The following is a 129,188-nucleotide window of genomic DNA, read 5'->3' on the forward strand; positions in this document are numbered from 1 at the left end:
CTCCAAAATAGACCATATAAATGTCACAAAACAGGCCTCAACAGACACAAAAAGATTGAAATAATCCCTTGCATCCTAACAGATCAACGCAGACTAAGGCTGTTCTATAATAATGACAAAAACAATGGAAAGCCCACATAGATGTGGAAACTGAACAATGCTCTGCACAATGATAACTTTGTCAAGGAAGAAATAAAGAAAGAAATTAAAGACTTTTTAGAATTTAATGAAAATGAGAACACATCATACCAAAACTTGTGGGACTCCATGAAAACGGTGCTAAGAAGAAAACTCATAGCTCTAAGTGCCTACAAAAAAAACTGGAGAGAACATACACTAACAACTTGACAGCACACCTGAAAGCTCTAGAACAAAAAGAAGAAAATACACTCAAGAGGAGTAGATGGCAGGAAATAATCAAACTCAGGGCTGAAATCAACCAAGTAGAAACAGAAAGAACTATACAAAATATCAACAAAACTAGGAGCTGGTTCTTTGAGAAAATCAACAAGAAGGATAAATCCTTAGCCAGACTAACCAGAGGGCACAGAGACAGTATCCAAATTACTAAAATCAGAACTGAAAGGGGAGATGTAACAACAGAAACTGAGGAAATTTTAAAAATCATCAGATCCTACTACAAAGGCCTATACTCAACAAAACTAGTAAATCTGGGTGAAATGGACAATTTTCTAGACAGATACCAGGTATCAAAGTTAAATCAGGAGGAGAGAAACCATCTAAACAGTCCCATAACCACTAAAGAAATAGCAGCAGTCATTGAAAGTCTTTCCACCAAAAAAAAAGCCCAGGACCAGATGGTTTTAGTGAAGAATTCTATCAGACCTTTAAGGAAGACCTAATACCAATTCTCTTCAAACTATTCCACAAAAGAGAAACAGAAGGAACACTACCCAATTCATTCTACGAAACTACAATCACGCCCATATCTAAACCTTTCAAGGACCCAACAAAGAAAGAGAATCAGACCAATCTCCCTTATGAATATTGATGCAAAAATACTCAATAAAATTTTCAGAAACCTAATCCAAGAACAGATGAAAACAATCATACATCATGATGAAGTAGGCTTTATCCCAGGAATGCACAATGGTTCAATATTCAGAAATCCATCAACATAATCTACTATATAAACAAATTCAAAGAAAAAAAAAACACATGATCATCTCACTAGATGCTGAGAAAGAATTTGACAAAATCCAACATCCCTTCATGGTAAAAGTCTTAGAAAGAACAGGAATTCGAGGCCCATATCTAAACATAGTAAAAGCAATATACAGCAAACCAGTAGCCAACGTCAAACTAAATGGAGAGAAACTTGAAGCAATCCCACTAAAATCAGGGACTAGACAAGACTTCCCACTCTCTCCCTACCCATTCAATATAGTACTGGAAGTCCTAGCCAGAGCAATTAGATAACAAAAAGAAATCAAAGGGATACAAATAGGAAAGGAAAAGTCAAAATATCACTATTTGCAGATGATATGATAGTAATTAAGTGAGCCTAAAACTTCCATCAGAGAACTCCTAAATCTGATTTTTAAAATTGGTATAATTCTGCTCTAATTCTATTTTGAGAGAAAATTTTTATTTTAACAGGAAGGGTGATATGTAGGAGGAGCTAAGGTGGGAGGAGTACCGAGAGGAAGAAAAAGGAATAAGGAGAGGAGGAGAAGGAGGAAAGGAGAAGCTAAGTGATGAAAGAGGGGAGACATGGAGGCAGATATTCACATGTCTCCACCAGTCAATGATGGTTGATACATCTAGGTTGGATATTGGGTTACACTTCTGATTGAGCATTACCAAACTTATAAAACCTTTTTATTAACATTTTTTAAACATTGTATAAAAACAAAAAAGAAAAGGGGGCATGAGATAGGGGTTTTCTAGGGAGGGGACTTGAGGAAAGGGGATGGCATCTGAAATGTAAATAAAATATCCAATAAAAAAACAAATTCTAATGCCAGGCAGTGGTGGTGCATGCCTTTAATCCCAGCACTTGGGAGGCAGAGGCAGGCAGATTTCTGAGTTCCAGGCCAGCCTGGTCTACAGAGTGAGTTTCAGGACAGCCAGGACTACACAGAGAAACCCTGTCTCAAAAAAACAAAAAAAAAAAACAAAAACAAATTCTATAGAAAAGAAAAAGAAATTTAAAATTTTTTAAATTAAAAAAAAACTTCAGCAAAGTGGATGGTTATAAAATCAACTCAACTAGATCAGTAGCCTTCCTCTACTTGAAAAATAAACAGACTGAGAAAGAAATTAGGAAAACAACACCCTTCACAATAGTCACAAATAATATAAAATACCCTGATGTGACTCTAACCAAGCAAGTGAAAGATCTGTAGGACAAGAACTTCAAATCCCTGAAGAAAGAAATCTAAGAAGATCTCAGAAGATGAAAAGATCTCCCATACTCATGGATTGGCAAGATTAATATAGTAAAAATGGCCATCTTGCCAAATGTGACCTACAGATTCAATGCAATCCCCATTAAAATACCAACTCAATTCTTCAGAGTTAGAGAAACTCTCAAATTCATTGTAATAACAAAAAAACAGGATAGCTAAAACTATATTCTCAACAGTAAAAGAACTTCTGGAGGAATCACCATCCCTGAACTCAAGCAATAGTGATAAAAAAAATTGCATGGTATTGGTACAGAGACAGGCAGGAAGATCCAAAGAACAGTATTGAAGATCCAGAAATGAACCCACATACCTATGGTCACTTGATCTTTGACAAAGAAGTTTAAACTGTCCAGTAGAAAAGGGACAGCATTTCCAACAAATGGTGTTTGATTAACTAATGGTCAACATGTAGGAGAATGCAAACTGAACCACTTTTAATCTCCTTGTACAAAGCTCAAGTCCAAATGGATAAAGCACCTCACATAAAACCAGATACACTGAAGCTAATAGAAGAGAAGGTGGGGAAGAACCTTGAATTGATGGGCACAGGGGGAAATTTCCTGAACAGAACACCAATGGCTTATGCTCTAAGATCAAGAACTGACAAATGGGAATTCATAAAATTGCAAAGTTTCTGTAAGGCAAATGACACTTTCAATAAGACAAAACAGCAACCAACAGATTGAAAAAAGATCTTTACCAATCCCACATCTGATAGAGGGCTAATATCCAATATATACAAAGAACTCAAAAGATTAGACTCCAGACAACCAAAAAAATATTTTAAAATGGGGTATATAGATAAACAAAGATTTCTCAACTGAGGAAATTCAAATGGCTGAGAAGCACCTAAAGAAATGTTCAGCATCCTTAATCATAAGAGAAATGCAAATCAAAACAACCCTGAGATTCCACCTCACATCAATCAGAATGGCTAAGATCAAAAACTCAGGTGATTGTTGATGCTGGCGAGGATGTGGAGAAAAAGGAATACTCCTCCATTGTTGGTGGGACTGCAAGATGGTGCAACCACTCTGGAAATCAGTCTGGTGGTTCCTCAGAAAATTGGACATAGTACTACCTGAGGACCCAGCTATACCACTCCTGGGCATATACCCAGAAGATGCTCCAGCATATAACAAGGACATATGCTCCACTATGTTCATAGCAGCCTTATTTATAATAGCCAGAAGATGGAAGGAACCCAAATGTCCTTCAACAGAGGAATGGATACAAAAAATGTGGTACATTTACACAATGGAGTATTACTCAGCTATTAAAAACAATGAATTCAAGTAATTCTAAGGTAAATGAATGGAACTAGAAATTATCATCCTGAGTGAGGTAACCCAATCACAATAGAACACACATGGTATTCACTCACTGATAATTGGATATTAGCCCAGAAGCTTGAAATATTCAAGATTCAACTCACAGACCACATGAAGCTCATGAAAAAGGAAGACCAAGTGTGAGTGCTTCTGTCCTTCTTAGAAGGAGTAACAAAATACTCAAGGGAGCAAATATGGAAACAAAGTGTGGGACATAAACTGAAGGAGGGGCCATCTGGAGAACATTCCACCTGGATATCCATCCCATGTGCAGTCACCAAAGGTAGACACTGATGTAGACGTCAGAAAGTGCATGCTGACAGGAGCCTGATATAGCTGTCTCCTTAAAGGTCTGCCAGAGTCTGACATATTCAGAGGTGGATGCTCACAGCTAACCATTGAACTGATCAAGGGGTTCCCAATGAAGGAGTTAAAGAGAAGACTGAAGGAGCAGAAAGGGTTTGTGGCCCCATGAGGAGAGCAACAATACCAGCAAACCAGAGCTCCCCCAAGGTCTAAACCACCAACCTGGGAGCACATAGGGAGGGACCCAGGACTCTATCTGCACATGAAGGAGATGATGGCCTTGTTGGGCATAGGTGGGAGAGGAGATTCTTGATCCCATGAAGGCTGAACACCGAGTGGGGGAAATTCGAGAGTGGGGAGGTGGGAGTTGGGGGGAGGTGGGACACATCCTCATAGAAGCATGAGGAGGGGGGATGGGATAGGAGGTTTCTGTGTGGTGGAGGGAATGGGGGTTAAGGAATAAAATCTGAAATGTAAATATAATATCCAATAAAAATGAATTTAAAATTTTTTAAAGAAATTCCCAACAATAAAGAAAAATTTAAGAAAAGAAAAAAAGAAGGAGAAGAAGCCTACAGAACACCAAACAGATGGGAACAGGAAAGAAATTCCTCTCATCACATAATAATTAAAACACAAAATACACAGAACAAAGAAAGAATATTGAAAGCAGTAAGGGGAAAAGGTCAAGTAATATATAAAGACAAACCTATCAGAGTTATACCAGACTTCTCAACCAAGACTCAAAAAGCCAGAAGATCTTGGGCAGATATCATACAGACCCTAAGAGAACAAAAATGCTAGCCCAGGATACTATACCCATTAAAACTCTCAACTACCATGGATGGAGAAACCAAGATATTCCAAGACAAAATCAAATTTACACAATATCTTTCTACAAATCCAGCCCTACAGAGGATGATAGAAGGAAAAGTCCAACACAAGGAGGGAAACTACACCCAAGAAAAAGCAAGAAATTAATCTTTTCAGAAAAAAAAAAGAGAAACTCGCAAACCTCATTCCACCTCTAACAACAAAAATAACAGGAACCAACAGTCATTGGTCCTTAATATCTCTCAACATCAATGGACTCAATTCCCAATATAAAGACATAGGCTAACAAACTGGATATGTAAACAGGATTCAGCATTTTGCTACATACAGAAAACACATCTCAGAGTCAAAGACAGACATTACCTCAAATTAAAAAGCTGGGGAAATTTTTTCTGAGGAAATGGTCCCAAGAAACAAGCTGGAGTACCTATTCTAATATCCAACAAAATACTTTCAACCAGAAGTTTCAAAAGAGATAGGGAAGGACAGTACATACTCATCAAAGGAAAAATCCACCAAAATGGGCTCTAAATTCTGAACAAGTATGCCCAAATGCAAAGGTACCCACATTTGTAAAAGAAAAGTTACTAAAGTTCAAAGCACACATTACACATAAAAATAGAGGGAGACTTCAACACCCCACTCTCACCAATGGACAGATCATGGAAACATAAACTAAACAGAGACACAATGAAACTAAAAGAAATTATGAACAAAATGGATTTAACAAATATTTACAGAACATTTCACCCTAAAACAAAAAAATATACCTTATTCTCAGCACCTCATGGTACCTTCTCAAAAATCAACCATATACTCAGACACAAAATAAACCTCAACAGATACAAGAACATTGAATTAATCTCATGTGTTCTATCAAACCACAGTGGACTAAGGTAGGTCTTCAATAGAAGCAAAAACAGCATAAAGCCCACATACATGTGGAAGCTGAACAACTATCTAATCAATGATAACTCGGTCAGGGTAGAAATAAAGAAAGAAATAAAAGACTCTTTAGAATTCAATGGAAATGAAGGCATAACATGTTCAGATTTATGGGACACAAGAAAGAGAGTCCTAAGAGAAAAACTCATAGCTCTAAGTGCCTTCTTAAAGAAATTGGAGAGATCATACACTAGCAACTTTTAGCTCATCTAAAAGCTCTAGAACAAAAAGAATCAAATATACCCAAGAGTAGAAGGCAGGAAATAATCAAACTCAGGGCTGAATCAACCAAATAGAAACAAAAAGAACTGTACAAAAAATCAACAAAACTAATAGCTGGTTCTTTAAGAAAATCAACAAGATAGATAAACCCTTAGCCAAACTAACCAGAGGGTACAGAGAGTACCCAAATTAACAAAACTGAAAAGGAAGACATAAAAACAGAAACTGAGGATATTCAAAAAATAATCAGATTTCACTACAAAAGCCTATACTCAACAAAACTTGAAAACTTAGATGAAATGGATGATTTTCTAGACAGATACCAGATACCAAAGTTAAATCAGGACCAGATAAACCATCTAAACAGCCCCATAAACCCCGAAGGAAATAGAAGCAGTTATAAGAAGTCTCTGAACAAAAAAAAAAAAAAAAAAAAAAAAAAAAAAAAAAAAAAAAAAAAGCCCAGGGCCAGATGATGATCTCATTAGATGCTGAAAACACCTTTGACAAAATACAATACTCATTCATGTTAAAAAGTATTGGAGAGATCAGAAATTCAAGGTTCATGCCTAAATATAATAAAAGCAATATACAGCAAACCAATAGCCAACCTCAAAATAAATGGAAAGAAGTTCAAAGCAATCTCATTAAAATCAGGGACAAGACAAGACTGCCCACTATCTCCCTACCTATTCAATTTAGTACTCAAAGTTCTACCCAGAGCAATTAAACAACAAAAGAAGGTCAAAGGGATACAACTTGAGAAGGAGAAAGTCAAGAAATCAGTATTTGCAGATGATATGATAGTATACTTAAGTGACCCCAAAAATTCCACCAGAAAGTTCCTATACCTGAAAAACAACTTCAGCAAAGTGGCTGGATATAAAATTAACTCAAATATATCAGTAGCCTTCCTTTATACAAATGATAAACAGGCTAAAAAAGAAATTATGGAAACAATTCCACTCACAATAGCCACAAATAATATAAAATACCCTGATGTGACTCTAACCAAGCAAGTGAAAGATCTGTAGGACAAGAACTTCAAACCCCTGAAGAAAGAAATCTAAGAAGATCTCAGAAGATGGAAAGATCTCCCATGCTCATGAACTGGTAAGATTAATATAGTAAAAATGGCCATCTTTCCAAAAGCAATCTACAGATTCAATGCAATATCCATTAAAATCTCAACTCAATTCTTCAGAGTTACAAGAAGGAACTCTCAAATTCATTTGGAATAACAAAAAAACAGGATAGCTAAAACTATATTCTCAACAGTAAAAGAACTTCTGGAGGAATCATCATCCCTGACCTCAAGTTGTACTACAGAGCAATAGTGATAAAAACTGCATGGTATTGGTACAGAGTCAGGTAGGCGGATCCATGGAATAGAATTCAAGACCCAGAAATGAACCCACATACCTATGGTCACTTGATCTTTGACAAAGGAGCTAAAACTGTCCAGTGGAAAAAGTACAGCATTTTCAACAAATGGTGTTTGATTAACTAATGGTCAACATGTAGAAGAATGCAAATTGAACCACTTTTAATCTCCTTGTACAAAGCTCAAGTCCAAGTGGATCAAGGACATCCACATAAAACCAGATATACTGAATCTAATAGAATAGAAAGTGGGGAAGAGCCTCAAACACATTGGCACAGGGAAAAATTTCCTGAACATAACACCAATGGCTCATGCTCTAAGATCAACAATCAACAAATGGGACCTCATAAAATTACAAAGCTTCTGTAAGGCAAAAGACACCATCAATAGGACAAAACCACAATCCACAGATTGGAAAATGATCTTTATTAACCCTACATCTGATTGAAGGCTAATATCCAAAACTTACAAACTCAAGAAGTTAGACTCTAGAGAACCAAATAACTAGATTTTAAAATGAGGTACAGAAATAAACAAAGAATTCTCTACTGAGGAATCTTGAAGCACTTTTAAAAATGTTCAACAGCCTTATTCATCAAGGAAATGCAAATCAAAATGACCCTGAGATTCCACCTCACACCAATCAGAATGGCTAAGATCAAAAATGCAGGTGACAGCAGATGCTGCCAAGGATATGGAGAAAAAGAAACACTCCTCCATTGCTGGTGGGACTGCAAGCTGGAAAACCACTTTGGAAATCAGTCTGGCCGTTTCTGAGAAAATTGGAAATAGTTCTACCTAGAAACCCAGCTATACCACTACTGGGCATATACCCAAAAAAATGCTCCAACATATAACAAGGACACATGCACTGCTATGTTTATAGCAGCCTTATTTATAATAGACAGAAGCTTGAAACAACCCAGATGTCCCTTAACAGAAGAATGGATACAGAAAATGTGGTACATACATACAGTGGAATACTACTCAGCCATTATAAACAATGACTTCATGAAATTCACAGGCAAATGGATGAAACTAGAAAATATCATTCTGAGCAAGGTAATCCAGACACAAAAGAACATACATAGTATGTACTAACTGATAAGTAGATATTATCCCAAAAGCCCAGAATGCTCATGATACAACTCACAAACCATACAGAGCTTAGAAGGAAGGAAGACTAAGGTGTAGATGTTTCAGTTCTGAATTGAGGGGGAGGTGGAAGGAGAGGGGGACCTGGGAAAGAGAGAGTAGAGAGAGGAAATAAGGGAGCAGTATCTGGAACTGGAGGAATGTGGGAGAGGTACAGAGGGTCAGGAAATCAAACAAAAATATGTAGGAGGGGGGATGAGAAACTAGATATAGCCACTGGAGAATCCCAGACACCAGGGAAACATGAGGCTCCAGAACCCAATGGGGATGACTTTAGTAGAAGACATTAGAGAAGGGGGAGATAGAACATGTGGACCATCTCCAGTAGATAGGCACAGCCTCCAGTTAAGGGATAGGGCCACCCACCCATCTAAAAGTTTTTAACCCAGAAATATTCCTGTCCAGAGGAAGAACAGGGACAAAAAAATGCAACAGAGACTGAAGGAAAGGCCATCCTGGGTCTGCCCCATCTGGGGATACATCATGTCTGCAGACACCAAGCCCAACACTGTTGCCATGGTCAAGAGGCACTTACTGACAGGAACCTGGTGTGGCAGTTCCTTGGGAGATCCAGCCATCAACTGACCAAGGCAAATGTGGATGCTTGGAGCCAACATCCGACTAAGCTCAGGGAACATGGTGGGAGCTGACAGAAAGACTGGAGGAATGGAGGGGGGTTGCAATCCCATTAGAAGAACAACATAGGCTGGCCTAACCATCCAGTACTCCCAGAGACTAGACCACCTACCAAGGAGTGTACCTGGAAGGATCCATGGCTCTAGATACATAGGTAGCAGAAGATGGCATTGCCTGACAGCAATGGGAGGGAGGTGAAGCCCTTGGTCCTGGGAGGTTTAATGCCCCAGCATAGGGGAATGCTGGATCAGTGGGGCAGGAGAGGGTAGGTAGGTAGGGGAGAGCCCTCATACAGGCAAATGGGAGGAGGGAGGGCAGATGTGGGATAGGGGATAGGTGGAGGGGTAACCAGAAAGTGGGATATCATTTGAGAAATAAACAAATGGAATGATTAATTAAAAAAAAAAGAATACTCACAGACTATACAGGTTGCCCATAAGCAGGACACAACAGAGGTACCAACTATGATATCTTCAAAATAGCTAACTGACAAGCCTGTATGGATAGAACAATGGCCTATGACAAAAAAAAGAAAAAAAAGATTAAGGTACTAGGAGCAGCCAAATCTTCAATATATTAAAGAATCTACCATCCCATGGAACACCCCCGTGTTTGTTATTTATAAAAAAAAATTATAAAAATGAAGGATGTTAACAGATTTAAGAACTATAAATAAAATTATTCAGCCAGTAGGTTCTTTACAGCCTAAAATCCCAATGTCTTCTTTGTTACCTAAGCCATGACCTTTGGTAGTAATTTGGTAGTAATATTCCTTTTGCACAATCATTATCCATGAATATGATAGGGAAAGGTTTGCTTTCTCAATACCTACTTATAATAATTGTCTAGTAAAGAGATATCATTGAAAGTCTTGCCACAAGGAATTTTTTTCCATTTTTTATTGGATATTTTATTTACACTTCAGATGCCATCTCCTTTCCCCATTCCCCCCCCCTTAGAAAACCCCTATCCCATGCCCCCTTTTCCTTTTTGCACTTATACATTTTTTTTAAAAAATGTTAATCAAAGGCTTTATAAGTTTGGTATTGCTCAATCAGAGGTGTAACCCACTACCCAACCTAGATATATCAACTATCTTTGACTGGTGGAGATACATGAACATCTGCCTCCCTGTCTCCCCCCTCTTTCTCTCTTTCATCACCTAGCTTCTCCTCTCCTTCTTCTCCTCCTCTTCTTACTCCTTCTCTTCCTCTCGGTACTCCTCCCACCTTAGCTTCTCCTACATATCACCCTTCCTGTTAAAATGAAACTTTCTCTCAAAATACAATTAGAGCATAATTATGCCACTTTGTACCAGTGAGGTACAAGATAGTCCTAATACCCAGTCAATCATTTTGTTGACTAACCAGAACCTCTGTCATCTATCCTAACTAAAACATTTAGTTCTGAACCTGGCTTTAGGATGAATGTCAGCTGATGACCATCCATTCAAATCTTTTCTCTCAAGGTAAATAGCCAGGATTGGCTATGAGGCTCTAAGTTTTCAACCCCGTCAGAAATCCAGAATGACTGAGTTAACTATAACTGTGGGAAGCACAAAACACAGCTTCTAAAACTTAGCCAATTTATAGAGACCTCTGAACACCTGGACACTCACTCTACTGCAAAACGTTGGAGCATCTGTTCTTCTGCCTTCTGGCCCAGGATCATCTGACAAACCTTAGTGCTGCATAATTATTAAGGGCTGATTACTCTGTCTAGACAGATATAATCAGTCGACTATTCTGCAAGTGTGTCCTTTTCTGGACAGTAATTTGTCTGTAGAAGGAAAGAGGCAATTCTTGTCTAGTGGCTGTCTCACCTCAACTGGAGTAACTCCAAAGATGCTCAATTTCTTCTTAGAATTCAATATAGGAAGCTGTCAGGAGCAGACAGGTCTCTAATCAAAATGAACATTAATACAGAAATGTTTGTCACGTCAATTCTGTGGATTTCTGATGTTTTGAAAACCAACTATCATGTACGGTAATCTGGACTGTTGTCTGTTAACTCCACTCAAATTTGAAATGTAAATATTATATCCAATAAAAGAGGGGGGAAAAAGAAAAGTGGTTAGAACCAACATCCTTAATAAAATGTCAGCCCTCTTTAAAAAAAAAACTATCTTGATACTAAAATTTGTTTTGAGAATTGTATATTGCAGAATGATCAGCCTTGGTGTATCTACTCATCAAGCAAGCTGGGCATACCTGCTCAAACCTCTGAGTTCCAGGAATTCCATCTGGAGGCAGTGAAGACACAGCATCAGAGGCTTATCAATTTGCTCTTCCTCCCACTCCTCTTCTAATATCTCAACACCCATAATCAGCTTGAAGAAGCTAATGAAGAGTCAGCACCCCTATTCCCTGGGCTTGGGGACTAAGGTGGTAAATGTTGGGCTGTCTTTCTAGGGAAAAGTAGTGGTTTTGTAGGAATAGAGAGGATTAGCTAGGATTTATTGCATAGCCATAACCTATTAGTAGAAATCTGTATAATTATTATCAAGATGAAGATATAAATTCTTAAACGGCACCAATTTACTTTGATTACAAATTTTAAGGTTTTCATTGGTACGATCTTCTTATTGATATAAAAGTGAGATGAATATTGTTACTCTCATGGGCATTGTACCAGTATAACACATTTATGAATACAAGGCTTAGACCCAGTCCTTCTTTAACTTTTTTAACTGATTTGAGATGGTCAGCCTGTGAGTTAAGGGACTATAGCAAATTCATGGCTTGGAGTTTATTGTTAGGGTGTTTTCTATATTTTATTTAGAAATAGCCACAAGGAATTTTTAACAGTCCTACCTTGTGCCAATATTTTGTACAGCAGCCATCTGAAATAATTCATAAGCAGTTTCCTCAACCTAAAAGCTATAATTATATGAATATCTTACTGGCTGATTCACATACACATACCTTAGGAAATATATTTGATAAAGAGAATTTTTCCTTGTTAGAGATTATAAATTGCTCCTGAAAAATACAAAGAGGAGATTCTGCTAGTTATCTAGGATATAAAATACATCTACAGAAAATTCGACCACAGAAAGATACATTGGGAGATAACAGTTACAAACTTTAACATTTTTTTTAAAAAATGCTGAGAGATATTAATTGACTAAGGCCCATAATTGGATCAATAACTAATTATCTGAAACTTCACATGGTGTTAAAAATGTCAATAGTCCAATAAAATTATCATCTGAAGCTGAAAGTTATTTAGCTCTGGTAGAAAAGAAACTACAGGATGCACATGTGGAATATTTGGATCCAAAGCTAGATTATATGTTAGTTATTCTGCCTTCTACCCATTCTCCCACAGGAATTCTTATGCAGCGAGAAGATAATGTCTTACAATGGATTTTTAGCACATAAAGAGAGTAAAAAAAATAAAGATTTATGTTAAGCTTTCTAAATTGATTCTTAACTCCATTGTTCTATCCACACAAGATTGTCAGTTAACCACTTTAAAGATAGGGCAGCTGGTACAGTTGAAAGACCAACATGTGTCATGTCCTGCTTAGAGACAAACTAGAAAGTCTGTGACTGTTCTTGATGGTACCTTTTATTATTTCTCTCAGAAGCATTCTTTATTTTATGATTTGTTTCTGAGGCCAGAGAAATGTTAATCTGTGTTTTCCATTGCTACAACAAATCTCATCCCCAGAAATTATGACAGTGGGCCAGTAATGGCTTTAATTTTTCTATATTTCCTTTCTGGCCCTATACACCCATCATGCTCTCCCATGACAGCAAGCCCTGGATATCCCAACACACCTAAAGAATAGGTCTATGACCTTAAATCTCATCTTAAGAAGATTGCAGAAGCCTTAAAAGAAGAAATAAATAAATAAATAAATCTCTTAAGAAAATAGAGAAAAAATACAGTCAGATAGAAGCCCTTAAAGATAAAACAAATATAGCCACTGGAGGGTCCCAGATACCAGAGAAACATGAGGCTTCCAGGACCCAACAGGTTTGATTTAGCCATAATGTAGAGAGGAAGGGGAAGATAGAACATGTGGAGACCACCTCTAGTAGATAGGCACGGCCCCTGGCCAAAGGATGGAACCACCCACCCATCTCAAAGTTTTTTTAACCCAGAAATGTTCCTGTCCAAAGGAAGAACAGAAACAAAAAAAATGCAACAGAGATTGAAGGAAGGGCCAACCAGGAATGGCCCCACCTAGGGATACATCATGTCTGCAGACACCAAACCCAACACTGTTGCCATGCTCAAAAGGCACTCACGGTCTGTCAGAAACCAAGTATGGCAGTTCCTGTGAAAGTCCAGCCAGCAACTGACCAATGCAGATGTGGATGCTTGGAGCCAACCATCAGTCAGAACTTAGGGAACCTGGGGGTAGGGGTGCTGGCAGAAGAACTAGAAGAGTGAAGGGGAAATGCAATCCCATTAGAAGAACAATATAGGCTGGCCTGACTACCCAGTTGTCCCAGACACTAGACCACCAACCAAGGAGTGTACCTGGAGTGATCAATGGCTCCAGATACATATGTAGCAGGGGATGGCCTTGCCTGACAGAAATGGGAGGGAAGGCCCTTGGTCCTGGGGAGGTTTGATGCCCCAGAGTAGGAGGATGCTGGAGTGGTGGAGCAGGAGAGAGTGGGTGGATGGGGGCACTCTCATACAGGCAAAAAGGAAAGAGAGGGCAGATGTGAGATGGGGGGTTGGTGGAGGGGTAACCTGGAAGTGGGATATCATTTGAGATGTAAACAAATGGAATGATTAATTTTAAAGTGGTGAAACAAATAGATCCCTCAAAGAAATACAGGAAAATACAAACAACTGAAGGATGTGAATAAAACTGTTTGAGACCCAAAAGTGAAAACAGAAGCAATAAAAAAAACACAAATGGAAGCAGACCTGGGGATGAAAAACCTACGAAAAATAACAGGAACTACAGACATAAGCATCACCAACAGAATACAAGAGATGGAAGAGAAAATTTCAGGTGTAAACGATACCATAGACGAAATTTGTATGTCCCTCAAAGAAAATGGCAAATTTTTAAAGTTTCTAACTCAAAACTTCCAGAAAATTTGAAATACAAGGAAAGGTCAAACCTAAAAATAATGGTAATAAAGGAGGGTGATGAACACAGAGTGGGGGGAAATGTGAGGGTGGGGAGGGGGAGGGGTGGAAGGTAGGTGGGGGCAGAGCCTCATAGAAGCATGAAAAGGGGGGATGGGATAGGAGGTTTCTGGGTGGTAGGGGGAAGTGGGTAAGGGGATAAAATCTGAAATGTAAATATAATACCCCAAAAATAAATAAATAAATAAAGGAGGGTAAAGATTCCCAGTTCAAAGGTCCAGAAAACATTATCGACAAAATCATACAAGAAAACTTACCTAACCTAAAGAAGAAGATGTCTATAAATGCACAAGAAGTTCACGGAATACCAGATAGAGTAGTCTAAAAAAGAAAATCCTCCCACCACATAATAATCAAAACACTAAATGCACAGAACAAAGAAAAAACATAAAAAGCTGCAAGGAGAAAAGGCCAAGTAACATATAAAGGCAGGACTATCATAACGTTACCTGATTCTCAACAGAAAATCTAAAATCCAGAAGATCCTGGATAAATGTCTTGTAGACCATAAGAGATCACAGATGCTAGCCCACACTACTATACTCAGCAAAACTATCAATCGCCATAGATGAAGAAACCAAGATAGTCCATGATAAAACCAAATTTATATATCTTTCTACTAATCCAGCCCTATAGAGGATACTAGAAGGAAAACTCCAACAGAAAGAGGGTAACTATACCCAAAAAAACACAAGAAGTTAATCATCTCACTGCAAAACAAAAAGAAGAAGGAGGAGGAGGGGAGAGGGAGGAAGAGGAGGAAGAAGGAGGGAGAGAGAGAGAGAGAGAGAGAGAGAGAGAGAGAGAGAGAGAGAGAGAGAAACTCCAACATAAAAAAACCCACAGGAACAAACAATCACTGATCATTAATATCTCTCAACATCAAGGACTCAATTCTCCAATAAAAAGACACACATTGGCAGACTGAATATGTAAACAAGAGCCATCATTCTGATGAATACAAGAAATACACTCAGCAACAAAGATAGACACAGCCTCCGAGTAAAGGGCTAGGAAAAGGTTTTCCAAGGAAACAGACCAATAAACAAACTGGAGTAGCCATTCTAATGTCTAATAAAATAGACTTTTTAAATTTATTTTTATTGGATATTATATTTACATTTCAGATTTTATCCCATTACTCCCCTTCCCCCCACCACCCAGAAACCTTCTATCTCAACTCATGCTTCTATGAGGATATGCCCCCACCTACCCCTGACTCCCACCTCCCCACCCTCAAATACCCCCCACTAGGTGTTCAGCCTTCATGGGACCAAGAATCTCCTCTCCCACCTATGCCCAACAAGGCCATCCTCTCCTTCATGTACAGATGGAGTCATGGGTCCCTCCCTATGTGCTCCCAGGCTGGTGGTTTAGACCTTGGGGAGCTCTGGTTGGTTGGTATTGTTGCTCTCCTCATGGGGTCACAAACCCTTTCTGCTCCTTCAGTCTTCTCTCTAACTTCTCCATTGGGAAACCCTTGATCAGATCAGTGGTTAGCTGTGAACATCCGCTTCTGAATGTGTCACCCTCTGGCAGACCTCTAAGGAGACAGCTATATAAGGCTCTTGTCAGCATGCACTTCCTGACATCCACATCAGTGTCTACCTTTGGTGACTGCACATGGGATGGATACCGAGGTGGAATGTTCTCCAGATGGCCCCTCCTTCAGTTTCTGTCCCACACTTTGTTTCCATATTTGCTCCCTTGAGTATTTTTGTTACTCCTTCTAAGTAGGACTGAGGCATCCACACTTGGTCTTCCTTCTTCATGAGCTTCATGTGGGCTGTGAGTTGAATCTTGGCTATTCCAAGCTTTTGGGCTAACATCCGCTTATCAGTGAGTAAATACCATGTGTGTTCTTTTGTGATTGGGATACCTCACTCAGGATGATATTTTCTAGTTCCATTCATTTACCTTAGAATTACTTGAATTCATTATTTTTAATAGCTGAGTAATACTCCATTGTGTAAATTACCACATTTTTTTATCCATTCCTCTGTTGAAGGACATCTGGGTACTTTCCAGCTTGACATCTGGGTACTTTCCAGCTTCTGGCTATTATAAATAAGGCTGCTCAGAGTGAGTTCCAGGACAGCCAGGGCTATACAGAGAAACCCTGTCTCAAAAAACCAATAAATAAATAAATAAATAAATAAATAAATAAATAAGGCTGCTATGAACACAATGGAGCATATGTCCTTGTTATATGTTGGAGCATCTTCTGGGTATATGCCCAGGAGTGGTATAGCTGGATCCTCGGGTAATGCTATGTCCAGTTTTCTGAGGAACCACCAGACTGATTTCCAGAGTGGTTGTACCAGCTTGCAACCCCACCAACAATGGAGAAGTGTTCCTCTTTCTCCACATCCTCTCGAGAATCTACTATCACCTGAGTTTTTGATCTTAGCCATTCTGAATTGTGTGAGGTAGTATTTCAGGGTTGTTTTGATTTGCATTTCCCTGATGACTAAGGATGTTGAGCATTGCTTAAGATGCTTCTCAGCCATTCAAGTTTCCTCAGTCAAGAATTCTTTGTTTTGCTCTGTACCCCATTTTTAATAGGGTTATTTGGTTGTCTGGAGTATAATTTCTTGAGTTCTTTGTATATCTTGGATATTAGCCCTCTATCAGATGTAGGATTGGTAAAGATCTTTTCCCAATCTGTTGGTTGCCATTTTGTCTTATTGAAAGTGTCCTTTGCCTTACAGAAGCTTTGCAATTTTATGAGGTCCCATTTGTCAGTTCTTGATCTTAGAGCATAAGCCATTGGTGTTCTGTTCAGGAACTTTTCCCCTGTGCCTAGGTATTCAAGGGTCTTCCCCACCTTCTCTTCTATTAGTTGCAGTGTATCTGGTTTTATGTGAAGGTCCTTTATTCACTTGGACTTGAGCTTTGTACAAGGAGATAAGAATGGATTGATTTGCATCCTTCTACATGCTGACCTGCAGTTGAACCAGCACCATTTGCTGAAAATGCTGTCCTTTTTCCACTGAATGGTTTTAGCTCCTTTGTCAAAGATCAAGTGATCATAGGTGTGTGGGTTCATTTCTGGATCTTCAATTCTATTCCATTGATCTTCCTGCCTGTCTCTGTACCAATACCATGCAGTTTTTATCACTATTGCTCTGTAGTACAGTTTGAGGTCAGGGATGGTGATTCCTCCAGAAGTTCTTTTATTGTTGAGAATAGTTCTCGCTATCCTAGGTTTTTTATTATTCCAAATGAATTTGCAAATTGTTCTTTCTATCTCTCTGAAGAATTGATTTGGAATTTTGATGGGGATTGCATTGAACCTGTAGATTGCTTTTGGCAAGATGGTCATTTTTACTAAATTAATCCTGCCAATCCAGGAGCATGGGAGATCTTTCCATCTTCTGAGATCTTCTATTTCTTTCTTCAGAGACTTGAGGTTCTTGTCCTATAGATCTTTTACTTGCTTGGTTAGATTCACTCCAAGGTATTTTATATTATTTGTGACTATTGTGAAGGATGTTGTTTTTCTAATTTTTTTCTCAGCCAGTTTATCCTTTGAATAGAGGAAGGCTACCAATTTTTTTGAGTTGATTTTATATCCAGCCACTTTGCTGAAGTTGTTTATCAGGTTTAGGAGTTCTCTGGTGGAAGTTTTAGGGTCACTTAAGTATACTATCATATCATCTGCAAATATTGAAATTTTGACTTCTTCCTTTCCTATTTGTATCCCTTGGACCTCCTTTTGTTGTCTAATTGCTCTGGCTAGGACTTCCAGTACTATATTGAATAGGTAGAGTGAGAGTGGGCAGTCTAGTCTTGTCTAGTCCCTGATCTTAGTGGGATTGCTTCAAGTTTCTCTCCATTTAGTTTGATGTTGGCTACTGGCTTGCTGTATATTGCTTTAACTGTGTTTAGATATGGGCCTTGAATTCCTGATCTTCCCAAGACTTTTACCATGAAGAGATGTTGAATTTTGTCAAATGCTTTCTCAGCATCTGGTAAGATGATCATGTATTTTTTTCTTTGAGTTTATTTATGTAGTGGATTACATAGATGGAATTCCTAAATATTGAACCATCCCTGCATTCCTGGGATAAAGCCTACTTGATCATGATGAATGATTGCTTTGATGTGTTCTTGGATCCAGTTTGCAAGAATTTTATTGAGTATTTTTGCATCAATACTCATAAGAGAGATTGATCTGTAGTTCTCTTTCTTTGTTGGATCTTTGTGAGGTTTAGGTGTGAGCGTAATTGTAGCTTCATAGAATGAATTGGGTAGTGTTCCTTCTGTTTCTATTCTGTGGAATAGTTTGAAGAGAATTGGTATTAGGTCTTCCTGGAAAGTCTGATAAAATTCTGCACTAAACCCATCTGGTCCCGGACTTTTTTTGGTGGGGAGACTTTTAATGACTGGTTCTATTTCTTTAGGGGTTATGGGTCTGTTTAGATGGTTTATCTGCTCCTGTTTTAATTTTGACACTTGGTATCTATCTAGAAAATTGTCCATTTCATACAGATTTTCAGATTTTGTTGAGTATAGGCCTTTGTAGTAGGAACTGATGATTTTTTTAATTTTCTCAGTTTCTGTTGTTATGTCTTCCTTTTCAGTTCTGATTTTATTAATCTGGATACTGTCTCTGTGCCTTCTGGTTAGTCTGGCTAAGGGTTTATATATCTTGTTGATTTTCTCAAAGAACCAGCTCCTGGTTTTGTTGATATTTTGTATAGTTCTTTCTGTTTCAACTTGGTTGATTTCAGCTCTGAGTTTGATTATTTCCTGCCATCTACTCCTCTTGGGTATATTAGCTTCTTTTTGTTCTAATGCTTTCAGGTGTGCTGTCAAGTTGTTAGTGTATGCTCTTTCCAGTTTCTTTGTAGGCACTTAGAGCTATGACTTTTCCTCTTAGTACTGCTTTCATGGAGTCCCAAGAGTTTTGGTATGATGTGTTCTTATTTTCATTAAATACTAAAAAGTCTTTAATTTCTTTCATTATTTCTTCCTTGATGAAGTTATCATTGAGTAGAGCATTGTTCAGTTTCCACATCTATGTGGGCTTTCCGTTGTTTTTGTCATTATTAAAGACCAACCTTAGTCCATGGTGGTCTGATAGGGTACAAGGGATTATTTCAATCTTTTTGTATCTGTTGAGGCCTGTTTTGTGACCAATTATATGGTCTATTTTGGAGAAAGTACCATGAGGTGCTGAGAAATATATATATTCTTTTGTTTTAGGATGAAATGTTCTATAGATATCAGTTAAGTCCAATTGGTTCATAACTTCTGTTAGTTTCATTGTGTCTTGGTTTAGTTTTTGTTTCCATGATCTGTCCATTGCTGAGAGTGGGGTGTTGAAATCTCCCACTATTATTGTGTGAGGTATAATGTATGGCTTGAGCTTTAGTAAAGTTTCTTTTATGTATGTGGGTGCCCTTGCATTTGGGGCATAGATGTTCAGAATTGGGAGTTCATCTTGGTACATTTTTCCTTTGATGAATATGAAGTGTCCTTCTTTATCTTTTTTGATTACTTTTGGTTGAAAATCGATTTTATTTCATATTAGAATCACTACTCCAGCTTGTTTCTTGGGACCATTTGCTTGGAAGATTGTTTTTCATCCTTTTACTCTGAGGTGGTGTCTGTCTTTTTCACAGATGTGTGTTTCCTGTATGCAGCAAAATGCTGGGTCATGTTTATGTATCCAGTCTGATAGTCTATGTCTTTTTATTGGAGTATTGAGTCCATTGATGTTAAGAGATACTAAGGAAAAATGAATGTTGCTTCCTGTTATATTTGTTATTGGAGGTGGAATTATGTTTGTGTAGCTATCTTCTTTTGGGGTTGTTGGAAGATTACTTTCTTGCTTTTTTAGGTTGTAGTTTCCCTCTTGTGTTGTAGTTTTCCACCAATTATCCTTTGAAATGGTGGATTTGTGGTAAGATATTGTGTAAATTTGGTTTTGTCATGGAATATCTTGGTTTCTCCAACAATATTGATTGAGAGTTTTGCTGGGTATAGTAGTCTGGGCTGGCATTTGTGTTCTTTTAGGGTCTGTATGATATCAGCCCAGGATCTTCTGGCTTTTATAGTCTCTGGTGAGAAGTCTGGTGTAATTCTTATAGGTCTGCCTTTATATGTTACTTTACCTTTTTTCCTTACTGCATTTAGTATTCTTTCTTTGTTTTGTTTTGTTTTGTTTTGTTTTGTTTTGTTTTGTTTTGTTTTTGCACTTGGTGTTTTGATTATTATGTTGTGGGAGGTATTTCTTTTCTGGTCTAGACTATTTGGAGTTCTGTAGGCTCCTTGTATATTTATGGACATCTCTTTCTGTAGGTTAGGAAAGTTTTCCTCTATAATTTTTTGAAGATATTTATTGGCCCTTTAAGTTGGGAGTCTTCACCCTCATCTATACCTATTATCCTTAGGTTTGGCCTTCTCATTGTGTCTTGGATTTCCTGGATGTTTTTGGGTTAGTAGCTTTTTGTATTTTGCATTTTCTTTGACAGTTGTGTCAATGTTTTCCATGGTATCTTCTGCACATGAGATTCTCTTTTCTATCTCTTGTATTCTATTGGTGATACTTGTGTCTATGACTCCTGATCTCATTCCTAGGTTTTCTATCTCCAGGGTAGTCTCCCTTTGTGATTTCTTTATTGTTTCTACTTCCATTTTTAGATCTTAGATGGTTTTGTTTAATTCCTTCACCTGTTTGGTTGTGTTTTCTTGCAATTCTTTAAAGGATTTTTGTGTTTCCTCTTTAAGGGCTTCTACCTGTCTACCTGTGTTCTCCTTAAATTCTTTGAGAGTGTTATTTATGTCCTTTCTAAAGTCCTTTATCATTGGCATGAGAAGTGATTTTAATTCTGAATCCTGCTTTTCCGGTGTGATGGGGTGTTCAGGGCTTTCTATGATGGGGGAACTGGGTTCTGATGATGCCATGTAACTTTGGAGTCTGTTGCTTACGTTCTTATGCTTGCCTTTTGCCATCTGGTTAACTCTAGTGCTACCTGTACTCACTGTCTCTGACTGGAGCCTGCCTTTCCAGTTATCTTGCTTGTATCTAATCTCCTCAGGGTCCAGATGTCTCTGTGATCTTTTAATCCTGAGCTCCAGCTGCTCTGAGTACAGTTGTTCCTCTAGGATGTCTCAGGATATGGTGTCTCCAAGGTAGCAGACCAGCTAGGTGTCTGCTGTTCTGGGTGCAGTGTTTCCTCTAGGATGTCTCAGGATAAGGTGTCCACTGCTTTCAGTGCAGTGGCTCCTCTAGGATGTCTCGGGATATGCTGTCTGTTGCTCTGAGTTCAGTTGTTCCTCTGCCACTCTGGGTTCAGTGGTACCTCTGCCACTCTGGGTTTAGTGGATCCTCTAGGATGTCTCAGGATCTGGTGTTCACACAGGAGCAGAGCATATGGGGGTCTGTGGCAGGCCTCAGATCCGGGAGAGGGGTGGAAGGCCTCTCCAGTTTCTTTACCAGAACACTTAGTGCTATGAATTTTCCTCGTAGCACTGCTTTTGTTGTATCCCATAAGTTTGGGTATGATGTTTCAAGATTTTCATTATATTCTAAAAAGTCTTTTATTTCTTTCTTTATTTCTTCCCCGACCAATTTATCATTGAGTAGAGAGTTGTTCAGTTTCCATGTATATGTGGGGTTTCTGTTATTTTGCTGTTATTGAAGACCAGCCTTAGGCCATGATGATCTGATAGGATGCAGGATTGTTGAAATAATCTGATAGGATTATTTCAAGCAGGCGACTAGGATCAGAATTTATATACTTGGGTATACTTAATAGATTGGGTATTTATATACTTGGGTATACTTAATAGATTGTGGTCCTCAAACCTTTCTGAGATCTGCAGAATATGGCATTTAAAATATTAAAGTTCTACCATTACTAACAAAAACCTTTTATGTCTCCCAGAATATGATGGGGTCCTGAAACAACAGGGTTGTGGTAACACTAAGCACTGGGCTAAACTGCCCCATGCCTCTTCTGCTGCCAGTTTCTGTGCCAACAGGGGGTACCTTTGGGTTCACTACTATGTTCTACCTATCAAGCATTGCCACTAAGATGACAAACACCACCCATCAGCTTTGGACTACAGATTTCTCAGGACATTGAAATTGCTGAGTTCATAGACTGACACAAACATTTTACAGAATTTTGAACTGAAAAAATACATAATCTGCTCCTTCCACCTGATCCTTTCTGCTGGGGCAGACTCCTAGCTGGTCTGCTCCCATGAAGACACCATATTCTGACCCATCCTAGAGGATCCACTGCACTCAGAGCATTTGGTAAACCCTCACCCTTTCCAGTCTACGCTAGTGCCTTAAGCAGACATAGGGTGCCAGCTCTGCACTCAATCCCATAACCCCCCGAGCAGGCTGGACTCCCAGGATCTCTAACAAGCCCATGATCTTAGGTGAGGTGGCTGTGACACCCCTCCCAAACAAGAAGTAACTGGGAACCGAGGGGACCCAGGAACGCCCTCCCAACAAGTGGTATGGGCTCCTTCTGGTCTGTGCCAGTGCCCTGAGCAGACCTAGGGCACCAGCTCTGCACCCAATCCCAGAATCCCCAGAAGAGGCTGGACTCCCAAGAGCCCTAACACACCCAGGAACATAGAATTATAGGATCACAGGGTCTCAGGAGCTTGGTCACACCAAGATTTCAGGATCCCAGAAGCAGCCTGACTCTCAGGAGCTCTTATACCCAGGATCTCAGGATCACAGGATCACAGAGAAGTCTGGACTCTGAGGAGTTCTGACACAACCAAGATAACAGGAGAGATAGGCTCCAGTCGAAGATAGTAAGTGCAGGTAGCACTAGAGATAACCAGATGGCAAAAGGCAAGTGCAAGAACATAAGCAACAGAAACCAGGGTTACTTGGCATCATCAGAACCCAGTTCTCTCACTATAGCAAGTCCTGAATACCTCATGACACCGGAAAAGGGAGATAAAGATTTAAAATCACTTCTCATGTTGATAGAGGACTTTAAGAAGGACATAAATAACTCCCTCAAAGAAATACAGGAGAACACAGATAAGCAGGTAGAAGCCCTTAAAGAGGAAACACAAAAATCCCTTAAAGAATTGCAAGAAAACAGAACAAAACAGGTGAATGAATTGAACAAAACTATCTAGGACATAAAAGTGGAAATAGAAACAAAAAATATTACAAAGGGAAACTACACAGGAGATAGAAAACTTAGGAAAGAGATCAGGAGTCATAGATGCGCTGGGCGGTGGTGGCTCACGCCTTTAATCCCAGCACTTGGGAGACAGAGGCAGGCAGATTTCTGAGTTCGAGGCCAGCCTGGTCTACAGAGTGAGTTCCAGGACAGCCAGGACTACACAGAAAAAACTCTGTCTCAAAAAACAACAAAAAAAGGAGTCATAGATGCAAGCATCACCAACAGAATACTAGAGATAGAAGAGAGAATCTAAGGTGCAGAAGGTACCATATAAAAAATTGACGAAAAGGCAAAAGGCAAAAAACTCCTAACCCAAAACATCGAGAAAATCCAGGACACAATGAGAAGGATAGGAGATATAGAAGAGAGCAAAGATTCCCAACTTAAAGAGCCAGTAAATATCTTGAACAGAATCATAGAAGAAAACTTCCCTAACTTAAAGAGATGCCTATGAACATACAAGAAGCCTACAGAACTCCAAATAGACTAGATCAGAAAAGAAATTCCTCCCAGCACATAATAATCAAAACACAAAATGAACAAAACAAAGAAAGAATATTAAAAGCAGTAAGAGGAAAAGGTCATGTAACTTATAAAGGCAGACCTATCAGAATTACACCAGACTTCTCACCAGAGACTATAAAAGCCAGAAGATCCTGGACAGATGTCATACAGACTCTAAGAGAACTCAAATGCCAGCCCAGACTACTAAACCCAGCAAAACTCTCAATTAACATAGATGGAGAAAACAGCTATTCCATGACAAAACCAAATTTATATAATATCTTTCTACAAATCCAGCACTACAAAGGCTAATAGAGGAAAAAATCCAACACAAGGAGGGAAATTATACCCTAGAAAAAGCAAGAAAGTAATCTTCTTCCAACAACTTCAAAAGAAGATAGCTACACAAACATAACTCCACCTCTAATAACAAAAATGACAGGCAGTAACAATCACTTTTCCTTAATATCTCTTAACATCAGTGGACTCAATTCCCCAATAAAAAGACATAGACTAACAGACTGGATAAGTAAACAGGACCCAGCATTTTGCTGCATACAGGAAATGCACCTCAGTGACAAAGACAAACACTACCTCAGAGTAAAAGGCTGGGAAATTTCCAAGCAAATGGTCCCAAGAAACAAGCTGAAGTAGCCATTCTATTATAGAATAAAATTGACTTTCAACCAAAAGTTATTTTAAAAGATAAGAAATAAAATGTTATACTCATCAAAGGAAAAATCAACCAAGATGAAATCTCAATTCTGAATATCTATGCTCCAAATGCAAGGGCACCCACATTCATAAAAGAAATTTACTAAAGCTCAAAGCATACATTGTGCATCACACAATAATAGTGGGAGACTTCAATACCCCACTCTCATCAATGGGCAGATTATGAAAACAGAAACTAAACAGAGACACAGTGAAACTAAGAGAAGTTACGAACCAAATGGATTTAGCAGATATCAATAGAACATTTCATCCAAAAACAAAAGACTATACCTTCTTCTCAGCACATCATGGTACCTTCTCCAAAACTGACCATATAATTGGTCACAAAACAAGCCTCAACAGATATGAGAAAACTGAAATAACTCCATGCATCCTATCAGATCACCATGGACTAAGGCTGGTCTTGAATAATGACAAAATCAATGAAAAGCCCACATACATATGGAAAATGGACAACACTCCACTCAATGATAACTTGGTCGGGGAAAAACTAAAGAAATCAATTAAAGACTTTTTAGAATTTAATAAAAATGAAGACACATCATACCAAAACTGGTGGGACACAGTGAAAGCAGTTCTAAGAGGAAAACTCATAGCTCTGCCTACAAAAAGAAACTGAAGAGAGCATACACTAGCAGCTTGACAGACACCTGAAAGCTCTAGAACAAAAAGAAGCAAATACACCCAAGAACTGAAAAGGGAGACATAACAACAGAAACTGAAGAAAATTTTAAAAATCATCAGATCCTACTACAAAAGCCTATATTCAACAAAATTTGAAAATCTGGATGAAATGAACAATTTCTAGACAGATATCAGGTACCAAAGTTATATCCGGAGTGATTAAACCATCTAAACAGTCCCATAAACCCTAAAGAAATAGCAGCAGTCATTAAAAGTCTCCCTACAAAAAAAAGCCCAGGGCAAGATGGTTTTAGTGCAGAATTAAATCAGACTTTCCAAGAACACCTAATACCAATTCTCCATAAACTATTTCACAAAATAGAAACAGAAAAAACACTACCCAATTTGGTCTATGAAACCACAATTACACTCATAACTAAGCCATACAAAGACCCAACAAAGAAAGAGAACTTCAGACCAATCTCCCTTGTAAATATCGATGCAAAAATACTCAATAAAATTCTCACAAACTGAATCCAAGAACACATTAAAGCAATCATCCATCATAATCAAGTAGGCTTTATCCCAGAAATGCAGGGATGCTTCAATATACAGAAATCTATCAACGTAATCCACTATATAAACAAATTCAAAGAAAAAAATACATGATTATCTCACCAGATGCTGAGAAAGCATTTGACAAAATTTAACATCTCTTCATGGTAAAAGTCTTAGAAAGAACAGGAATTCAAGGCCCATACCTAAACATAAAAGCAATATACAGCAAACCAGTAGCCAACATCAAACTAAATGGAGAGAAACTGGAAACAATCCCACTAAGATCAGGGACTAGACAAGGCTGCCCACGCTCTCCCTACTTACTCAATATAGTACTGGAAGTCCTAGCCAAAGCAATTAGACAACAAAAGGAGGTCAAAGGGATACAAATAGGAAAGGAAGAAGTCAAAATATCACTATTTGCAGATGATATGATAGTATACTTAAGTGACCCCAAAACTTTCACCTGAGAACTCCTAAACCTGATAAACAACTTCAGCAAAGTGGCTGGATATAAAATTAACTCAAACATATCAGTATCCTCAAAGGATAAACAGGCTGAGAGAGAAATTAGGAAAACAACACCCTTCACAATAGTCACAAATAATATATAATACCTTGGTGTGAATCTAACCAAAAAAGTGAAAGATCTATAGGACAAGAACTTCAAATCCCTGAAGAAAGAAATCTAAGAAGATCTCAGAAGATGGAAAGATCTCCCATGCTCCTGGATTGGCAGGATTAATATAGGAAAATGGCCATCTTGCCAAAAGCAATCTACAGATTTAATACAATCCCCATCACCCAACTCAACTCTTCATGGAGTTAGAAAGAGCAATTTTCAAATTCACTTGGAATAACAAAAAAACCAGGATAGTGAAAACTATTCTCAACAATAAAAGAACTGCTGGGGGAAACACCATCCCTGATCTCAAGCTGTACTACAAAGCAATAGTGATTTTAAACTGCATAGTATTGGTACAGAGACAGTCAGGAAGATCAGTGAAATAGAATTGAAGATCCAAAAATGAACCCACACACCTATGATCACTTGACCTATGATCACAAAGGAACTAAAACCATCCAGTGGCGAAAAGACAGTCCTATAGGGAGAATGACAATACCAATCAACCAGAACTCCCAAGGTCTAAACAGCCAGCCTGAGAACACACATGAAGGGATCCATGGCTCCAGCTGTATGTGTGGAGAAGGATGGATACTTATAGGAAATGTGTTAGAAGCCTCCAAATTTCATAAGAAATATCATATTAATGTGAAAGGTTTAAAAAATAATTTCCATCACTTGGCAACAGCCAAAGAAATATTTTTTTTTTAACAAAAATGTCCTACATGTTCTCTATACAACCAAATTCTGTTACCTGCTAGAAGTAACCCTAGGAGTAACAAAAGAAATGACACCTGGCAGATGGATGTTTTCCATTTTTCAGAATTTGGAAAACAAAGATATATCCATCATACCATTCACATGCTCAGGGTTTCAATGGGCAACTGCTTTAAGTTCTAAAAAAGCAGATTGTGAAATTATACATTTATTGGAAGTAATGGCAATTATGGGGATACCTGAACAAATTAAAACTGACAATGCTCCTGCATATGTATCCAATAAGATGAATCAATTTTTTGCATATTATAATATAAAGCATGTTACTGGTATACCACATAATCCCACAAGAAAAGCAGTTATAGAAAGATCCAATCATATCTCAAAAGATGCTTATTAAACAAAAAGGGAGAGTAAGAACCCCCAGGGACAGACTAAATAATGCTTTGTTAACTCTAAATTTGCTTAATATTGGTGAAAAAGAAAACTGCTACTATCCTGACAACACAGATTAGATTTTCTCCAAAGAACTATTTCTAGCCAGGCCCACATCCCCTTTGCCCTATTAACCTTTCCTTCCCACTACCTCTGGTGGGTGGTGGGCTGGAAGGGAAGTTAGAGCATTTAAGTACACTTACTAATGTAGGTTTTGAAGAATCTAAGCCTACATTTGCACATTAGAGAAATAACATACTGTATTTACAGGTTATTATAAAAACCCTATACAGAATTCCTATAAAGGCAGCTAATTTCCAGTGGGAACAGGAACAAAGGGCAGCTTTTGTGACTGCCGGTAAGCTCACCTCTGTGCATGCAACCCTGACCAATATTGAGCCAGACTGTAGTATAATCAATTTAAGCTTATCCTCAACTAGCATACAAATAAGTGAGACTCAAACTATGGTTATTTTATTTGACTTTGACAATTACTGGAGGGTAACCCCTAATCTATTCATCTAACTGTTGGCCTGGCTACCTCCTCAGTGGTGTACCCTGGATACTTGCTATCTCTCCTGGCCATGTACTCCTCATTCATCTCCCCTCATGATGGATGGCTTGCTTGCTTGCTTGCTTGCTTTCTCTCTTTTTCTTTCTTCTTCTCTCTTCTTCTTCTTTCTTCTTCTTCTTCTTCTTCTTCTTCTTCTTCTTCTTCTTCTTCTTCTTCTTCTTCTTCTTCTTCTTCTTTTTCTTCTTCTTTTCTTCTTCTTTTCTTCTTCTTCTTCTTCTCTTCTTCTTCTTCTTCTTCTTCTTCTTCTTCTTCTTCTTCTTCTTCTTCTTCTTCTTCTTCCTTCTCCTTCTCCTTCTCCTTCTCCTCCTCCTCCTCCTCCTCCTCCTCCTCCTCCTTCTCTTCTTCTTCTTTCTTCTTTCTTCTTTCTTCTTCTTCTTTTCTTCTTCTTCTTCTTCTCTTCTTCTTCTTCTTCTTCTTCTTCTTCTTCTTCTTCTTCTTCTTCTTCTTCTTCTTCTTCTTCTTCTTCTTCTTCACCTTTTTCTTTTTCTCTCTCCTCTTAGTCTCTCCTCCTCCAACCAGGTCACTCCAAACTCACCTTTAATCCCTCCAGTAATTGGACGCAGCCAATTTTATTTAACCAATAGTTTTAAATCAAAGATCAAGGATTGCACAACAAAAGCTTGTAAACATGAGAAGTCACTCCTAGGCCTAGACCTTCAGGTACAGAATTTATCATTATAATACATAGCAACAGGCCACACCTCAATACCAGATGATAGCCCTAATTAGAAATACCATTTTCATGGTTAACTGATAACTGAGGACTCTTCATGAAGCAAAAGGGAGTTCACCAACATTTTCCTGTTGGCTTCTATTTTGAATGCTTTCCATATATGGAAAATAAATATTCTCTCTTCGAGAAACAAATCTGGACTTTTATTAAATTATTTTATTTATATACATTCCAAATGTGGTCCCCCTACCATAGTTCTTCATCCCATCCTCCCTCTACTTTGCCTCTGAGAGGGTGCTCCACCAACCCACTCATGCCTTCCCACACATACACATACCAGCATCCTCCTTCTCTTGGGCATCAAGTCTCTATAGGATTAGGCACATTTTCTCCCACTGAGGCCGGACGATACAATCCTCTGCTGCATATATGCCAAGAGCCACAGACAGTCCATGTATGCTATTTGGTTGGTGGTTTAGCCTCTTGGAGCTCCCAGTGGTCCAGGTTAGTTGATACTGTTGTTCTTCCTATGGAGGTGCCAGCCCCTTCAGCTCCTTCAATCCTTCCCCTAACTCTTCCATAGGGGTCTGAGACCTCAGTCCAATAGTTGGCTGAAAGTATCTGCATCTGTCGTAGTCAACTGCTGGTAGAGCCTCTCAGGGGACAGCCATGCTAGGCTCCTGTCTGCAAGCACAACATGGCATCAGTAACAGTGTCAGGATTTGGTGCCCACCCATGGGATGAATCCCAAGTTGGGCCAGTCACTGGATGGCCTTTCCTTCAGTCTCTGCTCCATTTTTGTCCCTGAATTTCCTTTTAGACAGGAACAATTCTGGGTCAAAAATTTTGAAGATGGGTGGGTAGCCCCATCTCTCCACTGGGTGCCCATTTATCTACTGGAGATGGTCTCTTCAGTTTCCATCTCCCCACTGTTAGGCATCCCCATTGAGTCATGGGAGCCTTTCACATTCCAAGTCTCTGGGATTTTCTAGAGGTTCCCTTCACCCTGCCACCCCTACAGCTGCATATTTCCATTCATTCTCCTGGCCCTCTAGGCTTCTCTCCTGTCTCTCCCATACCTGATCTTGCTTCCTTTCTTCTCCCACTCCCTTCTCCCATGCAGATACCTCCCTCCCTCTGCCTCCTGTGATTATTTTGTCCCCCCCTTTTAAATGGAATTAAAGTATCCTCACTTAGGCCTTCTTTCTTGTTATACAGACTGTGAGTTGTATCTTGTGTATTCTGTACTTTTTGGCTAATATCCACTTATCAGTAAGTACATACCATGCATGGGTCTGGGTTGCCTCACTCAGGATTATGTTTTCTAGTTCCATCCACTTATGTGCAAAATTCACCATGTCCTCATTGTTTTGTTTTTGTTGTTGTTGTTGTTGTTGTTGTCATTTTGTTGTTGTTGTTGTTGTTGTTGTTGGGGTTTGTTTGTTTGGTTGGTTGGTTGGTAGGTTGTTTTTTGGGGGTGTTTGTTTGTTTGTTTGTTTGTTTTCTGAGACAGGGTTTCTCTGTAATAGCCCTGGCTGTCCTGGAATTCATTCAGTAGACCAGGCTGGCCTTGAATTCAGAAATCAACATGCCTCTGCCTCCCAAGTGCTGGGATTAAAGGTGTGCACCACCACTGCCCAGAGATGTCCTCATCTTTAATAGCTGAATAATACTCCATTGTGTAAATGAACCACATTTTCTGTATCCATTCTTCAGTCGAAGGGTTTTTTCCAGCTTCTGGCTATTATGAATAAGGCTACTATGAACATGTGTCCTTGTGGTATGCTGGAACATATTTTGGGTATATGCCCAGGATTGGTACAGTTGAGTCTTTTGGTAGAACTACTTCCAATTTTCTGAGAAACCAGATTGATTTCCAAAGTGGTTGTACCAATTTGCAATCCTACCAGCAATAAAGGAGTGTTCCTCTTTTTCCACATCCTTGCCAGCATGTGCTGTCACTTGAGTTTTTTATCTTAGCCATTCTGATTGGTGTAAGGTGGACTCTCAGGGTCGTTAATTTGCATTTCCATGATGACTATGTAGTACCAGGAAGCGTTCGTGAACCCCATAAGACCAATCAGGAGCCAACACAACACAATCACACTAGGGTCTTTATTCACAAGCTGAGCTTGGGTTTAACTCACTGCTGACCCATAGGACAGTTTCAACAGAGAAAAGCCCCAAACACTCATTGGGACAAAGTTTTATAGGAAATGGCAAGTAATGGGCATTTCTAGTCTGGCAAGCATCTAGCTGGGGGCTACTGTGGCCTTTAACATAATTGGTTGGTGCTGGGAGCCAAACCATAAGCTTAACTTCTGCTTTCCTCCTGATGGGTAGTTGTTAGGCAGGGGCAGGCTTGTAACCTGGAGGTGCAGATTTGTTGGAGAATAACCTGGAGACTGCTGTCAGAAGCAGATCTTGTTGAGGGGTAGCCTGGAAACTGGAGCTAGGTACCAGCCTATTAGTTAACTTGAGTTAAACCTTAGGTCAAGTTCTTGAGACCTCTCTGTTTAGCTTTGTACTCCATTTTTTCAATTGGGTTATTTGGGTTTTTGTTTTGTTTTGTTTTTTAGTTTTGGTGTGTGTGTGTGTGTGTGTGTGTGTGTGTGTGTGATGTTTTTTGTTCCTTTGGGTTTTTCTGGAGTTTAACTTGTTGAGTTCTTTATATAGTTTGGATATTAGCCATTGATAAGATGTAGGGTCAGTAAAGATCTTTTCCCAATCTTTAGGTTGCCCTTTTGTCCTATTAACCATGTCTTTTGCCTTACAGAAGATTTTCAATTTTATGAGGTTCATCTGTCAATTGTTGATCTTAGAGCCTGGGCTACTGGTGCTCTGTTCAGGAAATTTTCCCCTGTGCCAGTGCATTCAAGGTTACTTCCCATTTTCTCTTCTGTGAGATTCAGTGTATCTGGGTTTTATGTTGAGATCCTTGATCCACTTGGATTTGAGCTTTGTACCAGGTAATTAATATGGATCAATTTGCGTTCTTCTACATGCAGACCACCTGTTAGACCAGCAGCATTTGTTGAAGATGCTTTTCTTTTTCCACTGTATGATTTTGGCTTCTTTATCAAAGATCAACTGTCCATAGGTGTGTGGGTTTAATTCTGGATCTTTAATTCTATTCTACTATCAACCTGTCTGTCTCTATACCAATACCATGCAGTTTTTATTACTATTGCTCTGTAGTACATCTTGAGGTCAGAGATGGTGATTTCCTCCAGAAGTTCTTTTATTGTTAAGAATTGTTTTCACTATCCTGGGGTCTCTTTGTTTTTCCATACGAATTTGAGAATTGCTTTTTCCACGTTAAAAAAAAAAACTGTGTTGGAATTTTGTTGGGATTACATTAAATCAGTAGATTGCTTTTGGTAAAATGGCCATTTTTACTATGTTAATCCTACTGGTCAGTGAGCATGGGAGATCTTTCCGTCTTCTGTGATCTTTGATTTCTCTCTTCAGGGATTTGAAGTTCTCATCATACAGATCTTTCAATTGCTTGGTTAGAGTTACACGAAGACAAATCGTCTTTATGTGGTCCCAATTCAAATGAAATTAAAGCAGGCTTTGAAGGTTAGAGCATGACTTTCTCCTTCTCTAAACCTACTCATGCCTGTTAAAGATAAATCCAAAATCTCTGTCTCACATCAAAGAACCACCAGGCATGGGACAGAGGAAAACAAAAAATAAGGGACTATTCTGTTGGGAGCCAAAGTCGTAGCAGGAAGTGGCTATTATCTTTGCAGCCATCTCAGGCCATATACCCTGACAAGAGACTTGTTTTCAACAGCCTACAACAGCTGAGCACACTCTGATAACATCTTGTTTTTCTCACGTATCTTGCTCTGTTGTTTAGTGTCCACAGCTACAAGGCACATGTGGTAAAGTGTCTTCAGCTGTGTTCCCCCGCTTGTGCTTATATATACCCAGGATTTTTCTTTCAATAAACAGGACTTGAACAGACTCTTTGTCTTGTCTCAATTCTTCATGTCTCTTGCCCCTCCATCCCCACTCTCCTGCTAGACCCTGTTGACTGACCACGGACCAGAGCACCTGGCCCCCAAACATGGGGCAGTGTGGGTCAGGTCATCTGGCCCCAAATGTGGGGTATGGACCAGAGCACTATTCTATTGCCACTAATCTCATAATCTTTTAGTTTTCATTTGACTCTTTAAAACTTTTCTTAAAGTATAAATGTTATCTCAAAATCTGTAAAATTTTATTTATATATATACATATGTACATATATATATATATATATATATTCTCTTGTGATACTAGTAGTCATTCAGAATACTAATTAATTCTAGAAATAAGCTTTATCAACTTCCTGTATGTGTTTTCAGGTTTGAGTCTGAAGCAGGTAACTCGAAACAAGGTTTGTGTACCTCAGATGTACTCAGTAGACTGAGGTTCTTAACCCTTTCTGAGATCTCCTGAATACAGCATTTAAAATATTTATGTTTCTACCAATTCTAACAGTAACCTTTGTGGTCTTCAAGATGATGGGGTCCTACAACAATGAATCTACCCAGTTTGTGATAATGCTAACCACTGGGCAAAACTGTACCATGCCTCTCCTGCTGCCAGGTTTTACACAAATGATAGACACCTTTGGGTTCACTGCTTTGTTCCTCTTAGCCAGGACTGCCACCAAGCTGACAAACACCACCAAAGTTCAGCTTCAGACTACAGACTACTCAGGACATTCAAATTGCTTAGTTCATAGGAGACTGACATAAACATTTTACAGAACTTTAAATTCAAAAATACTTAATCTTAAAACTGCCAAATACAACCAAGCTGAACAATCATGAAGATTTTATATATATATATACATATATATATATATATATATATATATATATATATATACACACACATACATGAAAGTGATCTTCAAACACTTCAGAGATCTACAGAATATAGCATTTAACATGTTTAATAAAGAGGTTTTTTTGTGATAGATACATAAGCTCCTGGCAGCAACCCTAATCTTCTTCAAAGAAGATGATGGACACAAAAGAACCTCCGCCTGGAGCTTGCTTCAAATGTGACAATGCTGGATACTGAGCTATAAACTACCCTTTACCTCAACTGCTGACAGCACACTGTCCAAACTGGGGACAAGCAGGACACTGGGGAGTTGAATGCTCCACTTTGACTAGACAAGGTAGGACAGTCCCAACAAGTTCCTGCTTCACCAAAAAAAAGGTCTGTCATGTCTTCTGGACCTGGTGACTGAATATGGAGTGCCCTCACTGACACAGAGGAACTTTAGTGACTGTCCAGGTAGCCAATAAGTCTCTGTCATTTTTATTAGATTTTGAAGCTGCTTACTCTGCACTTCCTATTTACTCAGGTGAAATGTATTCTTCTCAGGTCTCTGATGGGTTTGAAGACTAAACTAGTGATAGACTTTAAAGGTTTAGAGCTTTAGCATTAATCAATGGGGTTCTGATAATATCATAGTCACAAGCTCAAGATCTTAAATCTCCTTTGGTTGCCTTCGAAGTTTAATTTAAAAGGGACTTCTCATTGTCCTCATTTAACACAAACCCTCTACAAAACTTTGGACTCAACAAGATAGAGCCCTTTCTCCAAAGTTGCCAAATACAAATGGACTGGACAGTGTGGATAAAATTCTTACCCAAACAGTTCTCACAATTGTTTTCATTGTATATAGCTCACTGATGTTAGAGAGAAAGCCATTTCTTGAACTAAAAAGTGGAGATGTTGGAATAACCCACCCCCATTTATATTGTATCAACTGTCTATGAAGGCATATCCCTGTATTCTCAATTGCTAATTGCTGTACCAGCAACACCAGGCTAGTAAGACTAGTAAATGTTTGTCACTTCCTCACCTGCACAAAAAGAAAGAAAAGCTGCCATGAGGGAGGAATCTTTCCCAATATGTTAATACCTTTTTGTTAGAGAAAGAATTGAGGCATTTGAGTGATAAAGTGCTTGTTGCTAAAGAGAGATAGAAGGGAACGGGAGCAGAGCAAGGAGGTTAGAGCAGAGAAATCCATGAGGCTGGCCCAGCCAACAGGCCAACAGTCCTATAACATACAGATGTTTCTGGCTCTTTATTATTAAACCTAAGTGGGCCCCAAAAGCCCTGCAATATGTGACATATGACAATTCAACTTCTTCTGGCAGGACTGAGAGAATGGGCAGTGCCAAGAGGATTTGAGTTCCCAGCAAGATGGCACAGGTCTTAAGCCAAGGGGGGTGAATCTTGCACCAGAGAAAGCTCTATGTAGAGAAATTGGTCAGATCTCCTGTCACCACATCCAGATGGTCTAAACTATCTGAGGGTCTCAAGATCTGTCATTGAGCCATCTGGCTCCAAAAGAAGACCAATCTATTTCACAGAAGGGTCAGAGTTTCCTGGGTAAGGGAGACACACCATTCCTGTCCTCATCAACAAAACCTTCCTTGGAATGTTTTAACATACACTTCAATGGTATCTTGGAACTGTTCACTTCCTCTCTCATCTTGGCTTCCTTTATTCCACCCAGTAGAATTGACAAAAACACAAAGAGAGAGGCACTTAGGCAACAATAAAGACAATCAGGTGTGGCGACCAAACAGACTTAAACCAAGGGATCCAGTGACATATCTCCAGGATCCTAGACACCAGAATTTGGACTTCATCCAGCCTTTCTAAAGTGTCCTATCTAGAAGGCACTATAAACAGACTCACCTCTGAGCCTCTGGGGCAGCAGGAGTATAGACAGAAATCTGTGGGACCCTGAAACATCTTAGGGTTCTCAGCCTCCAGGAACTGTCCATTCTTTGCATTGTCACCCAGAGGAGGTCTGAGATGGATTAAGGCACCTCAATGTCTCAGTCTTTGAGGTAATGCTGCAAGGTAAATCCACCAGAGAATACACAGGGAACTTTTAAAGCAAGAAAGAAAGTCTTTGTAACTGACTAGTGGTTACACAGGGAACTTGCCCAAATCATGCAGCCCTTGAGCTTAACTGCTGTCTTTCACGCACAAAAATCACTGAGTGACATATCTCAGTTAGAAAGAACAGTTAACAAGAAGCAAAACAACAGGAACCAAAAATCAATGGGCTCTTCTGGATCCAAGAACTGTGGGCTAGGTCTTTGATGGGTTTCCTGATGTGTTGGAGCCTATATGCTGGGTTTTAAGGTCAGAATTATGCTTCCAGCATGGTTTCAGTTGTGGTAAGGTCTGGGGGCCTTTTACACTAGGTTCAGTTAAGAGAGCTTGTCTCAAAAAAAGAAGGTGGTGCAATTGAGGAAGACACACACACGGGTACATCCACCTGCACGCATGTGCACGCATACACACACACACAAACACACACACACACAAGAACACATACACTCCCCAACCCTGTAAAAAGATAAAAGTTACATTGAAAATGTGTTAATGAACTGGTAATTAGGCTCAGTAGGTATGAGAGATTGGTATGCATTCATGAGGACCTGGTTTTGAACCCCTAAACCCACATAAAAAGTTAGACATGGCTGTACATGCTTATAACCCAAGCACTGGGGAGAGGAGTGTAGACAGATGGAATCCTGGTAGCTCCCTGACCAGCCAGCTTAACCAAAATTGTGAGTTCTCAATTTAGTGAAATACTCTGCCTCACTAGAATAAGGGTGATACAGTAAGACATCTGTGGGGAGTCAACAGAAGGTGGCTATCATCCTTGCAGCCATCTTGAGCCATATACCCTCACAAAAGACTTGATTACAATAGCCTACAACAGCTGAGCACACTCTGATAACATCTTGCTTTAGATACCCAGGATTTTCCCTCGGGTGTGTGAGACTTAAAGGTGTGTGACTTAAGGGCGTGACTTAGAGATCAGATTTAGAGACAAGACCTAAGGGCATGACTTAAAGGCGTGGCTTAGAAGTGAGACATATAAAGGTGAGAGGCAGACAGAAAAAATTTATTATTATTAGGTATTAGGCACTTGGCACTTGGAGGAAGAACTTGGAATTAGACATAAGGCACTTAGCACTTGGAAGAAGTAACTTAGAACTTGGAGGCACTAGGGACTAGTAACTCAATACTTGAGACTTGGACTAAGAAGAGAGACTGAAGAATAAATGGGATTGAATCACACTCTGTCTGGTCTCCATTCTTCATGTCTGTCCTCACTCTCTCTTGCTGAACCCCGACCTGCAGACTGGGGCAGCTTGGGGTAGTGCAGGCTCTAACAACTTAGCCCCCAAGGCTTTTGGCAGTGTGAGTCCAACATTGACAGAGAGGTCCTCGACATTTTGGCCCCCAAACGTGGGGCATCTTGGGCCACAACAGACATCTGTTATCCTCATCTGATTTCTGCATGAATGTGCCTAATAACATATATATGCACCACATGAATGTGCACACACACACACACACACACACACACATACACACACACTTTAGAGAGAAATGTGTTAATAAGAATTGGAAGCACTTGGGAGGCAGAGGCAGGCGGATTTCTGAGTTTGAGGCCAGCCTGGTCTACAGAGTTAGTTCCAGGACAGCCAGGGCTACACAGAGAAACCCTGTCTCAAAAAAAAAAAAAAAAAAAAAAAAAGAATATGGAAACAAGTGATGGAGAGATGGCTCGGTGGTTAAGAGCACTGACTGCTTTAACAGAGGACCCAGATTCAATTCCCAGTGCACACCTAGTAGCTCACAACTGTCTATCACTCCAAGATCTACATACACCCTTACACAGACATACATGTAGGCAAAATACCAATGTACATAAAAATAAGTAAATCACTTTTTAAAAGAATGTGAAAACATTCAAATACTTCTGCACTGTTATAAAATGATGCAGCCACTATAGAAATCACAATGGTAGTTTCTTAAATAATTAAAAATAAAATTACAGGGACTGGAGAGATGGCTAAGCAGTTCAGAGTACTTATTGCTCTTGTAGAGGGCCAGGGTTTGGTTTCCAGCACCCACACAGTAGTTTACAACTATCTGTAACTTCAGTTCCAGGGAATTTATCACCCTTCAAACTCCAAAGGCACCAGGCACAAATGGTATACATGCATGCATGCAGGTAAAACATTCACACATATAAAATAAAAGTAAATAGATTTTCTTTTGTTTTTTTAAGAGAGAATCTCTCTACACAACCCTGACTGTTAAGGAACTCACTATGTAGACCAAGCTGGCCTCTCGAACTCACAGAGATCCACCTGCTTCTGCCTCTCAAGTGCTAGGACTAAAGGTGTGGGCCACTCCACACAGCAAAAGTAAATAAAAATACTGTAACACAGAAGTTCCTATGCTAGGCAGAGTCTAAAATAACTGAGCAAAGAAATTTAAACATATATTTGTATATCCATTGTTGTGAGATATTTGATCGCACTGTGAACCCTGATATTGTATTATTTAATTGAAAAACCTGTTTCTAGTTGTGGTGTGGCTCAGTCCTAGAACACACCTTTAATACAAGAGCTTTCTGTTTATTGGAAATAGGAATAAGTAGTCAAGGGGCAGAGCAACCAGTTGTCAGGGAATGAACAAAGGAAAAAACACAGTAAGAGAGAATCAGGAGGATGGATAGAGAGACACACAAGAAGTAGAATGGGGAACACTGAGTTTGAAAGGGTTTTTCAGACAGCAGAGAAGGAGCGTTTTATTTCCCTTTTGGGACATCAGCTGAGGAGGTAAATCAGCTGGGTGTTTTCTTTGCTTCTCTGAGCTAACAGTATCTGGCTCCCAAGTCTTTACTGGTAAAATTGAACAACTGAGATTTTGTTAAAAACAATAATCCATGTTCATAAAAGCACTGTGTTTAGCAAAACTAAAACCACCTATATGTCTAGCCACAGATAAATGCTAAAACAAAATGTAACATTTCAGAAAACAAAATATTTTCTAGCCTACTTATATTTTTCAGATGTATTTTTATGTTGGTTTATGTGTATGTGTCTGAGTGTATGCCACATATGAGCAGGAGCCCCCCAGGAGACTAGAGATGGCATTCAATCTCCTGGAACTGAAGTTCTAGGCAGTTGTGAATCACCTGATGTAAGCACAGGAAATCAAGCTAAAATCTTCTGGGAGAGCAGTAAGTACCCTTAACTGCTTTGCCATGGCTCAGATCCACATCTTTCCTTTTTAAAAGGAATGAAATTCTGATTGTTCATACTACAGCAAAGATGAACTTCATAGTCATTATGCTAAGTGAAATAATTAATCTTAGAAAAGACTTATATAGCTAGGTGTGGTAGTAGACACCTCTAATCTCAACACATGGGAGGCAAAGGCAGGTGGATAAATCTCAGTGGGTTTGAAGTCAGCCTGGTCTACCTAGGAGTTCCAGAACATCCAGAGTTACATAGTGAGACCTAATCTCAAAGCACCAAAAAGAAAGAAAGAAAAGACAAATAGGAGCTCGGTGTGGTGGCATAATCCTGTAATCTCAGCATTTGCAGGTCGAGACAGGGGGATCAGGAGTTCAAGACCATCCTCTGCTACCTGAGTCCAAGGTCAGCCTGGGACACATGAGACCTTGTCTCAAAAAACAATAAATAATAATAAATAAGCATTGTATTATTCTACCTTTATGATATACTTAGTAAAATCTATGAAAACAAATAAATGGTGGTCACTAGGGTTTAGAAAGAGGCGGGAGATGGGAAGTTGTCGTGTAGTGTGTATAGAGCTATTGATAAGACAAGATAAAAGAGTTCTGTACATGGAGACGGGCGGTCACTGCACAACAGAACGAATATACCTACTGCCACTGATCAAACAATGAAAAATGTTAATATACTCCATTTTGTTGTATGTATTTTACCATAATGAAACAATTTTAAATGTTTAGGTGTATTTATTTTATGGGTTGTAGTGATTTGAATAAAAATGGCCCCCATAGGCCCATAAAGAGTAGCACTATTAGAAGGTGTAGCTTTGCTAGATGAAGTGTGTTACTTGGAGCTGCTTCGAGGTTCCAGGTGCTCAAGCCAGGCCCAGTGTTTATATCTCTCTTCCTGCTGCCCACCAACCCAGATGTAGAATTCTCAGCTACAGCCGGGTGTGATAGCACATGCCTGTGATCCCAACACTTAGGAGGAAGAAACAGGCAGATCTTTGTATTTGAGGCCAGCCTGGTCTATGAGTGAGTTCCAGAACAGTCAGAGCTACACAGAAAAAAAAAACAAAAACAAACAAAAAAAAAAACCCTGTCTCAATAGCCAACAACAAAAAAAGAACTCTCAGCTACCTCTACACCACCATATCTGCCTGCCTGTCACATGTGTCACACCACGATTATTATAGCTAAAAGAGCTCCATTTGATCCTAGGACTCCATCTCGGTACCCACCAACCGGACTCCAATCCCTGGAAAACAAGTTACCAGTAACCCTAACTCAGTGACCTTCCCCCAAAAACATGCAGTTGTGACTATCTACTTGTTACATGACTAACTGCTTTTTGTTTCCCCGATTCTGTAACTTGCTAAAACAGATACCCTAAGATTGTTTTAAATTGTCTTAACCAGTTAATTTGGCAGTCTTTACTTGCTTGCATACATATTCCTGTGGTTTTCCCCCTTTAAAAGTCCTTCCTCACACCCCTCTTCCATGTCAATCTCAAATTTGACTCAGAGATTGTTCATCCTGCTAGTTGCTAATCAATAAATCTTTTATGTATAATTGGATTGAGTCTATGGGTATTTTTCTCCAGAGTCACAAACTCCATAACAATGATAATGAACTAAACCTCTGAACTGTAAAGCAGCTCCAGTTAAATGTTTTCCTTTGTAAGAGTTGTTGTGGTCTGGTCTCTCCACAGCAATGAAAACCCTAATTAAGACAGAAATATAAGTATTTTGCCTGCATGTACGCATGTTTGTGTATCATTCAAGTGTCTGATTTGGTGCCTGCAGACGCCAGAATATGGGATCAGATTCCCTGGAACTGGAGTTAGAGATTGTTGTGAGCCACCATGTGGGTGATGGGGCCAAACTCAGATCCTCTGCAAGAGTAGCAAATGCCCATAACCGGGGACCATTTCTCTAGCCCCGTACTCAAAATTTTAACAGAAATGAAGCAGATATGGTGATAAGTGTCGATCATCCCAGTATTCTAGAGGCAAGCGAATCGAATCGCAAGCTCAAGACCAGCCTGGACTACATTTACAAAACAAAGGAAACTTAAAGAAAGGCGCTGGCTCTCAAGTGTCCAGAGAATTAAATCAGCCTTCTGAGTTTGAATCTTTCACATTTCAGCATTCTACAAACAAAGCTCAAGAGAGCAAGTAAAACCACACATGTTGGGGCTGGAGGAATGACTCTGTGGTTAAGAGCATGTACTGCTCTTGCAGAGAACCTGGACTCTGTCTACACAGATTAGGTAGCTACTGCCTGTAACTGTAACTCTGACAACTGTGGGCACCTGCATTCACAAGAACATATCCACCTATGGCAACAGCATAAGTTAAAGGCAGAAACAATTTGCACCTAATTTTATAAACATTCCAGTGATATCCTCCTAAACAAGCAAACAGTTACAGAGCCACACTACAGAACAGAAATCAAGATGGCACACCGTAGGCTAGAAATGATGAGAGACACGTGAGTCCATCACCTGAGGATGAAAGAAACTGAGAATGCTAAAAGAATGGCCTGAAAGAGCTTGAAAGGAGAAATGGCAGTCTTGGAAGCGATCCCTTCCAGGGAAAAGAGGTGATGTGAAGGGGTGTATTGATTTTTTGAGGAGACTTACGCAGGGAGCATTTACAGAATAGTCATGCAGTTCCGAAAGAGAAGCAAACCCAGAACCAAACCTCTATTCAACCAAACAGGTGCATTCTACTCTAGGGACACGAGAGGGCACTCTTGAACGCAGAAATCTGATTAACCTTATTAGCAACTGCTAAAACCGGAAAACAAAACATTCAAAACGCACAGAAAATAGCAGGCATCGCATTACATGAAGAAAATTAAAATCAACTATCTTCTTTTAAAAAAACTAACCATAAAATATGAAAACTTGAGAACAGTACTCCAATCTAAATTAAATAACCTTAAATATCACTTAATGTTGCGGGGGGGGGGGGGAGGGGGAGTCTTTAAAATATAACTCAGAAATTAACATTAAAAAAAAAACCTAAAGGAACAGAAGTGTCTGAAATCACAAGACATTGGAGAAAATGAATCAGTTCAGAACAAAAAGAGGAACAAAATTAAATTTGTTAGATGTCCTAAGGGAAATTTTAATTTAAATGTAACCACTGATATTGAGGAAAGAAATAAAAGTAATATCAAGAAAGCAGTAAGCAGGTTCTTGGAGAACGTGGCAGATACAACTCACAAAGAGGAAAACAATGGAATACTTTCAAAGTGTTAACATCAGAAAAGTTTTTGGAAATAAAACTTATGTCTGCACATTGAAAAGATCTTACATGAATTCACCCGGAATGGTTAATTCTGAGGAATATCGTAGAAAATCAATTAAACTCAAAAGATAAGTGATTCGGCTGTTAAGAAAACCTTAGTTCTGTTCCCAGCACCCAAGACAATGCATATTTAATATACATTCATACAATCACATAAATAAAAAATAAAATCTTTTTAATTTTTTTAACTAAATGAAAAAAATCCTCCCGATTTCAAGGGGAATATGACATAAAAGATACAAGTACACATAACTATTGGAACAAAAATATTACTAAGTATTCTAATTTTTAAAATTTAATTCTTCTGTTGTTCAGCCCTACCCCGCCCCCAATTTTTTTTCTGGAGCTACATAAAATGTGCCGGCTATTTATTCAAGAAGTTTTGCAGCAGCAAAAGGGCCAGGGAGCACCCGCGGGTCTCGAACCAAACACTCACTGGTTAAGCAAGTGGTTGGTTGTGTTGTTCAAATGGTGAACTAACGCCGAAGTAACCGCTGAGCTAAAGCTGGCCCGCCGGTTACTTCCTGGATATATTTACATGACTGTGAGAGAAACGTACGTCATGCAGATATTTTGAAAGTTCTGTGGTGACAGACCAATCGGATTCCGTTCCAGCCACTAAGCCCTTCCCGGATACCCACAGCGCCTGCGCGGACTCCAGCACCTCCCCTGTGCAGACTGCTTCCCTTATCCACTCCTCCATTCATTCATACCTTCCCTCATCCAGTCCGGGTGTAACCTACGTACACTAAACCACGCCAACTCCGCAACCCATCCTTGTCACTGTTACCTCATCCACCCAAGTGGAAGCTTTGCAAATGTAAACTGTTACACCAGGGATGTACATTCATATGTATCCTGTCACTATATAATTTCAAATACCTGGTCAATTCTTATGCCCTTTACGTACTGAAATCAACTAATTTCCCCAAATTCCTGTCTTTCTAGTTAGCCACCATATTTCAGTGTGAATTCACTTAGACACAATGCAGGAGTTTAGATGTTTTGCTATGGATATTGAGTATTCTTTTCATTTAGGTAACTGTCTTGGACACAGCATTTGGAAGGTGAATGGCAGAGACTGGCTACATAAGATTCTGTCTCAAAGAAAAACAAAAATTAAGTCTTGGAGAGCTTTCCTACGGTGTATTCGTAACTCATCTTCATTGTAGTGACCGCCCTAAAATGCACTTGCTTTTAACATTCTATTGATGTATACAGAAGAATGCTATTTGTGTATGACTTGTTTTGAAGACAAGGTCTCACTGTTTAACCCAGGTTCTCTCTTAAAATTGCCATCCCCCTGCCTCAGCCTCCCAAGAAGGGTACCACTACACCTGTTTAGAAGGTGTAGGCTGGGGATCACACCCAGGCATCATAAAGGCTATCACACAAGAATCATTTTTGTCCATGGACATGGTCTCATATAACCCAGGCCTGGAACTTGCTATATAGCTGAGGGTGACCTTGAGTCTCTGACCTTCTGGATAGCAGTGCCAAACACAGTCAGTTGTAAGAGTTGCCAAGGATTGAACCTAGAGCTTTGTATACACTAGGCAAAGCACTTGACCAACTGAGCTATATTACAGGCCCACAAGAATTTTTGAAAGACCGATCCTTATAGCCAGCATGGTAGCAAGTGTCTATTATCCCAGCACTTAAGGGACGTGAAGGCAGAAGGAACAGGACTCAGGCCATTTTTGGATACATAAGTGAGTTCAGGGCCACCCCGGACCACATGAGATCCCCTCTGAGAAGCTACAGAGCCACCTTTCATTCCGTTTTTCACTTTGAGACAGGGACTCACTATGTAGCCTTGGCTAACCTAGAACTCAATATGTAGGCCAGGCTGGCCTCAAATTCAGATATCAGTTGCCTCTGCCTCCCAAGTCATGGGTTTAAATGCATGCATCACCACACCTGGCTCCTGGGTATTTTAGATAACATTTATCAGAGGGAAATTCTCTACCAGTGGATCTTGACACTTTGTTCAGAAGATGCTTAGTTAACCAGGCGTGGTCATGCGTGCCCGTAATGCCAAAGGACATAAGAGACTGAGACAGAGGATATAAGATTTTGTCTCAAATAAAACAAAGTTTATCTTCTAAACACTCAATGAATAAATGGAATAAGACAACAGATACATTCACCTCAAGTACAAATTTTCCCATGCATTATAAACTTCTCTTCCAGAGATGCCTGAGTTATATGGGATTGTTCTGTGTTCTAAATCCCCCACCTACCCTGTCTTCACCTTCCAAACCACCATCTTAACACAACACCCCCATAGAACCTAGCCAGGTCATTCTATTTATCACTTCCCAGAGAGTTTACAGAACTTGGAACACACAATTATAATAGAAATGGCAGAGATGATCTCACCATACTAGAGAAAACACTAATTAGCCATTACTGAGTTGAATGGGTGTGAGTATTGAATATTGTTAACATCTCCTCTCGATGAAACCTTGTCCTATTTGCCTTGAAAATATAAAATGAGCCAGTCCACAAGGGTAATCTCTCTAGGTCTTGTAAGCAATCCTGCCAATGAAAGCATACATGAATTGCTATCAGCCTGCAACTGTGAGGTTTCTTTAAGGTCTTAGCATACAGACCAGACTGGCTGTGATCTTATAGTAATCCTGCTTCTGTTTCCCCAGTGCTGGGGTTACCATGCTCCACACTGTACTTAAATTCCCAAGCCAGGAGTTGAGCCAACATACGGATAGAATATTTATGTAGTGGCCAAACCCCATGAGAATTCATTAAGCAAAAAGCAAACTTACAGTAAGGGATAGGGTAAAGCGCTTTGTGGGATCCAGTGTTTCAGATGCTACACACAGGTGAGGAACTATATGGGTCAAAGAAAAGTCACTGTGGCAATCTTGTCAAATGGACCCCTTTATTGAGTATAGAGCCAGCAAAGGGAGCTTCATCTGTTTACAAGACTTGTATAACTGTCCCCTCTGCCCTCATCCCCATCTTACCCTTGAATTCCTTAGACAAGGCACAGTATGTGATCTAGTTCTCAATGTTTGAGAGGGATTTGTTTTTAACTAGTCTTTGTCATGTAGTTCACAAGTTACACTAAGGTGGATAAAAGTTTCTTAGTCATTTTCAATGGGAGAGCCATTTACCCACTCCCAAGGGACAAAGATATTTTATAGTTGTCACAAACTGGATGGAAATGCTACTGACATCTACTGGGTGAAGGCCAGGGATACTGCTCAACATACTGTAGAGCATAAAACAACTCCTTAAAAAATTCCTGGCCAGGCATGGAGGTACACACCTTTAATCTCAGCACTGGGGAGGCTAAGGCAGGCAGATATCTGAGTTCAAGGCCAGTTAAATGAGACCCTGTCTCAGAAATATAAAACAAAAACCCCAATCCAAAACTTAGCTAGCTCATCAACAGTGCCAAGACTGAATAACCCAGTGCCTGCCCGACTGCAGATAGTGAAGTTCACCCTGAGCTCTTCTATTAAGATCAGAGCGTGCTAAAATTACAGGGGACTAAAATGTTTTGTTTGGACTCCCAAGGGCACAGATTCTATTAGCAGAGGGGAAAACTCACACTTAAAAAAAACCTATATATAAGGAGGGTAGGGTGGGGGAACAAATGAAAGAGAAAGGTTCTATAGAAATTTGTGGTGTAGGAATGTGGGGGGCAGGGAATGATATGGACATGTTCCCAACAAATGTGAAACAGGCCTCGTCACTGTCATTTATTGTACATGTTGAACAGTGTCTCCCAGAGTGAGTTTGTTTGGTTTTAGGGTTGTTTTGTTGCTTTATTTTTTGCATCAAACAGGTTCCTCCAAGAACCTGTTCCCGAGGATGACAACACCAGAAATCCTCAGTGAAGTGAAACAAGGTTAAAAACTCAGCAGACACAAACCACACCAACACTCATCCCATTTAATATCCTGTTACATGCACCGAGGAAACCAAGAACATTAGGTCTCAGGGCATCAATGCTCTGAGATTCTAGCTCAGGTCCCCTCTTTGTGACATATCATGCACACATACCCACACACACATTGACCCAGGCAGAAATCACATGCATGCACAAGTGGGTAGAGAACCGCTGGGTGGGATGGGAGGAAGAGCTGGGCCAAGGATATGCCAGCACCTGCATACTGGAGACTCAGAAAACCCTTCTGTTGCAAGCTGAACAAGAGTAAAAATTAAAACAATAGCAGGACACAGGGAAAAGGAGGATGTTCAGACAAAAGGTTGGAAGGATGAAGAGGGAAAGATGCAGGGGATTTGGGGAAAGCAGTCTCAAAGAGGGAGGTCTTTCTTTATTGGGAACACAGATGGGCAGAGGTTCTGTGACTCCAGTAATGTACTGAGGCTGAAGGAATATGCCACAGCATCTCCTCGACATCCTGGGCCCTCTCCCAAACTAGAGGGAACCACAAACACCCACCCTCTAGCCCTGCCCATTAACACTCTTAAGAACCTTCTCCAGTACCCAAAAAAGAAATGACACCCCCACCCCACCTCAACACACACTCAAAGTTAGGTCCAGTATAGGCCAAAGTTAGGCCAAAGAGAATGCTTCAGTAACTCTTCTTGGTGGAACCAAAGCCAGAGAAACCCATCACAGCTGCCATTTCATCATCCTCCTCAAAAGTCAAGTCCTCCTCGGCCCTCCTTTTTTTCTCCTTCTGTTTTTCTTTCTTGTATGCTTTAGCCTTTTCCTCCTGAAGGGTAAGGAAGAAAAAAATCACTCAGAATCAGTTGGCTCCAGAGGTGATACTGCTGAAAGAGAAATGTAAAGACTGAGAGGTCAGTGATGAAGCACTTGCCCAGCATGCATGAGGGCCTGAGAGTGATTCCAGGATGGCAGTGGGGGAAGACTGTAAGAAAAGATTTTAAGGGATAAGAAGAGATTTACTAAGTCTCTGGAGTTCTTAATCATACACGCTAGTTCATCTCTAGTTCTAACCATACAAACATCCTGGGACATGAAGCATACGCCAAGATCTGTTCTCAAGATCACAGGGAATGAGGTTCACAGAGGTTATTTAACTTGCCAAAACTTCATGCAAATAAATGGAAGAAAATAATTCTGACCCTGTAACTCAGATACATAGGCCAACTAGCAAACAGTTGTATTTAGTTAATCCCTCTTATAGTTTAAAAAAGGAGTAAAAAGTATAGGGGAAACTATACATGCAAGCAAGAGGATAGGACGGCAATGGGAAGTTTTGAGCTTTCTTCATTTTGATATGAACCTATAACTAGTCTAAAACAAACCTGTCTAAAAAAACAAAAGGAGGGGCTGGAGAGATGGCTCAGCGGTTAAGAGCACCGACTGTTCTTCCAGAGGTCCTGAGTTCAATTCCCAACAACCACATGGTGGCTCACAACCATCTTTAACGGAATCTGATGCCCTCTTCTGGTGTGTCTGAAGAGAGCAATGGTGAATACATAAAATAAATAAATAAATCTTTAAAAAAAATGAAAAAAACAAAATGAAAGAATAATTACACCTAAGAGATCTAATCTAAAATGCCAAATGAACAGGCTTTGAGCTGTTTCTCATGGGTCTCAAACAAAGATGCCCTAGTACAAAGAAATCCAGGAACAAAACTGGGGAGAGGAGCATGAGCAGAGAAAGAGGGCCACCCTCAATTCACAGGGGAAACTCAAAGCCAGGGAGCAAGGTTAGCAGAGCCTCACCTCTTCTCTGAGCTCCTTCATCCTTTCCTCAAAATCATAATCTTTCTGCTTCTCTTCCATCTTCTTCTTGTTAACCTCAAAACGTTTCTTTACCTGATCCAGAGTGGAACGTTCCACGCGCATAGACATACCCAGGTTTCGCTGATCTGGGTAAGGTTAACAGTGAAGACAAGCAGTCATTATAACATCCTCAGCCCTTCAAAAAGTCTGGTCCTGGCTTTTTTAGGTTTGTTTACTTGTTTTTTACCTTTTCATAATAAAGTACACAACAAAAATACCTATGGCTAAAAGAAGCTCTTGGCCTCACCTGCTCTCAGAAGTGTCAGGCCCAGATAATAAGTAATCACTTTCAACTGCATTTACTAGGTAGTTTATCATCAAGGCCAGCCAACCTCCTCCTCTGGCCTCTGTGCTCATGCACAGGCAGTCACACAGCCAGAAACATTCATAAGCACGAAAACAAAAGGTCCAAGAGAACCACTCTACCACAACTGCCCTCCACACACCTTTAAAACCCAATCCCAGCTCCAGTCAGGAACTACCTCCAAGCCTTACGTTTCTTTCCGTTAATGTGATCCAGGAAGTTAATGGAGTCCTTCACCACACAGTCACAGACATTGCAGTAGTAGCTAACAAATGGGAAGAAACAGCACATGGGTCAGTCTGGTTTTTAAGGATCTTACTATTTTCAGTGAAGAAACTCAAATCTTTAGGTAAAGTTACATGTTTGTTTTGTTAATTGAGACATTAATTAGCTCAATTAACAAAACAAACAAACTTCATATGTCTTGCTTTGGGGAAACTACCCTCTTTACACTTTATTGTGAACAACCTTACAAATAGGCCCACAGAATAAACTTAAGCCTCAAAACCACAGGCATGTGAGGGCCTGGAAGAGGATCTTCTAACTTTATTTAAGCCCCAGTGAATGCAAACCTAGTCAATTCCACAAATGCAGCTTTATTTATAGAGACCCTATCTAGAACCTCCAAGGTAACTAACCACCCCTCAATTCCTTGCCCACAGAAACTATGAGCTATTATTATGTTATGCTACTAAATATTTGCTAACTTATACAGCAAAGGCATCACAACAGTGGATTTACTAATTAATCTTCATAAAGACTGCTATCTGTCTGATTCTCCTGATATAAGTTGTAACTTGACAGACTTTAAGGAATGGTGGCAAAGGGTGACAAGCTCCATGGAACTCTTCTGTAGGTCACAATATTGGTGCACAAAAACTATAGTTAACAGCTCCACCTAAAACACACCCAGAGCTTTCATGTCTTCTAACAAACTATATAACCCCTTTGAAGATGTCAAGAAAGTAGTACAGTACTGATAGGAAGAAGCCCATAGAACATCCCCTCCTAGAAATAGGACTGAGTAGACTATAAACCTCAGGGGACAAAGAAAAACAAAGAATCAATTTATGTCAGTAAGGTTGCCATCCCTGGGCCCAGGATTCTCAACACTTCCTAAAACCAATATAGTTTATTAGGCCAGCCTTGGTATTAAGAGACGGACAAAAAGCAACTCACCCTCCCATTTCAGACTGTGGGGTCGTCTTGGTGATAACAATTGTCTTCCCAAGCTTGGACTCCAAGTCCACCTTGTAATCCCTGTGCCGTAGAAGCTCCCGCTTGACTGGCTGCACTGGTTTTCCTGAGGGGAAAAAAAAAGAACCCCAAAATTCAGATGACTACTCATTCTTTTTTTTTTAATTCCTCAAAGAATGGACACAACAGGTACTTTATGTAGCAGTTAAAAGAGGCTAGAAAAGACTCTAATTGGAATTATGTAGACATAGGCCTGGTCACTCTGTGGACCAAGCTGGCCTAAGACTTGTGATGGTAATGCCAACTCTCAAGAGCTTTTCTCACTTTAAAGCCAGCAAATTTAAACAGTGCTTCCTTTGTGTTGTCTAGCTGAACTTCGGAGTTCTGAATTTTTCCTAAAGGTAACCCTTTCAAAAGAGGGTTACTCAAGCCCAGTAGCAAATGTTCAATGTTTTCATGCAGTGTGAGGGGTAATATTGGTTGCCTACTTGACTACATCTGGAATCAACTGAAACCCAAGCAGCTGGACACACTTGTTTGGGAGTTTTTTTATTTGATTTGATTTCGACTTTTTTTCATTTGGACTGGATTGCTTAGGATGGGAAAACCCTGAATATGGGCCACACACACCTAGAGGAAGCTCACGTAAAAGGAGACGAAGAAGCTTCAGGGTTTTTTTTTTTTTTTTGGGGGGGGGGGGTGTTTGTTTTTGTTTGTTTTGCCTCCTTGCCCTCACTCGTGAACTGGCAAGTGATTTATCCTGTTGCTGAGGCATTCGTTCTCAAGCCACTGCATCAACTCTACCATCCCCTTATCCCTTCATGGAGCGAGCACCCACCATCCTTCTTTTCTCTCTCTTCTGTGAGTCTCTTCTCCGCGAGCTTCTCATATTCATCTTTGTCCCACTTTCGGCGAAAGTCCAAGTTTTTTGTCTGTAGGGGGAAAAAGTGCTCAAGATCCGTCGCTGCGCCTGTTCCCCTGGAGAAACTAAGGGAACCGTCTAACGGCCACGGAGGCGGCCCCAGGAGCTTTCGAAAGAGAAGTCTCTCTGGAACGCCCAGGGGTCTGGTGTACTCGGGACCCCAACCCGAGAGACTTCCGAGATTCCACTGTCCCTGCGCCAAAGCCTTACGGGGGAGTTCTCGAACCTGAACCCTGAGATCGCGAAGAGGTGTCAGGAAGTCAGTGAAGACTCACAGTCTGTCTCTATTTAGCTCTGAAAAACCACCCCAGACCCCTCAAACCTTCTCACACCAACACCTACCCCGCTGCCAGACGCCATCTTCACAACGAAGTGAATGGGAAGCCGTAAAATGCCGTAAAACGCGCCCTGGAGCCAGAAGGCAAAATGACGCTCCAATAAGATTCGAGCCTCGCATTGTAACTGCGTTAAGACTGGAGCGATTCTAAGACAGTCCTGATAGCCCCGCCCTGTGCTCCAAGGAGATGGCGCAGGCGCAAAGGGAGCATGAAGCAACACGGAAGTAAGGGCACCGGCCAACGTTTTGGTTTTTTTTTTTTTCTCACTGGCTTTAAAAACGAGCTTAAAAGAATAGCTCAAGTCTTCTTGTATACATAGAATCAGAGTTTTGGAAACAGTGCCCCATGATCTAACCAACTTTACCTGAATCTTCCTCCAGTATTTCTAAACTTTGTTTTTTAAAGACATGTTCTCTGGTAGCCAAAAGTGGACTCTTAACTATGTAGTCAGAGGCTAATCTTGAACTTCTGATTCTCCTGCCTCCACTTCCCAAGTGCAGAATTTACGATCATGTACCACCACGCCCAGTTCATGTGGTGCTGGAGGCTTCGTTCATGCTATCAAGCATTCTACAAATTGAGCTACCTAGCTCAATTCCCTGCTAGGCAATTTCCTGCTTAGCAAATCGTATTTTAAAAATCAAAACACTTGTCGCTCTGAATGTCCTATTCACCAGCATGTACTATGAATGTGGCTCTAAATTATGCACAGAAAAAAAGTAGTTTTACATTGCCCCCCCTCCTCCAAAAAAAAATGGTGCTGCTTTTTGGTTAAACTCATTTTGATGTCTGGAGAACATCTAAACTCATTCCATGTATACAGTACAATTTATCTTGAAAATGTCATCAGCCAACACCCTAGAATAAAGCATTCGCTACTCTGGCAAGTGCTTAAAATATGTTTGTGGGAGAGGGTAGTGCTTGAGTCAGGGTGTCTTGTAACCCAAGCTACAATACAGCATCAGATGACTTTAAACTCCTCAACTTCTCGCCACCACTTTGCAAGAGCTAGAGTTATATGTGTGGTATGTTTGTAGACAAGGTCTCATTATTTGGCCCTGGCTGGCCTGAAACTCTCTTTGTAGAGATTCCTTGGTATATTATTAGTCTCAGGACCTCTGTCCATCTGTGTTCACATAAAGACTTCCCCCTTTGGTGATGCTTTCCCCATATTCCCCCTGCGTTTTTCCGTCTTCATCTATCCGACCTCCTGTCTAAACATCCTCCTCTTGTGTCCTGCTAAGTTTTAATCTTTGGTCTTATTCAAATGACCCCACACTCAAGAGATTTCCCTGCCTCTGCTCCACCACTTCACTGCTGAGTTTAAAGGTATGTAGCATCAGGTAAAGGGTTTTTTCTTTTGTTTTGTTTTATTGAGAGAGTGTCTCATGTAAACCCAAGGCTGAACGAATTTTTATACAGGGTTTCAGTATGTAGCCATTGCTAACCTATAACTCACAGATAATTGGCCTATCTCTAATTCCCTCGTGCTTGGATTAAAGACCTGTGCCACCTTGCCTAGCGCCAAAGCTGACTTTGAACTTCTGATCCTCCTGCTTTCACTTCCCAAGTGCTAGGCAGACACTCTATCAAGACAGCCATGTCCCTAGCCGCACTTTATATGGGTGTTTTGGTGGGTTGCTCTGTTTTTTACATCTTATCTTGTATATAAGCCTGCAATGTGTGCTTCACACGTCATGGCAAGTAGGCTGAGGCCAGAGGACTAACAAGAAAATCTGTTTTCTTCTACCTAGTGGGCCCCAAGGAAGGTTACTTGTAATTCACACAATTCTCCAGTATACACTGTTAATGTTTAACATTTCCTAAGGTCTACATAGATTAATCCTTTGGTAACAAATTACTCAAAGCTGCTTACTTTTTTAAATTATTTTATTCTTAATTATGTATATGTGTCTGTGCATGAGTCTGTGCACATTAAGTGCAGGTGTTTGGGAAGGCCAGAAGAGGGCCTCAGATACCTGTTACTGGAATTACAGGCAGCTGTAATCACCCTGATGTGGTTGCTAGGAACTGAACCCAAGTCCTCTCCAAAAGCAATATGCACCCTTAATCAGTGAGCCATCTCTCCAGCCCACTAGCACATTTTAAAAATGTAACATATCATATGACCACTTCTAAAACAATCTCCAGAGCAGGATATGGAATAATCCAGAAAAATTACTATAACAAAGGGAATGGTGTTCAAAACTTCAAAAGAGCAGATCGCTAACTTATCATCCATTAAGATCAGTATTCAAAATTATGAAATAATCCCACCCTTCTTCTGTTAACTGGAAAAATCAACAGATGCTCTGCTGGGTCCTTGGGACATCAGCTCTTTTTTTTCTGTCCATCTTACTGTACATTTAATACTCCATGAACAATCCATAGTCTGATGTAGACAAATTCTCCAGAATCTGGTTCCCAAGCTACAGTCGAAAGTAAAGTACATATTTAGCTTCTCATTTCAATGGTTCAGAATCTTAGCCTCAGGCAACTCTTCCAGAGCCTTGTTCATAGCAACCATCCTAACATCCCTTTGACAGAATTCAGAGGCACTTCAGATCTGCCTTTGCAGCTAGAGGATGCCTCTTTGGCATGACAGCCATGTGCATTCTAGTAGAGCAGCTGCTAATGCTAGTCCACGAGTCCTCAGGACCTTCTGTACTTCTGTATCCTGGAGAGATAGAAGCAGAAGGCACTTGTACAACATCCATGCTGGCTGACTGTTGTAAAGTCCACCAAACTCGGTCCTAGATGGAAACTTTTCTTCTAAGGTCAGCAGATGGAAACTGGGAACTAATCAAGACTCAGACAGTCGCTTCTGAATTTCAGCCACAAGACTTTCTCGATTTATGGTCACCTAAAACATAAGAGAATCTGTGTATGACAAACTAGAAAATGACACTAGTATCTTAGGCAGTTTTTCCAAATTCACTTCACTCTGCATCCATTTTTACTATTTACACCTGGGACCCATATGACGGAAGGAGGGAACTGACTACTGACTCCTGCAAGTTGACATACACATGCATGCATGGGATATGTGTGCACAAATAGATACACACAAATGTAATTTAAAAGATATATTTTTAACTTTACTTCCTCAGAGAACACATCTCTTAAAAGAGTCTGGGATCTAAGCAAGACAGTATAAGCCTGTTGCCACAGCACCTAAGAGATTAAAGCAGGAAAATCGTGAGTTCAAGGCCAGCCTGGCTGACACAATCCCAGGTCAGTCTGGGTTATACAGCAAGACCCTGCCTTTTAGAACTCTGTATGTCTACCAGTTCCAACTCACTTCCTCTCTGCTGGCCACTGAACGGAGCTTGATGACACCTTCCTTCTGTTCTTGCTCACCAATAATGACCATCAGAGGGATGTCTGCTCTTTCACAGTAGTGCAGCTGGGTTAACAGCTTAGGGTTGTTCTTATAAAGCATCTCTGCCTGAAAAGAATAAATACAAAGTCAGAGGGCTTAAAGCGATTATGTCATATATGTGCCCAAGAATATACATTTCCAAGGCAGTCGGAATTAAGTGGCTAGCCCTCTAGTGGTGAGCTAAAAATGGCCTGAGTACCACTATACACAGATGGTAGAAGTGAGCCATGACCACTGTGTCTACACACACCCAGATCACTCAGACATCAACATCACCATACCTTGATCCCTGCATCCCAAAGCTCTGCAATTATCTTCAAACGTTCTCCAAGAAAATTCTTCTGGGGTGTAGCTACAAACACTTGGGTCTCTGTGGTTCGAACCTTCTCACCAGAAATCTGATAAAACAGAGACAAGAAACTAAAACTACAGGCAAAGGTGGCTCTCACAACTGTAATCCCAGCAACCAGGTAGCCGAGGCAGAAAGACCATAAGTTCAAGGCCCACCTGAACTCAGGAAGAAATCCTATTTCAGAAAGTTCTTTTAAGAAGGAGGTGATTGGGGGTTGGCAGAGGGAGCAAGGGGCCAGAGGGATGGCTCAGTAGTTTCAGACGACATTCAGTTCTCAGCACCAACATGGTGGCTCACAACCACCCATAGCTCTGATTTCCCTCACTTCTGACATCCACTGGCACCAGGCATGCACATACATTTAGGCAAAGCACTTATATACATAAAGAAGGAAGAAATCTTTAAAAAAAAAAAAAAAGAAAGAAAGAAAGAAAGAGAGAGAGAGAGAAAGAAAGAACAATATTTTCTTTGCACTAGCAATTCCAAAAGGCAAAAGGTTCATTAAGAAAAAGGGAAAAAGTGCAAATGCACCTCCAGAAACCAGTTATTAACCTTCAAGGCCACTTCACCTCTACTTAGGACCTACCTTCAGCTTCTGCTCCACAAGGTAGAAGATTCTCTCTACTCCAATGCTCAACCCCACACAAGGCACGTTATGGCCCTTAGGATCAAACTGGGCTACCAGCCTGTCATAGCGTCCACCAGCAGCCACACTACCCACACTCAGAGTCTCCTTTCCAGCCTGAGCTGGAGACTCTAGCAGTACTGCTTCATAAATCACTCCTGTATAATAGTCCAGGCCCCGGGCCAGACTCAGATCAAGGGAGATCTGTAAGGGAAAAGCTAGTCAGTCCCAGACCAGACTCAGAACCCAAAAGCTCCACAGAAGGCCCAGTCCCATCTCCGCCTACCTTATCAGCAATTCCAAATAACCTCAGGTATTCAAATAGCAGCTTCAGGTCCCCTAGGCCCTGCAAGGCCAGCTGGCTTTGGGATAGTCTGGGATCCTTGAACAATTCATCTACCAGGGATATCCCCCCTGGGAAGAAAAGTTGGGTAATATCTCTGCTATTTACCTGATGTTTCATCTGAATTTATCTAGTTGTTGTTGCTACTGTTTTGGGTTGTTTGCTTTGTTTGGGGTTTTGGTTTTAGACAGGGTCTTTCTACATAGCCCTGCCTATCCTAGAACTCACTATGTAGACCATGCTGGCCTAGAACTCATCAAGATCCATCTGCCCTTGCCTCCCGAGTTCTGGGATTAAAAATGTGTGCCACCATAGCCAGCTTGAATTTACATACTCTAGCCAGTCTTCCTTACTTCTTTAAAAGGACTGCAGCCTTGGTCTCATGGCTAGACCTTCCTCTGTTTCTGCCTTTGCTAAGAAGACAGAAAGTAGTTAGAATACATAAAAGGGAAACTTTATCAAGACCAGACTCTGGAGCTGATCCAGAGGAAGAAGTTTAACAAACACATATCACCCTCAACTTGTTCTATTATGGCTCTAAAAACCTTGGTTCTTACCATGACATTGGACGTAGTCCCCAATTCGATCGGCCACCTCAGGAGCTAGTCCTTTCTTTGCCACCATCTCATGCCTCACATCTTCCCAAGACATCTGCATTAAGACCCAAACATTAGCTCAGCCCCGAGTCCTTTCTCTAACTGAAGCAGGACCTCTCTTTTTCATTTGTTATGGATATCTTAAGGGACTAACAGTAAAGTCAGCAAAACCAGAGGCAACTCAGGAAATCCAGCCACAATCCCCATTGTATGGTATAACTCAGACCTTGTTTAAAAACGTCTCCTTGGGCTGGAGAGATGGCTCAGCGGTTAAGAGCACTGACTGTTCTCCCAGAGGTCCTGAGTTCAATTCCCAGCAACCACATGGTGGCTCACAACCATCTGTAATGGGATCCGATACCCTTTTCTGGTGTGTCTGAAGAAAGCAATGGTGTACTCATATACATAAGATAAATAAATAAATAAATAAATATTTAAAAAAAAAAAAAAAAAAAAAAACGTCTCCTTAACTTTTTTCTTTTTCATGAATAGACACTTCTAGCCATGGTCTCCTTACTTTTCCCCTAATGACAGAGATTTGAGGGCAGGGCAGAAACCCAGACAAGATTTATTTAAAGCATGTTCTCTTTGTTACCTTGTCTAGTTTGTCCATTGAGGAACAGATGGTACGGAACTTGCTCTCAGGAACACCACAGACAGCAAACATCCCGTCTACAACCTGACGGTCATTTACCTGTGAACTCAATATAATTAACTTATGTCCTGGCAATCAATGCTCTTTCCTTCAAAATAATGGCCATCTCTAAATTTGACTCATTAAAGCAATTCTAAAGCAATTTCACAAGCCGAGTTCAAACTTCTCCCTTATTATGTACAAGGCTGGCCTCACCTTAATGATAAAGTCCCCCAGTTGCAATCCACTTAGGATTTCACACATGATCCTCAAACACTCTGCATCAGGGATCATTGGGTCAAACTCACCAGCAATGTCAAAATCCTACAGAAAAAAATAAAAGAGAAAGAAAACCAGGCCTCTGCCTCCCAGATGCAGGGATAAACCCAAACAAACAAAACAGTAGAAAAACAAGCCTTCCACTGATGAGCTAAGCCCAACTTAAAACTATCACTTAACTATGCTGTCCCAATCCAGCCACTTACACACTGGCAGAACTCCCGGTAGCGGCCCTGAACTATGGCTGGGCTCTCTCGCCTCCACACCTTTCCAACTTGATATCGTTTCATCTTCTTCAATTTATTCATGGCCAGATAGCGAGCAAAAGGAACCTTACATAAAAAGGTTGAGGAAGAAAGATACTGTGTTCAATGTGAAGACCTACCATTCAGACATGAGGGAGAACTGAGTTCCTGGAAATCATCCTTATTTTACAGAATGAAAACAAGGACCTATCTAGGCATGTTTCCCACTGTCTCTGAAGCCTAGCAGTGCCTGTTTCACTTACTGAAACTGAAAGTTAACCAGAAAAAGGAGGAGGGATAGAAATGACCTAAGAAACTTAGGCCTGGACTATTTCCTCCCATTCAGACCATTACCCAACTACCTACAAAGTAGTCAAGAACTGAATCCGCCTACAATTTAAAATCCTATTCCTGAAAGCATAGGCCAAAGACCATATGCATATTTTCTAGGATTCTGTTTTTAAATGTTTAGAGCAGTGGTTCCCAACCTTCCTAACTCTGTGACCCTTTAATATAGTTCCTAATGTTGTGGTGACCCCTCCATTCATAACATTATTTTGTTGCTACTTTGTAACTGTTTTTGTTACTGTTATGAATCATAATGTAAATATCTGACTGCAGGATACCTGACATACAACTCCTGGAAGGTCGTGACCCACAGGTTGAGAACCACTGGTTTAGCACTCACAAGATGGCACAGGAGGGAAAGGGAATTGTTCTACAAGTCTAGCAATCTGAGTTCTATCCCTAGGACCCATACAGGAGTTAGGAGAGAACTGACTCCACAAAGTTCTCCCCTTATCTTTACATGCATGTCCACATAAATGCCATCTACATGTGCACAATATAACTAATTTTCTTTTATAGGCACGTTTATAAACACCAGTTATAGAATTTAGGATCTCTGGAGCTAAACTCAGTACTCTGTGTTTCTGCAAACTTTCTGGAGACATTCTCATACACTAAAGTTAACAACAGGGTCTTCATGTTAGGCTCTGAAGGAAGAAATGCCTTCTGGGAGAAACTGGACATAAAGGTAACTGTCAAAGTTCTGCCAGAAAAAGTCCTCTGGATTTGGGGAGAAACAGGTCAGGCTCCTGCATTCTGAAGGATACAGTAAGATCATATCGAAGAGACAACAACTCTCCACCTTGATCTTTCAAATCATACATGAGGCCGAAGTTGTCTTCATATTTCTCAGTGAGCATTTCCTGCAAGAGTCAGACAGAAAAATCCACAGTTCAGAGGACTGACTACAGACCACAGATGAGAAGACCTGTGGGAAACCAAAGGCAGGTAAACAATGGGGTTCTCAGCACCCTTCTGGTCTTACTTTTAGCTCAAATGCTGGCGTATCCAATCCTTTTGCTCCATGACGTTTAAAACAGCTGATAATCTTATCAAGAATTTTCTCTCTCACAACAACTTGTTGAGGACTTAAATCCCTGGTTCCCTGGAAAACAAAAGTAGACAAAGTAAAGATCAAGAGCAATTAAGACAATAGGTTAAGTCGTGTCCATAATCTAATGTTTGAAACTAATTTGAGGCCCCTCTAGAATTTCAAGAACAATGAAACAACACCCCCCCACCCCCCTGCTCCAAAGGATATAAAAAAGGAGAGGCAGGGAGAATGGGCTTGCCTGCACACCACTCTTGACAGGCTGGGTGGGCAAAGGCTGTTGTTACCTTTGGAACCTTGATGATAAGATTCGGTTTTTCTTGATGTGGTTTCAGTTGTTCAGTTGTTAACACTGCCTTTGCAACCTGGCAGAAAAGAGAATATGAGATCTGCCTTCTCTGGACACAGGCCAGACCTGTGACATCTTTGACCCCATGGACCATCAACCTGAGAAGACCCTTGACCGCAAGCAAAAAGTTTCCTGAACATCATTTTCTCTATCCTGGTCTCCTGCTACCCTCAATAATTCATGTTGAACTTCCGATTATACTTGCAATATATATGAAGTCCAGTTTTTTTACTACAAGCATCTTCACTTTAATGTCTGAAAAAGTTGAAGGAAGCATCTGAGAATAATAAAGACACAGAACCCAGAACTGCCACCATTAAACTTCTAGAAGCAGGAATTAGAACTCCAGTTCTCAGCTGGACATGGTGGCACACATGTAATCCCAGCACTTGGGAGACAGAAGCAAGAGGATCTCTGTGAGTTCGAGGCTAGCTTTGCCTACATAAGAAGTTACTGGACAGTCAGAGCTACATAATGAGACCCTATCTCAAGCAAGCAAAAAACCAATTCCAGTTCTCAGTTCTTATTCAAATAGCAAAAACGGTGGTATATGCCTTTAATCCCAATAGTTGGGGACAGACACAGGCAGATCACTATGAGTTTAAGGCCAGCTGGTCTACATAGTGAGCTCAGGCCAGGCAAGGTTACACAGTGAGACCACATTAAAAGAAAGAAAGAGAGAGAGAAGGGGGAGAAGGAGGGAGGGAATAAATCAGACATGGAGACAGGGTAATAGAGCAGAAAGACAGAATCAGACTAAGAAAAAGGAACAAACCTAAGCCAACAAGATGGCTCAGTGGGTATCCACCTAGCCTGACCACCCGAGTTAGATCCCTGAGACCCATTCACATGGTCCAAAGAGAAAACCAATTCCCACAATTCTCTCTCTCTCTCTCTCTCTCTCTCTCTCTCTCTCTCTCACACACACACACACACACACACACCTATGGAATGATAGGAATAACTTTCTGGGTTGAACAACAACAAAAACAGTAAACCGCTGTGACTGAAAATGTTGAGCGTGAAGATACGAAGCATCTTTCCTGAAGACAGGTAACAACCATTGACTTAGTGCTGGTGAGACAGCTCGTGATACGAGCTGGCTACTTATCACCTAAATTCAATCCCCAGACTATACAAGGTAAAGCAAAGAACAGAAATGCCCCATGGCACACCAACACTCACCCGCATCAACTAATTGAATTATTTTATAAAAAAAAGAATTAGCCGGGCGGTGGTGGTGCACGCCTTTAATCCCAGCACTTGGGAGGCAGAGGCAGGTGGATTTCTGAGTTCGAGGCCAGCCTGGTCTACAGAGTGAGTTCCAGGATAGCCAGGACTACACAGAGAAACCCTGTCTCGAAAAACAAAACAAAACAAAACAAAAAAAAAAAAACAAAAAAAAAAAAAGAATTAGGCCTAAAAACCCACAGACTCTTCCAGAAATACAAATGGTGGTCATTCCATACTTTGGAGAGTCTCTCCCCAAAGAGAAATCTGAGTTCAAGTCCCCAAGCCCTTATTCTAATTCCAAAATCCAACTATGTCTGAAAATGTTTCTCTGAAATTCATATTAGGGTAAATTCACTTAATGGGAATAAACTCAGTTCATTTACAGTTTGGGGGAAATATGTATAGATTTGGCCCAAATTCTAATATGTTCAAGAATTACAGGTGATTGGGAATAAACCTCATATTACCCAGTTGCTATGTATCCGTTGAGGTCATTTAACCCTGTGATCTCCGTTTACTCAACTGTAAAATGGAGATAAAACTCTCAACCTCTGAGATTGCCCCAATAATAAAACGACAAAAGCATCCAAAACGCTTGGGGCAGTGCAGGTACAAAGTGGCTAATCAATAAAAAACAATTGTAGGGCTGAAGAGATGGCTCTTTTAGAGGACCTGGGTTCCATTCCCAGCATCCACACGGTGGCTCACTACCTCTATTAACTCTGCGGGCGTGTACACAAGGCACACATACATGCAGGCAAAATACCCATTCTCATAAAAGAAATAAAACTTTAAAAATTAAAAACCAATTATAATAATACAATAGAAACCACGAGTCTAGACTTTCAGGCTAGGGGCCCCACCGGGAATGAGCCGGCTCAGGGCGGCTCACCTGGCTATGACAGCCGACCGCCCCGATGCACACAGTGCGGGGAGGTCGCAGGAGCTGGCCGAGCAGCGCAGCCCAGGCCCTGCGGCGCAGGGGCCCCAGGTGGGGCATTGTGCAGCAGGACGCCGGCTTTCTGGAACAGAAGTCAATAGACTGGGAACGAGGCCAGTCCGATTTCTGGAAGGCTACGGAGAGCTGGAAACACCTAAGATCCGAGTTAGTCCGGATAGTGGGGATGAACTCCGAGTATCTCACGCTCCCTGACCCGGAAGTGCCCCCTCCACCTTCGCCAGACACGCTCTAGGCACGAAAGCCGGGACTCGGTAACCGGAAATCATCCGAATCTAGGCTGAGTCCACCAAGGCGGGTTTAGACAGCCGTCAGTTCCGGTTGGCAGACAGGATGGCAGATCGTGCCGCGCTAGAGGAGCTGGTGCGACTCCAGGGAGCGCATGTGAGGGGCCTTAAGGAGCAGAAAGCGTCCGCTGAGCAGGTGCGACTCGGATGGAAGGAGAGGGGCCCGACCAAACCAGAGAAACATAGAAGGTGGTCTGGCTGGAGGACAAGCATGTGGATGAAGGAACCTGGCTGGTAGAGTGAAGGGCTGAGTGAGGAGATAGCTAGGGTGGGTCCGGAGAGAATAGAGGCTAGGCCTAAGACAGAAGTATCAAGGGTAAATGGGGAGGGAGGGGAGTGACAAATGGTCAGTCCAGCGTCATTTTTCCTTCCACAGATCGAGGAGGAGGTGACGAAACTCCTAAAACTGAAGGCACAGCTGGGCCATGATGAAGGCAAACAGAAGTTTGTGCTCAAAACCCCCAAGGTAATCTATTCCTGTGTGAGGCCTCAGAGAGAGGCCCTGGTCCACCATCTGAAATACTGCAAACGAGCCAATGGTTGGTGTAGGCACTAGGCTGGCTTGAACTCAGCCTGAGTCATTGGGTGATGGCAGTGATGACAGAAACGAGCTGCTCAGGGGAGGCAGCCTGCTAACTGCTACTCCTTTCATTAATTATGTATTTATTGAGTAAGTCTATGTGGGTGTCATTGTACACTGAATACACCATACTGGATGCCTGCCTTTCTGATGCTTGCATTCCCTTGAGATTTAGGACAAATATCCTACCCAGGGATATGCAATTACAAAACATGAATGGTGATGTGAAGAAATTTAGGGCTGGAGAGATGGCTCAGCAGTTAAGAGCAGGCAGAGGATCCAAGTTGTGATTCCCTGCACCTACATCAGATGGCTCACAACTGTCTGTAACTGGTCTCCATAGGCACCTGCACCCACACAGTTCTACAACCATACACAGATACACACACACACACACAAAATGTATAAAAATAATAAAGAAACCATTACAAAGAAACTCACAGAGATGCTCTGAGATTAAAAAAAAAAAGGGGGGGGGACGACTGTGGAATCTGAGAAGCCAGACTGGGGAAGTGATATGATAGACCACTTAAGTGGGTGAGAGATAGCCAGAGGAAGGCTGTTAGAATCATAAGCTCAGTAGAGTATAGAACCTCTGAAGCAGAAAAGAACCTTAATATTCCCTAGGAACTAGAAGAAGCCCTGCTCAAATGGAGATGCTTACCTCATCCTCGGGACTTCGGTTCAGATGCTATTCTGTAGCTTCTATAAACAGACCTCTACACCGTTACTGGGTTCCCCTGGCATATCATACATAGTTCTGTTATTGTACTGGCTTTGGATATTCACTTTGGTGTATGTGTGTATGGATCTGTGCAAGTATGTGTGGGTACATGCAGAAGCCAGAAGAGAATGTCAGATTCCATGGAGCTGAGGTTACAGGCAGTTGTGAGCCAAGGTGCTGGAAACTGAACAAATTGATGTCTCTGGAAGAGCAGCAAGAGCTCTTAATCCTTGCGCCATCTCTCCTGCCCTCTGCAACAATTTTTAGAAGATAATTCATGTTATTTAATGTAATTACTTATTGACTGTGTTAATTAATAAATAATAATAAATAATGCAGTATTATTTAGTAGTTAATTAAGTCTATTTACCAGAAGATAAGATTGGGTGCCTGGAAATAAACATATATTTAATGAATATATTTAAAATTGATTTCCAGAGCTGAGAGAAGCCATGTGTGGTGGCGGACATCTTTAATTCCAGAGCTGAGAGAAGCCATGTGTGGTGGCGGACATCTTTAATTCCAGTACTCAGGAAGCAGAGACAAGCAGATCTTTGTCACTTTTAGTGACACTAAGACAGAACATTGGGTTTAAGCAAATAGGGGCTAATCTATTACAAATTCCCTATTTTCTACTTGATTCAGTAGTCTCATTGATTATTGATCATTGTTTCTTTGAGATTTTATTTTATTGAGACAGGGTATCTCTATGTAGCTCTGGCTGTCATGGAATTCTCTATATAGTCCAGGCTGGCCTCGAACTCAGAGATCCCGCCTGCTTCTGTTTCCCCAGTGTTGGAACTCAATTCTTTTAAGATTTTTGTTTTTTAATGATTTATTTTATTTTTACTTATGTGTATATGTCTATGTAACTCTCTCTCTCTCTCTCTCTCTCTCTGTGTGTGTGTGTGTGTGTGTGTGTGTGTGTGTGTGTGTGTGTGTGTTTCCTTGGAGGGCAGCTGGAATTACAGGCAGTTGTGACCTGCCCACCTGGGTCCTGGGAACTGAAGTCAGGACAGCCTGGTATACAAGTCCCAGTCCAACTACATAATAAGATAGTAAAACCTTGTTTCCAAAAGGTTTTACTTTTTAAAGTAAAAGTTAGGGGTAGTGTGGAGGGGTGGAGATAGAAGGTATGATTACTTCTTCTGTATTGAGGTTAATTCTTTGAGCCAAATTCACGAAGCTGTGCCTTTCTACACATTTTTTAAAAACCAAAGCAAAACAAAAATACAAACCCTGACCAGGCTTAGACTTGCTGTATGCAGAGACTGGCTTTGGAATTCTGATCCTCAGGTGTCCACCTAACAAGTGCTGGAATCACAGGCATGCATCACCACACCCATCCCTCACAATTCTTTTTCAGAGGTTCAAGAGAAGTTTAAAATCTCAAAGAAATGGGGGCTGGAGAGATGGCTCAGTATTAGGGGTGGTTGTTGCTCTTCTAGAAGAGCTGAGTGGCTGAGCGCCCACATATAGCAGCCCACACCTGCCTGTGATTCCAGCTGGCCTCCAAGGGCATCCACACACATGCCAGTAAAGAAATGATCAATAATTGCTCAGATTTTTGAATGGAGAGAAAATAGGGAATTTTTGATAGACCAATCCCTCTTCACCTCAACCCAATGACCAGTCTTAATGTCACTAAAGCAGAAGCAGCAGATATTATGTCCCTGCAGATATGGTGCAATAAAAAATACACAGCACCACCTATAGATTTTAATCAGGGGAATTTGAATGTAATTAGGCCTTTAGACTAAGGTGGAGAAACACAGAGTTGAGAACAGGTTAATGACTCATCAGTCGTATTGGTGACTGGATCCAGAATGTAATAAACTTTTTGGGACAAATTATCCAGTTTCTTCAACAAATAAATAACATGATGGAATGGGGGTGGGGAGGAAATAAGAGTGGGGTTCAGGGTTAGAAGACCTGGAGTCCAAATGAGACACCACAAAAAAAGAAAGGAAGCTGTTGTTGATTAAATGGACATATCATAGAAAAGTAACATGTTTAGAATCTGATTAAAATAAGCTAATCATGAAAAGTTATTATCAAGGTAGTTAGGGAAAATTGAACACGGCTGATCGTGGATAGTATTAAGGGATTCCACAGCTATTCAATTTCCTTATGGGAAATGGTATAGCATTTTCATGTAACCTATGCACATCCTAGATGATTAAGTCATCTTTAGGTTACTGACACCTAATATAAGTAGAGAAAAATCTATATATTTAGTATAGGCAGAATTTTCTTTTAACCCCAAGTATTTTTCAGTGCATGGTATATTGACTCTATGGATATGGAACCTGCAGATACAGAGGAACAACTATATGATCCACACTCTGTGTACTCACTACTAAAACAAATGAGGCTGAAGAGATGGCTCAGAGATAGAGCACTTGCTGCTCTCCCATAGCACCCAGGTTCAATTCCAGTATTTACATAGTGGCTCACAAGCTACGGTAACTCCAGTTCTAGGGGCTTCAACATCCTCTGCTGACCTCTGTGGGCACCAGGCATACACACAGTACATAGACATACATGTAGGTAAAACACCTATACACATAAAATGAGATAAGTCTTTTAAAATAAAAAAAAAAAAACTATATTATCATCACTACTTATCTTTTGTTTTTCTTCCAGATAGGGCCTAGTCTATAGTCTAGGCTGGTCTGAACTCACCACAATTCTCCTGAGTTGGCCTCCCAGATGTGGAAACAGGAATGAGCTGCTAGTACTGTTTTTCTAGAACTTTCTCATCATTCAGAATGGAAACCGTAGCCATTTAACAGTATTCCTCTTTCCACGCTCCCTTCATCCCGCTGGTGGTTCCTATCCCACTGTCTCTGTGTATTTAACAACTCTAGTTACCTATATAACTGAGAATGGTACTTGTTTAGATTTGTTTTCTTGAGCCAGAATTTTACTGTGTGGTCCTGATTGACCTAGAACTCACTACGTAAACCACCTGGTCTTGAACTTAAGTTGATATTCATGCCTCTGCCTGCCAAGTGCTGGTATTATGAACATGCACCATCTTCCCCAAATGACTAGGGCTTCTAAATGTAACAATATGAAAAATTTATTGCTATGGCTTTCAGATTCCACATTACAACCAGTCTTTAAGAAAGAGTACTTGTTGGATTTTGGTGTAGAACCAAAACAGAATATCCAGAGTTGAGAAGCTCATTGGGATTCTCCTCCTTTTATAAGAACATACCTGTGTAACATTATAGAGTTTCTTTATGTTTTTCAACCAGACCAATATACATCAATAGAAACTTAATACAAAAAGCACATAGAAAAATTTGTCATGCCCCACTAGTCCAGCAAGGAAGACGCAAACAACCGGATCCTTCTCAACAGCCTTTATTGCAGAAACGCTCTTTTAGTTTTCAGGAGGAGACCTCAAATGCCCAGGGCGAGCTGCTTATATACCCTCAGCCCTGGGGGACAGGGGGAGGGGGAAGCGGAAGCGTGTGGAGGTGCGCGATTGGTCAGAACTGCAGTGCCTCATTAGCATACCACATTAGCATACCCCGCCCGGGAGGGGGTGATTGGTCAGGATCATGGTACCCCATTAGCATACCCTGCTCAATTGTGGTACCTTATTAGCATGCCCCGCTCTGGAGGGGGTGATTGCATGCGCAGTGCACTTGTTTACCGATATGTCATTACCAGAAGCCATCTTGATCAGCCGAGTGGGGTCGGCTGCCTACAAAAATTAACTATCTGAATTAAAGGAAACATTAAAGATTTGCAAAAATGGGTTGGAGAGATGGCTCAGCAGTTAAGAACACTTGCTGCTCTTCCAGAGGACCTGGGTTTGATTCCCAGCCCCCATACAGCAGATTACAACCATCTGTAACTCCAGCTCCAGGTCTGCCATCCTCATCTGGCCTCCACAGGCAGCATACATGTACGTGATGCATGGACATACATGCGTGAAAAGCACCATACACATAAAATAAAAAATAAGACTGTAAACAAGATTTTCAAAAATGTGATCAATGTTACTCTTCTCACTACATCTTTTCAATTCACTCAAAATATTTGTGTTAATGTATAATGGTATATCAATAAAATTTTGCACTTTGAATTTTGGATGTGGCAAATATACATACAAATAATACACTCTGGATTGAGAGTTAGTAGCTAAGAATGTGAGAAGGTCCTTAGAAAGCTCTGGCCTGGGTGGCAGACAACAGGCTTCACTCTGTACTTGCTGAGTGCTCTTAGGTGGCAACTTGACATCCTGTAATTTAGCTATAAAATATATCTGCCTAACCTTGACTTGGAGCTTTTTTCTGTTCTTAGTAATGGTCTCACTGTTATGGATCAGGCTAGCCTTGAACTCAGTGGTCCACCTGCCTATGCCTTCCAAGTGCCATCACACCAGGCTCTGTGAGAGCTTGCATTCAGAAATAACTTTGTTAAATAGGAGCCACTTTGAATTGGTAATATACATGTCAAGTAGGTATTCGCTGCTGTGCAAGGAAATAGTTACTGTTGAATTTTCAGAAAACTTGTACTGAGAAAATGGCTCTGAATTCTGGGAATCAGAACCGAGCTGGCCAGTGGAGTCACAGGGCCTGTTCTGAGCTGTCTTCCCACTTTTACAGCAGCATTTGTGTCCCTTGTTCCTGAGCTGGTTTTTGGATATTTCTAGAGTTTATTTCTTTTGTTGTTTTAAATGTCATCCTTGCATTTTGATTTTTTACTTTCAAGGGCACAAGAGACTATAGTCCCCGGCAGATGGCAGTCCGAGAGAAGGTGTTTGATGTCATCATCCGCTCTTTTAAACGCCATGGAGCTGAAGTGATTGATACACCTGTGTTTGAACTAAAGGTAAGAACTGGGTAAGGAGAAACCACAGTGGATAGGCTCACGATTACCTAAAAGGGGACTAGAGGAAGAAGGTTAGAATTTTAACATATTAATGGAGCACAAAAAAGAGTCCAGTACATGACACTACCAGAATATAGATGTTTATAAGTCCACACACTGGGGCTTTTAGAGCTTTTAAGATCCTGGCTGCTTTGCTCAGAGGGATACATTATAACCAGTTAAAAACATCAAAGGACATGGCCCTTAAGACTATCATTTTTGTTTCTGACATTGTTCAGATCTTAGGCTTTATAAAAGCATCTATATTTGCTAACCCGATAATGCATTCCTATATGCTTATCTTCAAGAAAAATACTCAAAACCACAAAGCTGTGTGCATAGATATGCCTACTAACATGTTTAGGAAATGTATTTTAACTGGAATAGCATAAACATCAGATAGGATAGTGTTAGCAAACAGATAAGTGCAGAGCTCCTTTCTGTTCTGAGGCAGTTTCATAATAACCCAGGCTGGCTTTGAACCACAAGCTGCGTGCTTCTGCCTTCCTGAGTTACAGGTGTAGCTCACTGCACCTAGAGTCTGGAAAATTATACATCCTTTTTACTTGCTTACTTTTTAATGGTGGGGGAGTTAGACTTATTTTTCTTTGTGTGAATGTGTGCACATGAGTACAGGTACCTGAGGAGTCAGAGGTATAGACTGCCCGTGGAGCTGCAGTTACAGGATGTGTGAGCTGACCTGGGTGCTGTGAACCAAACTTGGCTCTTCTGCAAGATCAATATAAGACCCTAACTACTTGAGTGGAACTGGAGAGATGGCTTAGCAGAGCACTTGTTGCTCATCCAAAGGATCTGGGTTCTGTTCCCAACATCCATGTCGTGACTCACAATCATTTGCAACTGTGGTTCCAAAGAATCCAACACTCCTCTGACCTCCACAGGCACCAGGCATGCATATGATGAATATGCAAACATGCAAAATATTCATACACATAAATAAAGTAAACATATATTATTTTTTTATTTTTAATTTTTAAATTTTAAGTAGTAATACCTTAGGACTGACTAAGATGGTCCAGTGGATAAAGACGTTTACTACCAGGGCTGGAGAGATGACTCAGCAGCTACAAAGACCTGGGTTCAATTCCCAGTACCCACATAGCAGCTTACAATTGTCTGTCCAGTTCCAGGGACTCCTGTGCCCTCACACAGACATACATGCAGGAAAACACCAATGTACATAAAATAAAAATAAAATCCTAATTTAAAAAAAAAAAAAGACATTTACTACCAAGCCTGATGGCCTGAGTTTAATCTTTAGAACTCACAGGATGGGACAACCAACTCTCACAAGTTATCTGCTGACCTTATGCATGCCACGGCATATGAACACACACAATATAAATAAATGGTTGTAAAAAAAAGAGTAATACTTTAGCAGGGCCTAGTGGTACACGCCTTTGATCCTAGCATTGGGAGGCAAAAGCAGGTGAATCTCTTAAGTTTGAGGCCAGCCTAGTCTACAGAGTAAGTTCTAGGACAGCCAGGGCTAAACAGAGATACCCTGTCTTGAAAACGTGAGGAGTTGGGGTGGTGTGAGGTAATAGTTTAGCTCTGCCACAGAATAGGGGGGAAAGCAGAATATCAACACTGAATTGTTATTCCCTTTTAGTTTTTTGTTTTGTCTTTTTGAAATGGTCTCTCTATGTAGACCAGGCCAGCCTCCAACTCAAAGAAATCTACCTGCCTCTACCTTCTGAGTTCTAGAATGTGTGCCTGGGTACAATACTTCTTACTTGTGACTATATCAAACTTATAAGCATTAGGATGAAAAGCAGAGGGACTATAGAAATAAAGACAATATTTGAAATTAGTCATGTTAGAGTAGTTAAGTTTTTGTGTTTATAATGGTCTTTTTTTAAAGATTTATTTATATACTTTTATGAATATGAGTACTCTATTTACATGAATGCCTGCATGACAGAGAGGCATCGGGTCTCATTACAGATGGTTGTGAGCCACCATGTGGTTGCTGGGAATTGAACTCAGGACCTCTGAAGAACAACCAATGTTCTTAACTGCGAAGCCATTTCTCTAGCCCCTATAATGGTTTAAGGGCAGGGAACACAGCTTAGAGTAATTACCCATCAAGTACAAAGCCTAGGTTCAGTCCCTAGCATCAAATAATTTAACAACAATAATAATCATAATCATAATAATAAAAAAAAAAAACTATACCCAGATGTGGTAGCCCAAGCCTTTAATCCCAGGATTCAGGAGGTAGAGAGGCAGGCAGATCTCTGGTAGTTCACAGTCAGCCAGGGATACATAGTAAGACCCTGTCTCAAAAAAAAAAAAAGTTAAAGTATAATTTATTATTGTGATCATATTTCTTCTTGGTTTCTCCAGGAAACACTGACTGGAAAGTATGGAGAAGACTCAAAGCTCATCTATGACCTGAAGGACCAGGGTGGGGAGCTGCTGTCCCTCCGCTATGACCTTACTGTATCCTTCTAAACCTGGGTTCTTAAGACTTTGCAGGAATTGGCACTCACTGAAGTTGAACTTGGGTTTAGGGTTAGCAGGCACAGGTAAGATTAAATATGAAGCCGCTGACAATAAAAGGCATTTTTTTCTCTAAAGCAAAATAAAGGATTTTGGGTAAGCAGAATACAGCCTGAGAAATCTCCAGCTTTGCCAGGTGATGATGGCACATGCCTTTAGTCCCAGCAGTCGGGAGGCAGGGGCAGGTGGTTCTCTATGTTTGAGGCTAACCTGATCTACAGAGTTCCAGGACAGCCAAGGCTACACAGAAAAACTCTGTCTCAAAAAAAAAAAAAAAAAAAAAAAAAAAAAAAAAAATCCAGCTTTCTATCAGGGCCCTGTTCCCAGTTTTACAACAGTCAGTTCCTGGCTCAAAAACAGCTATCCCAGTAGACAGACTTTCTATAAGTGATTACTGTTTGCTTTCTCTTCACGTGTCTTAGTAAGTGTTCTGTTGCTGTGTGGAGACCATGACCAACGCAACACTTACAAAAGAAAGCATTTAATGATGACTTCCTTACAGTTTATAGAGTTAGCCTATTATCATCATGCCAGGGAACATGGCAGCACCAAGGCATACATAGTGCTGGAGAAGTAGCTGAGCGCTTTACATCCTGAGAGACAGACAGACAGACAGACAGACAGACAGACACACACACACACACACACACACACACACACACTGTGCCCAGGATGGGCTTTTAAAACCTCAAAGCTCACTCCCAGTGACACACCTCAACAATGCCACACTACCTAATCCTTCCAGATGGCTCATCAACTGGAGACAAAGCATACAAATACACAAGCCTATGAGGGCCAGTTTCATTAAAACTACCAGTCATCCATCTGATTAGGGATTCCGCATGGGCCCTTTTCTTGCTGTGTCTAATCTGCCAAGTTCCCTTCTCTCCTCTAGTCCACATAGTCCAGGGAGACAGTCAAAGAGGAAGGAGCTTTACTTAATCTTCCTTCCTGCTTCAGCTGCCGTTTATGACTGTACAGTTCATTCTTCCTGACAATCAGAAGTGATGTTTCTCTTATAGGTAGTGGTTTTATCTATACCCACAGGGTTAGACCCTAGCTTCTGTGAGTGACGATAACTTCCAACAGCCGCAGGAGGCTCTTTTTCTTAACACTGTGTTATCAGGTCCCTTTTGCTCGGTATCTGGCAATGAATAAACTGACCAACATTAAACGCTATCATATAGCAAAGGTGTATCGCCGGGACAACCCAGCTATGACCCGAGGCCGTTACCGTGAATTCTATCAGTGTGTGAGTGTTGAAAAACCATGGAGCAGGATGGGTAACTCAGGCCCTCTCTCCAGTAGGATCTACTGTGTGCTATGGCATCCTGAACAAACTAGATGGTCTCAAAAATGCTCTTAGATTTCCATGATATTTGCAAATAGACCTCTTAATGGCTTGGTAGACATGAAGAATAAAACAATCAGTTATGGGCTTTGAGGACCTGGTTTGGTAGGGGTTTTTCAGGGAGAGTGGGTTGTTTTGTTTGGAGAAAAAATGCAAGGCTTTGTACACTCTAGGACACCAGGCAATTGTAATATCATTGAGCTATGCTCCTAGCTCCAGGTTCTTTATTACCACAGTATTGGAATCACAACAGAGAATGAGGAAGTTCAATATGTGTTGTTATCAAATCTTCTAGACTAATGTTGCAGGATTTCTGACAGGTGGGGAAAAAATAGTGAAAGATCAAGGTAGGAAGAGCTTGGGCAGTAGCCCAGTGGTAAAGTAATTTCCTCACACTCTTGAATCCCTAGGTTCAGTCCCCAGAACTGCCACAGAGACAGACAGACAGACACACACACACAGTGACAGAGACACTGACTAAGGCTGGGAAGTTTCCCCACAACAGTAGGAGAAGCTAAGGAAGATGAATTGGATGGAGAACAATAGTTCGATAATAAACAGGATAGCAGGACTGCTGAGAGCCGGGGAGCTGCTGATGAGACAAAGCAAGGGGAAGGCCTGTGCTCAGATGCTAACACAGTAGAGATTTCAGGAGTCCATCACATGCCACCTTCCTCTCTTCCTGCAGGATTTTGACATTGCTGGACAATTTGACCCCATGATTCCTGATGCAGAGTGCCTAAAGATTATGTGTGAGATCCTGAGTTCACTTCAGATCGGCAACTTCCTGGTCAAGGTCAGAGCTGGATAGGACTGGGAGGGCAAGGTGGGGCCTGGCCTCTCACAGATCAGTAGCCCATGTGATAGAGACTATAGGGAATCATGCAAAATAAACAGATTCCTTCTTTCCTGTACCTGCTCCTCTCAGGTAAATGATAGGCGCATCCTAGACGGGATGTTTGCTGTCTGTGGTGTTCCTGAGAGCAAGTTCCGTACCATCTGCTCCTCAGTGGACAAACTGGACAAGGTAACAACCCAAGCACCTGACTTCCTAGATCCTACCCTGTTTTGAGCAATGAATTTTTATGAGGAGAGGTAGTTGCCTCTCTGCCTACTGGAGGAAGACTGGCCTCAACATGTAGGCTGAAGGACACCTTTGCTCTCAGATTGCTCCATAAGAAGGGTCCATACTTGTTCTGTGGTGGGAAAGATGTGTAATGGCCTCTGACTGTTGTCTGCCCAGGTTTCCTGGGAGGAAGTGAAGAATGAGATGGTGGGAGAGAAGGGCCTTGCACCTGAAGTGGCTGATCGTATCGGGGACTATGTCCAGCAGCATGGTGAGAAAAGAACCCAGCAGCCATGTCTCTGCCCCCAGTCCTAAAGTTGAACTGTATATGTGTGCATGTTAGTGAAAGGGGAGTGTTCATGTGTACCTGTAACTGCAGCCCACATAAAAGGTAGACCTATTGGGTGGGGGGGGTTGGTTTGGTTGGTTGGTTGGTTGGTTGGTTGGTTGGTTGGTTTTCTTGTTCATCTGGCCTATAAATTTGATTCCTCAGGTGGGGTGTCTCTGGTGGAGCAGTTACTCCAGGATCCTAAACTCTCCCAAAACAAACAGGCTGTAGAGGGCTTGGGAGACCTAAAGCTGCTCTTTGAATATCTAATCTTGTTTGGCATTGATGACAAGGTGAGTGAAGTTGGAGACAGGAGCCCCAGCTGACCTCTGTGGCTTGGGGTCCCTCCCTGATCCTATCTGCTACTGACCACGACCTTGCCTCCACAGATCTCCTTTGACCTGAGCCTTGCTCGAGGGCTGGACTACTATACTGGGGTCATCTATGAGGCAGTGCTGCTACAAATGCCAACCCAAGCTGGGGAAGAGCCCCTGGGTGTGGGCAGCATAGCTGCTGGAGGGCGCTACGATGGGCTGGTAGGCATGTTTGACCCCAAAGGGCGCAAGGTGCCATGCGTTGGGCTCAGTATTGGAGTGGAGCGGATCTTCTCCATTGTAGAGCAACGATTAGAGGTAAGTCCTAGGGCAGATGATAGTACCCACCATTCCTGTAATCTCCTAGAGACAGGTGCTGCTTTGGATAGGGAGCATCTCTGAGAAATGCAGAAAAGTTGATAGCCTTCAGGCTTGCTCCTTTATAGGCCAGTATGGGGTGTGTGTGTGTGTGTGTGTGTGTGTGTGTGTGTGTGTGTGTGTAAATATGGTTTATGATACTGGAAATTGAACCTGGGCCTTGTGCATGTTAAGCACTCTATCACTGTGCTGTTTTTCACTTATTTTAAGACAGAGTCTAACTAAGTTGCCCAGGGTGTCTCTGAACTCAGTGTGTAGCCCAAGTAGGTCTTAAATCCTCCTGGCTCAGCCTCTGAATAGCTGGACTAGGTTGAACATCAAGCCTGGCTTCTAGGATAGTTTTGTGAATCTTGGTTCTTTCTCCTCTGGAGAATTGTGGAAGAAACGCTATTCTTCCTCTCAGTGGGAAACATGCCCTAGGCCCTGGCCTTACTCAGATGGCTGCTCTGACTCCCTAGGACCTAAAATAACACCAGGGAAGTTCCCCATGATCCTCCAGACCCCCTTTGTTGCTGGAACTCTTAAGTGGCGTGCTGCATTTGATTTCAGGAATGCTCTAGCAGCGTCTTGTTCTCTCTAAGATGACACCACCCATGTTTCTCACTGGAGGTCATGATTTCAGAAAGTATCTTATGTTGTAGCTTTGAAAATAGATTTTCAGAAAAAAATGAGGAGCAGCAGTGTTCTTCTTTGTTCCTACATCCACACACACCTAGTGTCACAAACGGGAGAGTAGAAAGTGAACACTAGGTACCTACCAGTGGTGGCTTGAGGTGGTCTCAAAGGTCTTTCCTTGGGACCCCTTACCTCCTGAGGAGAAAGAAGTTTTAACTTTACTGTGCTGCTCCCCTGGAATGGTTATACCTTTTTGTTGTTGTGTTTTAGTGTTTTGTTCTGTTTGTTGTTGTTGATTTTTAATTTTTATTTTATGTATATGAGTGTTATGCCTACATGTGCATCTGTGCCTGGTCCTCACAGAGGCCAGAAGAGGGCATCAGACCCCTCAGACCAGAATTACAGATGGCTGTGAGCCGCCATGTGGGAAGCAATCAGTGCTCTTAACTGCTGAGCCATCTCTCCAGTCCCATTATTTGTTTTCTTAGATTTTTGTTCTGGTTTGTTATGTGGTTGTTTGTTTTATTTTGTTTTGTTTTTGAGACATACTAAGCTCAAACTCATATATTCAAGGCTAGCCTAACTGCCTGATCCTTCCGTCTCCACCTCCCAAGCACTGCAATTATAGATGTATACCATATCACACTGAGCTTTCCATCTACCATTTATTCTGACAAGTCATACAGTCAGTTCATTTCTTATACCTCTAAGAACTATTCCATGGCCAACTGTTAGGTCAGAAGGCTGCCACCCTTCCCTAGTTGAGCTCACTGAGTTGAACTTAGTCTCTCAGGATCCCAACTACAGCCTCTTTGTTTGTCCCTTGATAGCATAGTCCGGCTCTGACTCTTGCCCACCTCTCCCTAGGCTTCAGAGGAAAAGGTACGGACCACAGAGACACAGGTGCTTGTGGCATCTGCCCAGAAGAAGCTGCTGGAGGAGAGACTGAAGCTTGTCTCAGAGTTATGGGATGCTGGGATCAAGGTACAGGGGGCCATCCCTAGGCTGGCTGCAAACTTGGGAGTACTAGACACAAACTAATACAAGTTTACATAGTGCCTTCTTCCCACTGTTTCTTCGAATGGGGCAAAGAACAAGGTGCCTCATACATAACAGTATGTAGCTTGGTCTTGTAGGACTCCAAATAATGGGAGCAGGGGCTGTCTCTGACTCTGTTGCCCGCCTTTGAGACCTTTCCTCCTAGTGGGCTGCCTATGGAGGCTGACTAGGAGAGGAGGTGCCTAGTCTTACGGAGAGGTAGGATATAGGGAGGAGAGGAGGGAGGGGATAGTGTGGTCAGGATATAAATAAATAAGAACAGCCTAAAAAGGATTGCTTGATTGAAGGGGCATTGTCAATTATATTCTCCCAATTGTTCTTATATGCTAGTAACAGCCTTTTTATTCTTATTAGTACCAATATCATATATATATTATGTCATTGAGACTCAGCTTTATAGCTCATCAAAGTATTGAGAATTTAGTGATTCTCAAGGATTTTGTAATTTATAGAAATTAAAAGTACTTTTTCAGAGCTGGAGAATAAAGACACTTAAAACAACAAACAACAAGGTGCGTGCTGCATCCTCCCCCCTCCTCCAGAGTTTGTCTCTGAGAACAACAGAAGCCTTTGTTTTCTTCCTCGGTCATTTGCAGGCTGAGCTGCTGTATAAGAAGAACCCAAAGTTACTGAACCAGTTGCAGTACTGTGAGGAGGCAGGCATCCCACTGGTGGCCATCATTGGTGAGCAGGAGCTCAAGGACGGTGTCATCAAGCTCCGCTCAGTGACAAGCAGAGAAGAGGTGAGAGGCAGGCAGGCAGGCTAGTGCAGTGGAGGGCCTCAGATGCTGGTTGGCCCAGGCCTGTTTGAGATCTGAGCCTCATACAGGACTAACTTAGAAGGAATCCGAGTGCTTAGGCTTTAACTATAATCATGGCATTTAAGATCTCTGGTGCCTAACTGGGTACATGTCCTAGTGAGCCAAACCTGGTAACTAGGAGGCACTCAGGGAACAGTAGAGTGGGAGATGCTCATACCTTCTTCCTCTGTGGCCAGGTGGATGTCCGAAGAGAAGACCTTGTGGAGGAGATCAGAAGAAGAACAAATCAACCCCTCTCCATCTGCTGAACTGAGCAAACTAGTAGAGGAAACAGGATTGGTCTTAACTGAACTAAAACTGTATATATACCTAAATAGTCTGCACATTTCTGATCCAGCAGAAGACTGAAGGGTGGTCAGAACAGAGGCTTTTTGTTTTTATTATTACATTATTATCCGTAATCACTGGCAAAAAATGGCCAGGTACTTCTTGTCGGGGATGGGGGTCAAGCAGTATAGGTGGACTAATCAAGTCTCTGCCTCCTAAACTCCTTGAGATGGCTTCGTTGAAAAGCCACACGGCAACGGCCAAAAAGTCCAATAAATGTCTCTACGGCTACACCTGTCTGTGTCCATATTGCCTAACGCTACCTTCCTCGGGTCCTGAACCATTCAAACCACTGGTGTGAAAAGAAGGAAACCTTCCCAAACTTACTGAGTCTGGCTGAAGAGTGAACAGCCTGTGAGGTTCTTGTGCCTAGGGTCTACCCTGCCCCCAGAGTTCCTTCCACCCCGCCCCTGACTGGTGATGGAGCTCCTCCCACACACGGTCCTAAGAGGGGGTTCGAGATTCACAAGAGCGTGCGCTGCGTGCAAGGATGCCTCCTTGAGAGGCGGGGTCGCGCTTAGAGCCAATGAGAACTTGAGGGGGCGTGGAGGCAGGGAATCTTCCAGAGGCAGAAGCCCGAGGAAGTTCTAAAGAGGGAACTGCAAGACTTCGGAAAGAGCTATGCAGTCCAAACGGGAGTGTGAGGTAAGCAATGAAGACCTAAGTGATCCTTGGGCCCCGCCTGCAGAGGGGGTGGTTACAGTGACCCCCCCCCACACACACCTCAAACGAGGTGGAACAGGGCCGATGATGCGCCACTTCAACCTACCTCTCTCCCCCAGCAATGGTGTGAGCGGGTGAATCCAGAGAACAAGGCAGCCCTGGAGGCATGGGTAAGGGAGACTGGCATCCGCCTGGTGCAGGTCAACGGGCAAAGGAAGTATGGCGGGCCACCCCCAGGTACAGTAGTCCCAGCCCCTGTGACACTAGGCCATCCTCAGCCACTCTTTATGGAAAGGCTCCAAAGTCAGAAAACACAAATTACCTGACATACTCTCTACTAGATGTGGCTGCTTATCTAGTTTCCCTTCCACTCTTCCCATCAAGGATGGTGCGCCCATTCAGTGCCAGCCTAGTTGTTTACACAGTCTAACAATTACGGGAACGACCCGGGAGCCAGAAAGGTGTCAAAATATTTCCAAATGGTCCCCCTTCTCACCCCTCACACCCCAGCTTTATCCTGAAGCTTAAAAACATCATTGTGGACCACAGTAACCAACAGTATCCTCTCCCTCCAGGCTGGGTGGGCAGCCCGCCCCCGTCAGGGTCCGAGGTGTTTATTGGACGACTACCACAGGATGTGTACGAGCACCAGCTGATTCCACTCTTCCAGCGCGTGGGGCGCCTCTATGAGTTCCGCCTAATGATGACCTTCAGTGGCTTGAACCGTGGCTTTGCCTATGCGCGCTACAGCTCGCGGCGCGGTGCCCAGGCCGCCATTGCTACGCTGCACAACCACCAGCTGCGGCCTTCTTGCCAGCTCCTGGTGTGCCGAAGCACCGAGAAGTGCGAGCTGACGGTGGACGGACTGCCTCTTAGCTTGAACCGCCGTACGTTGCTGCTCGCCCTGCAACCGCTCGGTCCCTGCCTGCAAGAGACACTGCTGCTACCCAGCCCTGGGTCTGCGCCCACCCAGATTGCTCTGCTCAAGTTCAGCACGCACCGAGCTGCTGCCATGGCCAAAAAGGCCCTGGTAGAAGGTAGGGGTGGAAGCTGAGGGAAGGTGGCTGGCCACTTCACAACATATCCCCAAATCTATAGTCAGACATGAGTTGAGTTCCTGAACTGCTACCATATATATAATAGTGCTACGGCCACTACTTACCTATATTTAGTTGTCTTACTGTTTTTGATTTTTGTTTTTCGGAGACAACGTTTTTCTTTGTAATAGCCCTGGCTATTAGTCCACAAAGGATGTCCCTTTGTAGACTAGGCTGGTGTCAAACTCAATAATCTGCCTACCTGTGCCTCTAATGCTGGGATTAAAGGTGAATTCCTGACGTGCCAGTGCAGCCAGTTATCACCTCGAACTCAGTGGAGGATAAGCAGTGCTAAATGTTAGTTTCAGTTTTCATTGACCAGAAAGGTAGCTATTGTGATGGTTATTAAGCAAATAGAGCCTGACTGCTCTGTATTCCCCCAGGGACTTTTAGGTGTTGTTACTGCTCCTTTACAAATTAAATGAAGCCTAGGGAGGGTGTCAAACCACCTAGAAGTGGAGACATTAAACAGCCTGTGGCAAGTCACTTCAAAGCCTGGTCTTAAGTGCTTGGCTCCAGTCCCAGTGTTTAGCTCTGCCCTTGTCTCTTGCCCTTTTTGTTTTTGCAGGCCAGTCACTCCTCTGTGGAGAGCAGGTGGCTGTGGAGTGGCTCAAGCCAGACCTGAAGCAGCACTTCCGTCAACAGCTTGCCGGTCCCTCACTACGGTTCCTACGGCCAGATGTCAGTCAACTAGCCCAGACCAGGGACAAGCTGGGGTCCCAAGGGGCTCGGGCTGCTCTGCAACTGCTGTGTCAACGGATGAAGCTGGGCAGCCCAGTGTTCCTTACCAAGTGTTTAGGAATGGGGCCTGCCGGCTGGCATCGCTTCTGGTACCAGGTTGTAATCCCTGGGCATCCAGTGCCTTTCAGTGGCCTCATTTGGGTTGTGCTGGCCTCTGATTGGCAGGATGGGCACGAGGTGGCTAAGGATGCTGTGTCTGCACAGCTGCTGGAAACACTGAGAGAATCTAGGGCCAGCTTATGGTCTCCTGGAGCTGAAGCAGGTGCTATGGTTAAGTAGTGACTTTTTTTTTTTACAGGCACCCTAAATGGGTAAGCAGAGCCTGTGCCAACCCCCAGCCCAGCAGGCCTGGGCAGCCACTACTTGATCCCAAGGAGACAGGCCAGGTGACAGACAGCTTTCCCTGCTGGGACAGGACCCTGTCACACCTAAGTGCTACTTTAGTTGTGAGGAACCTTGCCCTCCCCCACTGAGCCCAGGGTCTCACTGGACCTCTGACCTACTATCCTTAGTCAATTCCCAGCTTGACAAATGTTCACCACACCCGCACAAGAGCTTACTATGAATCTTTGTTTTTATTTGGAGAACTGGCTGAACCAAAGAGCCTTTCCTCCCACTACTTGTCCCTAGTTTGGGCTTATATGGTTTTTGTTTTTCTATACTGGTTTTATTTATATTAAAACCCTGGTTGGTATACATGTGTCTGTGCTATCTTGCTGTAGTGGCCATAGAGTTTGTTTTACAATGATGGGGGAGCAAAAACTTTCCCACTTTAGGGCCCTGAGTTCATGTCATTTCTTATATGATACAATAGAATATAGAGAATTCCTGTTTGGGGAGTCAGGTGTAACTCAACGGCAGAGCTAAGCTTACCATGTCCAATCTACAGCATAAACAGATTTCTTTAGGGAATCTGTCCCAGAAAACAGCTGCTTGTCCCTCAGTCACTGTCGTCATCGCTCTCCCTCACCACTTCCTGAGCCTTGGCATCCTCTTCATCTTCTCTCAGCCCTGCAAAGAAGTCATCCGTGCTCCAAGCTTTACTGCTCAGGGCATGAAGCGGCCCCCCCTTTTTCTTGCGTCGCCGATAGTCATCCACAACCACAGTTCGAAGCTGAGTCACGTCCCAAAACTTGACACGCTGGTCATGGCCACTACTGGCCAGAAAGTGGCCACAATGGGATAGGGCTAGCTCCTCCACAGGCTCCCCAGCATGCTGGCCCACGGTGCCTACCACTCGGTTTGGCAGGATGTTCACAGCCCTGAGCAGAGAAGAGTCTTAGGAACTGGCTAGCTTGGTTTATAATTCCTATGCCTGAGGGCTGCTTCCTGTTCCCCTTACCTGATGATTCCGTCAGTGGAGCCAGTGCACAGCAGATTCTCAGTGACTGGAACCATGCAGTCAATGGACTCTGCTCTTAGGGCAAAGCGGTCACTTGTAGCCCCAAAACCATTCCAATTGAAGAGGTAGATGGTACCTTCGCTAGAGCCACAGGCCACCTTCTTCCCGTACTGCAGGTTAACAGAGCAAACCATATTTGTGGAGTCACTTCACAATGAACCCCCTAGTATATGGACCCCATCCCATCATACCCAGCTGTACTTTCATGAGGGCGATGGATGTTAGATCTCCTGACTGAGGCTCTGAGAGTAACTCAAACCGGCGTCTCTTGATGTTGAAGACACCAAGACAGCCATCTCCACTTTAAAGAAAAACAGATGAAATGGTTAGTTGCAGTCCAGGAAGACTATAATAAAACGAGGGCACAGGCACCTGGTCCAGTGGGAAGAAATGAGCAGACCGTTAGGTTTCAGGTTGTACCTGGCTGTGAGCAGCAGCTTCTTGGCTGGGTCTAGAGCCATGTCAGCAATGTACTCCTCATGCTGCCGCATATCCATCAAAGGGCCTTCTTTACGCTGGTCCCATAGCCGGATACCACCGGTGTCATCCCCAGTAACCAGAACATTCTCATCCACGAGCAGCAGACTATTAATGGGGGCACTGGAAACACAAAAATAGGGATGTGTTGTAGTAGAGACCTCTCCACTACCAAGATGAGACTTCAACCCTCACTAGGTGCACATATACCTAACAGATTTTCCTTACCTGTGAGCCTTGGAAATTCGTCTTTCCAATTGTCCCTGTTCGACATCTAATACATGGATTGCTTTGTCCTTAGAGACAGTAACAAGTTCTAGGGGGGAAAGGCCCAGGTTATGCTCTTGCTCATTGTCCCCTACCCTCTACCACACGCTGGCTGCCTTCCCCAGTACTTACTCTGCCCATCCTCTGAGAAGACAACAGCTCGGCAGGACTTGAGGTGGTGCCCTGAGGACCAGAGCTCCTTGGTTTCTCCCTCCTGACAAGAGTAGGCAAAGCTGAGGAAAAGGAAGTGAGAGTGAAGGATCCCATACCATACCTGATGCATGGAGCACAAAGACCAACCCAACCTTCCCACGTAGGTAGGACAATTCCAGGAGCAAAGAGCTTCTATTCTGTTCATTTTCTTTCTCTGTAGTACAGGAGACTAAACTCAAGTCTTCACACACACCAGGTAAGTAATTTGCAACTCAGTCACACACTTCCAACCTACTTCTTTTTTTTTTTTTTTTTTTCCTTTAGCTTTTTGACACAGGGTTTCTCTGTGTAACCCTGGCTGTCCTGGAACGAACTCACTCTGTAAACCAGGCTGGCAACACACTCAGGGATTCACCTGCCTCTTGAGTGCAGCACCCAGTTTAGTCTGGAATTCATAATCCTTTTGTCTCATCCTTCTGGATGCTGGGATTACAGGTACACACCATCAGACCCCACTCCTCTTCACTACTCTCAAAACCCTGAGCCCAAAGAAAGACTGGGTGTGGACCACTGTGAGGGCCCAGAAATACTCAATAAATGAATGGCAAGCTGGGTGAAATAGTAGGTTCCTATATTCTTAAGAATTCTGGCCAGGCGGTGGTGGCGCACACCTTTAATCCCAGCACTTGGGAGGCAGAGGCAGACGGATTTCTGAGTTCGAGGCCAGCTTGGTCTACAGAGTGAGTTCCAGGACAGCCAGGACTACACAGAGAAACTCTGTCTCAAAAAACCAAAAAAAAAAAAAAAAAAAAAGAATTCGGAGACCAAGATGAGTGGTGGTGGTCCATGTCTTTCCCAGCACTAGGGACTAGGGAGGCAGAGGTAAGCAGCCTAGTCTTACAGAGTAAGTTCTAGCACAGTCAGGGCTACAAAGAGAAACTATCTCGAAAAACAAGGGGGGGGGGGGGGGAGAGACAAAACAACAACAACAAAAACTGAGACTGAAGCCAGAGAATCCTTTGAGAGCACTCGGGCCATAGTGAGATCTTGTCTCAAGGGAAAATAGCTCTTGACAGAAATCCAGTCCCAGAAGTGATGCTAACGAAAGACGAAGCTAATTACTGTATATTCTGACTAATGTCACAGTGCTGACAAGTTGGAACAAAATAGAGGTGGAGGGCTGGGGAGATGGTTCAGTGGACAAAGTGCTTGCCTCAGGTTTAGGGATCCCCAAAACCTATGAAAAAGCTTGGCAGGTATGGTGGCCAACTCTAATCCCAGCACTTAGGGGGGAATAGAAGGGATCTCTGGCAAGTTAGCTAGCTAAGACTAGCCAGGACCGTGAAACTCCAGACTCAATAAGAAACCCTACCTTGAAGAAAAAAAAAAGGAGACGAATGTGGAAAGACACCAGGAATCAATCTGAGTCCTCCACAAGCGCACTTGCCGAATGTTACTTAACATTCGAGGCGTCTCGTAAGACATCTTCCCGCCACACTCCCTACCCCTGCCTCCTCCCAGAGGAACTTTAACACACTCCGCCCTACGCCCCACTCACACGAACACGTCCCCGTCCACGTCCCCTGCAGCCAGCAGATCTCGAGTCGGATGGAATGCCAGGCCACTGGCTGGCGCTTCCAGCAGGATATCTTCTGGGGTATCACGGATCCGGGGTGCTGCCTTCGTGGAGTCAAGGTCTTCCTCTTCATTGTTTGAGTTCTCTGCAGGACTCTCCTCACACATGGGGTCCATAGGATCCACGCGCGCCGGGAAATCAACTACACTGACAGAGGCGTGGCCTAAGTAGTTGCTTCCGGGAGGAGACGGGATCGGAAGTGCACTGGAAGGACGTCAGAAGAGGCGGGGCTGCCGCCGCTGATTAGAGTGGAGCGAGCACCGCGTGCTGCTTCCTCCAAGACTCAACAATCCACCCATCCCCCCTTTTGTTTTTTTAAATGAAGCTCATTAAAATTTTTAGTTGTTGGTGTATAAATACATTTTAAACACAAAGGCCAAGAAAAAAAAGTGCTGAGGAAGAAAGGCACAGCAGAACGCATACATGTGGTTTCAGAGGATCCCCTTCCGCTGGCTCCCAGCCAGTTTTTTCCTGATATGAGTGCCACGCCCGTCACGGCGCGAGTGTCAGAGATCAATCGGCCTTATGGAGTTGCTTCTCTCCTTCCACCTTTACTCAGATTCAAGGGATTAAACTTCAGACTAAAGCTTTGCTCTACTACCAATTTATCGACTATGCCATCCCCCTGTTCCCTCACCCCCAGACCCATTTTACCTGACCTACTGTGGCCTGTGCTTGGGTTGCTACCTTATGTGACCTTCAAGGCCTGCCCTCTCTCCCAAGCCGCTTCATATATTTGGAAACACCCTAAATTCGTCTCTCCACCCAATCCTGTCTTAAAACAACAAAGGGATCTCAGTTATTCCTGACTTGGTGATACCTAAAACCCAGGCTAACAGCAGGCAGGTTGCACAAAAGGAACAGAAAATCCACATATCCCTAAAGTTGATAGACAGGGGTCATCAACAGGAAGCAACCTGCACACATGCTCAAACTGCTACCTATGCCAACATTTTCCTGGCCTCCAGAGAAACAGTGAACATTTGTATAGTTTAGTTCATGACCAATTGTACGTAGGCTACCAGGAAAAAAAGCATGACAGCTGATGTTCTGGGTATTCCTTTTATCAAAGGTTCCAATAATGAAAGTGTTTTTGCATGGTGGGGCAGTCTCTGTGTCTGGCTGAGAAGGACCTGCTCAGATTTCTGTGCAAATATGCCTTATAAGGCATATAGTGAACCTAAAACTTAAAAAGTGGGGGTAGCCAGGCAGTGGTGGTGCACACCTTTAATCCCAGCACTTGGGAGGCAGAGGCAGGCAGATTTCTGAGTTTGAGGCCAGCCTGGTCTACAGAGTGAGTTCCAGGACAGCCAGGGCTACACAGAGAAACCCTGTCTCGAAAAATCAAAAAAAAAAAAAAACAAACAAACAAAACAATAACAACAACAAAAAAAAAACAACAAAAAGGTGAGGGGAGTTGAACATGATAGCAAACACCTTTCATTTCGGTTGTGGGAGGTGGTTGAATCTCTTGAGAATTCTAGGCCACCTTGATACAGTGAGAACCCACTGAAAAGGAAAATAAACAAATGACATGAGGTGAGGTTAAGGGTTTCAAAGGATAGAAATACCCTAACTGTCTGGTAATTGGAGCGTTAAGAGTACTTGTAGAAACAATATTGATAGTCAGCCCTCAGATCTTAATTCTCTGGACTCTAGGTGTCCATATGAATCTGTCTCTGTGATCTTTTCCTAATTAGAACTGTGCCCTACAACCACAGGACCAAGACATCATCTGTTTAAAGCCATTTCTAGGTACTGTTGAAGACAGCCCATTTTTTTAACCTCTTAAGCATTACTGGCAAAGCTGGGTTCCTTAAAAAGCACTTTCCTACAGCTAGGCCCTTAGGGGTAGAGGGCTTGTCTAGTATGCAGAGCTGAGTTTGATATGCACCACCACCAAAACAAAAATACTCTTTCAGGATGAAAATGATCAAAGTCAAGAGCTAAGTTTCGTGGCATTCTAGCTTCCTTTGGATCTAAGGAAACCATAGATCATGAGCTCAGTATTCAGCCAGAAAAGTAGAGAGTCCAATGAATACCTAATGAACCCCAGACCAAAGTACTGGCAAAGAACAGAAAGGAGACTTAGTAGGCCTCCATAAACTCCTCAGGGTGAAGGATTAAAAGGACATACCAGTTTTAACCTCAAGGTACCCACCACCCATTAGTATTTTAGCCAAGAAGGTCTGGAGTTTAATTCAATACTAATGCTCCCCTAAAGGCATAAATTCATGAAAGGTTTTGTTTCCACAGGTGACTTTCATCAATACAGCTTTACTGAGAGCTCAAACCTATGACACTGTGACAAGGTATCAGGATGATTTTAATCCCCAGAGACTCTCTACTCTTGGATTAGAACCCTGGCCAGATAGGACTGAGTAGGTCTGACCATTCAACTTGCCCACCAGTGATTCTTCCCTTCTCCCCTGGAAACTGGCCTAGTAAACAGCCTTACTGTCAGGAACCTAGAATCAGTATAGGAAAAACAAAACAGACTGTTTGATTGAATGAAAAAAAGAAAAGACATGACTGTTCCTAGTGGAGGTTTAGTGTAGAGATGACGGAAGAACATGCCAGAGGCATTTGGAAGGGTGATGTGAACATGATCCTAAACCAGGCCATGTGAGGAGGGGGCAGGAGAGAGTGGGTTACCTGGAGCAGCTACCAAGAGGCCAAAAGGGGTGTGTAACCAAAATAGATGGCTTGTATAGAAATCAGAGAAGCCGGGGGAAAGCAAGCCCAGAAGTTTAGGGTAAAGGGTAGGTTATGCCACCAGGAAGATCCTGGAACAGGTAGCGACTGAGGTATGCTGGGAGAACCTGGTAGGCAATGGCAGCTTTGACATGTTGATAGGCACCTCAGATGAGACCTAACATTCAATACAACTACTGGAACTAGCCTTCTTCATGGGACCCATAAGAAGAAATGCCCAACACAGAAAAGACAGCAGGTTTAACTACTTTTAATGGAATATTCTGGACATGGTGTTTCATTGCCATTAATCTTAGCATTTGGGACACAGATCTACAAAGAGTTGATCAATAAACATTTATAAACATTCATAAACCAAAAACAGTTTGCAACATTTTGAGGAATTGTAGAAACAAGCAACTAGGAACAGCCATGTGGTGATCTCTGGAACTAGAGACTAGTACTTTGGTCTTTTCACTTCCACTCTGAAATCAAAGGAGAAGAAGATCAGCGTATGATTCTCACCAGGACAAAAGACAGGGATGGGATGGGCGGTGGTGGTGACGCCTTTAATCCCAGCACTTGGGAGGCAGAGGCAGGAGGATTTTCTGAGCTCGAGGCCAGCCTGGTCTACAGAGTGAGTTCCAGGACAGCCAAGGATACAGAGAAACCCTGTCTCGAAAAAAAAAAAAAAAAAAAAAAAAAAAAAAAAAAAGACAGAGACAGAACTCACCCATCTGCTTCCATCTTCTTCCTCTTCTCAATGATCTGTAAAGGGACAGTAGTTTACGAGCATGCTGTTAGTAATCTAAGTCCATCTAAAGCTCAAAGATGACCTCTCTCAATGTCCATGGCTGCCCCACCTGCCTGTTCGTGGATCTGTCAATGTCTCTTCTCAACTAAAACCCTCCCACCTAAGAAAGAGTCCATTATGTCAGGCAGTAGTGGAAGATGCCTTGAATCAAAATAGTCAGGAGGCAGAGGCAGACAGATTCCTAAGTTCAAGAACAGCCTGGTCTACAGAGTGAATCCCAGGACAGCCAAGACTACACACAGAAACCCTGTCTCGAAAAAACAGAACAACAAAAACAAAGAAAAAGGAAAGAAAGAGTCCACTAACCGCACTTATTTTCTTCCACTGTCGATCAAGCTCTGCCTTATCATTGGTTTCTTTGAAGCGTCTGGTTTTCCGTCCTTCAGACATCTTGATACCATACTGGAATGCAGCCCTGGAAAGGCCATTGTGGGAAGAAAGCATTAGAACTCTCATAGCAGAGGAAGGTTTTCTTAAAGGGCTCTGTGGGCAAAGAGCCTATCTGGAAACACGGAAACACTGCAGTTACACTACAGTGACCCACTTAACCCAGTGTGGGCTAGTTCACCAAATGCCACATCCTCACTCTCTGCCCATCATTCACTCACTTGGGCAAAGCCTCCTTGTTGTTCATATACTCGCTGTATTCCTCCTGAGTATCAAAGTCCCAGCGGCCTAAGGGACCCTTCTTGTTACCCTGTAGTAGAACAGATAGAGTTATCAGTGGGAAAGGAATTTTTTCTGAAATAAAACCAGATACTCATAGTCCCAGATAACAATAATCTACCAGTAATAAATCTTACCCTAATGTTTCCTATGTACTTACAATGTATACATTACTCTGAACACTAAACATGTATCTTAATTCTAACAAAAATTCTAAATTGAGAATTATATTTCTATTTTTCTGATATAGTAACAAAGGCATTTGTAAACAGGAAAGTAACATGGCAAGGCCACAAAACAAGCAAATGGCAAAAGTAAAATTAAACAAGGCTTAATTGTTTAATTAAGGTTAAACCATGTTCTTGGGTATGTGGCTCAGCAATAAAGTACTTGCTCAGCATGTGTGAAGCCCTCGGTTTGATCCCTAGGACATCAGAAGAGAAGAAGTTTCTGAGTCTGGGATGTACTCAGTGGTACGTTACTAGCCAAGATGCTAAGGTTCCTGGGTTCCGTCCCCAGCAGTGAAAAGTAAATAAGCTTGCTTTTATTTAGGCATGGTAGTGCATCCCAGGACCAGAGAAGTGAAAGCAAGAGGACCAAGAGTTTTAAGTCATCCTCAGCTATATGTCCAGCCTGGGCTACAAGATCCAATCTCAACAACAAAACAAAACCATGTTTATAACCAATCACTACAGGGGAGAACTGTCTCCTACAAGTTGTCCTCCGACCTCATGCTCATGAATGGCACATGCTAAATACACACAAAAAAAATTTAAAAATTGCTGAACAAAGGTCCCCAACATCCTTCAACACCCGTTTAACTTCATACCTGGTCCATTTTGCTATAATCTACCTCTTCATCACTATCTACAGCCATGTCATCCATCCTAAAAAGAAAGAGGAGTTAAAAAGATGCTTCAGATGCTTATTACTATATTGTATTCAGAAACCCACCTGATAAACATCCCAGAACTAAACAGAAGAATTCACCCAAAAAGTACCCTTAATTCCCAGCAGGTCAAATTTACATCTCATCACCCAGTCTTCCCAACCTCCCTTAGCTAAGGTCTCACTTACGTGGCTGGATAGCATTCTGCATAACTGTTAGACATGCCAAAGAAATCACCCAGCTGCTTCTTATCTTCTGGCTTCTTCAATATATGCTATGTTAAAGAAAATTCCATCACTGGCAGAAGATTCAGCCAAGAGGCTAGAAGCTTCAACATGAACATCTCAGAAGTCAGCTGTAAGCCTTGGATCTCTGGTTGATACATAGCATTTCATCCTAGCCAAAACATAGCATAGAAGAGAGCAAAGACAGGAACAGAGAAACAAATGGAGGTAGATGAAAAGAAAACAGCACTCTACAACCCAGAAACAGCCAGGAATAAGATAGTGCATGTCAATCTCAGCACTCAAAAGACAGAGGCAGGAGGATCTCAAGTTACAGGGCAGCCTAAGCTACAGAGATAAATGCTATCTTTTTTTTTAAGATTAATTTATTAATTTTATATATATGAGTGCACTGTTGCTATCTTCAGACACCAGAAGAGGGCATCAGATTCCATTACAGATGGTTATGAGCCACCATGTGGTTGCTGGGAATTGAACTCAGGACCTCTGGAAGAGCAACCAGTGCTCTTAACCATTGAGCATTTCTCCAGCCCCGAGAAATGCTATCTTAATATAGATAAGAAAAAATAATTAAAACCCAGGGAGAAATGTAAATGCAGGATATGATTCAGTGCCTTCCCAACCAGCAGATCCAGCAAATTTTTCATTGATGGACTTGATCAACTCTTTTGCAGATCCAGGTCCTAGAAGAAAAGACAAGTCTACTTAGACTTGAACTAATGGTTTTACAACCTTCTCCCGCTAACCTGATTCCAGCCTTAAAAATGTTTTTACGGAACTCACAAGATAGCTAGCATGCAATAACCCCTGCTATCAAGCCCAGCAACCCGAGTTTAATTCCAGAAATCAAATAAACATGGTAGTTCTGGGGATTTTGTTTTTAACTTTTTGTTTGCATTTGAGGCTACCATATAGCCCAGGCTGATCTAGAACTATGGAGTTTAGGCTGGCCTTGAACTTTTGATCTTACCTCAGCCTCCAGAATGCTGAGATTAGAGATGAGTACAACCACATCTTGCTAGTTAAAACATACTTGCAAATTAAAGGAATCCTTTTATCTATCTAGACTTTAACCAAAACTCCAACTAATGAGCTACTCTAGTTACCAGGATATCTAGAACACTCCATACTCAAGGTCAGCTTAACCTCAAAACTTCAGAACTGAAGAAATTGTATGTAAGAACAAATGTGGCCTGCCTAGTCCATAAATTAAGACATGGTTCTTATGAGAGCCCAAAACCAGGTAGTCCCCCAAATGCCGCTTTCATCAATTGAGGGCAGCAGAGTTCTGCAAGGAGAGTAGACTGTTGGAGAAATGCAAAACGCTGTAGACAAAACTAACCTTTGTCAACATCCATGGGCTGAAAAGAAAATAAAACTAAAGTAAGTATAATTATGAGGAATATCCATTCAGCTCTCCCTCAAATCTGATTTGATTCCCTAATCCACTTCTGCCCCATTTCCAAGATGGTTCCCACCCTCCATTAGTTGGCTGGTTATTACTGTGAATCTTCAAAGCTACTAAGGAGGAAATGGGTCCTGTACCTGGCTAGAAAGGTTATTTCTAGGGTCAGTTTTCATAGCCTGGTATCAAGAGCCCACATCTCACCTCATCATCCACTTTTGGCTTCTCAAAGTAGCTGTGCCTTTTCTTTTCCTCCTCTCGTTCCCGTTCCCGGTCTCGCTCCCTCTCCCTCTCCCGGTCTCGCTCCCGGTCTCGTTCTCTGTCTCTATCCCGTTCCCGATCACGTTCCCGTTCCCGGTATCTCTCACGCTCCTTGTCCCGAGGTGTCTTGGTTGTGGAAGGAACATAATCCCCAATGTCTTCAAAAATGCTGGGAAAAACAGGTTCCATTAATTGCTAAAATCATACATACCCATGCTGGCCATTTCTCCAGAAGGGTCAAAGACAAGAAGCACAAATTATCTTGTTCACAGATACATAGGGCTGGAATACATACTTCATGTCAGCCTCAGGAGGTTTCTTCTCTTCCAGTTTTCCTGCATTATAAAGACCATCTCTCAGTGCTTTCTTAATTTTTTAAAAAAACAAAAAATGTTCTATATTTTTAAAAAAAAGTGGGGAGGAAGGATTTGTAAAAATGGAAATGGGACGAGAGGAAGATCAAAGCCACAATTGGGATTAACTGAATGAATAACCATGCTACATTCTGCAAATAATTAATTAATTAATTAATTAATCAATTAATTTTTTTTAAAAAAATGAATGATGACTTTAGTCCTAGCACTTGGGACACAGAGGCAGGCAGATCTCTGTGGCCAGGATGGTCTATATATTGAATTCCAGGGCAGTCAGGACTACATAAAGAGACCCCGTCTAAAAATCAAAACCACCAACAACAACACAATAACAGTTTCTATGTGTATGGCTTTTTTGCCTATTTGTATGTCTGTGCACCACATATGTGCCTGGTGCACTGAGAGGCAAGAAGAGCTCTGGAACCCCTGGAACTGGAATTACAGATGGCTGTGAGCAACACTAAGAGTGATGGAAATCAAGCCTGGATGCTCTTCACTGCTGAGCCTCTCCAGCGGCCTCAGTGCCTTTTAACCCTCTGCTGTTTTAAATAGAAAAAACCTTCCCACTCTCCTTGATGCTTCAAACCCAACCAGTGGGTGCTGAGTGGGTCAAGCAGATTTTAGACACACTCCTGCCCCAGTGCTCCACTTCATCCTTTCCTCTGCTATCTAAGCCATCCAATGTCTACAAGACAGAGGCTTCAAGAGACTTTGTCTTCACCACCAAATGCTCTTCCAAGAGTCAAGTTTCCTTCCCTTCCCCTCCCTTAAGGTACCTTTATCCTTCTTCTTGAGCTTCTTGTTTCGGGTCCCCTGCCTCAGGTATGACAAAATCTGGGTGAGCTTGCTAATAACAATGTCATTTGTAGTCAGTGTAGTCTGGGCCTGAAAAACCCAAGAAGCAAGAATATTATCCCTCTTAGCAGAAATCTTACCATCTTATAATTCATTCACTCAAACTCGAGGACAACTTATATACAGTTGTTAGCTAAGTAGATGACTCGTAAGAAGGTGTAATAAAGAGACACTCCAAACAGATGAAATGGTATGAAAAGCGCCCTGGATCAAAAGTTAATATCAAACATTCAAGAAACCAAGGAGATTTAAAGAACATGCTGAAAAAAGGCTAGAAGTTCAGCTGTTGCAGAGCCTCAGTTTTTACTCTGAACCCTAAGAACCAAAAACCACAGAAAACTTCTACACAGTGGTGAAACAAAAAATTGCATTTATAAAACATCACCTTAGTCACGTGTAAAATCTATTAATGGAAAGTAGAAGAGAGATTCAGGTAATGGTGTTAGAAGAGTACAAGGTTTCTTTTGAGGAATACACTAACAGAATGGTAGTGGCTATACAATTTAGTGAATATAATAAAACTATATGCTGTGGATTATAAAGGGTAGATTATATAGCATGGGAATTACATTTCAATAAAAACAATACACTGGCCAGTTGGTGGTGGTGCACACTTTAATCCAGCACTCAAGAGGTAGAGACAGGGGGCTGGAGGGATGGCTCAGCAGTTAAGAGCACTGACTGCTCTTCCTAGGAGTCCTGAGTTCAATTCCCAGCAACCACATGGTGGCTCACAACCATCTGTAATGGGATCCGATGCCCTCTTCTGATGTGTCTAAAGACAGCATCAGTGTACTCATATGCATAAAATAAGTAAGTCTTTAAAAAAAAAAAAAAAAAAAAAAAAAAAAAAAGCCGGGCGGTGGTGGCGGCGCACACCTTTAATCCCAGCACTTAGGAGGCAGAGGCAGGTGGATTTCTGAGTTCGAGGCCAGCCTGGTCTACAGAGTGAGTTCCAGGACAGTCAGGGCTACACAGACAAACTCTGTCTCGGAAAACAAAAAAAAAAAAAAAAAAAAAAAAAAGAAAGAAAGAAAGAAAGAAAGAAAAGAAAAGAAAAGAAAAGAAAAACCAACCAACCAACAACAAAAACACATTGAACTAGAAATGGGAAAAATAGTCTTTTAAAAGCTCCAGTAAGAAACTGTGGTTTGGACAAGAATATTGCTGGTAGAAACAAATGTATTCAACTGAGACTGAGGAGATCTTTAAAAATAAAACAGAAGGTAACAATACAGCAGATGAGAAACAGGATAAGGGCAAGGCAGATTTGAAAATTCTACAATAGTTTCTTAGAACTGGGTTACTCACCTCCATGGTGGGGCAATCAGCCTTGCTGCGTATCAGAGTAGTGGGGATATCTGTGTCCGCGTACTCATCATCCAGGTCTACCACATAGGCCATACGTCCTGGTAAGAACAGCTCATTTCGCTCGTATGATTTACTCTTGAAAAGCATCCGGTACACATTTCGGCCTATACAAAGGAAAAGATTAGCAAATAGCCAGTGTAACTTCCATTGTTACGGTAGTCATTTATTAATTACCTACTCTGTGCTGGGCATCAGGCCAAGTGCTATTTATGCTCTGCCACATTACGTCTTCAATAAACCCTATGCTGTGAGATAAGCATTATCACTTTTTACTGGTTAAGAATACTAAAGCTGCCACACAGTGGTGGTGCACGCCTTTAATTCCAGTACTCAGGAGGCAGAAGCAGGTGGATCTGTGAGCTCAAGGCCAGCCTGGTCTATAAATCTACTTCCAGATTAGCCAGGGCTATATAAAGACAACCCTTCTCAAAAAAACAAAAAACGAAGAATACAAAGCTAAGCCACAAGTTTGTTTTGTTTTTTTGTTTTTGTTTTTGTTTTTGTTTTTAAAAGACACAAGTCTTTAATCCTAGCACTCAGGAAGAAGAGGCAGAGGCAGGTGAATCTCTGTGTAGCCTGCCTGTCCTGGAATCCACTCTGCAGACCAGGCTGGCCTCGAACTCAAAGATCCACTTGCCTCATGCAACAGCTCCACCCTGCTGGTTTAAGATTTTATTGACAACAGAAAAACACTACACTGCATGCTTATTATACACACTGTTATACGTTTCATTTCTCTTCACTCCTAAACAATCACACAGGTGCATATTAGGCTAATCTTTATATATGAGAAAAGTGAGCAAAGTACACATCTAGTGTGATTTCATCAAGAAGATTCTCCCCATATTCTTTTAATCTCTAACCATGCTACATTCTTTTCCTGTGTGTACATGTGAAAGCCAACAGTCATTTTAAATGTCTGCCCTTAAATACCATCCTCTTATTGGTCTGGAGTTCACCAAGTTGGCTAAGCAGCTGGCCAGCAAGACCCAGGAATCCACCTATCCCTAAGCCCCCAGCACTGAAATTATAAGAGTGCCACCACAACCAGCTTTTATATATGGGTTCCAGGTATCAATTCAGGTCTTCCTGCTTGTGCTTGTACAAAAACCAAAACAAAACAAAACACTTTACCAACTGAATTATCTCTCTAGTCACCCATGCTACCTTCTCTATATTTTTGATATTTTTATATTCAGCTTTTAGAAAATTAATTGGCTTTATTTATTTACTCTTTCACTTACTTTGTATTTGAGATGGGAGTCTCATTTTGTAGCCCAGGCTTGCCCAATTCTTGACTATCCTCCCAAATGCTGTGATTATAGGTATGTATCACCATACTATCAGTTATTTCGAGCTTTCCAAAGCAGGGATTTGCTAAGTACCCAATGCTAGCCTTCAACTGGCAATCTTCCCACCTCAGCCATGTGAATTCTAGGTCTACAAAGATGCACCATCACCTCAAACCTACCTACCCTTCTTTGATATGTAAATATAAAAGACATAAAAAGGCTTCTGGTCTAACTGAAGAGACATAAATGATATGGAAAATAATTAAGTCCATGTCTGAATCCTATAAAAGTATTTCATGCCAGGTGGTGATGGCCCACGTTTAATCCCAGCACCTGCTGTGAGTTTGAGGTCAGAACTACAAAGTGAGTTCCAGGAAAGCCAGGGCTACACAGAGAACCCCTGTCAGGAAAAAAAAAAACAACAAACTTCCTTGTAATCCGCCTAAAATGCAATCTCTACTATAGAAACTACTCTACTCACCAAGGCGTGTTTTAAATTCAATTTTGTTCTCAGGATCCTCATCTTTCCTAAAAATACAAGAAGAAAATATTGATGGGGAAGGGGGCCACTTCCAACTGTCAAGCCCTCTCGGTTGCTGACTTACTTGGTTTCCTTTTGGGGCTTTTCCATGAGTTCCTCTTCCTCTTTCTCTTTGCTGGCAATCTCAGCACGCACCTAACGAAGTGCACAAGTGTAAAAGAAGAAAGTGATGATCCAACCTCTCAACAGCACCAGGGTGACAAGGGAAGACTTCCCCAAGGAATTCAGTCACAAGTTCTACAGACAGGCCACCTATAATTCTTCTGCCAAACTAATGTTCTGGACAATCATGTGACTTTCACTTTACACAGATGTCCAAAATGAACATTTCTCTCCACATCTTTAAATAGAACTCACCTTTTGAAGCAAGGCAAAATCCAAACCTTTCACCAAATGGGTGTGTTCCATATCACCACCCAAGAATTTTGACTCCTGAATCAATTGTCTTCTCTTCTCTGCTGCTGATTTGTCCCTGAATAATGAAAGAACCATATTGAAACAGTCCTTTATGAATGACAAATTCCTTCTGAAATGTCAAGAGTGTGCTGCAGAGTAAGTTAAATTATAAGAAACATATAGTGTGACTGTGTCTCTGATAGGATGAAAACAGGCCTTAGGACCCCCTACTCACGCCTCAGCAGTGGGGCCCACGGCCCTATAGTTGGCTGTAGTACTAATTAGCTCAGTTTCCTCATAATCTTTGTTCACACCATCTCTCCGTTCCTTGGCACGATCCCGGTATTTCTCTGCAAGTTCTCTCTCTCTCTCAATTTCTTGCTGGCGAAGCTTGGCATAATAACTGTGACCAAAGAAAGGAAATGTACAGCTTACCAACTCCCATCTCAGGCCAACACAAATAATCCTCTTTCCCTATACCTTTAAGTAGCTCTCTGTGGTGAAAATTATGTATGTCCTGATAGAACTGCCAGTCAACTCTTGATCATTGTCAACATGAGAAATTCAGTTTCCTCTAATTCAGATTTTCTCTTTTACTACTACCACCTGCCCTCTCACAAGTATACTTTCACAGTAGAAAACCCCGTCTGTTACTATGCAACTCCTCTGCTCCTTTGCCCACAAACAGTATTCACCTTACAAAGCAATCTCCTCCACCATTCCTTTACCTTTTCTTTTTCCTCCTTCGTGCAGCTGGGTCTTCATCCTCATTGTACTCTCTTGGCATCCTAGAAAATACAAGAAACTCACTCATAGTAAAACAATGCCCCAGCCCTTAAAACTCACAAGGCATTGAGAACACATCAGAGACTGAGATAATAGGATAAATTCAAGGCCAGCCTGAACTACGTAGTAAAGTCTAAGCAAGTCTAGACAATGTCTCCAAAACAAACAAACAAAAAGAGCAGAACAGTCAGTTGTGACAGACATACCTTTGAGCTCAGCACTCAGTCTCTGTAAGCACAAGGCAAACCTTGTCTACACAGTGACAAGGCTAGCCATGGTTACATAGTCAGACCATTCTTAAATAAGAGAAAAGAAAAAGGAAAACAACACAATACAAAAACCAGTGTTGATAAGGCAGTCATAATATTATCAATATCTGTATCTCCCAAGTTTTAAAAAGCATCATAAATATCTAATTGACATTAACATTTGACACCACCTAAAAAAAAACCTGTTGTAGACTATACAGTAATAACAGACCCAGAAATCTGTCCATTTGTACAAGCAATGACTCTATTACCAGTCCTCATGGAGGAATAAGAACCCAGAGCATCCTAGTCATCACTGAAACTTCAGTCTTTATAGAGAAAAAATCAGAAGCAGAGGCTTTAAAAGAGGTCTGGCTTTTGAGACTCTACCAAACTCTGGCTCCACAAAAATGGACAGACAGAAATAAAAAAAGACTTACTCATGGTGACGTGACTTAGAAGGTGGTGCAGAAGTAGGTGCAGCTCTTGGGGTCATAAGAAGTTTCCTGAAGTCTTCATTGGTAAGCTTTGATCTGTAAGAAATTACAAAACAAATTAAAATTAGTAGCCAACAGGAAAGAAGCCTGTACTAAAACAACAGAAATGTCAATTTCAACACATTACTGTTAACTACTTGAAGTTCTTGCTTTTGTTGTTGTTGTTTGGTTTTATTTTGTTGTGTTTTGTTTTGTTTTTTTAAGACAGGGTTTCTCTGTGTAGCCTGGCCATCCTAGAACTTAACTTTATAGACTAGGCTGTCCTTGATCTCAGAGATTCATCTGCCTCTGCCTTCCAGGTACTGGGATTAAAAGTATGTGCCACTACCTCCTGGCTCAGAAGTTTCACTGAATCAAATGTGAGTGAAATTTTGAAGCATGGATAATCTCAATCTCTCTCTCAATATCTCTCTCCCAATCAATTTCAATCTCTCTCTCTCTCTCTCTCTCTCTCTCTCTCTCTTTTGTACAAGCCTAACAAAACAAGCTCAGGTCTCTAGAACCCAGGTAAGAGCTGGGCACAGCAGTCCAAGTGTCTGTAATCCTAGCACCACCCTTCTCTGAAGATGGGAGGCAGAAACAGAAGAAGCATCAGTAGCTTGCAGGCCTACCACTGGCTGCCAGCAGTGAACAAAAGAAACCCTGTCTCATAATAAAGTGGAAGATGAAAACCTAACCCCAAGGTTATCCTCTCATCTCCACATGTGCACCTACCCACACTAAGTAATAATAAATATAAAAGGAATTGAATTTGTGAAGTTACAAAAAGTTAAAATTCACAGAGATAAAAAGCTAAATGTCCCAAATTTTTTACTTTTTTTTTTTTGATCCATATGACTTACAAAATTAAGTATAATTACACCATTTTGGTAAGGTAAATAAACTTATGATAAAGCTTTCTGTGGGAAAAAATAAGTTTAGCATGTTGTAAAGATTAGCATTTTTCTCTCAATAAACCATCTTCTATGAACTGTTGGCCCATTCTTGCCAACAAAATACTCAATTCTTTCACCCTCTCTATCATCTCTCTTGCTCATTGCTCAGCTCATTCCATACTCAAAAGAGAAAATACTCACTGGTGGAAGGAATGGGGATCATCCACATCGTGGCCATCTGGGGCCAAAGGGTTTGAGAAGGGCTCACCTTAAAGAAAAAGAAAAAAAGACATTAAATCAATCATTCGTTTAATGTGTGAAGTTCCATACAAAAACTAGCGGTTATAAAAATGAACAACGCCGGGCAGTGGTGGCGCACGCCTTTAATCCCAGCACTTGGGAGGCAGAGGCAGGCGGATTTCTGAGTTCGAGGCCAGCCTGGTCTACAGAGTGAGTTCCAGGACAGCCAGGACTACACAGAGAAACCCTGTCTTGAAAAACCAAAAAAAAAAAAAAGAACAACATAGTAGGCAAGATGAGGGGCAGAGATTATGCAATAAGTGCTGAAATGGGAGGACTACAAGAAGCTATATTACCAGAAACCGGGAGTGGTGACCCACACCGTAATCCCAACATCAGGGAGACTAAGGCAGCAAGACCGTCGAGATTTCGAGGCCAGTTTGTGCTACACATGCAGATTTTCTCAAACAGAAACGAGCAAAAGAGCTGTTTTTGGCGGCATGCACCTGTCACCCCAGCACTTGACTAGTGGAGTCAGAAAGATGAGTTCAAAACCCGCCTGCGTTCTAGATCCTAGCTCACTTGAAATTTAAAAAAGTTATAAAGCCGGACTTTTTTAAACGAACAATCAACAGTCTTTCTCCCCTCCCCCTTAAAGATCGCTTCTACAGTACTACATCAAAAAGCTCAGCATCCGGTAATCCCAACTACTTAGGACTTTGAGGTTTGCCTGAGAGCGTAGCGCGCCCCTCCCCTCCCGCGTCAAATAAACAAACCAAGTCCCTAAGAGAGGCACAAGCCATGGTTTACTAAGGAAGGGATAGGGAGGCAGAGCTGCCTCGAAAATTCAAAACGCCGGTCCTCAACAAAGAAACGAAATTTGAGGGCAGCATAAATGGGCCTCTCCTAAGGACCAATGGTTCGCGCGGCTCCAACAGCCACACGACAACCTGGCTTAAATTCAGCAAACTCAACGAGCCTAGTGTCTCTAATCCCGCGTGCAAGAAAGAGTGGTTGACTCGAGCCTTACTATCTCGCTCTGGCATTTTGGCCGATGTCTCTCCAACGCCAACGATCGCGAAATCTCCTGCACAAAAACAGCGGCGACAAACTTTTATCCACAACGCACCACGAAATCCTGCCACAGTACTTTGCGTTCTTAACCTTCCGTCTTCCTTTGCGTCACTACCACGCGACCGCTACAAAGACCTCATGCCATTGGCTAAGATTTATCCCGCCCCCTCCCTGCGTCATCCAATCTAAGGCGGAGACTAGAGGTTCCTGGGGTGCCTTCCGGGTCGTGATTCGGCGCTCCTTTGCTAGCAAAGATGGCGGCTGCCGCTGCCAGCCGAGTGGCTGGTGCAAAGCTGGGGCTGCGTGAGATTCGCATTCACTTATGCCAGCGTTCCCCGGGCAGCCAGGGTGTGAGGTGAGGCGTAGTGTGGGAAGGCGAGTAAGCTTCGGAAGCTGGAGCTATGACCTTGACCTCCGCGGGGAGGGGGCGGGGTCCGTGTACCTTTGCCCGCTAGCTGCAGTCTCTCCTCTCACCCTGCAGGAATTTCATCCTGCAACGGTATGTGGAGCTGAAGAAGGCGCATCCCGACCTGCCCATACTAATCCGCGAATGTTCGGAGGTGCAGCCCAAGCTCTGGGCCCGCTATGGTGAGTACTGGTCGCCGGAGGTCAGGGGCCGGGGTTGCAGAATGGGAATGGAGAAAAGAAGGGGCCTCCCAACGTCGTGGGAAAACGGGGCTGAAGAATCAAAACTCGAACTGATAAAGGAATTCACATTTACTTACTTGTGTGATGCTTTTTGTTCATGGCAACATATATATGAGGTCTAAGTAGGTCTTGGGCTAGACTTAGGAATTTTTTGTAGCTCAAAGTGTACTTCATTATGTAAGGCATGCTTCTCCATGTAGGTCCTTCAGAATCACGTCTTAGCCAGTTCAACAAATTCAGGGGCTGAGAATTTTAGTAACGTTGAGCACTTTATGCGTACAGCTTGTGCTGGGTACTTTAACTCATTCTCAGTAGTCTTTATTAATGTTGTGAATGGGTGCTTTTCTTTTGTAAATGTTAGAAAACTGAGTCTAAACATTATGGAACACGCCTAAAATTACGAAGCTCAAATAGGATAGGACTGAGCTTTTGCATTTTGTGCCCCTTCCTTACAGCGTACTATGTTTGGCTCATGTTGTTACTTGCCCCTAACTACATATTACTGTCTCAAAAAGGCATTCCTGAGCCAGCTTTAGATACTCCCAGACAGAAGCAGGAGGATCACAAACTCAAGGCCTGTCTGAGGCTATAGTGAGTTCAATATCTGAGTAGGAAATTTAGTGAAATGTTATCTAGAAATTTTAAAGATACAAAGAAAATGGTGATTGCCTTTCATGTGGGAGGTTTGACCATCAGTACCAAAATAAGGCATTTCCTGACCAGTTACAACATTGCCTCTTACATTACACTAGTCCTATTTATTACCACAATCTGGAATTTTGTTAATATATTGACTAACAGTAAGTAGGTAATACTTACCGGGCAGTGGTGGCGAACATCTTTAATCCCAGCACTTGGGACGCAGAGACAGGCGGATTTCTGAGTTCGAGGCCAGCCTGGTCTACAGAGTGAGTTCCAGGACAGCCAGGGCTACATAGAGAAACCCTGTCTCAAAAAAAAAAAACCAAAAACAAAAAAAAGTAGGTAATACTTAAACTAAATGGTGACATTTTAATCATTTTAACCCTGACAAAGGACTTTCTGTGGATGAGGAGAGTCACATCCTACTACAAATATGTTGTAATCAAGACTCCTATAAACTACTTAAACAGGTTTCCCCCTAAAGCACATAGGAAAGACAGAAGTAACTTTAGTGTGTAGTGCTGTATGTGCATAATACCACATAGTATGCTAAGTGGACTACAGTGCACCAAAAAGTGGACAGTCAGCCAAGGCTAGACCCTTGGTCAGTAGTTAATGCCTACGGTGACCTTAGAGCATCACTCAGACACATTTCTTCCCATACAAAATTATACTAGGACCTGGGATTTTTTTTTTTTAATAGATGGACTGAATTAATGCTAAGTACAGCAAAACCACTTTTTTGTTTTGTTTTGTTTCCGAAACAGGGTTTCTCTGTGAAGCCCTGGCTGTCCTGGAACTCACTCTGTAGACCAGGCTGGCCTCAAACTCAGAAATCCACCTGCCTCTGCCTCCCAAGTACTGGGATTAAAAGCGTGTGCCACCACTACCCAGCAAAACCACTTTTTTTTTTTTTTTTTAAAGATTTATTTATTTTATGTGAAGAAGGTATTGAATCCAGTTACAGATGGTTGTGAGCCACCATGTGGTTGCTGGGAATTGAACTCATGACCTCTGGAAGAACAGCCAGTGCTCTTAACCCCTGAGCCATCTCTCCAGCCCAAAACCACTTTTTTTAAAGGCATGATTGCACTATATAGCCATAGTCAGCCTGGAACTGGCTGTGTAGCCATGAGCCACTATATTCAGTGAACCATATCTCTTTCCTTTCTTATTCTAACAACTTTGAAAAAATTTATAATTCCTTTATAATTTTGTGGCTCCATTATGCAGGATATTCATTTAAATCCCCTTTCCTCAGCTTTTGGCCAAGAGAAGAGTGTGTCTCTGAACAATCTGAATGCTGATGAGGTAACCAGAGCCATGGAGAATGTGCTAAGTGGCAAGGCCTGAAGTGTCTCCACTGAGGACGGTGAGCAAGAGCACCAGAATCTACTGGACTGAAGACAATGTGGGGAAATGTGTTCTTTTGGTCCTTATAAAGCTTAACGCTGTACAGTGTCACTTCACAATATCCTCCTCATTACCTTCTCCCTCTTACTGCACAAACACTGAGGCAAAGTCGTTTTCTATAAAAATACTATTTTATTTCTCATCAAAAAAAACCCCAGCTGCCAGCTGTGATGTCACATGTCATTAACCAGCTTGCTGAAAAGGATTAAACAAGACATCTCAAGTGCAACCCCACACTCAGGTATACAGAAAGCTACTAGCTTCTAAAACAAGATAGGAGACCCTAGGATAAATATGCCACAGGGGTAAGGGGTGACGTTAAGCATCCAGGTCATCCATGAATGGCAGCTGTCTGTTGGAGAGCGTGTATCCTATCCTGAAGCTGAGTTTCCTCCTGATGCTTTTCTAGGGCCTGCAGCCCTGACTGCTGCAGGAAGGCCTGGGCAGCCTGAGGATAGAGAAGGGCCAACATTTAAACCCTAAAACCCAATTCTGGAGCTCCATGGGCCAGCCCACTTCGTAGATGGTACATTCCTAACAGGATGAAGGATCTGACCTCCAGCCCACATAGGCTAGCCTTTCCCAGAGAAACAAATATAGGTAGGACTGGACGAGAAGGGTGCCATGGTAGGATCAGTGGCCTCTGGGCAAGAGATTACAAACCAGACCCACCTCTGGCTGATACAAGAATAGCAGCTGCAGCAGCTCCAAACTCTGGCCTACTACTTCGGTGTCAGAGAGAGCCAGTGTGTTAAGCAAGCAGGAGAGCAGGGGCCCTGGCCACAGCCGCTGACAGTAAGCTGGACCCTTCTCCACGACATTGCACAGAACTGTAAGCACCTGCAGACACAAAGATATATCCCCCCAACAACAAAAGATGAAAAACAAAAATTATAATAGGATATAACTATGTACCCAAGCACTACTACAGGCTCTTTATATGTCATTCCCACAACCACATCGGAGACATTGCCCATTTATAAGGGAAGAGATTGGTGCTTCCAGTATTCTGTTCATTTACCCAAGGACCATAAGCAGTAATTAGGGTTAAAGATTTACACCTAGACTGTACTAGCTCTGAAACCATACCACACCATCTACCAGCTCTCAATTAAGGGTACTTAAGAAAGCCTGGGACTGTTCTCCCTATTTGCTTTAACCAGCAGTTCATGAATTCAGATGTTATGCCAGTACATACCAACGTGCATACCACATTTGATAGTGGCAGCAGCTGCAAGAGCGGCTCAATCAGATCCAGAGAGAGCAAAGAGGTACAAAAAGTAGGACTATTTGCTGAAAAGGAAAATGTCACATGAAGTACCTTTAGCTATGAACTGCTACTCCCACAACCCTACCCATTACAACCTAGGCCATGAAGAACTAGCCTCTATATAAAAGTCCATATTCTGCTCAGTCTCAAGTACTGCTGCTATCCAAATGGGAGGCATAAGGGCCTTCAAGGATAAGAAATATGTCCCTGGAGTATGTGCAAGCAGACTTTAATATCTTCCTTGAGTCTCTGCACCCCCACACTCCATTCCATGAGGCCCCTGACCACAAATGTATCCCCAGAAGGATAAGAGTATCAAATACTTCCTTAAATACAACTTTGAGGAACCACCATTTCCAGATCTCATAATTAATTAATGGGGAGAGCATCTCCTCCCAAGAGGAGATGGGTACATTCTGTCCTGTTGCTGAAGTTCCCTGCCCTCGCTTCTTCCAGCCCAACTGTTCCCACTTCTGTCTCTAGTAGCTTCAAGCTCTGAGGTCAGTGTATCAAGAGGCTAAATATGCCATGAAAGAAAGGGTTTTGTGTTTGTAACATGTATATACCTGGCATCCAGTACTCAACACATGAACACATGCTAAGGGGACTCGTGTGTGTACTACAGATGAGCTCTCTTGGGTGTGCAAGACACTGTATCCACATGGGGGAGCTCTTACTTCATTTTCAGTCTCCTAATTGCAGGAACTTGAAGCCGAGGAAGAGGAGACCCATGGCTAACTGGGTCTACTTCCAGTGCACTTCATCTGAAAGATTTTTCTGACCGAAGCTTCAACAGTTTTATTTACAAAGCATCTTTGGCAATAGTTGGTAAGCAAGCTAAGGTTGAGAAACAGGAAGAGGTGTAGGGTGGTTGACCCTGAGGAAGAGGTAGAGATCCCTGGGATTGCTTTCATCCCATCCTGAAGGGACTGAGACCCAGGCAATTTATTGGGAAATTGGGGAGGAAAAGATTGCTTGACAGCCATGGGTAGAGGGAGGGTCTTCCTTCAAAGGGGTCCTTTCAGGGACCCAAGGACCCATCCTTGCAAGAAGGTTGTAAGATGAGAGACCTTCACTGACAGGGTAGGGAAAGGTGTGGACCCCTCCTGTAGTTTTTTAATTATCCCCCTAGTCCCATCCTCCCTTATTCTCTGCCTTTCTCTCAATCTGTATTTTCTTTCCTAACAAATCTACCCTTCCTCTGGCCTTAATAAATATTTTAATGACGATAAAAGACCAGGCCTAGGCAGAGTGTAATAGATACCAGTGAGGTTGTTGAGGAGCCAGAGGCCCTCAGGCAGCAAAGCGGGCTGTTTCTGAAGGAAGAACTGGAGAAAGATAAATAAGGCTGCCACAAGTCTCTCGTCTCTGAGCTCCATTTGCTGTCCCATGGCCTCCGCTGGCACTTCTGTTAACAGGTTGCTTAGACACCGAAGCACAGGGCATGCAAGCTGTAAAGACAAGGTGAGCGTAAGAGAAGGAGAAAGGCAGCAGAGACACAGAGGCAGAGTGTACAGCAAGTCCCACAGACCCTCTCCCTTACCAGCTCTAGTCCCACATCATCCATTCTCTGCACAGCCCCAGCCAAGTCCAACAGCAGCAGTGCCAGCGTGGGCAGAGCCCCATGAGTGAGGAGCACAGCGTTGTTGACCTGGCTGAGTGACAGGAAGCAGGCAGTCACTAGCAAGTCAATCCTACTTTTAAGCTACAAAACAACCCAGTCTGTGGGTTTCCTAAGCAAAAGAAAGCACTATAGAGGGTTGAAAACACACCAAAGCAATTCCAGAAACTAAATTCAGTCCAAAGACTTAAGTCATATGTAGGGAGCCCTAGGAAAGACACTTTTCCCAATTGGCCTGTTACCTGCAAATGATATAATGAAGGCACCAGGCAAACTCCATCGCAACCCCAAGATTCAGCTTCGGGCCTGGTTGCATCAATCGTAGCATCTGCTGGGGAAGGCTGGAGTCCAGAATACAGCTGCCAGCAAAAGCAGGCTGTGAGCAGGAACCATGGAGATACCAATGGCTCCTCTCAAAACCCCAAATTCTCCCTAGCCAGGGAGTCAAAATGTGGAAATCAGATCTGATCAAGCACCTATGGGCTATACTACCAAGAGCGTCAACCATAGCTGGGCATCTAAAGATCTAATTTTACTCACGGAATGATCTTCTCTGGAGCTTCCTTAGCCTGCAGAAGCTGGGACAAGGCATATCCAAGGGCTTCCAGCACAGCCACATGGGGGGACTGGAAACAAACAGGGTAAGGATCTGACTGGAAAAATGGGTCAAAAGGATCCAGACTTTTAACCCTTTGACAAAGGGTACAGGTTGGAGCTACCTAGCTAAGCCAGTAGGGAGTGTGGAGAGAAGCTAGGGGAGGCTTGCTAGGGAGAGACCAAGGAAGCACTCACCTGGATGCATGCAGCAAAGGCTGGAACAATGCCCTGTGGCAGGAGCTGCTTTCTCACAGCCTCGCTCTCCACGATAAGGTTCCCCAGTGTGTACAGACACAGCTCCTGAGAGCAGGCAACAAAAGCACTGGCCTGGGCTCATCTCACACCAAGCCAGAAACAGGAGAAGGAAGATGGCATGCCCCTGTCCTCAAAGTTCACAAGAGAGGGGAGATGATGGCTATGTGCACTGTTTTTTATTTTCCTGTACCTGCTAGCTCAAGCTGGCCCCAGAGGCATATATAAACTCTAAGCCCAGAACAAGGGTAAAAGGAACAGGTCTTACTATGAAGTCTGAGCTGTGACCAGAGAGGTAGGTGAGGAGGTAGGAAGTAGCTGGCAGGCAGGCCTCAGCCACTGCAGACTGCTCAGAATGAGAGAGCTCATGAAAGCACCGAGCCGCCTCAAGCTGCAACAGGGCCCGGTTGCTGGTCAAGAGCCCGACAAGAATTCGCATGCCGCCCTCCAGCCTACATGGATGACACCAGAACCCCGCTAAGCCTGGGCTCTATCCCCTCTACTCTCTTGTCCCTGGAAAGCCCCAGCCAACCACTCATACCACCCACTCTGACCTGATGAAGGTTTGCTGTGTGTCAGGGTGCTGCAAGCCTCGACGAAGGCTGACCAGAGCCTTCTCTCTCTCCTTTTCATCTGTTCCCCGTTGGGCTAGCCGAAGGAACTGTTGGACCTAGATCCCAGAACAGGGTGACACGTAATTGCCATGAAGCACATCCTAAGTCTCTTGTCTACCAACTTCATCTGTGACTTCTTCAATATCAACACATATTCAGAACTTGTTATTGGTAACCATATGGCCTGGCATGGTGGGACAAACCAAGTGAGGCCAGCCTGGTCTACACAGTAAGTTCCAGGACAGTTGGACCTACAGAGAGACCTTTTCTCAAAAAACAAACCAACAAAGTAATACAGCTACCAAGCAGCATCATTCAGGCAGTTTGTTAGGCAAGGGATCCTGGTACCAGCTCTACCACTAACTTCCAAAGAAGCTGAACCTGTCTCAGCATCTGAAAAAACAAGAATTTCTACTCTGCCTTCTTATAGGGCTATTTCCAGGATAATATTAAACCTCTCCACCTGGTGAATCCTCCCTCCTTTCACCTGTCCTCCCATGCAAAGTACAGTCCAGTGACACCTACAAACAACATGTCTTAATGCTTCCACGCTTCTGCACATCTAGTGCCTCTGCCTATGATATACTCCAGACTCTATATACTGTTGTTCTTCAGATTTCTGCTCTTTGTGGCCTCAGGGAAGTTAGTGGCTTCTGGCTTCCTCCAACAAACTTATGAGTTCTTGTGCCTCATGTGTCTTCCTATGATAAAAATGATAAGAAATTGGTTTCCTTCGTTGGTCTTTGAATACTCTGAGCTCCATCTTGTCAGTCTTTGTGTGCCTCACTGCTCAATGTCCTGGCATAAAGGATCCATACAATGACTAAACATAGCCTAGGAGCAACTGCTATGTAATATATTAACACAGGCATTACTAAAACATAAGCAATGTCTGTAGAATGTATAGACACTTTAATTTACTCATTCAGTAAACCTAGGCTAGAGATGGGAGTGCAGTTGGTAAAGGCTTGCCTGGCTCAGTCAAATTCCTGGACTAGATTCCCAGCACCCGGTAAGGCAGTGTGGTGGTGAACAACTATAAGCCCAACACTTAGTATGTGGAAGAGGATCAAGGTTCAAAGTCACCCTCAGCTACAGAGTTTGAATTGAATATAGACTGGGATATTATAAGAGACCCTGTCCAAAAAATCAAAATTAACAAAAAAGTAATGAATAGATTTATTACAGATATTGTGCAAATGTATCTGGACTTTTTTTTCAGGGTCTTGCTATGGAGCCCAAATTGGCCTCAACCCCCTAAGTGATGGAACTACAGGTGAGACACACCACACCTGCCGCCTATCAGGTTCTAGTTAAGTCTAGTTTGGAGAGCTGGATATGGTGGTGCACACTAGTAATTCTAATACCTGAGCTGAGGCAGGAGGATTGCCAGTTTGTGAGACACTAAGAAAACAAACTTTAGATTTAGTAAAAGCACAGACCTTGAGACAGCTGGTGTAAGTTCCAGGAGCTGAAAATGAGACAGTGGCTGAGTTGAGGTTACTGACAAGTCGTTAGAATATGTATCGTTTAGCAGGTCGATGGAAGGATTTTGGTTTTTGTGTTTTAAAAAGGAGTCGGGTGGCAAATGAAGACCTTTTTAAAAGGGTGGTTAGTAAGGAGCATCCTACGCTAAGAGGCACCATAGACTCGGGAACTCTTTAAAGAGGTTTAAAAACAATAAGCAATGACTTGACTGATGATGGGCTGATATAAGGATGAGGGGCACTGAGTGGTACAGGCTAATTCATCCTGTTTCCTGCTTGATCCAGCTACTCGCTGGAGGTTAGGAGTGGCTGGCATTCAGGTGCGGGTCGCCCAGGCCCTCACCTCGGCTTCCCCAAGGAGCACAGCTGCACTCTGGCCTCCGGCTTCTTCCGGGGCGTCTTCCCTCAGCAGCCTCTTGCTGACCAACTGCTGCTCCCTCCGCGCCTTCCGCAGGGCTGGGGGCAGAGGAACCACTCAGTTAAGGAGGAGAAGCTAGGCGGCTCACACTCGGCTCAGCCAGCCGTCTCTTTTCCCTACTCCCAACCGCCACAGTGCATTTCCCCTGGCTTCCTCGTCCGTGCACACCTGCCTCCCGCTCCCGCCGGCGTTGCCTCAGCTCCTCTACCCCAATCGCCTGCGTCCTGAGGCGGCCCTGCCGCCGACTCCACATGGTGCAGCCAAAGGAAATCCCAGAGCTCGGCGGCTATGGTGCGGCCCGGGGAAGGTTGGGACTGCGCAGGCGCTGAACAAAACCTCAAGGCCAGAAAAAGTCCGCTCTCTGTACAGGGCGGGGGCGGGGCTGTGCGTGAGGGCGGGACGATGACGCAGGGCGTGGTCAAGCCGGAATTTCGCAGTTGGTAGGCTGACTCTGCTGTCTTTCCGAGCTCAAGCTCATGAAAGAGATCTCCCCAGGCCTGCAGTGTCACCGATCATCCAGCAAGCGCCTGTTCATTCTAAGAAGTCACTGATTAATTCACTGATTACTCAGCTTCCATTGATAAGCACTTTTCTTTGCGAGATGGCTTTAAGAGCGTGTACTACTCTGCCGGAGGCCAGCCTGGTCTACAGAGTGAGTTCCAGGGCAGCCAGGACTACACAGAGAAACCCTGTCTCGAAAAACAAAAACAAAAACAAACAAACAAAAAGAGCGTGTACTACTCTTCCAGAAGGAGCCTGGGTCCAATTTCCAGCGCTCATCTCAGGCAGCCCACAACTACCTATCAGTTCCTGCACGCATGTGATGCCATGCAGGCACACTAGACATACCATAAAAATAAATCTTGCTTGTCTTGGTGGCACACGCTTGTAATTCTAACACTCGGGAAGCAAAAAGAGTTTGAGACCACCTGGCTCACATATCAAGTTCTAGGCCAGCCAGGGCTACATAATAAAAGAATTCTATAAAAGTAACTTTTATCCGCCTGATCAAAATTGTTGTCTCTAAGGCTTACTGCCTTTGTCTACTAACCTAAGTCTGATCCTGGAAGCTTCTAGCCTCAGTACAATCTAATCTAGGCCTAGAATATTTTCAGCCTCTGAGATTTGCTGCTGAATAAGATTACCCCTTCCTGGTTGTTGCTGAACTCTAGTTGATTGATTCAACTCAACTGTTCCGGCTCAAACTCCTCACCAAGCTGACTGGTTCAATCTGGCTTCTCTCTCAGCCTCTGACTTTTTGCTCTATTTGACCTGTAAGGGTTCATGATTCACCTAAGAATGATACCCAAGACTCAAATAGTATGAAAACGCAAAGAGTGTTTTATTTTGCTAAATTCTAACATGCTTCAGTCTCCCATTACCAAGACAAAGAGACAACCAAGTGAGCTTGCAGGCCTGACTTAAAGCACATTAGGGAAATCCCAGGGAGATGACCTCTATGTTAATCTGTTGGGTCCATCTCTACAAACATTCTATTACCGGGGTGTGGAGGCTGGAAACTTGCTGGGGAGGTTGCTGAGAAAGTCTGGAAACTGCTGCTGGCCCATTGTCCTTGCCTCAGGCCAGGTGACAGTGAAGCTTCTGAGGCCTGGACTTGCCCAGTTCTTGGAAACAGAGATTTAGGCCTAGTCTCCTTAACTGCCAATTTGAAGCCTGTCATGGAATCAGCCTAGCCTTCTCAGACCTCAAACTATCTCTCTTAATCTGTTCTAGACATTTGGCTCCTCATTCTCCAGATCATTCTGTCTTCAATCATGTGTCTAGTTTGTTCTCTCTCTGCAACCTGTCTCTGTACAACTATCCGAGTAAAAATCCCTCTGTTGCCTCTGCTGCTGCCACAGCCTCCCCTCTCTCTTCCTCTCTTCCTCTCTTTCTCTCTCTGTCTCTCTCTTCTCCCTCCCCACTGCCCCTTAAGTAGCTTCCCTTTCCTCTCTTTTCTCATGAGAGTTGAGAATTTCCTATTCTGTCAAATCTTTCTCTAATTTGCCATATAAAGTCACTTTCAAACATGGCTGATTCCTTCTACAAAACAACTTTCTGTGTGGTCAAATATCCTGCAACAGGTAACTAAAAATAAGTCTTTTTATTTAATAAACATTTATTTATTTATTTTTATGTGTATGAGTATCTGGCCTGAATGTGCACTATTATGTACCAGGTGCCTGTGGAGGCCAGAAGATAGTATCAGAGTCACTGGAACCAAAATTAAGGACAGGTTTTGTTTTGGGTTTGTGGGGGGTTTTCTGGTTGGTTTGGTTTTTTTGTTGTTGGGTTTTTTTGTTTGGTTGGTTGCTTGGATTGGTTTTGGGTTTTGAGACATGATTTCTCTGTTTAGTCCTGGCTTGGAATTCACTCTGTAGACCAGGCAGGCTTCAAACTCAGAGATCTGCTGGTCTCTGTGGGGAGCCAACAGAAGGCAGCTATCATCCTTGCAGCCATCTTGAGCCATATACCCTGACAAGAGACTTGATTACAATAGCCTACAACAGCTGAGCATGCTCTGATAACATCTTGCTTTAGATACCCAGGATCTTCCCTTGAGTGTGTGAGACTTAAAGCTGTGATTTAGAGCCGAGACTTAAGGGCATGACTTAGAGATCAGATTTAGAGACAAGGCCTAAGGGCATGACTTAAAGGTGGGACTTAGAGGCGTGGCTTAGAAGTAAGACATATAAAAGGTAAGAGGCAGACAGAAGAGTTCAGTAAAACTTGGAACTAGGAATTAGGTTAGAGAGTACAACTTGGAGAACAACTTGGAGTAGGAATTAGGCATTGAGGAAGAAGACACTTGGACTAGAGAACTAGAAGAAGGATTATGGGTTGGGGATTTAGCTCAGTGGTAGAGCGCTTGCCTAGCAAGCACAAGGCCCTGGGTTCGGTCCTCAGCTCTGAAAAAAAAAAAAGAAGAAGAAGAAGAAGAAGGATTACTAGGTATTAGGCACTTGGCACTTGGAGGAAGAACTTGAAACTTGGAGGCACTAGGGACTAGGAACTCAAGACTTGGGACTTGGAGAAGAAGAGAGACTGAAGAATAAACGGGATTGAGTCATACTCTGTCTGGTCTCCATTCTTTGGGTCCGTCCTCACTCTCTCTCTCTTGCTGAACCCCGACCCTCGGACTGGAGCTGCTTGGGGCAGTGCGGGCTAACAAGTTAGTCCCCAAGGCTTTTGGCAGTGTGGGTCCCCAACATTGACAGAATGGTCAAGACATTTTGGCCCCCAAACGTGGGGTAGGGCAGTTCTCAATATTTTTGGCCCCCAAGTGTGGGGCAGCTCGGGCCGCAACAGGTCTCTGCCTCCTGAATGCCAGGATTAAAGGCAAGCACCACCACCCAGTGTTTTTTGTTTTGTTTTGTAAAAATAATATTTAACTGCCATTTGGATGCTGGGAATTGAATCCATGTCCTCTGAAAAAGCAACCAATGCTGTGTCCTCTGAAAGAGCAACCAATGCTGTTTTGTTTTTTGTTTTTCGAGATAGGGTTTCTCTGTATAGCCCTGGCTGTCCTGGAACTCACTCTGTAGACCAGGCTGGCCTCTGCCTCCCAAGTGCTGGGGTTAAAGGCGTGCACCACCACTGCCCGGCGCAACCAATGTTCTTAACACAGTGTACTTCGACCTCCACCCATCCTAAGGACCTCTGGTAACACCTAGCAATAGAGATATTTATGAATTAGTTGATTTCTTGCTATTCCCTGGTCACTCCTAACAACAGCCAATCTCAGACCAAAAAGGAAGCTTTTTGACTTTCTGTGCTAGCTAGTTTTGTGTCAACTTGCCAAGTCACATGCTAGAGTCATTTTTGGGAGAGGGAACCTCAATTGAGAAAATACCCACACAAGACTGGCCTGTGGACAAGCCTGTGGGGTGTTTTCTTGACTGATTAGTGTGGAAGTGTCCAGCTCACTATGGGTGGTGCTATCCCTGGGCTGGTGGTCTTAAATGCTGCTATAAAATGGCAGGCTGAGCAAGCCATGAGGAGCAAGGCAGTAAGCAGCAGTCTTCCATGGTCTCTACTTCAGTTCCTGCCTTAACTCCCTGCTCTGACTTTCCTCAGTGATAGACTATTGTTACCTGGAAGTGTAAGACAAAATAAACTCTTTTCTCCCCAAGTTGCTTTTGGGTCCTGTCTTAGAGTTTCTATTCCTGCACAAACATCATGACCAAGAAGCAAGTTGGGGAGGAAAAGGTTTATTCAGCTTACACTTCCACATTGCTGTTCATTACCAAAGAAAGTCAGGACTGGAACTCAAGTGGGTCAGGAAGCAGGAGCTGATGCAGAAGCCGTGGAGGGATGTTACTTACTGGCTTGCTTCCCCTGGCTTCCTCACTTGCTTTCTTATAGAACCCAAGACTACCAACCCAGGGATGGCACCACCCACAAGGGCTCTCCCCCCTTGATCACTAATTGAGAAAATGACTTACAGCTGGATCTCATGTAGGCATTTTCTCAACTGAAGCTCCTTTTTCTGTGATAATTCCAGCTTGTGTCAAGTTGACGCAAAACCAGCCAGTACAAGTCCTAATGTTTTATCACAGCAATCGAAACCTAACTAAGACATGCCCGTTCTCCATTCTTTCTTCCTACTTTCTCCCTGTAACTAATCCTAGTCTATAAGTGGTCCACAAACTCTCTGGTTTTCCTCAGCTAGAGTCTGCTATTCCTCAGGTTCTCTCTGGTTAAACCTGTTCCTTTGTGAAGTCATATGTTTCCTTGTTCTTCCTCTCTCTGGCCCTTCCATAGCTATCACTCAGTCACAGTATAATCTGTTGTTGGCTTTCTCAAATACTTTCTTCCCAGCTCCAAGAGAATTAGTACTCTGTGACATGACCATTTTCCTTGGTGACTCTACGTTTTAGAAAGTTACCCCTAAGGCAAAGTGCTATATGTAGCCTCACAGAAATGAAGGTCCTTGAAGAGACATTTTTCTCTCTCTTTTTTTTTTTTTTTGGTTATCAGACTACTGAAATAGTAGATCCCAAGAAACTGGAATTTTTCCAGAAATCTCATGCTGGGAAAAGAGAAAACCTGAAGCTAAACACATGGTTTCTCTTCTCATGCCAAGCTGAGGAAGAACTTGCCATCCAAGTTCCAGGAATTTTCTGCTGGGAAGAGAAAGAAAAGGGCTAAATAAAGCCTGGTACTGACCAGAGGAGGACCTTGTCCTCCAGAAACATCGATTTCACACAGTGCTAAAGGCTTCTCTCTCAGACCACTTGTTAGGGAGATTAGGGTCCAGATAATGACAGGCAAAACCCCTTGACTGGGGAGCTGCTTAGATATGCAAAACCCAGACCCTCTCCATAAACTCTAATCTCACTTCTGGTTCCTGAAGAGAGATGGTGAGGGGCTCACTCTATGTCTTTATTCCTCTTCCTGAGGTGGTCACATCAAGTAAATACTCTTTTTCATGACCCCAAGTTCAGGAACAATACAAATGAAGAACGTGAATTGTTCTTTTAAACAATTTGTATTTTGGGCCAGAGAGACAGGTCAGAGGTTAAGAGCAATGGTTGCTCTTCCAGAAGACCCTGGTTCAGTTCCCAGTACCCACATGGCAGCTCACAACTGTCTGTAACTCCATTTCCAGGGGCTCAGAAACCCTCATACAGATATACATGCAAGCAAAACACCAATGCACATAAAAAACAAAAATGGAATCACCAAATAAATAAATAAATAAATAAATCTTATAAAAAGATTTATTTTTATTTTATATGTGAGATCATTTTGGCAGTGTGTGTGTGTGTGTGTGTGTGTGTGTACCATTTGTGTATCTACTACCCCCAGAAGTCAGAACAGGGTACTAGATCCCCTGCACCTGGAGTTGCAGGTGGTTTTGAACTGCCATCTAGGTGCAGTGAACCAACCTACCAGGTTGAGAGCAAATGCTTTTAGCTATAGGTATCTCTCCAATGTTTTTCACATCAACTTCCTTTCTTTGAATTTAGTTCTATCCCCTTGGAGTCAGCCAATGAGTTGGTCTCTACCACAAAACAATCAGTTAAATATCTACGGATATTTAACACCTTGTACCATGTCTCCAAGCCCAATATCCTTCCAGCCCCAGGACAGTCCTTATACCATCATCCTGTAGTGATGGAGCTAGTGTCTGGACCCCTTCCTCTTGCAACAAGCTTGCAGCAGTGGCAGCTTCTCCCCCTTCCTCTTCTTCCTCCTCCTCTTCCTCTTCCTCTTTCTCCTCCTCCCCTGAATTGATGGGAAGGAAGCATGTACATGCCACTGCACATGGGTGGATGCAGTCATGGAGCTGGTTCTTTGGTTCTCTTACATCTTTAAGTGAGCTCTAGTGCCTGAACTCAAATAGTAGTTTTATGGCAAGCACTTGACTATTTGCTGGCCCCAGAATAGCCTCTCTTTTTATCTGTCTCTCCGTGTAGCCTTGGCTGTTCTGGAACTCACTCTGTAGACCAGCCTGGCCTCAAATTCAAAGACCCACCTGCTTTTGCCTCCCATGTGCTGGGATTAAAGATGCATGCCATCACTCCCTGGCCCAAAATAGGCTCTTAAAGCCGCATCTAACTCCTGGTGGAGAAGATGAGATGAGGTCTCTGGCAAAGCTATGTCCTGCCTGAAGTGTCCATTCAGACAGATACCACTGCCCAAACTGTCTTCTGTATCCACCTGTCTGACAACACTGGTAACACTATAAGAAGTGGACCCATATCCTGCACTACCATTGTCTTGGCTGTGCTTCGTAAGCATGTAAGGACCTGAGTTTGAATCCTTGTCACTGGAGTTGGTAAGACAAGTGGAATACCTGTAACCCCAACTCTCCAACAAGGCAGAGAGAAGGGGATCTCAGGGCTAGCCAATAGAGCTGAAATGATGAGTTCCAGGTTCAGTGAGAGAGCTTGTTTTAGACAAATAAGAGCAAGAGCAATAGGAGAAGACATTGGACATCAACCTCTGTCCTCCACATGTACACATGTGCACACCACACACACACTACACACACACTGAGAGAGAGAGAGAGAGAGAGAGAGAGAGAGAGAGAGAGAGAGAGAGAGAGAAACCCAGATATCTTAGTTATGTGTATGTCAGCTACGCTTAGTGAAACTCATCATAGATGTCACAGTGACCTGGCCTGGATCTGAGGTATGATTCAGGAAATATAGGGAATGCTCAACAGGATACACAATAGGTGGTATGGTCTGAGGTTTCCTTGTTTGGATTGAGAGCAGACATGCAGCTATTCATCAATTAACACTTCTTTGGAAACAACATATCTTCATCAGACAAGGTGGCACATGCCTGCAATCCCAGGATCCAGGAGGCAGAGGCAGACAGATCTCTGAAAAATCTTGTCTAAAAAAAAATGTGTGGGGGTGGGTATGAAGGGGAGGTATTAGGAGGAGAGAGGGAGGGGAAACTTTAGTCAGTGTTGGGAGCCGACTTTTAGCAGAAAGCGGCTATCAGCTTTGCAGCCATCTTGAGCCATATACCCTGACATGAGACTTGTATTACAATAGCCTACAACAGCTGAGCACACTCTGATAACATCTTGCTTTAGATACCCAGGACTTTCCTTGGGTGTGTGAGATTAAAGGTGTGTGAGATTAAAGGTGTGTGACTTAAAGATCAGATTTAGAGACAAGACCTAAGGGCATGACTTAAAGGCACGACCAAAAGGCATGATAAAAGGCGAGAGGCAGACAGGAGAGTTCAGAACAATTTGGAGTAACAGAGATTCAGACACTAGGAGTAGGAGTAGACATTAGACACTTGGGAGAGAACAACAGGAGTACAACTAGGAACTAGGAACTAGGAACTCAAGACTTGGGACTTGGACTAGGAAGAGAGACTGAAGAATAAACGGGATTGAATCACATTCTGTCTGGTCTCCATTCTTCAAGTCCATCCTCACTCTCTCTCTTGCTGAACCCAGACCCTCGGACTGGAGTGGCAACTTGGGCCAGGATACAGTGGCCGCCAAGCATGGAGTGGAGAGGGCCGAAACATTTTTGCCCCCCAAACAGGGACTAGTGTGGTTCTCAATAAGTCAGGATGTACTATATGAGAGAATAAATAAAAAATAATGCAAATGAATAAGGATAAGAGTGATGGAGACAGTAGTGTCACCCTCTGATCTGCGTAAGAGCATGTATTGCACACACACACACACACACGATTCCAAGTAAGATTATCCCCAGAAGTCTAGGGATTCAAACCTGTGAGGCTGTTATAATTGTACGGTTGTTGTCTTCCACCTATGGGACACTGGTTTCTTTTCCTCTTTCAAAACAAGTGATGTAGCAGTTAACTCTCATTCAACACAGTCCAGCTCTAACTTCCAAAATCACTGGAATTATTCTTGGGAGAGAAAATGAGAAAGCAAAGTGCAGATGGAAGATGCTTCTCTTGGGCCAAATTGGAAGCTGGAATTACCTCCAAAGGCAGATAGATGCAAGGGAGTTCTCATAGCAGGACGCCTCCAACCCTTTTGAGATGGGGTCAGTGGGTTTCCAAAGAAAGAAGTAGCAGATGCTAGGATGATCCATCTAATGCATTTATTAAAGTCCTTATCTACCAAGAAGGGCTGCAGCATCCTCATGATGGATGGTGGGGGAAAAGGGTTCCTCCTAAATATGTCTCTATCACCGGAAGTCTGTGTGAGGGTTGGAAACTTACAGTCTGGTGTTGGTTTTCTTTAGTGTTTTAACAACCTAAATATCTTTGTTAATGCCCAGAATCCCTGATTGGGTTCAGGAAAAAAAAAAAAAAAAAAAAAAAAAAAAAAAAAAGACATCTAACAAAGACAGACTGTCAAAGGCACTCTGGATTTCTTGGTCAAAACAAGAAAAAAAGTGAGGACATCTGGAGTGTCCGGCAGAGCGTCTGTCTCTCCCTGCAAAACACTTCATTGCAATATTTACTAGAAGTGAGTGGGGCTGTTAGGAGGAAGGGAAGTGGGGAAGCAATTAGAGTTCACAGAGGAAGAAACAGGCTGACATCCCAGGATTACATAAACTTACAGGGGCTGGCAAACTGGTCAAAAACTGCTTTAGAAAACACCTTGCTGTAGTTGGGCATAGTGAGACATGCTTTTAATCTCAGAAGGTGAAGGCTGATGAATTTCTGTGAATTCCAGGCTAGCTTGTTCTACATAGTGAGTTCCGGAATATCCAGGGCTATATAGTGAAACCTTCTAAAACATAATGATGACAACGACAACGATGATGATAAACCTTGCTTCCCAATTTTAAGAATGCTGTGCAATGTGATTTGGCCAATGTATCACTCTCAAATACCACATTTTGCTTCCTTTTGTTTTTGAAACAAGGTCTCTATTTAGTCCTAGCTGTCCCGGAACTCTGTTTGTAGGCCAGGCTGGCTCTGAACTCAAGCTGACCTGCCTCTGCCTCCTAAATGCTGGAATTAAAGGCATGTCCCACTAGCCTAGCTTTTTAAAGAAAAGTATTGGACATGGTGGCTCGCACCTATAATTCCAGAATTTGGGAGGCAGAGGCAGGAGAAAAAATCTCGAGTTCCAGGCCAGGCTAAATTGGGCTACTAGAGTGAGAGATCCTGGGGAGAAAGGAGAGGTAGAGAGTGGGAGAAGAATGAATTAGTAAAGAACGGAATAAAATGATAAAATGGAGAGAAGGGAGAATTGTTTTTCATATTAACTCTCAACCTTGAGCTTTATTCTCTCTCTGGAATCCATAGATAAGTTCACAGTCTTTCCACAAATGTCCAATTACACTCAAAGAAAATCAAGGGCTTGGATTTGGACAGTGGGGAATTGGTAGCAACTAAGACTAGGGAAAAAAAAATGGAGCTGAATGGATGGGACTGAGCAACAGAATAATGATCTAAGGCGCTGGTGTGATTCACCCTTTTCCTGTATGCAGACAGGTCATCATTTCCTGAGGCGCATAGCTCATCCTGGCACAGAATGCCCTCATGCCACCCAGAATTCTTCCTGTTTTCATCCCTCCCTGCAGAACACTTTATTGCAATATTTACTAGAAGTCAGTAGGACTGTTAGGAGGAAGAGAAGTGGAGAAGCAATTAGAGTTCACAGAGGAAGGGGCAGGGTGACATCCCAGGATTACATAAACTTAACAGGGGCTGCCAAATTGGTCAAACAAGCCCGTAGAACCTGGAAGCCAGAGAACACCGCTGTAAAGGAAAGCCTTTTTCGGAGCCTGTCTGGGGTGCTTAAACTCACAGAAGCTACGGACCATGGTGAGTCAGACTGTCTTGGGGTGGAACTGGTGCCAACCTGAGGAATCTCAGGGACTGGCTGGAGTCTCCCTGACCCCTTCTTTCTCCGCAGGAGCGGGTGCTCAGCTTGTTGCTGTTGCTTCTGACGCTGGTGCATGCCTCTCCCGCCACACCAGAGCCCTGCGAGCTAGACGAGGAAGCTGTCCGCTGCTCCTGCAACTTCTCAGATCCGCAGCCGGATTGGTCCAGCGCTTTCCTGTGTACCGGGGCGGCAGATGTGGAGTTCTATGGCGGTGGCCGCAGCCTGGAGCACTTTCTAAAACGTGTGGACACGGAAGCAGATCTAGGGCAGTTCACTGATGTTATCAGGTCTCTTCCCTTGAAGCGGCTTACTGTGCGGGCAGCGCGGGTTCCTACTCGGATTCTATTCGGAGCCCTGCGTGTGCTCGGGTATTCCGGCCTCCAGGAACTGACTCTTGAAAACCTCGAGATAACCGGCACTGCACCACCGCCGCTTCTGGAAGCCACTGGACCCAATCTCAACACCTTGAACCTCCGAAACGTGTCGTGGGCAACAAGGGATGCATGGCTCGCAGAATTGCAGCAGCGGCTAAAGGCTGGACTCAAGGTACTGAGTATTGCCCAAGCACACTCACTCAACTTTTCCTGCGATCAGGTCCGCATCTTCCCTGCCCTTGCCACCTTAGACCTGTCTGACAACCCTGAATTGGGCGAGAGAGGACTGATCTCAGCCCTCTGTCCTCACAAGTTCCCGACTCTCCAAGTTTTAGCGCTGCGCAACGCGGGGATGGAGACGCCCAGTGGCGTGTGCTCTGCGCTGGCCGCAGCAAGTGTGCAGCAGCTGCAAGGACTGGACCTCAGTCACAATTCACTGCGGGTTACTGAAGGCGCTCCGAGTTGTAAGTGGCCTAGTCAGCTAAACTCGCTCAATCTGTCTTCCACTGGGCTGGAGCAAGTACCTAAAGGGCTGCCAGCCAAACTCAGCGTGCTTGATCTCAGTTACAACAGGCTGGATAGGAAACCTAGGCCAGATGAGCTCCCCAAAGTGGAGAATCTGACACTTAAAGGAAATCCTTTTCCGGATTCTGACTCCTACTCGGCGACGAATAACTCTGGCGTAGTCACAATCGCAGCTCCTTCATTTCTAGCAGTGGGCTTGTCAGGAACCCTGGCTTTGTTCCTAGGATATCGCTTCTTTGAGGAACGTTTACATCCTCCTGGTTTCTGAGGGTCCTTCCTCATCAATGAATCCTCTGTTTTAAATTTATTAAAATCTTAACCCACAATGTAAGGAAAGAAAGACAGTCAAGATGGCTCAATGGGTAAAAGCCACCAAGATTGACCCCTGATTTTGAGCCTCAGGATCCACACGGAAGGAAAAAGCTCACTCCTCAAAGTTGTCCATCTGTGCTCACGAATAAATATTTTTTAAAATAACTATGTGTTCGTTGGTTTTGTTTATTTGTATTTTGGTGTTGTTTTCTTTTGTTTTGTTTTGTTTTTGTTTTTGTTTTTGAGACAAAATCTGGCTATGTATCCTTTGCTGACCTCAAACTCATAAAGATCTGCCTGCCTCTGCTTCTCAAATGCTCTGGTTAAAGGGATGCGACTCCACGCCCAGTTTAAATAATCCTGACCCCTGAGTCCAGGCCACTCAGTCCACAGATCTTTACTGAGTATCTGCTATATGGCAGGCTCAGTACTAGATGAGGAATTCACTCTTAAACTTTCTCCATCTCCCTAGAAATCCTACCTCTCTTCAAGAAAAGAACTGCTGAGAAGCGTTCTCAAGCTGGAGCTGTGGAGGATGAATGTGTAGTGAGGCTTTCAGAGATTACTGGGCGCTGGGGTTAAACGATAGCTGAATGGAAACTGAGGAGGTTTGAATGAGAATGGCTCATATGTATAAATACTAGATCCCCAGTCGGTGAAACTGTGTGGAAAGAAATGAATTAGGAAGAGTGGCCTTGTTAAAGGAGGTTGAGGGGGCAGGGCTTTGAGATTTCAAAAGTTCACACCATTCCCAGTTAGCTCTCTGCCTTGTGCTTTGTGATCAGGATACGAATGAGACCTCACCGTGCCAGCTGCCACATTCCCTACCGAGGTGGTCATGGACTCTAACTGATCCTCTAAATCAGTGGTTCTCAACCTCCCTAATGCTGAGACCTTTTAATACAGTTCCTCATGTTGTGGTGACCTTCAACTATAAAATGATGTTTGTTGCTACTTTGTAACTGCTTTGGCTACTGTTATGAATCATGATATAAATATCTGTGTTTTCTGATGGTCTTAACTGAACCCTGTGAGAAGTTCATTCAACCACCAACTTTCAAGAGCCAAAGGTAATCAAACCTCCAGCCATTTTCTTATACTCTTCCTTTCTCTTCCACACCCTGGAGGAGGAGGGACAGATATGTCTCCTGTCCTACATGAACTTTGAGTTTTGTAATTCCAGGGGTCCTTGTTCCTTACATAAAACTTCTGTGACTTTCACCTTGTCAAATTCCTCACAAATGGGGGGATCTGTGTAGGATTCAAATGTTGATTTCTGTGCCCACCCCCAAATCTGGTTGCAATTCTTTTTCTGAAAACCTTCTTTCTCAATGTTGTCTAAACATCGCTCCCCAACTATTCTCCGATTGGTCAATAAAGAGTCTGATCAGCCAATGACTGAGCAGAGGAGCAAATAGGGCTGGACTTCCTCCAAACCAGGGGAGAGGGAAGGAGAGGAAGCAGGGATTAGTCCGAGGAAAGCGTCCAGGAGACGCCATAAGAAAACACCTGAACCAGAGAGAACCAGATCAATACTAAAGTGCAAATGTCTCAGGGATTTTGGCTGGGAGGTAGCCAGGTTAGTTTAGAGGATTAAAATAGAGTAATACTGCTCAGTTGTTGTTCCTTAAAGTTGTTAAATAAACCCAATAGCTCTGTCCTAGTTATTTGGGAGATAGCTGGATTAAGAGAAATCTGTAACACTTAAAATGTTTTCACTAACAGATTTGGGCTTTAGAAACAGGTGAGGCAGTCTGTCTTTTTTTTTTTTTTTTTTTTTTTTTTTTTTTTTTTTGGTTTTTCGAGACAGGGTTTCTCTGTGTAGTCCTGGCTATCCTGGAACTCACGCTGTAGACCAGGCTGGCCTCGAACTTAGAAATCCACCTGCCTCTGCCTCCCAAGTGCTGGGATCAAAGGCATGCTCCACCACCGCCCGGCGGCAGTCTGTCTTCAAACTAGTGGTCTGTTGTTCTGGTTATAAATGTGAGGACGTCCTTTCCAAATTGACTTGCACATTTGCAAGCAGGATAACAGCTCATCCCTTAGGAATAGTTAATATCAGAAAATTGGTCATCTCAAGACAGTTTCTTACATTTGAACAGTTTGATCACACTTCACCATCATACAAAGATGAACTATAAACACATTACCCTTTTGTATAACCCCCAATCTGGTCAGACTGGCAGACATAAAAGATAGTTGTAGTTCAAGGAAAGGGAAGAATCAACTACACCTTGGAAGGAATTGCAGAAAATAAAACATCTCTGTTATTTTCAAAACAAAAAATCTCAAACGTTTGATTTGCCAAATGAAGAATCAGGAGCCAGATGCTGTGGTGGAAGCCTGCTTGCTCAGAGAAGCAGAGAAAGCTCCCAGATGACCTCCCAGAAGGAAAAGGCTCTTTCTCCTTCTCCATGATGTCTTAAATACCCTTCACCTCAAAGACTCTCCTTTCTCTTTCCTGGGTTTTCTTATGTTCATTCCCTGTCAACTGTTTGCTCGCTTGACCTCTTGACCTATTATCGACTTTAGTTAGCTCTAGTTTACAGAAAGCTCTTGGGTTAAAAGTGTGTGCTAGCTAGGGTTGAGCCACACCTCAACAAGAAACAGATGTTTTTTTTTCCAGTTCACAATTTCAGGGTTCACAATATGATCAAATATCCTGCAACACATGCCAGGCATAAAATGGCCACCATTTCAAGACCATTTTAGAACCTGAGAGCAGACAAAGAAAACTGAGTTTCATGTGGTTAGAAAGAGCTAAAGACCATTGGCATGGAAGCTGCGTATATTTATACATTCAAGTATTCATTCCATGGCACACTGCACTAAAGGCAAAATGAGCAGGAATAAAGCAGAAGTTCCTTCTCTTACGGAGTTTAAATTCCAGTTGGATATGGATGCTATGAATTAAATAGTTGTGTCTTATTGGGATATGTTTCATAGCTTAGTTGGTAGAGTGCTTGCCTAGCATGCACAAAGCCCTAAGTTCAATAATGAGTGTTTCATAAACCCTACAATCCCAACATTCAAGGATGGAGCCAAGAGGATTAAAAAGTTCAAGGTCATCTCTGGTTACATAGTGAACCTAAGGCTAGCCTAGAATACAAGAGATCGTGTTTTTTGCCGGGCGGTGGTGGCGCACGCCTTTGATCCCAGCACTTGGGAGGCAGAGACAGGCGGATTTCTGAGTTTGAGGCCAGCCTGGTCTACAGAGTGAGTTCCAGGACAGCCAGGACTAAACAGAGAAACCCTGTCTCGAAAAAAAAAAAAAAAAGAGAGAGATCCTGTTTTTTAAGAACCCACTGGGGGTGCAGTAGTAGCGCTCACCTTTAATCCCAGCACTTGGGAGGCAGAGGCAGGCGGATTTCTGAGTTTGAGGCCAGCCTGGTCTACAGAGTGAGTTCCAGGACAGCCAAGGCTATACAGAGAAATCCTGTCTTCAAACAAACAAACAAACAAACACCACTGAGGGGGCTGGAGAGCTGGCTCTGTGGTTAAGAGCACTGATTGCTCTTCCAGAGGTCCTGAGTTCAATTCCCAGCCACCATATGGTGGCTCACAACCATCTGTAATGGGATCTGATGCCCTCTTCTGGTGTGTCTGAGTCTCAGAAAAAGAAAGAAAGAAATTAACTGAGGAAAAGAGAGAAACCATCCAAAAGTGGAAGGTTTTCTCTCCAAAGGAGAGAAAACCATGACATTTCCTTTGTCAAGGGATTTTACAGAGTAATGGCAGAAACTGCACGTAGCTGAAGTAACCTCTGTTAAGACTGGCTAATTTCAGTGATATCATTAGGCAAGCTCACACTATGCATGTTCCCCTGGCCCAACCAGGGAGATGGCTGTGTGTTGCTCATGTACTGCCTACCCAGTTAGGGGTGCTTGAAACCCACTCTGTGCATCCCCAGTGCAAGCTTTGACTGATTTGCTGTCTATCAATCTAACATTCAGCCAGTGTTACTTCCCTCTGAACTTGAAGTTGACTCAATTGCTGATAATTTTACTAAGTTGTTTTTGTTCTTACATTTACAGGTTCAGTTTGTAGTTTCACCATGGCAGACAGTTAACTCTGTATCATCTTCCAAGTTGTGGCTGCAGTCTTTCTTGATTATTTAATGCCTTTGGGGTGGAAGCTTCTTATTGGGAGATCTTTACTTACAATTGAGTTGGTTACAATTAGCTGTATTAAAAGCAAGACTATATAAAAGGACAATAGTGCCTTGCATATGTCCCTCAAGGGTTTCAGAGTGGGGATGAGGTGGAGGAGGGGTAAAGACTGGCCCAGATCCTTGTCCATCTTATCTGTTTAGCTTGACTGTCTTGCACCTAGTGACAAACCTTCTTACACATCTTTATTAGTGCTCTAAACTCTGTTTAAACTCTTTTTAATTCTGGCATCTATTCATCTACTTTTAAAAAAGATTTATTTATGTATATGGGTGATCTATTTGCAAATATGTCTGCATGACAGAAGAGGGGATCAGATCCCATTACAGATGGTTGTGAGCCACCATGTGGTTGCTGGGACTCGAACTCAGGACTTCTGGAAGAGCAGCCAGTTCTCTTAACCACTGAGCCATTTCTCCCACTTGCCAGCATCTATTCTTACCGTAACATATGTGAGCCATCTGCAGTTTTCTCCATGAGGTTTCCTCTCTCTATGAACTGAAAGTTAGCACCTGCATCATTGGGGAAGTAAACTGGTCACGCAACTGTGATAAACAACAAAGATCAATGAAATCAGGAGTCTCCCTTAGTCAGCTCCCAAAGCTGTGCCTATAGGAATCCCAGAAAGTACTCCTCCCTTTACTGGAAGATAGATTGAGTGAGAAGAATGGGTTTAGGGATGGGTATTGCTATCAGGAACACATAGAAAACAGTACTGAATAGCACAGCCGCCAAAGAAGAACAAGGCATTCCTAGCTGACTTTGGAGATTAGAAAGCCCACTCCCTGTGTCAAGACATGTGATATCTTTTTCTGGACAACACCCAGCAGCCTAGAGAGAAAATGTATTCATCTAACATTGAAATGAGAAGTACAAGGCATCCCAGAGAAGACCCGAGGTTGAGAAATGTGAACTGACAGAGCAAGACTGAGTCGTGTCCCCTCACAGTGATGGAAGGAAGTGAAGGAAGGAAGTGAAGAAAGGAAGGAGACGTGATTAAGAGAAGTGGGGGTTCCACATGGCACTCTGTGGCCACATATCTGGTGTGAAATGGCTTTTTTTCTGCTGAAGGGTGAAATGTGGTCATAGGATTTTCTGAGTCAAGATCTGTTTCCTTCTAGCTTTTTTTTTTTGCTTTCTGTCATCTGGAGCTAACATTCCCAGGTCTTTTTCTTAACTCCCAGAAGAAGAGAGTTTTCCCCTGAAAACAAATTCACCTTTTGTTCTCTCTGATCCATTCTATTCCTTCCAACCTATACCCTCCATCCACTTTTTCTAATGCTCATCCCCCTAGATCTTTTTAAGATATTTTAAAGCCATTTAAAATCATGTTACATAAAGAACGTTTGAGCCCTGATTTGAATCATTTTGGCAAAACTTTTTGACTGCCCTCAAAAGTAATTAGACTTCCCTCAAACAGGAAATCCTACTTCTACATCCTGGGTGCTAGGTACGAGTCACCACTCCCAGAAAGACATTTCTTAAGTTGCTAGTTTTCTTTTCTTTTCCTTTTTTCTCTTCTCCTCCTTCTCCCTTCTTGTTTGTTTGATGTGTTCGAGACAGGGTCTTTCTGTGCAGCCTGGCTGTCCTTGAACTTACTCTGTGGACAGGCTGGCCTACAAACTCACAGATCCTGAGTGCTAAAATTAAAGGGGTGAGCCACTACACTTAGATTGGCTTAACTTCTTCAAACCAATGTAATACCCCACAACAAAGGAATACAATTTTTTTTCTATTTTTATTTGAATAGATTCAAAAGAAACTTTTAGCAAAAATCCAACCCCGTTCATGAAAAACATTCAACAAAAGAAAAAAATCTAGAAAGTTTTCTCTTGTGGTCATGAAGTGTACAAAAAAAAAAAAAAATGTGATCTGAGACCACATTTAATGATGAAAGACTAGATATGTTTTGCCCTGCAATCAGCACCAATACAAGAATGGATGTTTTCAAAGCCTCTAGTCAACAGTTTACTAGAGGTTCTGGTCATGATAATTCATCATGGAAAGTATGACTTTATTTCAAAATACAAAGCAGGCTGGGAAGATTGCTCTGTAGGCTTAGAGTTTTCAAGACCTACTTCGAGTTCTTTAATGCTTCAATCTCCCTTCTAGCTCACCTACCAGAGGTAGGGGAGAATGACGGTGAATAAGACAAGGAGGATGTGGACCTGTTCAGAAGTAATTCTTTAGGGTAATTCTAATCTTCGTTGTCAGGTTATCAGCAGTCCAGTTCAAAACATCAAACACAAATCAGTTGTGGCAGTCCAGTCCAATCAGCAAACACCAAACACAAATCGGTAGCAGCGACTGCATCCAGAAGTAACTGAGAGATTCCACCGAATTGACATGAGTTCATGGAAGCAGTAAGAAGCAGCCAAAATACAACTAGAAGTTCTTTGGTACACTTTTCTCTATGAATTTATGATAAGATCAACAAAGACCAGCAAAGCATCGTAAGGTGTCATCAGCGAAGACCAATGAAGCATTCACTGTCCTTTGGGTTCTACTTAGACTCTGTCCAAACACCATACATCCTCTTAAGTGTCTACCTCAACGAAACATCATCTCACATGTATGCTTCAGCAAAACATCCTCTCATAAGACAGCTTCCAGAAAAACATTGCATGACACAAACTGAATCTCCAAAGAAACCAGAAACTTCTACTTCATTGATCAGTGAGTAAAGTGCTTGCTGAACAAGCACAAGGACCTGAGTTCAGATCCCCAGCTCCCACATAAAAACTGGGCTTGGCAGCAGGTGGCTGTAACTTCAGCACTGGTGATGGACAGCAGAGGCAAATAGGTTTGAAGTCACGAATTCCAGATAAAACAGCAAGCTACAGGTTTGTTGAGAGAGCTTGTCTTGAGAACTAGTGTGAAAAATTGGAGCTGGAAATCCAGCTTATCAGTTGAGCATCTACTGCTCTTGCAGAAGACCAAGGTTCACTTCCCAGCATCCCCATGGCTTCTCACAATCACCTGTAACTCCAGTTTCCAGGGATGCAAAACTGTGTCTGGCCTCCTTGGACATCAGGCACACATGTGGTGCACAGACATATATGCAGGCAAATATTTATACATGTAAAATAAAATTAAATAGCCGGGTGATGCAGACACACGGCTTTGATCTCAGCAGTTAGGAGGCAGAAGCAAGTGGATCTCTATAAGTTCAAAGCCAGCCTAGCTTACAGATGAGTTCCAGGATAGCCAGAGCTACACAGAGAAACTCTGTCTTTAAAAAAAAAAAAAACCAAAATGATAGGAATATTAATAATAGTAATAATGTAAATAAATATTTTTAAAAGATGAAAATTGGTAGAGGAATATCCCTAATGTTGACCTGTAGCTTCCATATGCATGAGACAGCCCACCCATGTACACACACACACACACACATGCACAAAAAACATACACATATGTTGGTGTCTCTCCACATTGTCAGAAATTCATTGAGTAGCAATAAAGTCACAAGCTGCATCCAGCTTCATTGGCTGCACTTTGTCAAGTAGCTCTGATTTTCTTTGATAATTGGCTGAGATAAACACAGGTTCTTAGTTTGTTTGTTTTTTTCCCAAGACAGGAACTCACTTTATAGTTCTGCCCTTTCCCCTTCTCCACGATGTCTTAAATACCCCCCACTCAATGTCCCCCCCCCCTTCTGTTCACTTATGTTCACTACCTGCTCCTCCTCTTGATGTAGGGTTGACTTTATTTAGCTCTTGGGTTAAAGGTTTCCTTCTGGGATGACTGTAGAGTAGGAAGGTCAGCTGGGTGCTTTCTCTGCCTCTCTGAGCTACCATGCTTTCACCACATCGTCTGGCTCCTGCGTCTTCAATGGTAAAACCAAATGACTGTGATTTTGTTTTAAAAACAAAGCTCAGAAGTAAGCTGAGCTGCAAAAGTAAGGTACAGTATCAATGGAAGCCATTGAGGCAAAGGCAGGTACCGGAACACTGACTACGGGTATCAAGAGAATATAGAAAGGATAGATACACAGACACAGATACCGGAAACGGGTCAGGTGAACTGTGCATGCTCTGACGAAGTGGCACCTAGTGTTGAAACCCGGAACCTCAGCATGTTTATTATGTACAGAACAGGGGGGAAGAGCTAACTAATGTCCATAGAAGGAAGCTTCAGTTGTTAGGTTTTGTAGAGTTTTGTAGGTTATATAGAATGACAAGTGTCCATCAATCATCTGTAAACACTCATACTTGGACCAGAGAAAAGTGTGCTGGCTAGTTTTATGCCAATTTGACACAAGCCATAGTTATCTGAGAGTGCTTCCATAAAATTAGCCTACAAGCAAACCTGTAGGGCATTTTCTTTATTGGTGATTGATGTGGGAAGGCCCAGCCTATTGTGGGTGTTGCCTTCTCTAGACTAGTAGTCCTGGGTTCTGAGAAAGCAGGCTGAGCAAGCCACAAGAAGCACTCCTCCATGGTTTCTACATCAGTTCCTGACTTCAAGTTTCTACCCTCTTCAAGTTCCTGTCCGGACTTCCTTCAGTGATAATCAATGTTGTGAAACCATAGGCAAATAAACACTTTCTTCCCCCAAGTTGCTTTTCGTCATGTATTTCATCACAGTAATAGTAACCCTAAAAAACATGGCTTTGACCCATATGGTGAATGCCTTTGTCAGGTCCTCATGGGTCCAAGTCTTTGTTATGGCTGTGCCCACGTCAACAATACACATTCACCCAGGATTCACTCAGGGGCTTCCTCCAATTCGTATAGACAGACCTGGCTCTAGATAAACAAATGTGTAGACAAATGAACAGAAATATAAACGACAGGCCACAATGACAGTGGATACTCAGCCGAGCAGAAACCCTTAGACAGATATGTCTCTCAGTTCCTTGTCAACACACATCAGATAGGCAAATGACAGATCAGTGGCCACCATCTGTCACCGCAAACGTGTCAGTATTTGTTATTATGCTCTTATGGGGTCCAGATAAGGAATTTTTATTTCGGTGTTTTGTTTTGTTTTTTGAAACAGGGTTTCTCTATATTGTCTTGGCTATACTGGAACTCGATCTGTAGGCCAGGCTGGCCTCAAACTCATAGATCTGCCTGCCTCTGCCTCCTGAGTGCTGGGATTAAAGGTGTTCGCTACCATCACCCAGCTACACTTTTTATTTTAACGTCTATGGTGCTTTGCCTGCAGGTTTTTCTGTGTACCATGTGTGTGTCTGGTATCCTTGGAGGTCATAAGAGGGCATTGGATTTTCTAGAACTGGAATTATAGATGACTATTAGCCACATTGTAGGTTGTAAGGACTAAACCAGATCCTCTGGAAGAGCAGCCAATGCTTTTAACAGATGAGCATCTGTCTTAGGACTTTACTGCTGTGAACAGACACCATGACCAAAGCAACTCTTATAAGGACAACATTTAATTGGGACTGGATTACAGGTTCAGAGGTTCAGTCTGTTATCATGAAGTGGGGAACATAGCAGCATCCAGGCAGGCATGGTGCAGGAGAAACTGAGAGTTCTACTTTTTCATCTGAAGGCTGCTAGCAGAATACTGGCTTCCAGGCAGCTAGTATGTGGGTCTTAAAGCCCACACCCACAGTGACACACCTACTCCAACAGGGCCACACCTTCTAATAGTGCCACTCCCTGGGCCGAGCATATACATACCATCTCAGCATCTCTCTGGCCTTGGAGTAACACTCTTACTTCAGTCTATAGTGTTGTGTTGGGGTAACCCACCCCTACATATATTATATCGACTGGCTACGATGGTATGTCCCTGTATTCTCAATTGTTAATTGCTGTGCTGGGCAGCACAGGCAAGCAGGAGGTGTAAATGTTTTTCTTCTTCACCTACACAAAAAGAAAGGCAAACTGCCATAGGGGAGAAATCTCCTGTGCTAATAGCTTTTTTGTACAAAAAGGAAGTATGGCATTTGAACAAAAAAGTACTGGCAGCTGAAGCTGGGGCAGAGAAGAGAGGAGAGAGGGGCGGGGCGGGGCGGGGCGGGGGCAAATGCAAAATGGG

The 129,188-nt window shown here is 42.5% G+C and overlaps 9 protein-coding genes across 15 annotated transcripts; 4 read left to right on the forward strand and 5 right to left on the reverse strand.

The window, feature by feature from the left end:
* Positions 1–45,290: 45,290 nt before the first annotated feature.
* Positions 45,291–51,044, reverse strand: Zmat2 (zinc finger matrin-type 2). The gene is made up of 6 exons (XM_034518505.2): positions 50,925–51,044; positions 50,499–50,592; positions 49,643–49,766; positions 48,655–48,728; positions 48,100–48,245; positions 45,291–47,117 (listed from the first exon to the last, which is right to left on the reverse strand). Exons 1-6 carry the CDS (start codon positions 50,940–50,942, stop codon positions 46,974–46,976), a joined length of 600 nt encoding a protein of 199 aa, XP_034374396.1. The 5' UTR covers positions 50,943–51,044; the 3' UTR covers positions 45,291–46,973.
* Positions 51,045–52,792: 1,748 nt separating this feature from the next.
* On the reverse strand, positions 52,793–61,529 carry Hars2 (histidyl-tRNA synthetase 2, mitochondrial). Its single transcript, XM_034518386.2, has 13 exons — positions 61,250–61,529; positions 59,063–59,140; positions 58,710–58,829; positions 58,492–58,587; positions 57,338–57,463; positions 57,069–57,176; positions 56,814–56,912; positions 56,180–56,273; positions 55,566–55,693; positions 55,241–55,483; positions 54,584–54,700; positions 54,222–54,368; positions 52,793–53,783 (listed from the first exon to the last, which is right to left on the reverse strand). Exons 1-13 carry the CDS (start codon positions 61,355–61,357, stop codon positions 53,724–53,726), a joined length of 1,524 nt encoding a protein of 507 aa, XP_034374277.1. The 5' UTR covers positions 61,358–61,529; the 3' UTR covers positions 52,793–53,723.
* Positions 61,530–61,560: 31 nt separating this feature from the next.
* Hars1 (histidyl-tRNA synthetase 1) lies at positions 61,561–76,814 on the forward strand. The gene is made up of 13 exons (XM_034518383.2): positions 61,561–61,738; positions 61,979–62,068; positions 67,638–67,757; positions 70,167–70,262; positions 71,449–71,574; positions 72,362–72,469; positions 72,602–72,700; positions 72,917–73,010; positions 73,233–73,360; positions 73,457–73,699; positions 75,242–75,358; positions 76,030–76,176; positions 76,431–76,814. Exons 1-13 carry the CDS (start codon positions 61,649–61,651, stop codon positions 76,500–76,502), a joined length of 1,530 nt encoding a protein of 509 aa, XP_034374274.1. The 5' UTR covers positions 61,561–61,648; the 3' UTR covers positions 76,503–76,814.
* A 153-nt stretch (positions 76,815–76,967) lies between these two features.
* Dnd1 (DND microRNA-mediated repression inhibitor 1) lies at positions 76,968–79,499 on the forward strand. The gene is made up of 4 exons (XM_034518388.2): positions 76,968–77,226; positions 77,364–77,481; positions 77,820–78,281; positions 78,910–79,499. The coding sequence occupies exons 1-4, from the start codon at positions 77,203–77,205 to the stop codon at positions 79,359–79,361; spliced, it is 1,056 nt and encodes a 351-aa protein (XP_034374279.1). The 5' UTR covers positions 76,968–77,202; the 3' UTR covers positions 79,362–79,499.
* Positions 79,500–79,638: 139 nt separating this feature from the next.
* On the reverse strand, positions 79,639–83,215 carry Wdr55 (WD repeat domain 55). The gene is made up of 7 exons (XM_034518387.2): positions 82,940–83,215; positions 81,361–81,461; positions 81,190–81,277; positions 80,905–81,084; positions 80,686–80,785; positions 80,425–80,594; positions 79,639–80,344 (listed from the first exon to the last, which is right to left on the reverse strand). Exons 1-7 carry the CDS (start codon positions 83,131–83,133, stop codon positions 80,023–80,025), a joined length of 1,155 nt encoding a protein of 384 aa, XP_034374278.1. The 5' UTR covers positions 83,134–83,215; the 3' UTR covers positions 79,639–80,022.
* Positions 83,216–85,966: 2,751 nt separating this feature from the next.
* Positions 85,967–98,669, reverse strand: Ik (IK cytokine). The gene is made up of 20 exons (XM_076912780.1): positions 98,497–98,669; positions 97,428–97,494; positions 96,295–96,387; positions 95,549–95,608; positions 95,056–95,223; positions 94,782–94,896; positions 94,489–94,559; positions 94,365–94,411; positions 92,532–92,695; positions 91,142–91,250; positions 90,287–90,326; positions 89,935–90,160; positions 89,668–89,686; positions 88,928–89,008; positions 88,269–88,347; positions 88,021–88,078; positions 87,134–87,222; positions 86,832–86,940; positions 86,445–86,479; positions 85,967–86,196 (listed from the first exon to the last, which is right to left on the reverse strand). The coding sequence occupies exons 1-20, from the start codon at positions 98,510–98,512 to the stop codon at positions 86,169–86,171; spliced, it is 1,674 nt and encodes a 557-aa protein (XP_076768895.1). The 5' UTR covers positions 98,513–98,669; the 3' UTR covers positions 85,967–86,168.
* Positions 98,670–98,737: 68 nt separating this feature from the next.
* Positions 98,738–101,294, forward strand: Ndufa2 (NADH:ubiquinone oxidoreductase subunit A2). Its single transcript, XM_034517851.2, has 3 exons — positions 98,738–98,895; positions 99,022–99,128; positions 101,092–101,294. Exons 1-3 carry the CDS (start codon positions 98,795–98,797, stop codon positions 101,181–101,183), a joined length of 300 nt encoding a protein of 99 aa, XP_034373742.1. The 5' UTR covers positions 98,738–98,794; the 3' UTR covers positions 101,184–101,294.
* A 61-nt stretch (positions 101,295–101,355) lies between these two features.
* Positions 101,356–107,852, reverse strand: Tmco6 (transmembrane and coiled-coil domains 6). Of its 7 annotated transcripts, none has more exons than XM_076912781.1 (12): positions 107,671–107,852; positions 107,428–107,540; positions 105,538–105,653; positions 105,252–105,435; positions 104,927–105,031; positions 104,675–104,787; positions 104,377–104,493; positions 104,057–104,168; positions 103,778–103,964; positions 102,442–102,536; positions 101,916–102,083; positions 101,356–101,691 (listed from the first exon to the last, which is right to left on the reverse strand). In XM_076912781.1, the coding sequence occupies exons 1-12, from the start codon at positions 107,753–107,755 to the stop codon at positions 101,575–101,577; spliced, it is 1,512 nt and encodes a 503-aa protein (XP_076768896.1). In that variant the 5' UTR covers positions 107,756–107,852; the 3' UTR covers positions 101,356–101,574. The 7 variants fall into 7 exon arrangements, with proteins under 7 accessions (XP_076768896.1, XP_034373739.1, XP_076768897.1 ...); XM_034517848.2 differs by having other exon boundaries at positions 104,675–104,760; positions 107,671–107,851; XM_076912782.1 differs by having other exon boundaries at positions 107,711–107,837.
* Positions 107,853–117,442: 9,590 nt separating this feature from the next.
* Cd14 (CD14 molecule) lies at positions 117,443–119,172 on the forward strand. Its single transcript, XM_034518235.2, has 2 exons — positions 117,443–117,735; positions 117,827–119,172. Exons 1-2 carry the CDS (start codon positions 117,733–117,735, stop codon positions 118,961–118,963), a joined length of 1,140 nt encoding a protein of 379 aa, XP_034374126.1. The 5' UTR covers positions 117,443–117,732; the 3' UTR covers positions 118,964–119,172.
* The last annotated feature ends 10,016 nt before the right edge of the window (positions 119,173–129,188 follow it).

Source organism: Arvicanthis niloticus, chromosome 14 (genome assembly GCF_011762505.2).
Source record: "Arvicanthis niloticus isolate mArvNil1 chromosome 14, mArvNil1.pat.X, whole genome shotgun sequence".
In the NCBI taxonomy this organism is placed as follows: domain Eukaryota; kingdom Metazoa; phylum Chordata; class Mammalia; order Rodentia; family Muridae; genus Arvicanthis; species Arvicanthis niloticus.

Coding starts and splice junctions, on each gene's coding strand:
- Tmco6 (XM_076912781.1), bottom strand. CDS start 107,755: ATGTGGAGTCGGCGGCAGGGCCGCCTCAGGACGCAGGCGATTGGGGTA. Junction 105,654..107,427: donor TGCTCCTTGGGGAAGCCGAG/GTGAGGGCCTGG, acceptor TCTGGGATCTAG/GTCCAACAGTTCCTTCGGCT. Junction 103,965..104,056: donor ATGATGTGGGACTAGAGCTG/GTAAGGGAGAGG, acceptor TTGTCTTTACAG/CTTGCATGCCCTGTGCTTCG.
- Ndufa2 (XM_034517851.2), top strand. CDS start 98,795: ATGGCGGCTGCCGCTGCCAGCCGAGTGGCTGGTGCAAAGCTGGGGCTG. Junction 98,896..99,021: donor CCGGGCAGCCAGGGTGTGAG/GTGAGGCGTAGT, acceptor CTCACCCTGCAG/GAATTTCATCCTGCAACGGT. Junction 99,129..101,091: donor CAAGCTCTGGGCCCGCTATG/GTGAGTACTGGT, acceptor CCCTTTCCTCAG/CTTTTGGCCAAGAGAAGAGT.
- Dnd1 (XM_034518388.2), top strand. CDS start 77,203: ATGCAGTCCAAACGGGAGTGTGAG. Junction 77,227..77,363: donor AGTCCAAACGGGAGTGTGAG/GTAAGCAATGAA, acceptor TCTCTCCCCCAG/CAATGGTGTGAGCGGGTGAA. Junction 78,282..78,909: donor CAAAAAGGCCCTGGTAGAAG/GTAGGGGTGGAA, acceptor TTGTTTTTGCAG/GCCAGTCACTCCTCTGTGGA.
- Ik (XM_076912780.1), bottom strand. Junction 90,161..90,286: donor CCTCCTGAGGCTGACATGAA/GTATGTATTCCA, acceptor TGTTTTTCCCAG/CATTTTTGAAGACATTGGGG. Junction 88,079..88,268: donor GCAGAATGCTATCCAGCCAC/GTAAGTGAGACC, acceptor CTTTCTTTTTAG/GATGGATGACATGGCTGTAG.
- Hars1 (XM_034518383.2), top strand. CDS start 61,649: ATGGCAGATCGTGCCGCGCTAGAGGAGCTGGTGCGACTCCAGGGAGCG. Junction 70,263..71,448: donor CCCTCCGCTATGACCTTACT/GTATCCTTCTAA, acceptor CTGTGTTATCAG/GTCCCTTTTGCTCGGTATCT. Junction 73,361..73,456: donor TGTTTGGCATTGATGACAAG/GTGAGTGAAGTT, acceptor TTGCCTCCACAG/ATCTCCTTTGACCTGAGCCT.
- Wdr55 (XM_034518387.2), bottom strand. CDS start 83,133: ATGGACCCCATGTGTGAGGAGAGTCCTGCAGAGAACTCAAACAATGAA. Junction 81,278..81,360: donor CTTCTCAGAGGATGGGCAGA/GTAAGTACTGGG, acceptor TTTCCCCCCTAG/AACTTGTTACTGTCTCTAAG. Junction 80,786..80,904: donor AAGCTGCTGCTCACAGCCAG/GTACAACCTGAA, acceptor TTTTCTTTAAAG/TGGAGATGGCTGTCTTGGTG.
- Zmat2 (XM_034518505.2), bottom strand. Junction 49,767..50,498: donor AGAGAGAGAAAAGAAGGATG/GTGGGTGCTCGC, acceptor TTTTCCCCTCAG/GAAAACCAGTGCAGCCAGTC. Junction 47,118..48,099: donor TGAAGGAGCTCAGAGAAGAG/GTGAGGCTCTGC, acceptor CTTACCCTTCAG/GAGGAAAAGGCTAAAGCATA.
- Hars2 (XM_034518386.2), bottom strand. CDS start 61,357: ATGCCCCACCTGGGGCCCCTGCGCCGCAGGGCCTGGGCTGCGCTGCTC. Junction 58,830..59,062: donor TTATCATCAAGGTTCCAAAG/GTAACAACAGCC, acceptor TTTGTTTTCCAG/GGAACCAGGGATTTAAGTCC. Junction 55,484..55,565: donor TATTTGGAATTGCTGATAAG/GTAGGCGGAGAT, acceptor TTTCCCTTACAG/ATCTCCCTTGATCTGAGTCT.